Raw genomic sequence first — 136,822 nt, 5'->3', positions numbered from 1 at the left:
AATATCCTTAACTTAATAATAGACATTTGTACAAGTTCTTATTTTTGTTTTTCTTTGGTTTTTATATTTATATATTTTTTTGTTGGTATTTTTTTATATTCTTTGTTTTTATATTATTATTTTTTTGTAATGTATATATATATATATATATATATATATATATATATATATAAACATAAATGAATTTTTTTTATAATTACAATGGGTTTAAAATTTTATAATTTTAGACCTATTTTACAAATGTGTTTGTACATCGTTTTTACAGGTACTTTTATTTCTTCAGACGTTAGTAACTGAGAAAGATAGGGATTTTTTATAGATTTAAATTTATTTAACTCAGTATTTAAATTTTGTACATTACTCTTAATGTTTTTACAATTTAAGATCATATGTTCCGTTGTATATACTTAATAATGGATCTTGCCTTAATTTTATTTTGAAAAGATGTGATGGAGTCAAAGTGTGATTAAATCGTAGTCTACAAATAATTTTTACAAATGCTTTGTATGTTTTTATAAAATACTCCCTTTTGACTTTCAGTATCCCAAATTTTCCATTCCTACTTCATTTGGTTGTTTAAAAATATATTTAAATCTGAAGGTGTACATTTATAATAACTAATGTAATTTATATTTAGGACCTCTTTTGCTAAATTGTGGACTATTTCATTATGTCTTTTATAAGTTAACCACTGTTACTTTAATTCCATAATTTTCTTTGCAATATTTACTTCAATATAATTTATTTTAGTTTTATTGTGAAGTTCTCTTAATTTTTCTAGTGCTCTTCTCCTACCCGAAAAAATAATGTCTTAAGTGTGCGGCTCATCAAACTGATTAGTATAAAATCGCTGCATTTAGCGGCCCTGCTTTTCGTTGGTAATGTTATAAATAGTGACTTCAAACAATCATCTGCTATTTTTCCTTCGTTGTAAATTTTGTTAAAGTGATTAAGTCGGTAATGGTTTCCTCGTCCAACAGTTTAACTAGCTCAGCAGGAATTTGATCTGGTCCAGGTGCTTTATTAGATCGGGATACAGCACTAACGACCACTTACTAGTGATAAAGAACCTTATAGAGAAGTCTGCAGAATACAGCAAACGATTGGCACTCATATTTGTCGACTACGAGAAAGCATTCGATACTACAAGTCATCAGAAAATGTTAAAAGCATTGACAAAATGCCGAACAGACCATCGCTACACTAACATAATCAAATATATCTACCAAAATGCAACAGCTAGCGTAAGACTATCTGAACAAGAAACAAATAAATTGTGTATTCAGCGAGGAGTACGGCAAGGAGACAGAGTCTCTCCAAAGCTATTCACGACGCTTTTAGAACATACTTTTGAGAAGGCACATCTGAACGAGCATGGTATCAATATAAATGGAGAAAAGCTCAGTCATTTGAAATTTGCAGATGACATCGTCCTTACAGCCGATCGTATGTATGATGCAAAAATAATGTTTGAATAATTATATCACGCTTCCTTGAAGGTTGGACTAAAGATTAATATGAACAAGACGCAAATAATGACTAATCTGGTGCTAAATCGAAATATTGCTGTTGATGGAAGGGATATTCTGCAGACTACATTGTATAAATACATAGGACATGAAATTCGGTTGGACAGAGATAACCAGACATGTAAGCTCCCATGTCGCATAGGATTAGCCTGGGCTGCGTTTGGTAAATTAAACTATGTATTTAAATCGGATCTACCCATATGCATCAAAAGGAAAATCTTTGACCAATATGTGTTACCTGTACTAACTTATGGAGCGGAAACATTAACGCTCACAAAAAAGGTAGTTAATAATATTCGCTTGACTCAGATGGCTATGGAGTGCCAGATGTTAGGTGTCTCTCTGAGAGACCGAATCCCAAATGAGGAGATACGTCGTAGAACAAAAACAACACGGTATCAAAAAAAATGCGTCGTTAAAATGGATATGGGCAGGACACGTCGCCAGATTATTAGACAACCGATGGACAAAACGCATTTTAGAGTGGAGACCAAGGCAAGAAGCAATACGGAGCAGAGGACGCCCACCAACTAGATGGACTGACGACTTAAAGCGTGTTAGCAATAACTGGATGCAAACCGCACAAGACAGAGACAGATGGAAAGAGCTGAGGAAGCTATGTCCAGCAGTGGACGACTACAGGTTGATGATGATGTATTGCTTTTCTGACTTCTGCTTTCAGTATAAGTACTTGGACCTCTGTCTGGTTGTTACAGGTAGTATTTGTATGTGTCACATTCTTCTATTGACAGACCGCCGATTGAAGGCGTGCGAGATAGCTGAGAAAGTAGGTAACTCAAGGACCACGTGGGTCATATCCTGCATACAATTTTGAACATGGGAAAGCTGTTCGCACAATGGCGTTGTTTAAGCGCAAGATGAAGAAGTTTCGTGACCGTTGATGAAACGTGGATCCACTGATACACTCCAAATCACCGTTTTCTAGGATTCACAAGGTATGATGTACATCGAATACTTTGTCTATGTCAATGTACTGGCTCACACCTCCGCCGCCACCACGGCCAAATTGGGCTACGAACTGCTGCCCCATCCACCGTATTCTTCAGATTTGACCCCGTGCGACTTCTTTTTGTTTCCAAACTTGAAAAAGGCACTCGCCGGACAGAAATTTAAGTCGAATGAGGTCGTCATCGCCGCCACGAAAGCCTACTTTGCAAACTTCGAGAAAACGTATTTTTCAGAAGGGTTAAAGAAGTTGGAGCGTAGCTGGATAACGTGTGTCAAGCTAAAACGAGAATATGTTGCTTGAAATGCGTGCCTTAATTTCTGAGCTGGATTCTTTATCTGTTACAATTTCTCATCTTTGTTCCAGGAAAGGTTTATTATTATAAGTCCCTTTTGTCTGTTTTTTATATTTAACAATTGTTTCGGTATATGTCCTGTTTTGTATATTGTGTTAAACAAGTCTAATATAATATGTAATAGGTTTAATCATGATGTATTTTAAGCTTTCTACTCAGATTTGTTCCAGACCTTCTGCTTGCCATTTTTGCTGTTTTTTAATGCCATTTTAATTTTCTCTTTTAATATCTTTAAAATCACACCATCTTCTACTTCCATCTGTTCTGTTATATTGTGTTTGATCAACTCATTGATGTATTCTGTTTATCTCTGTATTCCCGGTTTTCTTTTTCTATTTTTGTGAGTTAAATCATTAATTTGTGTGTGTGCATTAAAACTGTCATGTCTTTTTTGCTTTTATGTTGACGTCTTTCTTCCATTAAATCTAAAATTTCCTCCCGTCATCGATTGTTTCTTTTTTTGTATCTGGTTGGTGTCAGAATTTCTTTTCGACTTTTACCTATTTACGTCTTTATTAATGACCATTTTGTACCTGTTACAGTATTTTGCAGAACGAATTAACATTCATTAATCGATTATTGATTTCATCTCTCAGGCATTTTTTTATGAGTGGGCTCCTTAATTTACTTGTTCGATATGTGCATCTGTTGTTCTTCGTTTTAATATTTTCATTTTGAGCTTTATTTTGGTTACTACTGGGTTATTATCCTATCCTATGTCAGCACTCGGATATATAATTGCGTTCGTGTATCTTTGTTTAACTTATACATAGTCTATTTGGTTTCTTATTCTTCCCCCTTGATCTGCTGGTGACTTCCACGCATATAGTCTTTACATTGGCAATTTAAACAATGTATTCGCTAAATGTAACAAAATTATTGTTTCAAAATTCCGATAGGCCTATAACCTCTTTCGTTTCTGTTGCCTAGGCCGTATCTTCCTGTACACTCTTCTATTTTTTCTTCCCCAACCTTTGCGTTTAAATCTCCCATTATAATTGTAACATCCTGCGTTTTAATGCTCCTGCTAATCCTGCTTTATCGCTCTTGGTTTGTCCGCAGTTGGAGCATAAACTTGTATATTGTTTAAACGTATGAGTATAATTCTGTTTGAGTATGGGGTAAAATTTACTATCGCTTCATCAATGTTTTTTTTTGTTTGGTATTATCCCGACATCATATACGTGTGAACAATCTTGACCTGAATAATATAATGTTTTATTTTTAATTTTCATCTTTACTGAATCGGACCATTAGACGTCGCTGATACTTACCTAATATATTATTATGATCTGCTTTCTCTTCCTTTTATGTTAACTTTTTTTTTAATGACTTTAATTAATTTTTTAATTAATTATCTAAGTGTCCCAAATCATACATAAAAAACAATCTCAGGGTGCCATTTTATTATACAAAAAAAAAAAATAAATAATCAGCTTAGGTTATACTTACTTTTTTTTCGTGACTTCCAGTATCTCTTAGTTGTTCCTTATCGGGATAAAATAGGAAAAGGAAATAAATAGAAATAACATAAATAAACAAATACAAATATCTTTTATTATCAAAAGAAATATGAAAATTTTAAAATATTGGAATCTTTGTCCATGTTTTTGTACTCAAAAAAAAAAATAAAATTCTGAATATTAATAAAAAAACTTTTTAAATTTATTAAGCAATATTATTAATTATCCTTTGACGTTAAAAAACTTTATATAATTTATGCGATAATTTTTGATCTTCTGATGGTATAGAGTCTTTTATTTGAAACATACAAAAATTATGTCACAAAAAAATTTTGACTGACCTTTTAATTCACACACGACGATGTCTCCTTTCGACCAAAATAGCTCCCTTTTGTTGATTATGTTAGGCTGCCAATCAAAGCCTTCTCCGTTCTAAGTATCAAACTATCAGCATACCAGCAACTCTTTCTCCAAAACACGAGCAGGCCTCTTTTACCAGTACTCGTTCAACAAACTCCAAAATTCTCTCCTCTCTTTCATATACTAACAATCTCCTGAGACCCAAGTATTTTTTTTAATTGGTGTCGCAAATATTTTTAATAGTTATAGTTCTTCTGACTTCTCACTTGGACTTTATAGAATCAAGGAGGTATTCGACTTCTCAACTTTGACCCATCTCTCGTTCCACCTTTCAGCCACCCACTTCCAACTATTAACACCACTGGTACTTGCTTCTTAACTGACTACACAAAACTTCACTTGCTTCTTTCGAATGACCATCACATAATAATCTTTTCTACTCCAAACTTTCAAAACATTCACTCTCTTTCATCCCCATTCCAAACTCGCTAACGAATCAGAAAATTCCTATATCCCTTCTCTTATTTTACATCAGAAAAATCCAAGCATCGCTTCTAAACAACTTTCTTTCAAAATGATAACGGTTTTATCTTATACTTTCTAAATACAATAACTACCTGGTGGCTTTGACCTTTCCAGCGAAACAAAACCAAAGACTTTTAAAATATAATATCTACAAATACCTAGAAACAATTGTCTATTCACATTTAAGTATTTACTAATGTTTTTCAGTCCTTCAGGGGAAAACTCATTATGGATAAACCCACTGCTTAAAACTAACTTATAACAAATAATATTTACAAATCGAAGTACAGGGCAATTGTGCAAATTGACTGACCTTTTAATTCACACACGACGATGTCTCCTTTCGACCAAAATAGCTCCCTCTTGTTGATTATGTTAGGCTGCCAATCAAAGCCTTCTCCGTTCTAAGTATCAAACTATCATTATACCAGCAACTCTTTCTCCAAAACACGAGCAGGCCTCTTTTACCAGTACTCGTTCAACAAACTCCAAAATTCTCTCCTCTCTTTCATATACTAACAATCTCCTGAGACCCAAGTATTTTTTTTACTTGGTGTCGCAAATATTTTTAATAGTTATAGTTCTTCTGACTTCTCACTTGGACTTTATAGAATCAAGGAGGTATTCGACTACTCAACTTTGACCCATCTCTCGTTCCACCTTTCAGCCACCCACTTCCAACTATTAACACCACTGGTACTTGCTTCTTAACTGACTACACAAAACTTCACTTGCTTCTTTCGAATGACCATCACATAATAATCTTTTCTACTCCAAACTTTCAAAACATTCACTCTCTTTCATCCCCATTCCAAACTCGCTAACGAATCAGAAAATTCCTATATCCCTTCTCTTATTTTACATCAGAAAAATCCAAGCATCGCTTCTAAACAACTTTCTTTTGAAAATGATAACGGTTTTATCTTATACTTTCTAAATACAATAACTACCTGGTGGCTTTGACCTTTCCAGCGAAACAAAACCAAAGACTTTTAAAATATAATATTTACAAATACCTAGAAACAATTGTCTATTCACATTTAAGTATTTACTAATGTTTTTCAGTCCTTCAGGGTAAAACTCATTATATACAAACCCACTGCTTAAAACTAACTTATAACAAATAATATTTACAAATCGAAGTACAGGGCAATTGTGCAAATTTATGTGCCCGCGTTCTATAACAAAATAAAATTTTTATTCTATCTTTGATTGATACAATGAAACACAACAATATCTATATGCAGTCTTTCCATTTCTTTAACTGCATTATGCACTTTTCCAGCTTGATGCAGCAGCTTCCAACATTCCAAGTCGCTATTTTGTAAGGTTTTCGCATGTTAACGACCGAAGAGGAAGTCTTGTGATTTTCCTCTTCTGTCGGATATTGTTTTCCGAGTTTCATGATCAGTAGAGTGTTTGGTTGTTTTGTTTGTCATGACGATTAACTAGGAACACTTTGAGGTTTTAATGCATTGGTTTCCCGTTGCCTTTCGCTACTTTTAAAAAATTCGTTTTTCTTTTGAAAATAAAGTACTGATCGGTCCGCCCTCGTATAGTGTATCGAATGTATTGCTATGCCTTAATGGTTGAAGGCTATTTCGCTATAATATAATCCTTATACCTTTAGCAATCATAGCATCTTTTCACGAATTCCTCAACATCCTTTCATAATCTTAAAATATTATTTCGTGATATTCCTGTACATTTAATTCATGCCTGCGTGACCTCTTGTTGGTAACATATGAAAATCATTTATTATTCTTCTCATTTTTTTATTGATTATATTCTGCTTGTCATGTACTTCCAACACAACGAATAAGAGTTTCTAAGGCTTAACATCATCCGTTGTTCAAACACAGTTCTTGTAATAAATCTGTTCTTGATTTTATTCATTAAAATCGTAAAATTCTATACATATTTATGAAATATTTAAAAGTGGCAACATCGAGAACTTTTCGGACCGTAGAAATGTTAATCGAAAAGTCCCAACGTAAACGTTACATTACGTTACTCATCACACTTCCTTTTAATCTTCCTGTGATAAAAAAACCACGATTTAATTTTGTAAAATTTTATTTGACAAGATATAATTTTTATAACCACAACAAAATAGGTAAAAATGGAATGTATATTAATTATTGTCACAATGGAATCATCTTAGTCAATATCTACAACCACAGAGAAAAACCTTTTCCAAAAAAATAGGACAACTAATATCAGATAGTTTAAAATATGTAACATATAAATATACGTTTAACTCAGTTTTAACTATAATAAATTTGGTACATTGAGCTATTTTTACTTAACCTAAGGAATATACAAAGAATTATAGTGTGTATCACAATAACAACAAATACATCACATAATATCTGGCAAGTTCAATGTAAAATTAAAGATAAAATATATAATAGGATTGTTCAAAAACTTTTGATATCTAAAATATAATTTTTCTGCAGCCGTCCCGAAAATAAAACTTTCGGTATGGTTTATTAAATCGAAAGTACCATTTTACACAACTCGTACCGAAAGTAGCTACTTTCGGGACTAATTTTTTCATTTTCGGGACGATTTTGGGTAGCTAGGTAACGGCTTTGACAATAACATCAACTTTGTATTTTATTATGACAACGCTTGTCATTTAAGATTAGTGTGTTTTCGCTCAGTTTTTCGTTTTTCAATTCCAAGAAATGGAAATCAGCAGTGAAAGTAAAGCCGAAATGATTCCAGATGAGATTAGGAAAACTGCTAAAGCCGCTATTTATGAATTATTGCCGGTAAAGTCAAGAAAGAGGTATGAATTGGTTTATGATTTATTTAAAAAATGGAGCAATGATAAAAATGTACATACTACACTTGAGTGCAAAAAAATCGACTCAAAATTATTTTGCGAAAGTCTATCTCCTGTTTCAATCTAAAAGATGTAAATTTAATAATATTTATTGTACAATTATTATCCTCAATTGAGTTTGAAAAAAGTTTTGGTTTTTGGTAAATCGGGTGACGTATTACAAATAAATAATGCAACACGTAGAGAGGGGGTCAGAATTTGATTCATTAAAATCGACACGCACCGACTTAACGCGTTCGGTTAACATCGTAGGCATCAATTTCCATAGCGATGCACTAAAACATGAGTCAATTAAGTTCGCAACTGCATAACGAATGGATACCACATCTGTCAAAGCAGCTCAAGCAGTAGCATTATTGAGAGAAGACCTGAGCCAGAGGGCCGTGGCAAATCGACTAAATTTAAGCCAATCTGCTGTGTCCCGAGTATATCGTCGGTACCAAGATACTGGTGATTATGTCCACCGACAAGGAGGAGGCCGTAAACGAACAACAACAGAGAGAGATGATCGATTTCTTGTATCTAAATCTCTGAGAAATCGACATTTGACTGCTGCTAATCTCAAAGAAGAGCTTAGAGAGGTCCGAGGTGTGGTTACTAGCGTTTGGACAGTCAGAAAGAGACTTAAAGCAGCCAACCTGACACCAAAAAGGGCAGCTACGCGTCTCAAGCTAACTGCAGCCCAGAAGTAAAGGCGACTAGAATTTGCTCGCGAACATCTGGATTGGGACGACTATCAATGGAGTCAGGTATTATTCTCCGACGAAAGTAGGATCTGCCTACATGGCAACGAAAAGAGGCATCGAGTCTATAGAAGGCCAGGAGAACGATTTGCTCAATGTTGTATACGAGAAATTGTGTCATATGGAGGCGGTTCTTGTATATTTTGGGCAGGCATTTCCATGGATGGGAAAACCGAGTTGGTTTTCGTGCCTGGTGGAGGTTTAACGGCGGATCGTTACATCAGAGATATTTTGGAGGAAATGTGGTTCCATACGTGGGATTTATTGGTGATGCCTTTATTTTAATGCATGATAATGCATGATGTCATACCGCACGAGTCACCACTACCTATCTGACTGAGATCGGTATACCTACAATAACTTGGCCTGCGTTGAGCCCGGACATAAATCCAATAGAGTATGTTTGGGACGAGCTTAAACGAAGGGTCCGAAACAGAAATCATGCACCAAGGAGCCTAATGGAATTGAGAGCTGCACTTAATGATGAATGGGAAGCAATGCCTCAAGAATTTATTAGAAAAGTCATCCGATCCATGCGAAATCGACTGGAAAGTGTAATTAGGAATAGGGGTGGTAATATCAGATATTGAAAAATAAAAAAATTCGTTTCGTAATTGATGATTTCTCTGTTCATTCCGTCTTTCTTGGGATAGTTCCAATGATGAACATTTGAGAAACTCTGTTCATATAGCATATTGTTTTTATGATGCGTCTTCCAAATAATGAAATAGCGGTTTTTGTAAGTTCAATAATAAAGTTACTGTTTGCACATTACATCTTGTTATTTTCATACTTCTTACATTAAAACAGAAGGTGTAATCTCAAATATCGCTTTTGAGTCGATTGTTTTGCACTCAAGTGTATAAATGAAGAAGTCATTCTTGCATATCTAATGGAAAAATCTAATATCTTGAAGCCATCAAGCCTTTGGAGCAATTACCCGATACTTAAGTCCACACTTAACATTAAAAATAATATAGATATAAGCCGCTATCCAAAAGTTATTGCTTTCCTTAAAAGAAAATCCATCGGCTACAAACCAAAAAAAATATTGAATAAAGAAGAAATAGATAAATTTTTATCAAAAGCTGAAGATAAGATCTACTTAATGACAAAGGTTACTTATAGAATTAAATCTAATTTTTCTTTTTTTTTATTTTTTTTTTTTTTTGTAAATTTTAGGTTGTATTAATAATTGGTTTGGCAGGCGCTTGTCGTCGTGAAGAGCTTTGCAAAATGAGTTTAGATGATATAGAAGATAAGATAACCATGTCAGTGATCAAAATTCCTAATTCTAAAATGAACATGAAGAGAACGTTTGTGGTTTTTGGAGAAAATAACATTTCTTTATACAGAAAATATTGGTCATTACGTCAAGCAAACACACCGCATCGTAGATTATTTGTATATTACAAAAATGAAAGGTGTACTATACAACCTATTGGTATTCACACTTTTGGAAAAATTACCTCCATTATTGCTGAATTTCTTAAATTACCGCATCCCCAAGAATACACCGGGCACTGTCTACGAACGAGCTCAGCCATTTTACTGGCTGATAGTGGTGGTACTATAACCAACTTGAAAAGACACGGAGGATGGAAATCAACTGATGTAGCTGAGGGATACGTAGAAAATTCTAAGAAATTCTACGAGTAATAAAAGTACGAAAAATAAGAAATAGAATTCACATAGCTTCACAGATTGAAAATGGCCGCAATCAAGTTAATATCTCAAAAAATAGTAAAAGTACTGACACGTCTAACACTTATTTCAATACTGCCACTTCTGTTAATATTCCTAACAATATCAATGTAAATAATTGTTATAATTGTGTTATTAATATTCATAAGTAGATTTTTCTAATGTTGAATTCACGAGAGTAACTTTAAAGTGTTTAATAAAAGTTTATAAGTAAAGTTTATCCATAATACAGTCGGAAAAATGAAAGATTACCCATAAACGATCATATCAATCACTTATTTTGTATTTGCTGTCTTTTTCTATAATAAACATTTGTTATTTATAGAAAAAGACAGCAAATACAAAATAAGTGATTGATATGATCCTTCATGGGTAATCTTTCATTTTTCCGGCTATATATTCTTTTTAACATACAAAACGGCTGCAGAAAAAATATTGTACGTTCCAAACACGATCCAAAAGTAATTTTACGAGACTCGCAGGATTCCAGGACTCGCCTACGGCTCTCCCTGGAAACTTTCTACTTGTCTCGTAAAATATCACTTTCGGAACTTTTTACGTAAATTACTATCAATATAATGTAAACACATGTTTTTGTTATGCTAATAATCAATCAAATATATCCTTCAGAAACTTCCATAATCAATTTAACACTACACCCTTAACCTCTAATGATAATTTTTGTTCTTAAGACCAAGTATTCGACACCAGAAACATCAATGAGTACTTTAATACTAATCTCTTTACTACGCGGGTGCTTTAATCAAAATAATAAATAGGTTGAAATGTGCATCTTGTAGCGGCTATAAAGATTTCTTTACATCATTTTTTATCTATCGTATGACATCGGGAGGACATAAACATAGTGATCTATACTTTCACACAAAATCTATCACTATTAAATACCTCGTCCATCAGATCAGTCTATGGCTTTTTTTTACAATAATACCGTCTATAGCAAACTATGATTCAACGGTACGGTAGAAAAATTAGGAAATGTGCTTATTTAACTTTGTCTAGAACAGGCGTGGGAAAAGTATGGCCCCCTGGCGAAGTGAGACCCTTCGAGTTAGATTTGAGTAACCCTACACAACTTTTTAATACAATACATAACACTGGAGTGTTTCCGCAGACTGACCCAAGCCCATCCTTGTTGCAGTACCTGAAAAACATGCCAGAAAATGCTCAGAATATCGATTAATGAACCTAATGAGCCAAAGTTTTAAGATTTTCATAAGAATACTCCACAACAGAATTAGACTCAAATGCGAAGAAGATCTCTAAGATACCCAACTTGGATTTAGAAATGCTATGGGAACTAGGGAGGCACTTTTTGCGCTAAATATCCTATTACAAAAATGCTGTGATCAAAGAAAAGTTGACTTCGAAAAGGCATTCGATAAAGTACCTACAGCATGTAAAATTAATGCAGACGCTAAAAAATATATAAATATATGACAAAGATATACTTTATTAAAATCCTTTATAAAAGGTATGTAATTAAAAAAACCAATCGGGCTATATCATAAAGACAAAACGTTTTCGGAATTCATATTACATATATACATATTTTAAGCCACTAAATATCTGGGTAAAAACCCGTTAAAAGCTGTAGGTTAAAATTAAGTTTACATTATTTGATCTTATATATTAAGATGTTAAAGTTACCAGTGAATTTGATAACATGTTACCAAATCCACTGGTAACTTTACCATCTTAATAATATATATATATATATATATATATATATATATATATATATATATATATATATATATATATATATATATATATATATATATATATATATATATATATATATATATATATATATATATATATATATATATATATATATATATTATGGATTCAGTCGAAACAAAATCAGTTCGTCAACCCATCAACGCGAACAAAGATCGCACTGTTGCCAGTTCTTCCCAGAAATGTGAAGTTACAAAGAAAGATGTTTCAGAAGCGATATTACAAGTAACTACAGAACAAAAGTTAAATGAGTACATATACGTAGGTGAAAGTAACCAGGGAAAATCTGAATGGACAGAAGTAGATAGAAGGAAAAAAAGAAAGCATTTAGTTGTGGGAAAAAACACTGAAATGATATTAAATGGAAAAGAAATCAAGGGAGTACATAAGTTGATAGACCTACATGTATACAGGGTCGATCCCGATATGACTGCGGAAAATATGAGGGAACTTATGAAGACTACATTTCCCGAAGTAGAGGTAGAATCCCTAAAATCAAAGCATCCTGATATTTACAGTTCATTTAAAGTTACAATTTTTAATAACAATTTTAAAGAAGCTATGTCTCCTAAAATATGGCCATGTGGAGCTCACGTACAACGTTTTTTTTTCACGTAACACCCAGAAAGCCGCAAGAGATGTAGATAAAAGTGTACGAATAGAATCAGCGGTAGTGCAAAAGAATATAGGAAACACCTGTTTTTGTGAAAGTGATATGATAAGTTCTGATAAACAAAAGTTGGTAGTAAATCCTGACCAAACCAGTTTGGTAAGCATTTTTCATATAAATACACAAAGTTTATTAAATAAAATTGATCAACTTAACATTTTTTTAAAAGATAAAACTTACAATATTTTGTGCTTTTCTGAACATTGGCTTAGAGAATCTGAATTAACAACAGTGATAATTGACAGATACTTTTTATCAACTTGTTACTGTAGAAAAAGTAGAGAACATGGGGGTGTTGCTATTTTCTGCGATGGCAAAATATCTACACGTCCAGTTTCTTTAAATGATATATCTTGTGAATATGAAGGTGAATTTTGTGCTTTGGAAATTATAGATATAAAAACTATTCTAGCATCAGTGTATAGAACAGGTAACGCAGATTTCCAAATTTTCTTAGGCCTATTTGAAAAATTATTAATATTCTGTTCTAATAATTATGTTCAAACAATTATAATTGGGGATTTCAATATTGATTTCAAAGGCACTTCAAATGAATTAAAATATTTTTCCGATCTAATTTCTTCTTTTGATTTAACTATGAGGATTGATGAATTTACAAGAATCACTGCTACATCAGCAAGTTGTTTAGATAATATTTTAACAAATATAGATAATGAAATAGTTGGGTGTGGTGTTGTAGACCCATGCCTTGCTGATCATTGTGCTCAATTCCTGAATTTAAAAATAAAATCTGATCAAATTGACAATGATAGGATATTCAGAAGACACATAACATGTAAAGGCACCCAAATGTTAAAACAATCACTAAAATCTGTGGATTGGTCGTTAATAAACAATTCAATAACAGCAACGGAATTAGCTGAGTTCATAATTGACACATATGTAAAATTAACTGAAGTTTGCTTTCCAGTAAAAAAGTCAAGAATTCATTTTGAGGCACCTGTTTCTTGGTTTGACGATGAACTAAGGAAAATGCGAGTAAACCTTTCGAAGATAAAAATTACTGCTAACCTTACTAGTGATTACACTCTGTATAATCAATTCAAAAAACACTATCAATTAACAATATCAATAAAGAAAAAACTGGCACATGAGCAGTTTTTCTTAAAATTTGATAATATATCTCGAGATTCTTGGAAAGTCATCAATTATCATAGGAATAAAACTCAAAATAAAAAAGTAACTTCATGTAATATTTCATCAAACGAGTTTAATAATTACTTTACTTCGGTAGCGGGAAATATATTGAACTCGTTAGATGAGACAGATGAAAATGATGCCATGAATTTTTTGGAGGGAATATACTCCCCTTGCCACTCGTTGTTTTTAACACCTGTTAGTGATACTGAAGTTAGGAATACATTATACAGCTTGAAAAACTCAAAATGCACTGATTTTTACTTCTTAAACAAACAATTAGTGATAGAAACTCTGGATATTATTATTGATAAACTGGTCATACTTTATAATCTTTGCCTTATCGAAGGAATCTTTCCCGATGTATTAAAAGTAACAAAAGTGTTCCCGCTACTCAAAAAAGGATCTCCAGAAGAAATTGAAAATTATCGCCCTATTTCTATTATTCCCATTCTTGGTAAAATTTTTGAAAGTATTTTGAATAACCGCTTAATAGAGTACATAGAAAAGTACAAAATACTTCATTGTAATCAATATGGTTTCAGAAAAAAATGCAGCACTACTCAAGCAATTCAGGAAATTGTAAGGGAAGTAGTTGATGGCCTAGAGAGAGGTCACTTCGTGTCTTTAACATTGTGTGACTTATCTAAGGCTTTTGATTGTGTCTCACACACTTTACTTTTAGACAAAATGCACAAATATGGCATAAGGGGAAATGCTCTTAATTTATTTCGATCGTATTTAATAAACAGAAAACAGGCCGTTTTTTTAAATAATAACTACTCCAATTTTCACAATGTTGAACATGGAGTTCCCCAAGGGTCTATATTAGGACCTAAATTTTTTCTTCTATATCTCAACGATATATTTCATTATACCCACCCCTTAAGGTGTATATGTTTTGCAGATGATACAACCGTTATTAGTACCGACCAGAATCAATATAATTTAAATAACAAAATAGGAAACGATGTGCTTAAAATTAAAAACTGGTTTACACATAATAAACTAAAACTAAACGAGGATAAAAATCAAAATATAGTTTTCAGTTCAGATCGAAGACACATTTTTGGATATAGCATCAAATTGTTAGGGATTTTTATGGATGACAACTTAGATTGGGGCATCCATATAGACAACTTAAGTTCTAAACTCGCCAGTACAATATTTGTAATGCGTAACCTGGTTTATTTGGTACCTAAAAGTACCCTTAAAATGTGTTACTTTTCATTGTTTCATAGTCATATACAATATGGAATAGCTGTTTGGGGCAACTCTGGTCATGCCGACAGAATATTTAAATTACAAAAGAAGGTGGTGAGGATACTTGCTGGAGCGGATTTAAGGGATCATTGTAAACCATTATTTTTGAACATGGGTATTATGCCTCTACCTTCGCTTTATATGTATGCAACACTGTTGGAAATTCACGATAATAAAAATAAGTTTACTATAAACTCCCAATTACATGATCATCTAACAAGATCGAGGGATTTAATTAGGTCACAACGATTCAGACTATCAAAGAGCACAAAGAATTCAATTGATATTCACTTGTATAACTATCTGCCTAACGAAATAAAAATTCTGTCTCCACCACTGTTTAAAAATAGGATCAGAAAGCATTTTTTAACATATTGTTTTTACTCAAAGACAGAATACCTCAATACACCTTTATAACGTTTACCCAGTTTGGTCAGAATACTGTCGATTTACTATCTACATATCACATTGTATTATTGCTATTAAAATGTACTAAGTTTTATGTATTAGTTTATTTAGTCATCGATTCGGGAATATTCTTAATTATTTGTACATTTTTGTTACTTCCATATTTCAAAGATTTTTTATGTGACAGTTTAGGTTTGTTTTTTTTTTGGTTAGAGATTTTTTTTATCTTAAATTTTTAATTTTAATTCTTCTGCTAATACTTACATATGTATATTACTTTAGCCAATATGGTTAAGTTAATTTTAAGTTTACATTATTATATCTTTTATTGTATTTTTTATACGGACTTCAAACTTTATGTAAAGTGGTCAATAAACGTTCTATCTATCTATCTATCTATATATATATATATATATATATATATATATATATATATATATATATATATATATATATATATATATGATCAAATAATGTTAACTTAATTTTAACCTACAAGTTTGAACGGGTTTTTACCCAGATATTTAGTGGCTTCAAACATGTATACTTAAACACTGATGATGGAATATGGATACCGAAAACGTTTTGTCTTTATGATATAGCCCGATTAGGTTTTTTAAATATATACCTTTTATAAAGGATTTTAATAATTTTTTTGTGATACATGGTATACAGCCAGCTACAGGAACTTAGTTTTCTTGTGGATTTTAAAGATATTCGTGTCATTAAAAATCTATACTGGAATCAAACTGATATCGTCAGTTGATAATCAGTCAAAAATTGATGTCAATTACACCGACGAAATCTCCATACAACTAGAAGTCAGACACGGTTGCATTTTGTCCCCAACATTGTTCAATGTTTACTCGGACCAGTTATTTAAAAAGGCATTCGAGAGACAACAATATGGAATTAATATCAACGGGAAACTGCTTAATGTAGATACGCTGGCGATACAGTAATTCTGTAAGAAAATATTGAAGGTCTCCAAATTCTGCTTGATCGTATTCACGAAGTAGGAGAGAAAATGGGCATTAAAATAAACTGAAACAAAACCAAATTTTAATCTTTAGTCGTAACCCACATCCAGATGCAGAGCTTCAATTAAATGGAGTCCAAGTTAAAAATGTTCACAAAATTACATATTTGGGAACTCTCATAATGGACCAACTAGATCCAGACATAGAAATAAAACGAAGAATAGCAATTACTAAAACTACGTTTATAAAAATGAAGACATTTCTTTGCAATAATCATCTCAGTTTAGAACTAACACAAAGAATGGTTAAATGCTATATTTGGTCTGTGCTTTTGTATGGAGCAGAAGTGTGGATTCATAGAAGGATGCTGAAGATACCTCGGATAGCAAGAAAAACTAACGAGGAAGTACTAAGGAGGGTCAACAAAGATAGAGAATCGCTAAAGACTGTTAAAAACCGGAAAATGTCTTATCTAGGATATACAGTGACGGAAAATCGATAGAATATTACAACTGATCCTTAAAGACAAAATAGAAGACCGTTGAGATATAGGAAGAAAAAAGGTTTATTGGTTAAAAAACATTCGTGATATTAAATGCACGACAATTATTCCATATGGCAGAAGATCAAGAAGCCTTCGCAATGGTGATCGCCAAAGTCGGATAACTCTGATAGGGCACGTGAAGAAGAACCCTACACTTACACATAGATTAATTAGCATAAAATAACGGTTTCTAACGGTAATAACTACAAATATCTAGGAACCTGAATAAATGAGAACAATGATTTAAGTAGAGAATTAAGGACACGAATTGAAATTGTGTGACAAACATGTGTAAAAATGATAAATATATTCACCAATCGTGACCTTGCGATGGAATTACGGATAAGAAACGTAAGGTGTTATGTATTCACTACTTTTTTGTATAGAATAGAAAGCTGGATACTAAAAATAGAACATATGAAGCAAGTTGGAAGCATTTGAAATGTGGTGCTATAGGCGTACAATAAAAACACTAAGGATTTAACGAGTTACAAATGCTGAAGTCATAATAAGAACTAAGAAAGTGAGAAAATTAGAATATTTAGACCATATTACCAGAGATGATAAGTATTAAGTACTAAACCTTATCGTGCAAGGATATATAAGGATAAAAGAAGCATAGGCCGAAAATGGTTTTCCTTGCTGAGAAACCTTCGAGAATGGTATACTTGCAACAGTAGACATTTTTGGAGCGGCTATAAATAAAATACGAATACCGATAAGGTATTATCGCATCTAATCTAATGAGTTTTCACGCAACCTTGGAGAGGAGTAGTGCCGTAGTTTATGTCTATCTTGGTAGTATGACGATGTGAAGTACAATAAGTGTGTTCCTCGGATAAGTTCAGAACAAATAGGGCGCTACCGTTTGCAATTCGTCCATTCTCAGGGTCAGTGTAGTTCGGACAGTCATTTAGTCAATGTTACGTCAACTTAGCGGTTGTGTGTATGGCTTGTGCTTCTATAATGCTGCCAAAATAAAGTTTCCCAAAACTAAAATCTCACACTCAGTAGAAAATTGCGATGTTTTTATGTTTCCAAATATGTGAACAGGTGTTTTTTACTACGAAGCTTCGCAAAAATACCATCAGTGTTTCACCACTGACGGTGACAACAACCAACTCAATCCAGTTTCTACCAGATTATAAACGACTTTTGGAAGTTCAGTCATAGTTTCATCTTTCATATACTCTTCTAAAGAATGAAGACGAAAGTTGTGTAACGTAAAAATCAAAAATCAGTTTATAACTGATAAAAATTCGTTTTGTTAGGCCCGCCTAGATACTTTTTTATTTTATCTCGCCCTCACCATCAAAAGTTTCCCATGTCTGTCTAGAAGATGCCACAGATTGTTTGAATAAACCTGAAGCACCTCGAATTTAAGCAGCTTTAAATCACTCTGTGTAGTACCAAAAAATTTTGCTAGAAACAAAATAGGAAGTTCCAAGTTTTTTTTTTATCTAAATTTCTAAATATATTAAACATTTAAAAAAATTCCTGCTACCAAAATTAATGAAAACAGTTAAATTTTTAGTACGAAAAAAGTTTCCAGTTCATAGGAGTACGTATTTGTTGTAAATAGTCTACTTTGTTCGATTTTTATCGATCACTTAATGTTTTATCCTATAACTTCGGTAGCACCTCATCAATCACTATATTATATAATTATAATTTTATATCGACTATCCACATAGTTAATGGTTTTGTTCGAAGTTACTATATAAAAAACAGTAATTTGTGATAAATAAACTTTACTGCCAGTACCCTAATGGAAAAAATAGAAATGATTACAGTGTAGCGAAACGTAAAACGTATTTTTAATATCCTCTTGACCATTTTCATGATTTCCTGATGTCTTGCACATTCAACTGCGCACTATCTTGTTATTAAATAGTTATAAGTACGCGTAAAATGACAAAAAATCTCAATAGACAGTTCTTTTTGCTATAACTATTATCTTTATTATTATAGTGGGATAGAACCAAGATTATCCGTGTGTGGGTTATCCGGACAGCGGATTATCCGTGTTATTATGTTTCATTTTTCAAAGGTGTTACGAACGTGCATTCGGCGTGGCTCATGTAACGGTTGCATCTCGAAAGCGTCGAGATCTTTCCACAGATGTATCGAGCGCGGAAGAGGTCGATCCGTCAAACAGCGAATTAGAGGTGGGACTACTCCAGATGATTCTAGAATAATACTTTTGGTATATATGTATATGTAACGATGTTATGAGTAGAGTGGAGTTGATAAATTATTACCGAACTGTAAACCAAATAAATATATTTATATAAATTCGAACCGCTCGTTTTATTTAATCTCGCTACAGTTGGTGCCCGGTGTGAAATTACAAAATAAATTCAGCAGTGACTTTTGAACTTTTGAAAAGTATTGTTCGTCGGGAACATCCGCGTAGTTCGGTATTAATCTTTGTACGAAAGAACATTTAAAAACAAAGTACGTGTGTGCCTGACCAAAGATGCTGCTAGTAGAACTTTCAGCAAAACAGTTGCGTGAGCAACTAGAAGAACGCGATGAAGACTGCAGCGGGCCCAAGAAGATACTCCAAAAACTACTGAAGACTGTTCTCGACAAGAATAGAGACGACCCAGAGACATTCCAGTTCCAGTCAGCAGAAGAAGCAGTTTTAACGAAAATAAAAAATGTGTCTCAAATGATGGAAGAAACTTCTAGAAAGAACAATGAGAAATTTGAATAAGTTTCTAAAAGATTCAATAAGATACAGAAAAATGTAAACGACAAGATAGAAGACGTAGAAGAGAAGATCAAACAGTTACGAGAGCATGATAACCAATACAAAAGTGCTACCACCAGTTAATTCAGTAGCCTTAGAGCCGGTAGTGAAAGAAGAATCACCGAGAGACGAAACGACACATCATATGATATTCAAATTGCCACCTTTTGATGGAAAGTCTTCTTGGTCCATATACCTTAGACAATTTGAAGCTATTACGACAGCCAATCATTGGACAGAACAAGAAAAAGCCGTTTCCTTGACTGCGGCTTTACGAGGTGATGCTGCGGATATCGATAAGATCGATTCCTAAGGGTCAAGAAAAATGTAACCAGACCTTGTTCACTCGATTATACAAACGTTACGGAGATGCCCATCTACAACAAGTCTACAAGGCGCAACTAAGAAGTAGAATTCAACGAGCAAGTGAAAATTTGCAAGAGTTTGAGCAGATGTTGCTCGTATAGTGTTGTTAGCTTATCCAGAGGCACCACACAACATTTTGGAAGAAATTGCTGTAGATACCTTCATCAATGGGTTGAGAGACAGTGAACTACAGAAAGCTTTACGACTAGCAAGACCGAAAGTTTTAGATGCAGCGCTCGCCATTGCCTTGGAACGCGAGGCAGCTAGTCGAGCTTCACGGAGCTATCGAGTATGAACCTCTGAAGAGAGCGACGAACAAAATGATAAACGTCTAGAGGAAATCGTACGGAAAGTAGTTCGTAACAAGATGCCAAAGAGACTCGAAACCAGATGTTGGAATGGTGGCGACGTAGGTCACATTCGCCGTAAATTGCAAGAAAATAATATAACAGTCAGAAAGCTAGAACAAATCGAACACAGGGCTGGAAAAAGTCATTCAAATGCTGATGCTGTCAAGATGGCCATACAGTGCATTTCTTATTTCTCCAGTATTTATTGTCCATATTACAAAGTGCTTCTAATTTAACGATTGATTGAATGTTGTTTTTAACACTTAGGTTTTTAGCAAAAGTTTTGTTGTGAGCCATTCTCTTTTGTATTTTATTCGCAGTTCTCCAGACTCAAGGCTTGGATTGGAGTTGACATCATGCATTCTGTGATAATCCGGATACTTTGGTAGTGCATCTGATCTATATATATATATATATATATATATATATATATATATATATATATATATATATATATATATATATATATAAGGTTCTTGAACTCCTAAGTGGAGCATAGAGCTTCAGTGAAAACGCGCCATCGGGTTCTATTTTGCGCTAAGGCCTTCACCTCATTCCAAGACTTTCCTTGGCATCTTATCTCGTCCATGATGGATCTTCTCCAAGTTTGTACTGGGCGACCTCTTTTTCTTTTCCCTTGGGGATTCCGCTCTGATCTAATTACTTCAATATATATTTAGAGCATGTAGATAGAAATTGACCCCCATAGTTCAAATGACTTAGGATATGTGCTTCATTGACCATTTTTAAGTCACAGCCCCACCATGTTCCACATAAGGGACGCATTACATTAAGTGCTTTACCTATTTTGACTTCCAGCAGGTTAATGTGTGCCTACCATTTAAAGTTTTTATGAAAAACCATTAATAGGTATTTAATTTTATCTACCCACCCTACCTGTTGTCTCTTATAACTGATACTTCCGGGCATTATTTTGGTATTACCCTTTGTAAACAAGATAGTTTTTGGATTGCCCACAGAGGTGTTCAAATTATGATGATCCAGCCAGACCTCAAGATTGGCTAAATATTTATTTATTTTTGATATCATATTTATTACGTTCACTCCTGTGACTAGAATTACAAAATCGTCAGCATACTGTATAACATTTTTTGGGAACACATTGTGTATTGAGTAGGTATATATGTTAAATAGCATTTGATTTAATGGTAATCCTTTCGTGAGTTCAGTGCTAGTGGTATTTGGGCCATTTACTAACCCAGAGTTATCTTTGACAAACAGTTCTCTGCATTTTAAAGTCATATATGAGGTTAGCAAAATCATGTGGTATATCCAAATGTATTAATGTAGAGTACAGTATGTCATTATCATATGCTGAATGGATATCTAAGAATATTCCTATTGTACATTCATTATTACTAAATGATTTTCGGATTTCAGATGTCAAAAAGGATAGACATTCTAAACATCCTTTACCCTTCTAAAAACCTAGCTGTAATTGTCTGAGGATTTCCTTATTTTCTATAAGCCTTTCCATCCTATTTTTGAGTATTGTTTCTAAAATTTTACCTACTCAAGATGTGTAGGTAAAATTTTAAATACTACTGTTCTCCAACTGTCAACAACATATGTTTATATATTTTTTCGGATGTTCCAAACGTCACTTAAAATGTCAGAAATTTTCGAAGTCATCTTGAATGATCTAGAACTACTTCTTCTTTTTCGTCTAGGGACTTTTTCTATATGAAATAAATCTCACGGAACTGTCGTAACATTAATAAAAACAAAGTGAAACTACAAAATTTCATATCTCTATCTAACTCTTTTAAAATCATATCTACACAGAAATGATACTCAATGAACCACTTTACAGGTAGTTTCTGCAGAAAAGATCGAAGGGTGCACCAATCTCTGGGCCAATGTGTGCTAAGCAAGTTGAGATTTTTCACGAACACTTGAAAATCAAAGAATCTTTCGATGCATCCAATGGTTGATTCTTCTTCTAAAGTGCAGTCTCCCAATCGGAGGTTGGATATTGTTAGCACTATCTTTACTCTATTTACCGCTCCTCGGAAGTTCTATTGAACTGCATCGAAACCAGTCCCTTAAATTTTTCAACCATGACATTTCTTTCGATACTCCTTCCACCTCTTAGCTTTCCCTGTATTTTCAATCTTAGCATTTCATATCGCTATCCTCTCATTACGTGTCCCAGATATTGTACCTTTCTTATTTTTAATGTATTTATTATTTCGTATTCTTTGCCCATTTCTCTGCAATACATCCGTGTTCGTTTTCTTCTGTGTCCATGCTATTGTCTTCATCTTTCTGTAACACCACATTTCAAATGTCTGTAGTTTATATATGTGTTCTTGCTTCAGTGTCGAATTTTCAAGTACATATTGTAGTATCGGAAATGCGTACCATCTCACAGCTCTTACTCTCAGTTTTCATATAAGGTTTTTATTGCAGATAATTGTTTTCAGTTTTTCAAAAGCATTTTAGCAAATATTTTACAACTTCCTCAAATTTATACCGCTGACGAAACAGGATTATACTGACGAGCAATACCTACAAAAACCTTAGCTCTTCTTCTTCTTCTTTTTGGCCTTCTGTCGTCCATATTTGGAAATAGACCTCTCCCAACTCCTTCCATCGGTCTCTATCCTGAGCAACAAATATTTCCAATTTGTTCCGGCTATTCTTTTAATATCATAAACCTATCTCATCTGTGGTCTTTATCCTGGTCGTTTACTTTCGTAAGGTCTCCAATGCTACTTAGCTACAAGTAATAAAATGAGTGCACCGGGGTATAAAAAAGTATAGACCGGATAACAGTGTTGTATTGTGCAGCCATAGACTGAGCCTGACTGTTTGGAAAGTCAAAGTCTCGTGGCATCAAAGATAACTTGTGACATCTTCCAAAACTGATAAACTTTCTTTTGGCGGAATATTTTCTAAATGTTGTATTTTGTTTTGTGAGATCAGTTTTTACAATAGATACAAGTTCTTGATATTATCGTAACTCAGTCTGAAGTATTGAGAAAAATTGTCTTGACGATCAATTAAATCAGGAAGTAACGTTGCAAATTCAGTTTTCGTGATTACGCTTACTTTTTGGAAGTTTATTTTATATTTAGTATATTTTGCTACATAGTTAACAGTATGCAAAAAATACTTCGTCTTTTTTATTTAAAAACAATTATTAGTTAACTTTTATTTTTCGTCATATACCATCAAAATAGCGAGAAATATTCTCACATTTTAGTAATATTTTAAATTGTCTACACGCCCGTACTATTTTGACGATAATTGAACGCGGTGGCATGAATACATTAAATAGCTTATCAATGCTGTGCAACGGAAGTCATAGGAAAAATTTTACTTCTATATAAAAACAATAAATATAAACAGATGTCTACCCAATGTATATAAACAATGTCACACTCCAAAATATCGAAAATAACAGATCTCTAGAAGAATGGAGAAAAACGTACTTATTAGTTTAAATGCATTATTGATATCGTGCTCAAAACGAAGAAATATCACAGTTTTTAAAATCATTCGCAATTATCATGAATGTTAAATGTTTAATACAAGGCATAATATAATAAAAACCTAAAAGTTGTACTAACACACCGACCAGAAGATACAGTGTTTTTTTATTATTTATTGAACGATATTTTTTAGAGATTGGTTGTAGCATATTAAAATTTAAGATTCATTAGGTACTTAGAAGATAGTTCTTCTTCTGGTGCTCTTACCTTTTCTCTGTATTGCAAGCTTTTATCAAAAGGTAGTTAAAATATAGTATTATTTATTCTACTACGATGATGACACTGGCAGGATTTTGAATTTGTAAAACAAGCACTTATAAATAAGAATATGATCCATGACTGAGAATAAAATGAGAATTAAAAAAAGAGTTTTAACACGAAGGTTTAGATGCTACCGCGGTAAAAGTGTTTCAATTGATTTTCTTAATTCGTGAGATCCCGTACAGTCATTTATTTCTCTGCGGTACTGTCTCTCGATAATACTACACACCAACAAAAAAATTCCTTTAGCCCTCGACATTTATTTTGAAATATTCTAAATAATAATCCCTTTTTAAAGATGCCGTAAGGAGCTCCGTTATCTACGGACCACCCCCGTCTGAATTCAACCTTGTGCAATTCACAAAACCATTAGTTCAAGTTAGGTACGTTTCTTTGGCAATATAAATATACCTGAATTTTCAAATGAATTCGTTAAAGTTAGAAGTTAGTGTAAGTAGCTGACTAGACGCGGAGGTGTACGGACGTGCTGAGGATTATCACAACCTGCCTATCGAAGTTGAACTTATTAGTTCGCCAGTAAGTGTAAACACTGGTATGCGGAGATAAGAGGCTGAAATATCTAAAGCAATGCCAACGCAAAAAAGGCAAAAGCGTTAACTCTGGAAGTGATTAAATTGGTCACTATGTAAAGGAGTGCAAGTGAAGAAGCAAACGGGCTTTGCCCGTCGGGATATTCGCTGTGCTCCGTCTGGGATGACACTGTAAGATGTAAAAAATTTGTATTTTACATCTGGCAGACATAGTCCAGGGCGTACTAGTTGAGAAACGCAAGAGGATCCCTCTCTGATTCAGTCCAGAGGGTGACCATCCACGGCAAGGTACCTAAAAGACACCCAGAAGACGAGCCGACAACGGGTCAGTCGGCCGCAAAAAACGGTCTCATTTAAAGATAGGAATTCCGTCCAGTATACCCCTTGATCGTTCACGATCATCCCCAAACCGACAGACTATTCCCAGCCTCACACGTTCAAAAACGAACTATAACATTTTTGAACGTCTGTGGATGACTTCGAAGAAACCGACGAGATGCCACAAAGAGACGTCAGGAGTGATGGGGAATTCAAATTTTCAAAAACCAAGAAAAATAGGAAAATGTAGGGCAAAAGTCTCAAAAGAATTACAAGGGAACTTATTGGGCACACGAACAACAAATTAAAAGCTCCGAAAAATTAATCAAAAGCTCAGAAAGAGAGCCAAAAAGAAGATACCTGGGCAAACCAGGCTGCGACTTCAGAATCAAACAAAAGCAACACCACCGCTGCACAAAGGCCACAGGAGCCACCTTTAAGACGAAGATTTCACAACCTCCGAAAGCGGAAAAGCCGAAAAAAGCGACAGAAAACCGCCCTCACACCGAGGAGACACAGAAGGTCAAAAAACCTAAGATCAAAGACGATTTCCTATCTCTACCAAAAAGGGGACCTCAAGTACAGGTACACAGAAGATACCGTGTTGCCTGAACAACAGACAACACGTCAACAAAAACCGCCTGTAATAAAATTACAAAGCGTAAATGATCGATCCTGGTCAAATGGACAAAATATTACAGGACTATAACAACAAAACATATCAGTGGATCGTCTTCCCCTAGAGGAGGATATCAAACCAAGGCTGGTATTGAGGGGCCTACTCTTAAGTATATTTGTAAAAAACATGACATCAAAGAAAAGGGACAGAAGGAAGCTCCCCATGTTCGCGCTATCCGTCGAAAATAAAGACGTGGCAAAGGCAAAAAGCATCACTAACCTGATGTACATAAAGATAGTCATTGAAGAAAGGCAACCGAGTCTATACAGTGTTTCAACTGCCAAGGCTATCACCACGCGCAAAACGCCTGTTTCAAAGCAGCAAAATGCGGAGAGGACCACCCGGGCAAGGGGTGTAAGATGACCCCAGAACAAAAGGCAATATGTGCAAACTGCCAGGACTAACATCGCGCAAATTTCAGAGGATGTCCTAGAGCCTTACCTAGAGAGGCAGCACAGAGACTACAGAGGCAGCAAGCACCAAGAAGGAGGCCACAACAAAGGAGGCCACAACAGACCACCTGGCCATCTTATGCACAGCAACGAGGACAAACCAACAGAAATTGTATATAACTGTATTGAATAAGGATTTTATAATCAGCCACTTAGAAGTTTGGTTTTCGTCTTCAGTAAAGGACAAGAGACATCCACAACAAATATTTTTGAGATTTTTATTTGATTATGCCTTATATTTACCGAGAGAAAAATAAATCAGTCTGACGTTTGTACTTAAACAATAGTTTTCCCAAGCTGCTCTATTACAACAATGTTTTTTAATGCCTTAAAAACATTTTCTGACTTTGCCCGTTTACGACAACATGTGGCAAATAAAAAAAAATGGGAAATAAGTGTACTTAACACAAAATGTCACCAAATATACAAAATTTGTTTTTAAGACATTATAAAAGAAAGTAAACTAGATTAAGTTAGATCAATGCATATTAATGTATACTACGAAAAAAAAAAATATATTAAAGTATATCACGGGATCGTATAATAGATATTAGCAGCTGCCATGAAAATATCCTTCCGGTTGCCTTATGTTTCATGAGAACATCAAAGGCTACTTACTATTCCTACTAGTGTATGAATCTAACAAATATACTGGCATCTCAAAATTATACTACCAACTAACAGCACCAAACGTGGTGTCTAATATAAAAATATATATTATTGTTAATTTTTATCAATTTCTCCATCCTTCGTAATAGTAATAATGTTTAGAATGTGACGCTCCCCTTATCTACGACCTATTCTAAGCTAAAATTATTTTGTTCAGTATTTTAGGATGTAACAATTAACAAAAAAAGAAAAAAATGAGCAACAAATAACAACACTTGAATTGAAGAGAATGTGACTAAAACTATAAATGTTAACCAATGAAAAAATGCAATGAAACTTATTTCTTCTACTGCCTGACGTGATGATTGCAATTATCAATATATTGCGGTTGTTTTTAGGTATAGATTAAATTTAATTGGTTGCAGTCACATTTAAGATTGACAATTGTCAATTTATTTTGTGACTAAGTAAACGCCCAAAAAGTTATTTTGAGTAACACTTCGATACAATTTTAAAAGGTTATGGGCCATATAATAAAAATTCAGCTACAAATAAACCTTAGTCACTTAACATTCCAAATGAAACTTGCTCTTTTTAGTCACATTCCCCCAATAATAAAAACAATAGAAAAGCTGCACGGAAAATCAGACATCCCCAACAGAGGTGTCCAAGTTCTGCTTACGGTGATGGTACATATGCACCCTTAAACAACTTTGGTTTCGCATTGTCTTACCGCAGATTTGACAGTCCAAATCCTTGAAACTGGCCTCGTGTTTGTCCCTCACGTGTACTTTTAGATTGTAACGATTCACGAACTTTCTGCTGCAATAAGGACAAAATACTTGGCACTTACTGTCACTGGAATACGACATCAAGTCTGAAAATAAATCGGAATAGAATGAGAAAACACTAAAGATACATGTTTTTACCTTAATTGCCCACATACGAACTATATTAAACTGATTCCGACACCACTATTTTATAAATTGATTTATGAAGACCTCTGTAATGTATAGTTTAATATCTCTTCCTTTAATATACAGCCATCCATAAATATCCTAATATTACAATACGTTGTGAAAAGTAAATATCTTGGGGTGGAACTTAAACCAATTGCAGGGAATGGCTTTGCTAGTTTTAAAATGACATTTTTTGAGACCAACCAGAAAATATACACTGACTTTCTAGACACTATATAGACAATTGTCTGTCAAGGTTCTGCCCGGCAAGCCGGAAAATGGGCGTTAGGGACCGGGAAAAGCTTTTTCCGATACCTATTTTGTATCTATCCAATCGCTGTTTGATAATACAGTCTGTTTAGCTTTCTTTACTATGATAACAGCGTTGCGATATAAGGTACGCAACCCAAATAAGGCTCGGTTCCAAATAAAGCCCATCGTTTGTTTTTACTCAAAAAAAATCGAATATTTCTCATGGTGGTGTTTGTCTCTGGACGCTACTGCCATTTACTGGCTAAATCTGAACTTAAATCGAGTTTACGTGTGATTGCGCCATGTTGGTATCAGTTGCTTGCCCAGACACGCTAGAGGCACATCAAACTACTATTTTCAGGTAGTTATCCATGAATTTACTGATACGTTTCGAAGTAAAAATGATGGATAATGGTGTAATATATGATTTGTTAGTTTATAACTTATATAATAGACGACATGAAAAATAATGTACCTACTGTAACGTTCGAGTATTTCCAGTTTTTCATTAAAATACAGAACAAGACATGGGTAAACAAGCTGTTCTTATTAAGACCCGCCAATAGACTTCTAAAAAAGGCCCACGGGTCTTATTTCGTGCCTGTGGACTTTCAGCAATGTGTATTTATTTAAAGTCAGTTTTGATGAATATATACACCAGACTCTTTTTATATCATTTTTAATAACTTACTTAAATGAAATTTTTTTAGTATACAGGTGATTCCATTTTAAACCACTCAATTTTGGATCCAAAAAATTCTTGGGTCTCCGATTTGTCTGAGACTTAGTGTATAGCTTCTGCGTAACGTAAAAAATAAGACATTGAAGCTCGAACAGTCAGTTTTCTTTCATTTTTTTTTCTTAAGTGTTTTGCTTAGAATCTCAAAATACCTATCATTTTTATAGATTTTAGAGTAATTAGGTATTTATTTAATTAAATTTGTATATTTTACCATAAAGTATCAACGGAAAAAATAATGTTTTAACAGAAGGGACTCAAAAATGTCTTTATACGGCATTATAACAAGTTATTTTGCTGTTTTCATGTAAAAAGCGTTATTTTAACGTTTCTACAGAATGCAGCCAGAATGCCAAGATAATCTTCCAGCTGGTTCGACCATTAAAATGACAGAGAAAGGATCGATGACAACATCAACCTTTATAAAACGGATACACCACTTTGCAAAGTTCAAACCGCAAGGTCCCGTTTTACTTATTTTCGATGGAGATAAGTCGCACTTAGACGCAGGTATTGAGTCTATATTGTACTGGACCATGACAAAAACCGACGACGGGCGTACGATTAATACAAACATTTTCGGAAAAATATTTTCCAAAGTCTGGCCAAGCGCTGCTACACCTAATAATGTTTTAGTTGGGTTTCGTGCCACAGGCATCTATTCGTTTGACCCCAATGTTATCCTCGAACAAGCATTTGCTCTATCTGAACTTTCCAGGCGAGATAACGTAAATCATGAAGAAACTCCATCACAATCGAGGGCCAATGACAGTACCCTGGCACCAATGATACAAGAACGAGATCAAGAAAAAAATCTCCTAAGAAAAAATATGACAAAAGAAAGATTTATTCTTTAGACTCAAGCACAACTTCAGTTTCCGACATTGTGTCTTTTCATTGTGTGAAAAAGAAAATTGTCAAACCACGAGCAAAACCTCTTAATTATACAGCTGTTGCAGTAACTAAGTTCTATTTACTGAAAAGGAAACTAAGAACTCTACTAAGGACGATAAAAATCAAGACAAAAACCTGCTAAGGATGAGGGAAAACAGACGAAACCGAAAAAAGAAGAACATATAAAACTAAAATCACCCAATGACAAGAAAAATTCAACCTTCCCTAAAAGATACTCTTGGAGCAGGTTTAAATGGATTGCAGTCTAAGGTTTCAAACTCAGGAGAAAAAGAAGAGTTATGTAAAGAACTTTTGCAAGTTATGTAAAGAGCTTTTGCAAGTTATGTAAAGAGGTTTTGCAAGTTATGTAAAGAGAACAGAATAGCAGATATGAGGCTGTGTACCAATTCCCTTAATTATGTACACGAATAATGTTTCGGACTAACAAGACAAACCGCCTACATTTTTTTGTCCAAAGGGTAAACTTTGGACAAAAGTTTTGTAAGATTATTACAACACTGTGTAAAACTTCGTAAATCTTAATAAACGTATGTTTCTGATTTAATAAATGCCTTTATTTAATGGTCATGGAAAATGAATAATGGAAAAAGAAAACTATTTTCCGTTTTTACTACCATACGGACCACTATTTTTATTGCTGTTTTTTTTGGTTCCGATAGAATGCCGAACACAAATTTTTGTTTTATCTTCTACATCTCTATTCCTAAATAACTGCTTCAACATATCATGTTTTATCGTGTTGTCTTTATAAGCGCCCAGTTTATTATTCCCAAATTTCTGTAAATTTTTATATTCAATTATAAATAAATCTGTTTGTTTGATTTTCCACTCTATAACGCAGGATACAAGCCGAACTGATTCGCAAACTATTAAATATCAACGATTTTGTTTGATACGATGACTTTTGTAGATAATGTAGCAAAATACGTTGACATCAGTGATCAACACGTGACAACAGGGATGCGGCATTCTACTCACTTCGTGTCTTCACGAAACACGATGTATTCTTCACGTTTCTTCAAGTGGTAGTCTGAATGTAGCATGTATCAATGAAAAATTGGGCCTAAATGTCACCCCGATATAATTGCGACATTATTCAGGAAGACTGGTACCGAAGTCGAAAAATAGCTTATAACATTGAAACCATTAGACATGTTATTTAGTTTATTGTATTGGTTTATACGAGGGATGATCCTTTTGCTCCACTCCTGATACACTTACACTTAGCACTCGCTGGGGACAAAATCTGGGGAATATCTAATTCAAAACCTATTTGAGCGATTGCAGCTGATTATTGATCGTTGATTTGTCCTGATTCAAGAGGATATCTTTACGCTATATCCCCTTACATTTTTCTTTTTTCAAGTAATATTGGAATTAAATTGTGATAATAAACACCTGTAAGTGTGCCTCATTTTTTTGCTGGAAATCTACTAAAGTTTGTTCAAAGCGTGAAATTAAACTCTATAGGGAGACGATTTAATTGGCAAAATAAAACAAATGTGCAATTGTAAATGTATATATTTTACTAAATAATAATTGTAACTTACATAGTATATTTAACAAATAATTTAATATAAATTAAGAGTAATATAACAATATAAGTTATATCAATGCATAAAAAACTTAATGCCCGTGACAAAACGTCATATTAAACCTAAAAACTATAGATAACCATAAAATTAAAGCGAGAGAGCGTAAACGATATTTCTCTAGTGATCAAAATATATCAATGATCCCTATAATGAGATAAGAATAAGAAATGAACATCTCTAACAAATTGCTAAACAATCAATTGCTAAATCTAACCTAAACTAAATCGCAAATATATTATTGAAGCAAAAGTAATATTTATATCTTCTAAATTACCAGTCTAACAAATTTGGTTTCAGTTTGCATTATGGCAACAGGTAACAAATCTTTTTTCAAAATATGAAAACTTTTAGATTAATTACGTTAAATAAAATATGGATCTTGTTTTAACTTATTCTACAGATAGTAGTAGCCCAATTGGTTATAATAAATACACACGGCATTCATGGTATGTGTCAAATGAAAGACCTCAACTAGCAGATCCATAGATGTAGTAATAATAAACTCGATGTAGAACTGGAAGAAAATAAGTGAAGCCGAATTTTTAAAGTTCAGTACGTGTTGTACGCTAGATGAAATAAATAAGGGAGCAAAAAATGTAAACAATGTTTGAAATTTCACTTTGTTTCCCGGTGATATTTACATGGAATTTTGTAAGAGTAATTTTTTAAAGTTTAAAGTAAGATAATCTCCTGGCTGGAAAATAATCATTTTTACTTATACCAGTGTATTTTTAAATCATAATTAGGTAATAGGTATTTTAATATTTGGTATTGTGCTTTAGAATAATTGTAAAAAAATGGTTCGACCATTAAGTGCATTTGGTTGTATTACAAGAAATTCCACGACAGAACATGTATTTCAGTGAGTGCCAAAGTCTATTAATTTAAACCTTGTTCTTGGAAAGTGGTGACTTAAATATTTTGTGTGTAAATGTTCTAAAAATAGTAAATAGCATTGATATGTCTTTAATAACTTTTCTTAAGGCAACGTTTTCTCTTTATGTACTGAAGTAGGAGACTTCAGTTGTCACCGTATCGAGCTGATAAGATGGTTAGCCACGAATCCCTTAGATTCTATGCACTGGGAAAACAGAGGACTGAAAAAGTAAAAGCTACTTTTAAAAGGCATGCTCTACTAAATAAATCTTATTTAGTCATTCTTGAACTTTGCATAAAAAACGTAAATTGTTTTTTACGTAATGGGTGGAACCCATTTTGACCTTAAATAACTTTTTTAGTTTTGTTCCGATTTTGATGAAATTTAAAACCTATATTGATAGCCCATATTTAAATTAAAATTTACAAGACAAATGGAAAAACTTAAGGGGGGTTTAAGTAAGGGTCATTTTTATAAAAGGTTTATTTTCAAGGTCATTGCAAAAGTAATCTTGTTAATATTTAAATTCAAAAATTAGTATTACTATTAATAAGTATCCGGAAAGACTACCCTTAAAATCGTATTAAAATTTTTTAAGCTTTTGGAGCAAAATAAATGACATTCCGAATGGGCGTACATAGTATTTTTATCAAATTTGTTTTATTTAAAAGGTAATACAAATTTAATACATAATTAATAAAAAGGCACTCGAAGAACTAGGACATTCAGTCAAAAATATCTCCAACATAAAACGAAAAGAGGATAAAAAGCAACTACCACTTTTCCACGTAGCAACGTGGTTGTTAATCCAAATAATAAAGACATTTATAAAGTCAATAAAAAACCTGGGTCTAAATGAACATCTATATAAGATCATGCAGAAAGCTGTGCTACTTTCGACGTCCAGATGCGTGCGAAAATTTTTGGGATATACACAGACGTACCAAGTCACCTAGGACTTGATAACATGGAAAGAGTCCCATCAGAGCTCAATCCTTTTGATACCGTAGGTATCTGGGATGAGTGAATTTTCCCCTTAGAGGGAGTGTGAGCCGTATGGCTAAATCTGAAGTCAATAAACTACTTAACTCAATAGTTGAAGGTGAACCACCACATCCCAAAAGAGAAATTCCGCAATGCCACTGGTATCATTATTTTGGACACACTCACAAATAATCTTGCAACAGAATGTCCCGATGCGTAAAATGCACAGCCAATCACTTGTCATCCGAATGTCACAAATTGTCAAGTGAATCATCCTGCCAACTACAGAGGCTGTTTGGTCTACAAAGAGCTCCAAAAGAAACAATTTCCAAAGTTAGGAAGACAATACAATCTCATTTCCCGGCAAGTTCCTCAAATACTCGTCGAACGATCCAATGTTTTAGCCTTGTTTAGGCTATTGCCTCTTCAAGGAAAAGGTACTCCTTTTTTTCGGAGCAAGGGGGGTGTGGTAAACGTGATGAGGAATGCTTGTGGAGATGTAGAGGTGGATTGCTAAAAAGCTGGGGTTCAGAAGGTGGCATGTGTGATATGGACGATATGATATGAAGCGCACAAGAAGAATTTTTGACGAAGAAGACTAAACAAGTCGAAGGGAGGCACTTCAAGGGGTTACCAATCATACTCGGAACGGCTCTTAATCAGCGTTTTTGGCTTGCAGTTGTTAGCTGCGATATTTGATGGGAAATGATTCTAATATATCAAAATACTCATCAGAAAGTTCGTTTCTAGTGTTGTGTAGAAGTTTTGCTGGAGGGAATTCTTTTAGGAACCCTGGTGAGTATTTGCCCTCGGCGGTTGCATGGTGCCTTTATTATTTGTTTGGCTCGGTTGTTCGAGCCTGCAGTAGTTCGAAGGACATACCTCCTGCTGAGGGATAGGATTCTGTCCTTAATCGGTGTTAGATTGGTTACCTGATGTATGTGTGCTTATGGATAGTATCTGTACTTCCTCATGCAGAAACTAAGGATTTTCGTTTCAGTGGCCATGATGGTGTTAATTTGGCAGCTGTTAAGTGATGCATAAACGCATGCCTTGTATTCTATTAGCGGTCTTATAAAGGTTTTGTAGGTGTGCAATAATGTTTTAGATGACGTCGACAACGTAGGCGACAACGCTGCCAGGAGTTTAAACCTCTTTCTTATCCTGTCTAGGGTGTCTTGTATGTCGGTTTTCCAGTTGAGAGTCCATCGTCCATCCAAATACTCGTCGTCCATCTATTACATATGCAAACGCTGTGGAGGGACAAAATCATACCACCGCATCTGTCTCAAATACTGCATAGGAAAAACTGAATACAACAGAAACAAGTAACAATTTAGAATTAATGGTCCCAAAACTTATGGAGACAATGGATAAAATGTTCGACCTTCTCATAACGATGCTAAAAAAACTTAATGTTTAACCATAAAATTAAAATTGGATATTGGAACGCAAACGGCCTCACAAACCATAGTGAGGATATTAAGGCATTTATAAAGTTAAATAATCCTGATATCATGATGATCTCTGAAGCTCATATGACAAACAAGAGCCATTTTAGTATTCCAGAACCAGGAAGAGGAACATTTCTCTAATTATTTCAATGGGCTTGGTCATCACTTTATTGCAACACGTAATTTTAAAGCAAAACATACAAGATGGGATACAAGATTATTAAAAACACGCGGAAGAAAGCTTATTAAAAGTTAAACAACATTAATTTGACTCCAATTTGTACTGGACAATCAACCTACTGGCCTACAGATAGAAATAAAATACCCGATCTCATCGATTTTGCTATCATAAAAGGATAAAGTAACAACTTTTTAGATATTAAACCTTCCTTTGACCTTTCTTCGGATTATTCTCCCATATTTATTGATGTGAACCTGTATATAATACAAATAAATACCCCACGTTTTCAAATCATAAAACAAAGTCAAGTCTGTTCAGAGTTAATATTCAAAATGCAATTAATTTAAATCTTCCTCTTAAAACAAATAAAAATATTGAGGAAGCAGCCCATCACCTTACATCAATCATTCAATAGGCAGCTTGGAGAGCAACTCCAGATCTAAATCAGAGTAATAACTGTGAACCATATCCACATCATATAAAAATCTTAATCAACGGAAAGAGCAAACTAAGAAAACAGTTCCAAATCTACCGAGGACAAAACTCAACTGAATAAGGCTACTCGTTTGATTACACAAATACTCTATTACTCTATTTGGAAACTCTCTAAGAAACTTCAGATTAAGCATGACGGTCCCATTAGAAATGAAGATGGTGATTGGGCCAAGGCCGATGAAGATAAAGTACAAGCATTCGCTAATCATCTCAGCCAAGTTTTTCGACCTCACTCCAGAACTATCTCAATGGAAGAAGAATTGATTCAAAAAAACTTAGATGCACCCTACCAGATGTCACCTGCTATAGAAAATATCAAAATGAATGAACCTGCATAGATTCGTTGTTTGAGGACAGGTGGTATGCTGTAAATAGGTTAAACCATTTTTGTAAAATAAATAACAATGCAATACCGTCGCTATCACCTATCGGCGACCATCTCTATCGCGCCGCGCAGATCCATAAGCTAGCCCTGAGTGTTAGTATGTAGCAACTTATTTTCCGGCAAGTTGATCACCTTTTCTATTAAATTTTTACATTAATCTAAGTTGTTTTTAGACCGTTTAAGGTAGGTAATTTCTCGTATAATCACGTTTACTCACATTAAACAGTATTATAAAGTTCAGTTTACATATTTGAAAAAAGATTCTATAAATAAAAATACTAAAATGAAATATAAGAATATCACACAAATTTATTAAGGCCCCGTATATTCTAAGGCAAAACGTAAGGCACATATCTATCAGTATTTAAAAATTTAATTCTATTAAAGGTAAACCAAGAATTGACGTATCTACAAGTAAATACGCCACTGTAACATTCAATAGCGAATCAATACACTTTTAACAAAATTCTTTATATTAGAATAATTAATGCTTCAAAACAGTAACAACTAAAATATTTAAATAGGATTTATGGGTAAAGCATTACTTCCGGTTATGCGGAGACATGACAACACACAGTATAAATTCTTTCAGAATATGGACAACTGTATAAAGAAGCAGCGCAGGGTAACGTTGTAGCTTTTAACGGATGTTAAATCATTTTGTGCCCCTTGTAGTGTAATATTCTTCTTTTTTTAGGTGTCGTTTTTAATGAAGGTTGGCGATGAATTCTGAAAATTCATTTTTATTTTGGTTTGGAGGTCTAGTCCTGTCCATTCCTTGATGTTACACACTCATCTCATTTGCAGTCTGTCAGGACTGCGTTTTCCTTGTTTCCTTCTGTTATTAGTTGAAGGAAGTTATATCTCTCGCGTCGGAATATATGTCCAAGATAAGATGTTTTCCGTTTTTTAATAATCTCTTACAAGTTCACGATCTCTATTCATACTTCTTAAAACATGGTCAGTTCAAACAATTTTTAGACTGTAGGAATTTCATAGTAGGATACTGTGTAGGTATATAGCATTCTATCATGCGTATATTTAGATCAAGATCTCTGGTGCAGTGTAGTATTTCAACCTGAAAATTCTCTACATTGGCAAAAGTATATATTATGGGTATATGCCCACAATTAATTAAACAGGGTGACTTATTGGCAAGACTGAAATGTTAGACCATGAACTGTTAAGAAATTTCATAATTATAGCGGCGTCCGAAATCCCAACATAACTATCTAGGACAAGCCAATAGAACCAATGACAAAATTCAATTACTTAAGCAACAGACAAACTAGAGCGAAGCCTAGAAATGAGGCTATGAGTGCAATAACGGACTAACCCCAATATTAATAAGTGTTAGAACATGGTTTGAAAAAAAGTGAAAATTAGAGATCCACTATAACGTTGTTTAAGAATATTTTTTGGTTTAAATGAATGGAAGTATGCCTCAAATAAGAACAAAGATAGAAATGATAAGAGTCACTTTTTCTTTAGATGAATACCTTGTTCACCGACGACAGACTCAGAATAATCACTATGGTCAGATTTGTCAAATGCTACCTGTAGCTTGTCTTGTATGGAGTAGAGGTTTGGATCATGAAAGTCGGTACAATGAACTACCTAGAGGTCTTCAAAATGTGTGCATATTTCGGCATAATATTAATATGACACTAGTATATCTAGGACATTCATTAATAGCTCGACACCAGAGACATGAGCTCCCAAAACTAATCACAAAGGGAAAAATAAAGAACTGCAAAGGACCTAGACATAGGAAGTGCTATTGATTGAAGAACCTCCGTGATTGGACAGAACTCAATTCACATACACTCCTTCAAACTGCATAAAACCCCACACAGTACGCCGAAATTGTTGCTATCCTACATTGATAGAGACGGTACACTTGTAGAAAAATACTGGGACACTGCTTTACTAAAGACTAACCAGTGGCATATAATAGACCAACGTTTATAGAAGATAACATACTAACTAGACAAAAACTCGTTATTGATGAAGCAATGCCTAGCAACAACAATTTGCTTGGAAGATATAACGAAAAAATCCTCAAGTATAGATGTTTTGAGAATATGGAGACAATGGAGAATAGAAAGAGTTCTGAAAATGTCTACAATTCTCTCAATTACTGGTATCATTTTGAAGAGGCTGCTGAAGAATATAGAACAATAGTGAAAAATTTTATAAGACCATGCTAAAAGTAGTAGTGCTTTTTGCATGGCCTTAAAAAGATTTCATGCAACGTTCGCATTGGAATATTTGTGTGAGATACGTCAGTATACAGGATCACGTAAGGTTCTATAACACGGAATTAGCCTCTTCAGAACTGAATACTTTTGAAGTGATAAAACTTATAATAGACGCACTCGAGATAGGTTAGGTGAGGGGGTGTCTATCGGATAGAAGGGCCAATTTACGCTTAATGTATGAAGATCACAATTCATACATTGTGAAAAATGGGGGTCTTAGGACGAATGCCGAATTGTTTTAAATACATTTTTAGGTTAGCTTTAACACAGTTTTCAGTCAACATTGCCAACATAAACGTAACACTTTGAATATATCAAAAAACTAGTATAACAAAAATTGTAAGAGGTACCAATTGATGTTATTGAAATGGAAAATGCATAAGTACTACAATTTAAGTGCCATACACCTCAATTGAGGGATATTTTATTAAATGATGTGCCACAAGTAGAGTACATGACATATGGTGATAAATGATAAGCTTTGTATTATGCTCAATCCATTATTGTCAAAAAAAACCTCGGACGTATACTGCCTTGAAGCATTAAACTATTCATACAAAGTCGATCAGAGTTCTTAAAAAAAATAGTTTAAAGCAAAATACAATCGTTAACTATAACTATATAAACAATAAAATTATTATATGTTTGTGGTACAAAGAGTTCTACGACAATCTAAAATTATTAGTCATCTGGTAAAATTGAACTTTTTGTTTAAAAAGAGATAATAATTGGATTATAAAAATATTATTGCTTATTGGATCGTCATCATGTAACTTTGTAAAACAGCAATAAAAAGGATAAAAATATTGTAGCGACGAGGTTCGACACGATTAATTTTCGGCAATGTTATTGAGTTGAAAATTTTATTTGTTTTTAACGGATAACGGTTTTTTAAATTTGGAGAAATTGACGAGTTATTTGTCAATTCTTTGTGGTATGATGGCATCAAGTACAAACAAAATGATTGAAAATCTAATAGCCGTACTTTCTCTATTAAGGAAAATGTAGATAAGTCCATTCTCACACAATCAAAATATCTTCCAGGATGCTTTTTTCGTTCTCTAAACAGTGTATATATCAAGCTCCACATTGTATTTTTCTTTGGTTAATTGTATACGTCTTGCTTTTATAAACGATCCAAAATTTGAAATGTTGCTCTAGACATAAGAATTTTATTTGCTTCCCACATCTTGCTGCTGCCTTGTGTGTTTACCCAACATGGAAAACCTCACCAGGCCCAGATATCGAAAGGACTGATAGATAAAGAGCTCTTTCTCGATGTCTGTAATGGACAACCAACCAGATTCTAGCTTGATAACTAGATGTATTTCTACATCCCAAAGTCCCGTCGGTGGAGTTTCCTGCAGCGGTTGTTACTGCCAGCCTACAGACAGTTCTTCTTAGTGCAACAGGCGGCTTCAAGTCGTCAAGCCGTACAAAATTGAGTAATAAGAGGTCTGCGATGCCATTACATGCGCATGTCAAAAGCTCACGTGGATTACGTCCTGTTCTGTCCTTTATGCACGTCTGTAGCTACGACCGGTGCCATTTCAACATTTCGCAAACATGACGAAGCTCAATCATTTACAGAAAATAAAAGTCGTAACCACCGTTGAAGCGATAATAAAAACTCAGAGGCCGCAAAAAATCCCGATGGTATTGGATTGGTCAAATACGCTATATCTTTGGTAGATGAAAAAATCTTAATATAAAGCATAGAAATTATGTCAAGATAATAACTTAAACGGTTATGTTACATGTTTCAGTTTAAAGATCCAATTATTTTCGACTATTAGTATACTAGTCCAGTCATCAGAGAGTTGACCCCTAAAAATCATAGGAACAAGCTGAATTTTGCAAAGAATATTAATTTTGGGATCCCAAAAAAAAATACATAAAAGTTTACCACTTTTACCCCCGGGGCTTCCCCCTAAAACCCCCTCGCAGGGGGGTAAAAACGTGAAAAAATCGATTTACCAAGAATCTGTACACCGTAGAAAAAAATGTTTCAAATAAAAAATGTAGCTGAGATAATTTTAAACGAAAATGTTTTTAAGCATTTTTTGTGTGGAATGAACCGTTCTCTTAGAAAAAACGCTTGAAGCGACTGTCGATTTTGCATGCCAGTTAGGCGCGCGAAATCAATGTTCAATAAAATTTGTATCAGTTGGACGGTAAAAATTCGATATCTTTTGATCCAAATGTTGCAGTAAACTTTTCATTTTTAGAGGTCACAACTTTTTTAAGTTCTTCCCAAAGGAAAGAAAAGAAAATAATTATCACAATATATTTATTGGTTATTTGGTTATCCATGGAACAAACATGGTTACTCGCTTCTTGTCTGGGGACGCATCAAGACATTAAATTAAAACACAAACTGGACAGGGTCACGGATAGTAGGTTTAAAACAAATAGGATAAAACAAAGGTTACTATTTTTTTGACTGAACTTACAAATTGAGGTTACTTTTCGAAATAAATTCTGTTAAGTAGTTATATACATTTTTGTTATTTAATGACAAAAAGTAACAAATGTTATAGGGTGGAAGGATTTTATGTTTGATTAAATTTTTTATTAAGTCGTCAGTTTGTTGTATATATTTTGTACATTCAAAGAAAATGTGGTTTAAATCTGCTTATTTTTGACAAACTTCGCATAAATTCGAATTTACAATTTTAAGTTTTGCCAGATGAGCCGGATAACATGCGTGTCCTGATTTCATTTTGATAATAGATGTAATGTATCTACGTGGAACAGAGTAATTTTTAAACCAAAATTCACTCGGGATTGAGGGTTGTATGAGTGCATATTGTGATTTAGAGTGTTGACTGTATTCATGATATTCTTGTTTCCACTGATTGTTTACAATGTTCTTGATTGTTACAAATAAATCTGGGATGCAGAGCTTATAATCTGTTTTGGCACCAGAATCAATGGCTTTCTTAGCTAATATATCTACATACTCATTATGCTCAAGCCCTATGTGAGCTTTAATCCACAAAAATCTAACTGTTCTTTGTTCCTGATGTAATTCAAAAATAATTTTTTTGATTAGAAGGATGTAAATATTTGTGCTTTTGTTAGGAAAAGATATAGTCTCAATGGCTATAAGAACCGACAAAAAATCAGATGCAATTATTGCGGAGTTATCATTGGAATTCTTAAAATACTTTAATGCTTCATAAATTGCTATAGCTTCAGCAGCAAAAATTGAAAAATTATGATCCAGAGTAAACATGTTTTCTATACTTTTTGAAGGAATATAAAAAGCGCATCCAGTGCCAAAAGAAGACTTTGATGCGTCTGTATAAATAACTCTTGATGCTAGCCAGTTTTCTAATAAATTCCTTAAAATATTGTAGCTGATTGTAGCTAATTCAATTTTGAGTTGTGGTAACAAATATCAGGCATTTGAAATATGAATAAAAAATGCAGAATTTAATTAATTACATTACAAACGATCACAAGTCACGGAAAATGTATTTAAGAAGACTGTTTTAAGTGTAGATTATTGCAGTAGTTTTGTTCTTTTAAAAAACGTCCAAGTGTAATTGAAAAATAAAAAAAGTTTTAAATGTTTTAGATCGTTTGTTGTGTAGAAGTTTAAATCCAACGTTTTTTAAGCATATTTCAAATGCCCCACATTTGTTGTTAAAACGTAAAACTAAAATTTCATGCTATAGCTTTTAAAGGTTAGGCTCTAGCAATCAAAACTTTGTAGTGGCCAGTCAATGAAAGGGATAGATTGTAGTGATCTCGTGAGAATAATAAAAAATGGCAAAAATCGCGCCATGTTCATTTGCGGCAAAATACAAAAACTGCATACAAAAGCTAAACTCCTTACCTTTAAAATGCATCTTGATTTTTGTCGATAGGTCACTTGAATCAAAAGATATCGAATTTTTACCGTCGAGCTGATACAAATTTTATTGAACCTTGATTTCGCGCGCGTAACTGACAGCAAAATCGGCGGTCGCTTCAAACGTTGTTTCTTTGAGAATAGTTCAGTCTACACAAAAATTGCTTATAAACATTTTTGTTTAAAATTATCTCAGCTACATTTTTTTTTTGAAACATTTTTTCTACGGTGTACAGAGTCTGTGTAAATCGATTTTTTTTGCGTTTTTACCCCCCTGCGAGGGGATTTTAGGGGGAAGCCTGGGGGTAACAGTGGTAAACATTTTAGCTTTTTTTTTTGGGGTCTCAAAATTGATATTCTCGGCAAAATTCAGCTTGTTCGTATGATTTTTAGAGGTTCAATGACATTTTCGTCTCTGACGACTGGAGTATACACATATATCTATTTTATATAATTTACATACTTCAGTCTTTACATAAGTCTTTATCCAAATAAAAGTTTCATTTTACTAGATGATTGTAATAATTTGTCACTCACTATAAATAAAATCAACTAGACATTTATCTTAACATCAAGAATAATATAAAAAATGGGTTATTCACTAAATTAAGAAAACTTTGGTATAAATAATTATTTAGGCAAATAAAGACTAATAATATGAATATAACTCGAGACAAAAGGTAAAATTTGGTAACAGTCCATCCGTAATAACATACTCTTAAAAACGAACCATTTATGATCATTCAGAACAGGACCTGTAACTTGTAATAGCTTGTTAATGGCTAATATACCGATATGTAGAATTTAACCGATCAAAACCAATCTTCAAATCTACAACTTAGCATAGTTTTAAGAGCAACGTTGTTTTAGCTGTTAGTTACATGTATATCCTCATGACCTGAAGATGAGTTGTAAATTGTAGACCTCGAAACCGTTCATCTAACTACAGTTCACAGATTATAAGTAAATACTTTCTTATTATTTTTATGTTTGTATAGTCAATATCATTCACAGGGCAATTTTCGGAACGAAATCATGACGTATCACAACATAGACAACAAAGAGTATTAAAAAGCTAAAAAACTTCTCAATTGTAAAATTTCTTTTATTTTCATCATACGAGGTGTCATCTATTATCAACACTGACTTGCCAAGTGCCATCTGATGTTTCCGCTATAAAGTTTGGTATAACCTTTTTCGTAACATTTTATAATTTGAGCGTTATTTCGGTTGTTCAACTTTCGATGGGGATGAACAGAATAGGAGTGTATTGGTCAACTTACTTTTACCTTTCACCGTTCACTCACCGACAAACATCTCCAAAGTTGTTGCCAAAAAACTTTTGATGGTATGCAAAAACTAACAATGCAACATCATCATCAACTCTCCTAAGTCCTGACCCCCCGGAGGGAGTGTAGTGGTCATCGTCATGTCGTATATTGTTCGTCTCCAAATATATGTTTCTATTCATTTCTTTTAACTCATGTATTGGTTTCTTGCATATTCCTGTAATTTGGTTGATCCATCTTAATGGTGATCTTGTAGATCTAGATTTGTAACATTCTTCTCAAACAGAAAATTTCAGTGGCGTCTATTTTTCTTAGGTACGTCAGTATTGTGAATATTAAGCAATTGATCAACCTAAATTTTGTTCAGTGGAATTTGAGAGTCCTTCCATATTTTGGCAAAATTTCCTACGGCGACTTTTGCTAAATCACATTTACGTTTTATTTCTTCCTGTAGTGACTCTGTGTTTGTGATCAATGATCTCAGATATAAATATTCAAGCCGTTCAATTGTGGGTAGGTGTAGATGATTGTTATGTAGAATATCCAATATCATGATCTCTGCCTTTGATATGTTTAACCGCAGACCAAATATTTGACTTTCTTATTCAACCAGTTGTATAAGATCAATTAACTCTTCTTGACTATTTGCAAAAAGGGCTGTGTCATTTGCAAAACGTAGAATGTTTATTTTTCAACCATTTATTGAGATGCCCTTTTCCCATCCTTTAAGCGCTCTTCTCATAATATGTTGCCCTTCTTCTTCTTCTTCTTCCCTCTTGTATGTAGGTTTTAAAGCCTGTTTCTTCTTCAATATTAGCCTCCTAAATTGTTTAAATTATCGCACTATCTTTTTCTTGGTCTGCCAATATTTCTTCGTCCATTTGGTGACTTATCTCGTACTATTCGTACTATCCTATCCTCTGCTATTCTACTAATGTGTTCGTTCCCCTCCTGTTTTCGTTTTGCCACCCATCCATTTATGTCTTCTATATTGCATGCTCTTCTTATGTTTTCGCTTCTCTCCCTATCCAACAGACTTTTCCCTGATATTCGTCGGAGTATTTTCATCTCTGTTGTTTCTAGCAGTCGTCTCGTTTTAGATGTGTCAGGTCTTGTCTCCGCCGTGAATGTTAATATAGGTCTAATTGCTGCTTTATATATTCTTCTTTTTGTGTTTTGTCTTAGGTGTTTGTTCTTTCAGATTGTGTCATTAAGAGATCCCGCCGCTTTACTTGCTTTTAAGCTTTATTGTCGTACTTCTTCTTCAACATCTCCTTAACTAGATATATCTATTCCCAGATATCCAAACTTTGCTTTCTGCTTTATTGCACTTAATATGCTGCCTATATATGTTAAATAATTGGGGCGACAGTATACATCCTTGTCTGGATGGAATTCGTTTGAGTGTGTCACTTTAACTGTTCCAGCAGTGTGTTCGTATAGTTCAGTTATAAGTGAAATTAAGTGTTGTGGTACGCCTACTTCTTTTAGTATCTGCCACAAGTGTTTTGCCACCATTTGACCATTTGACCCTGTCGAATGCTTTACGATAATCTATAAAACAAATATATAGTGGGATATTGAATTCCCTAGATTTTTCTATTATTTGTCTTATGATTAGGGTAGAAGGTATTCTCGAGTAAAACTATAGATAGTGTTCCATATTTTCCCATTCACTAATTGAGGCGATAAAAGATATTCTCGATCATATTACCCTACTTAATATGCTTGGTTGCTTCGTCCAAATCCCGATGTTGGCAAAGTAATAGGCCAATTAGAATGATCGTAAATGGCCAGTTAATGAGTTTTAAAATTAATTTAAAATATATTTTCCGAGAGGTCCAGTGCAAAGTTAGATCAGTTTTTTCCACAGATAATACACAAAATATGTATCGTAATATTCCAAACTTATTACTCCATATTCTATTATAAAAGATTCAAAAATAGGACCAATTCAACCACTGATGAAATTGTTTATTAAATTACAAATTCATTTATTAGTTGTTCACAAGTCATTCAGAAGGTTTTGCAAGACCAACATTAAGAAGATACAATTACAAATAGCCTAAAATTGTATAATAAATCAAGCGGTTAACATCCCTAACTACGTGTCAGGAAGATTTATTTACAGGGACAACTATGACGAGAGCTTAGTAACAAAGCATAAGGGACTCAAACATCATATGATAGGGTAACAATTTACACACTAAGGACAAGAAAAAAGAACAACATGAGATAGTCAAATAGTAGAAGTACCAAATAGGGCTGAACTGGTAATGTACATGAATGCAGATCATAAAATATCTTATAATACAAAAAAAAATTCCAAAAAATATGCATGAGGCATGTAAGGGCTCTATATATACACACCTGGGAATGCATGTCTAATCCCATTATTTAAACACTAAATCATTAACTAATAAGATTCTTTTACAATGTGTTTCCTTTTCTAGACTAGGACTTCAAATCACGATTTCTGAGCATCCATGTAGCAAACCGACAGAGACGGGCTCGGTGGCAAGACCTCAGGCATAGAGGCGAGAAAAGCAAAATTTGGTTTGCTAAATGGAGAACTGATCGACCGGTACACAACCCTGACCAGAGAGTCAACGATCAAGTCATCAAGGTTGGCTTGCTAGACGAGCACACACACCGAAAAGAGGCAAATCATGAGGTTTTAAGACAGTAAGGCCAAAAATACAAGATGAAAAGCACTTAACGCTGCGTCTGAAATTAAACGTCTTCACAGCAACAACCATCTCCCGGATGCCCCATTTTCCAAGGAAACTATGCCAGCCTTAAGAGCGTAGGCGCAAAATTTCGGGTCAATGCTTTTTAAATGCATTCATTTTTTTCGAATCCTGAGAAAACTAATAAATATTTTTGAAAAATTTAAATGCAGAATGAAAGATTGCATTATTACTGAGGGCCGAAAGTCCCTTAGAATAAACAAAAAGTTTTTTTGAATGAGATATTTGAAATTAAAAATTACACTAAATTTTCTCTTCTTTTTCACCCCTGTAACTTATTAAAATAAATATTATAGAAGTTTTCAGGGACTTTCGGCCCTCAGTAATAATGTGATCTTTCATTCTGCGTTTAAATTTTCAAAAATACTTATTAGTTTTCTCAGGATTCGAAAAAAATGAATGCATTTAAAAAGCATTGGCCCGAAATTTTGCGCCTACGCTCTTAATACTAGTAAGCATCAATAACGTTATGTGACACAATTGGGGCGTGGTGGTTGGATAGCTTAGAGGGCCAGGGAGTATACGTCTCCGATGGGACGTACATGAGAGTTCGGCCATTCCTCCGGGAAATCTCATGTCACTAAGAGCAGGGATTTACTAACCTTGTGTGTTTGTGTGTGTAAGTTGGTGCTTTTAAGAGAGTTGTTTTATCAGTAAAGATCGTTCAGATCCAGCTGACCGGACATCGGAGCCAACCCAAAACGAAATGGACCAAATTAGAAGATTTATTACTTCGCACACTTCACTTGTTACACATGTCAAAACACATGAAGGAGTAGGAATAGGGGTTAACTTTGAGGCACAGTGCGGAAAGGTTTTATGAGATAAAACGACCAATTTAAAAGAGATGTAGACGACGAACCAAAAATAAAAAAAAGAAAGAATGACAAAGTCAGGAACAGAACGAAATTAAAGAAAGGTAACTTTTAGCGAAAAGAAGGTAGCAAAGCCAGTGAAGAGAAATGGTAATCAAATAGGACATAACCGTGAGATATTATGATGTTAATAAAAGCAGCAAACTTTTTGATGATGAATCTTTAAGAATTTTACTATGTAAAATCTTCCATAATATCTAGGACACAGGCAATATTCCAAAATATTGACTAGTTTCAGAATTTGTTACGTTACCAAAGAAAAAGGGAGCGAAAAAGTGTGGAGAATATAGGCTAATAAGTCTAATCAGCCATACACTAAAACTTTTTCTTAAAATTATACATCGCAGAATATACAAGCTATGCGAAGAGAGAATACTAGACACACACTTTGGATCCATGAAAGGCGTAGGTACGAGAGATGCACTGTTTGGTCTACAGGTATTATTTCAAAGATGCAGAGAAAAATGATGGATGTTCTAACAAAAACCCAAATAGTTGATAAAGACCGGCGTATAATACAAAATTTATACTGGAACCAATCCGCCACAATAAGAACAAATCTTGGAGATGAACCGACGGAAGCGATCCAGATTCTGCGAGGCGTTAGACAAGGATGTATACTTTCACCTATATTATTCAACCTATATTCAGAGGAAATATTTAGCGAAGCCTTGGAAAATTGCGAACATGGAATCCTTTTAAATGGAGAACGCCTAAACAACATCCGCTATGCAGATGACGCCGTTATTTTTGCAGACAGTTTTAAACAGTTTACAGCAACTAATAAACAAAGTAAATGAAGTAAGTGAAAAATTTTGACTACAAGTAAACATATCAAAAACTAAATTCATGGTCACCAGTAAAAATAAAATTACAGACGTCCAACTGCTTATCAAGAATACACACCAGTGGACCGAGTAAAACAGTTTACCTATCTTGGAATAATAGTAAACTAACAATGGGATCTCTCACAAGAAGTAAAATGTAGAATAGAGAAGGCGATTCAAAAACATGGTCAAACTCTTTAAAAGCCACAACCTTAATCTGAATATAAAAGTAAGGCTCCTATGATGTTATATCTTCTCGATATTATACTACGGAGTTGAATCCTGGACACTCACCGAAGCGATGGAGAAAAAATTTGAAGCCTTCGAGATGTGGCTATACAGAAGAATCCTAAGGATATCATGGACGGACAAGAAAACCAACGAGACTGTACTACGAAGAATGGGGAAAGAAAGAGAAGTGATGTATACGATTAAAAGGAGAAAGTTAGAATAACTCGGACACATAATGAAAAACGGCACTAAATACAGATTACTGACAATAATCCTTCAAGGCAAAGTATTCGGAAAGCGAGGAATTGGGAGAATTGGGGAATATCATGGTTAAAAAACCTGAGAAAATGGTTCTCCACAACAACTAATCTATTTAAAGCAACAGTTAATAAAATATTTATAGAAAAAATGATCACCAATATTCGAAACCAATAGGCACCAAAAGAAGAAGAAAAGACGCAAAACACTTGAACTCTTTATTTCATTGTGGTTTTACTTAACGATGATTGGTATGTGTTTTAATGAACACAATTTGTTAGATGTAATGAACTCACAACATATATTAATATGATTGATCCTATTAATTTTTAGAAGCAAAATTAGAATTTATTTAGGTAAAAGAAATAATAATTCTTGTACCGACATCATTTAGTTTACCATGTACCTTAAGACCTGAAGATGCATAGCAAATTGTAGTATGCGAAACCGGTCGTTGGTGGTAGATTAAATAGATTGTTAGTAAGTCTTATTCTTATTTCGTTTACCTATTTGAAATGGACTCACACAGGCAACATATTCAAGATTAGAATTTATTTATTTATTGACTACAGTAAAAACTGATCTAGCTACACCATGGAAAAGTTAAGCGTTAATCTCTATTCTTTGAATAGTTTCATTGATTGTTGAAAAATGAAACTTGGCAATATGTTTCCTTAAACTCTCGGCGTTTTTATACATCTGCGAGCATATGACACACTTAAATGGTCCCGCGAATTCTCCGTGGATATTTTTTTCGTGAGTTCGCAAGTGATCCCGCCTTGAAAACTTTTTCATGCATTGTCCACATTGGTAGTTAATCTTGTTAAGTTGTTTCTCGGATTTTCCTAAATTGTAATCATCTATTATTAATACATTTTGAGCTGTATACAATTTATTACATAAGCAAAATAGCTCTTACTTGACTAGTCCTTCAGTGACGCAGCGTAGCAGGCAATAAAAATACAAATTAAAGTTAGTTTTATGTTATATTTCAAATGAAACAATGGAATTATTAAAATATACGAACCGTATTCTGAGAAATGTGAGAATATTATGTAACTAAAAAAAACTAAGCGCAAAACATCTAGCGCATCTATAAAATCTGACTGCAGATGCCAAGATTAAGTTGAGTTAGATTACGTTTTATTAGAAATTTAAGCGTTACTACTTCTTCTTCTTCTCTCTATATAGACATGACTCTGTTTTTCTTTGTGCCTCCAGTAAGTTGTCGTTCCATCGTTTTCCTGGTCTTCCTACTGATTGTCTTCCTATTGGGGAATCGTCTCTTGTCGTCTTTACTACTCTAATTGTTGTCATTCGGCTTATATGATCGTTCCATTCTACTCTTCTATTTATTACCCAGTTCTTGATGTTCTCCACCTTGCATCTACGTCGTTTATCTGTACTTCTAGCTCTGTCCCATAGTGTCTTGCCATCAATTTTTTTAAGTGTTTTCATCTGTCCTTTTTGTCCCCTCTGTGCCAGGTCTTGTTTCTGCCGCGTATGTCATTATTGTTCTGATGACTGTTTTGTAAATTTTGCCTTTCGTTTCTTTCCCGATATTTTTATTTCTCCATACTGTTTCATTCAGGCAGCCTGCGGCTCTGTTTGCTCTATTCACTTAATCTTCTACTTCAGTTTCGAGATTTTTGTAGCTAGATGTGATGCCTAGATATTTAAACTTCATCACTTGTTCTATTATCTGACCTTCCAGCTCCAATTTACATCTTAGTAAATTTGCTGTTGTAGCCATGCATTTTGTCTTTTTTGGGAAATGAACATGTTAAATTTTCTGGCGGTTATATTAAATTGGTGCAGCATACGTTGTAAATCATCCTTTACCTCTTCTTCCTCAATATTTATTTCTTCGTTTGTCGTCACCTCTGGTGTTGGGGGTTCATTATTGTCAGCTTTAGCAAATAGGGATCGAAAGTAGTCTACCCATGTTTCCTTCTGAATGTGTTTCGTTTTTATTAGTTCGTTCATCTCTTTTCTTTGTCCTCTGATCATTCTCCATATTTCTTTTTGTTTTCCGTAGAAGTCGTGTTCCATCTGTTTTGAGAAGCTCTGCCAGTGTTCCCTTTTTATTTGTCTAACCAAAGTATTCGTTTCATTTCTGATTCGTTTATATTGGTTGTATGCCTGTTGTGTTTGTTGTGTTCTGTATTGTAAAAAGGCTTTCTTATCTTCTTCACATTTTGTCTTCACTTCCTCTTTATCCATGGTGTTTTCTTTTTTGATATGTTAGTGTTCGTTACTTTCTTCTCTCCAAGTGATTATGTTGCTGCATGAATTATGTTATTTGTGAGTTGTTCCCAGCTTTCCTCGATGTTATCGTATTTAGTCCTTCGACTTTGATTTTTGTTTGTGTTCGCGCCGCTCTCTTGGGGTGGGGGGGGGGGGAAGGAACATTTCAGGATGATTCTTATTTTACATAATACTAGGCTATGGTCGCTACCTACATCTGGCTGAGTTAAGGCGTCGATTATTTTCGATGGATGTATATCTCGGTTGGTTATAACATAATCTACCATAGATCTTTGACCACGGGTGTTATTAAATGTACATATATTTGTGTTGGTCTTTGTGGTCAAAAAATGTGTTGTTGCGTTATTACTTAGCGCTAATATTTTACAGCAAAAATTATATTTTGGAATACTTTGCACTTTAAAAATTATAGAGATCGGTTAAAAATTATAGATAAAAAAAATTAGGAGGCTTAATACCAATGGATTGGCTGCTGTCGTCCGTTTGTACGAAAAATCAAATGCGAAAAGATGTAGTGACTACCAAACCATCAGTTTGATGAGCCACGATTTAAATTTATTTCTTCGAATTTTGCACTTAAGGATGTACCAAAAAATAGCAGAATAACTTAGTGACACAAAGTTTAGGTTCCGCAATAACTTTGCAACCAGCGAAACACTATTTAGTATTAAAGTTATCATGCATAGGTGCAGAGATGTCGGCTATCCGGTTTATATGTGTTTTATTACATCGAGAAGGCTTTTGATCGAGTAAAACATACTAAAATAATAGCGATTGTTCAGCACTCTGATTGAAAAGTAGATGAGAAAAGTGGAAGTTTTCAAGATGTGGCTGTACAGAAGAATCCTGAGAATATCTTACGTAGATACAGTCACGAATGAAGAAGTTTTGCAAAGACTTCGCAAGAAGATTGCACCTAAAGAAGTTCAGCAGGAGGATATTGATGATAAAGACCTACGTATCATTAAAAATCTTTACTAACATCAACGTACAAACATCATCATCTTGGTGCTACAGCCCTTAGAGGGCCTCGACCTTCTCAAGCTTTCTACGCCATTCTATTCTGTACATCTGTACTATACAAACATCATATGCCGGGATAATTTTGAAGAGCTTCAAATACGAAGAGGAGTAAGACAAGGCTGCATTTTGTTCTCACTAATATTTAACATATATTCGGAGTTCGTTTTTAATAAAGCATTGGAGAATGTTCAAAATTTGGGATGCGTGGAGGACACGGTGTTAATTGCAAGTAGTTCAATATTTTCGACGAAAAACTTCAACATCAAAGCCAGAACTGCATCTTGTAAGATGAAGAAAATCTTATGTGGAAACAGTATCACTTTCAGACTAAAAATTAGATTAATAAGATGTTTTGTATGCATTACTCTTTTATATTGTGTCGAAGGCTGCATCTTGACGAATACACTTTTTAGAAAATTGGAAGACTTCCCAGAAAGCTGAAAGAATCCTATGAATAGGTTGGGTAGATAGAGTTAGTAATGAAGTTGTTTGAAGCAGATGGAAAAGCAAAAAATCACAAACTGGAATATTTTAGGCATGGTTATCCGATATCTTCAGAGCCGACAATTCAAGTTTAACTATTGCCAATTGGATCGTCAACCTTTGAAGGGAGATTACAAGGAAACCGCTGTCTTTTCCGCTTTGAAGTAGTAAGGTTTTCTTTTTCTAAATGTGGCAAATGAGACAAACTATTTTGCAAAAGTGGCATCCTTTATTACCAATATGAGGAAAGGCATATCCGTTCATATCCAAGAACAATTATATTTCGCTTTTTAAGTTGTATACTCTTTTTAACATTGCACCTCTACTAAGCCAATTTTACTTCTATAAACCACATCTCCATATTTAGTTTATAATTCTTTAAATTCACGATGATTGAACGAGCGCGACTTTATAAAAGTGATTAGATCAGTTATTGGTATTGTGATATGTGGCAAACTCGATATACAAATTTTCCTGATAAATTATGCAATGTTTAACGAATATTTCCCTTCCTGTGACCTTAATGTCTTGAAATAGCCTTCCCGATACTCCTACCTCCATGCTTGACATTGCTCGTGCTCCATCTGTCGATATACCAATAATCTTTTCAATTAAAATTCAAACATTTTCCAACACAGACTTTAATTCATCGTACAGGTCTTTGCCGGTTGTAGTTCCTTGCATTGGAATCAGTGAACACAATTCTTCGGTAATATTCAATTTAATGTAAATAACACGTAAAAATATAGCCAGTTAGGCTGTATTCAAATTTTGCAATGCGTTCACGAAGCATTGTTGCTATGTTCCCCAATGGGAAAACCACGAAAACGATGTAATGACAACCTACTAGAGGTACATTAAAAAACAGACAGTCATGCCTACATAAAAAAGAAAAAGAAGAAGAAGAAGTGTTTTTATTTTATATTCGGTTGTATTTATATTTTATAACTATAATATATTGATGGGGGAAAGGCGATAAAATAAATGCAATTTTAGAAATGTTTGGTGGGCCGCATAAACATGTTTAACGGGCCGCGTGTTGCTCATCCCTGGTCTATGTTATATTTAAAGTTTTTATAAGATGGTTCTCCGTTTTCTTCTTCTTGTATGCAATGGTTTATTTTCTAGTTGTTTGGTATCAGTTTTTTGACACAGTTGTTAGGAGTATTTCTTCGATTGTCACGTTTCAATAAATTGCATTGTCTCTTTACGTTTTACTAACTTGAGGTAAGTGTATAGTAATTTTGTATTATGCCTATTATTTTCCGTTTCTTTAATAATTTCTTCTGTCTTATTATGATTACAGCAGGAAAGTGTAAATGGCGGAAACCTAAAATACCATTTAAAAGATAGGTTCTTACCTATTTTAAAACCTCTATAAGAGGAAAAGAACACAAACGTTAGGCATATTTATTTGACGTGACTTATGTGAGATCTAATCTAACTAGAAATTCCAGAGATAAGAAGTCCTTAAGTCGTAAAAAGAGTTGAAAATCCTTTAAAGAATCGTGTTAAGCATCCTACCTGCAGGAATAATTGTATCTAAATGAATAAAAAAAAAACATATCAGAGGACGACTAAAAAAATATTAAATGGCCAGAAACGAAGTTAAACAAGAAGTAAAAAAGGTAAAAAATCCTGGAAAAAATTTGGGCAAAAGATGAATGACAATTATGTAATCCGAAACTCTTCTATGGTACATTACGGATTGGAAAACATATAATAATATCACTGTTTAATAAGGGAGATGCAAAGAATAGCAATAACTATAGAGGGATTTCCTGCCAAAGTATTTAATAGGATAATTGAAAAAAGGACAAGGGGAAAACTGGAAATACAATTAGGAGAATCTCAAAATGGCTTTAAAAAAGGAAAAGTACCCAAAATCACATTTTTATATTGAGACAAGTAGGAGAAAATCTAATAAGGAAAGGAAAGGAGATATCGATATATGCTTTATTGATTTGAAAATAACTTTTGCTTCAGAAGATATTAGGATATGTTTGAAGAAAAGAGGAATAGAAATAGACATGACATACATTATTAAATTCCTATATAAAAATAACAAAATAAAAATAAGGACACATAATCAGGAATCTGATGAATTTCAGACAAAGATTGATGTCAAACACGGCTGCGTATTAAGTCCATTGCTTTTCTCACTTTATAATAAGGCAACTGCAAGAAAAATCATTAGAATACAACAAACCGGCACATCTATGTTTCGTGGACTTTAAGAAGGCATTTGACCGGGTCAAATTAAAGTACGTTATCCACTTATTGTAAGCAAGACAGATATCTCTAAGATAGGAATAATCAAAACGATCGAAAATATCTACCAAAACAACACAATAAAAGTAAAAGTAGAAGAACTAACCTACCCTATTGAAGCTGGCCATGGGATAAGACAGAGAGATTCCCTGAGTCCTCTATTGTTTAACCTGATTATGGATGAAATAATAAAAAAAGTAAGAACTAAAAGAGGATAACAAATGGTAGAAAAACAACTTAAAATAATCTGCTATGCAGACGACGCAATACTACTCTCTCAAAGTAAAGACGATTTACAACGTATGCTGCACCAATTTAATATAACCGGCAGAAAATATAACATGTTAATTTCCCCAAAAAAAGACAAAATGCATGGTTACAACAGCAAAGTTACTAAGATGTAAATTGGGACTGAAAAGTCAGATAATAGAACAAGTGATGGAGTTTAAATATATAGACATCACATTATCTAGCTACGGAAAGCTCGAAACCGAAGTGGAAGATCAAGTGAATAGAGCAAACAGAGACGCAGGATGCCTAAATGAATTTACAAAACAGTCATCAGACCAATAATGAAACGCGGCAGAAACAAGACCTGACACAGAGAGGACAAAAGGATATTAGAAACAACAAAGATGAAAATACTTACAAAAATTGATGGTAAGACACTATGTGACAGAGCTAGAAGTACAGATATACGACGTAGATCAAGTATAACATAAAGAATTGAGTAAGAATTAGAAGAGTAGAATGGAACAATCATAAAAGTCGAATGACAACAAATAGAGTAGTAAAGACGGCAAGAGACGGTTTCCCAAAGGAAGAGGATCACTAGGAAGACCACGAAAACGACGGAACGGCAACTTACTGGAGGCACATTAAAAACAGACAGTCATGTCTAGATAAAAAGAAGAAGAAGAAGAAGCTTTTCTCACTAGTTATTAATAACCTAATAAAGCGACGCAAGAAAAAATGTAAAGACATGATAGTGGGAAATGGAAAATGAACAATGTGGATTTACAAGAATTATTATATTCTGATGGTATGGTACGAGTAGCTGATTCGAAGAGAAAGTGCAACAAATAATAAATATTTATATAAAAGAATTAAGGAAAATAAACATGAAAATAAACACGAACAAAAGCAAAACAATGGTAATGACAACTAGAAGCAAAAAAAATATAAAATTAATATAGAAGTATTGGAATAGTTAACAGTATACCAAGAAAGTAAAAATCCAGGTGTACGAAAAAGTGCTAAGAAACAGTATACGAAATCAGAGTACACGAGAAAAATAAGGTAGGACGTCCAAGACTGAGATGAGATGATCCAAGTCAGACAAGAAGCAAGCTATAATGGCACGAAATAAGATCATTGGCCCAAAATAGACAATCATGAATAAATTTATGAACTAAATATGTGTTAAAATTATAATGTAAATAGCCTAACACCGAAAGGTATTAATGGGTTTATTCATCAACAAGAAATAAATACAAAAAAATGAATACAAAGCAAACCGATATAAATGAAATGGTCTTGAACGCCTTGCAAGAGCAATTACGTTAGTATCAGATACACGGATAGTACGACATGGGGTTCATTACACAATAAACCAAAGACTGTCCATAAAAAGACACTTCAAAAATACTGGAACGGAAATATCACAAAACGTCTTCCAGTATTTTATCATGCACGAGTTACCTCACTACTACGTACAAGCATTGAACGAGATCACTGATGTGGGTACTTGGGGGAACTGGTAAAAAAAGTATCCATGGCTGGCGAGACTTACACAGAAGAATATAATGATATCTAAAACGCTATTTGAATCAGCAGTCAAGGGTGTTAATTAAGAAGCTGACAAAGAATAGGCAATATCAGATTGGTAGAAGTTACTATTAATTATTGATTGCAAGATGATCGTAACACAATATGGAAGTATGGCAGGATTGTGAAGAAAACTTGAATGCTTATAATGTTGGCATGTTGTCGGTACATATTTAAATAATGTTAACTGATTAAAACCGACTTATACATCTTTCAGAATACGGCAAATTTCAAGAGATGCATATTTCTAAAATTAGTTTCAATTATAAGTAGTATGCGAATTTAATGCAGTAAGCGGATACAAAATAAGGTACTTCTATAAAAATTTATAAGAATTAATTTTGAACTGTAAATCAACAATCATTGTAAATAATACAATATTTACAACAGTAATATATAATAATAATAGTGACATTGATGTATGCAAATTATAATGAACAATGCACGACGCATATAAAAACAAGAAGGAATCTCTCACGACGATCTTGCTCTGTCATTGTATCAGCTTACTATAACTACACATTATTATCACATGCGATACAAATATCTTACGCTATCATAAAAAGTTGGATATTAATATGGATTCTGTTTATATAAAAAATCAAACTCATACATTCACTAAAAGTATATTTCAACAATTAACAAATTTTTTCGAAGTATTTATCTTTAAAAGCAGTGTTGTTAAATTATTAACATCATTATAATAGTCTCTAAAATGTGTCTAATGAAGTCAGGACTAGTAATTCTCAAGACTAAAGCCACACTCACGTTCCAACGCCGTAGTACGATTTTGTTGAATGCTACAAAATTGATCGTAATTTGATCGTGTATGTGCATCATTCGACCAAATCGGCGCGATTTGACGACAGACAAACAAGTCAGTCTGCAGCAGTACGACAGTGTTGGTTGGGTCGTAAATTTGATCGTGTAGGTATATTGTGACAACGACAAAATCGTACGACTGCAAAAAAATCATTTGCTTGTAAATTTCGAAAACGATTTATAGCTAGAAGTTTTTAAGAGATTTCTTTGGCATTTATAAAGAACAACACTGTCTTTAGAAAATAAAATCGATACCATATCATGATAAAACCGCTAGAAAAAAGCTGTGAATATTTTGGTTGCTAAATTTCAAGAAGTGAAACCGGATACTAATGAAGAGTTGGTAAAAAGGAAAATTACAAATTTTCGAACATGTTACAAAAGGGAATCTTTGCACCACCACCTACGTTTCTTGTATTCTTTTTGTTTATACAAAGAGCAAGAGCCGCTAAAAGTATATCGTTATCTGGCATGTTGCTAATTTGAAAGTAAAACTCATACTGCAAAATCGGTACGTGTGTGTTTCCATCCGATATTCAACATTATTGTACTGCAATTGCATTCGACAAAATCGTACTGCGCTGTTGGAACGTGAGTGGCGGACTTTACTTATTCCCTCCAGATATTTCCATTTCGACGTTCTTAAAAATGTTTCATATGTTTTGATAACATGACGATCTATCTGCCTGTTCTCATTTATATGTCTGTATTACCGACTCTTCTGATATGTACTTGTTTTCACTAAAACAGCTGTACCAGTGAACCAATGATAAACAGCAGCGAGATAATTGATATAAAACGATCTCGCTTTAATACATTTATATTGAAATAAAATTTGTTTGGCTGCATGTGAAGTGCTTTAAATACTCTACCAAAAAAATATATATTTTATATATCCATGATTCTTGATTAACACACGGAGTTGATTTAGCAAATTTCCTCGAACATCCTTCTTTTAACAAATACTTCGACTTGTTGCTAGAAAAGTATTAGTATGATACACTTAAAAATGTTAAGGGGATGCTATATTAGACTGTCTACTTACCATGCAAAAAAAACTTTAAAAAATATAAACAACACAAACTCACAGCAATGCGAAAAAAAAAAAAATTGACAACGCAAAAAATTATTTAGTAATAACTTAAAATGCTCGTCAAATAATAAAAAATATATACAAAAATTAAGAGGTTACATTTAGCTATAATAGTATCTATTACAATGTATCTTCTTGATTGATGTTATATACAAATAATTACGTGAAAAGAAATTGGAAAGAGTTATTTAGTATTTATTAGCAAAATCAACCATCTTTATGAACTTTTTGACAATTATTTAAAAACTATGTCTACAGCAAGTCGTTGGTTTTGTACGCATTTTTTAAATTATGTAGGTCCCTGAACTTGTTACGATTTTAATTGAAATTTGATCGCAACTTTTTAAATACCCTGTATAACACAAAACAACTTTGTATTCTAGTAACAAGAAAGTAAAGAGGATTTTAAATTTAAAATAACATTCAGGGTGTTTCATTAAAAAATATATATCTTTGATGCAGTACAGAGTGTTTGGCGAAGAGCTTAAACTATCTATACAGGGTGGCCGAAAAGTCGCTTTACTGAAACCACACACTTACTTCGAAAAGTGGCAACAGTGGTACTAAATGGATGCGATGGTTCAATGAAGGCTACACCGCCATTATTCTAATTAATAGAAAGGTACCGCAAATTGACGACAAGTGAACTGTAAGGAAAAATTTCACAAAACTGTGCCGCCAACAAGGTAGGCTTTATTTAATTTAAAAAAGAAATCTGAGAGCACTGGCAATGTTGCTGATTTACCTCGATGTGGTCATCCACGTAATTTACGTTCAGAAGCCAATCTACAGTTAGTTTCGGAAAGTGTCCACCGTATCTGTCAGAAGACAGACAAGCAAGTCTTCAAGTCATACTGAGGGAGTTGAAATGCTACCACCGTCGACTTCTGATCCCCTTACATGAAAATTATTTTGACAGGAGAGTGGAATTTTCATAACCAGTCGTAATTCGGTCTGAACTTGAAAACACAGATGGACAGATGAAGCCGCATTTAAGTTAAATGGTAGGGTTAATCGACATAATTCTGTTTATTAAAGTAACAGTAATCCCCATGCAGTTTTAGAAGAAGAGTTAAATCTTCCAGGTGTTACAGTTTGTGGAGGAATGGATGGATTGTAGGACCTTATTGTTTTGATCGGACAGTAACAGCTGAAAAATACCTTGACATGTGAAGAGAGGTGTTGATTCCAGAATTGCAAAATACTCCTACTTATGAAAACATTTCTTTAATCTCTCAGCAAAATGGAGCACCACCACACTATGGTTTACAAGTAAGAGATTTCTTAAACAATACATTTGAGAAACGGATCGGACGGCATGGAACAATTGACTGGCCTCCAAGGTCATGTGACCTAACACCATGCGATTTTTCTTTGTGAGCCATAATAAAAAATGCAGTATTTAAGCGAAAGCCAAAAACATTAGGAGCATTAAAGAAATGCATCGAAGCAGAGATCCTTTCATTGCACGCACAAGCAGGTTTGTGTAGAGCAATCTGTAAATCAGTCATCAAATGCTGTAATGTATGTGTTGAACAAGAAGGTAAACAATTTGAAAAATTTTTAAAATCAATTATATTTCTGAAATTGCATTTTGTTTTAAATTGTTTTCGGTAAAGCGACTTTTCGTCCACCCTGTATATTGGAAACTACTTACATGATATCTATGAAAATTGGTTTATGGGGATTACAAGTTATGAAGAAATTAAAGAAAATATTTTGACTGAAATGCAACTTTCAGTTATATCGGAAGTAAGCAGCAACTTTGTTATTTTAAATGGAATACCCTTAATATTATTGCATTTTTAAATTCTACGTAAAATTCTAGATAAAATTTGTTTGAGGTACCATAAGTCAAAATTTTATATTGACGTGACAACGTCTTAAATTAGGTTGTGGCTCGGAGTCACTCATGAAAAAGTGTAACGCCCGCTCACGTCTGTTACGATGAGTCACCGAACGAGAGAGAGGCCCGCCGGGCCGGCGAATGCCTTGCGTCTCTCTCCCACTCAAACATGATCGGTCCGCTGCGCGCGCAGCACTAGAGAATTAGGCGCGTTGAATCGGTGCGTGCTTGTGTCTCTGTCTTTCTCGAGCGTTCTTGGCGTTGGAAAACCGAGAAAGCGTCATAATACAAGTTCACACGTGTGGTTAAAGTATCGTCAGCTGTGTCTGTAGTGAAAATGTGGAGTGCTTAGATTCGTCATTTACAACAACTACAACAATAAAGGTAAATAATTGTACACTAATATTTCATTATCGTAAACTATGATTGATTGATTAATTGTTATATTGCCACAAAAGTTGAGAAACTGAGTTTATAGGTTATGTCATACTATTGACAAATGTTGATAGTGTTAAGTAAATTATTAGTTTAAATCACTCTGCAATCAATCGTAATTCAGTCGATTGAGAAGAAACAGCGCGTTTCAACTGCAAACAACTATTGTGCAATTTAATAATATTCATATCAATAAATATTCTACCGAGAAAAAGACGTTGTCACGTAAAATCTTCGCCCGTAAAACCGACTTTACAGGCAACCGATTTTTTTTTTGAGTTATTTATCTTTTTTCAAAAATTTTGGCAGATAGAGACAAATTTTTCAAAGTTAATAGCTCATCCATTTACAAACATAATGTCTCGAAAACCTTTGAACACAAAGAATAGGTAACGATCTTTCTGCTTATACACCAATCAAAAGTAACCGCTTTTCGATCTCCTGAAGCAATTGTTGCTACATGATCAGATTTTGACACAAAAGTTGAGACCATTTTCTTTGACACACTTCGAGAACGAATCACTTTTGTTGATGGGTGTTTCATCGTGAAACACCCATAAGGCGGATTGGCGTTTATTTTTCGGTTCGTAGGAGTAAATCCAATATTCATCGCCACTAACAATACTTCATACACAGTCTGCTAAAATAAAACAATAAATATCTTACCTTTAACATTATTACACCATTACACCAACATTATAATCACAATTATCTCCAAAAGTATTAACTTTAGATATAGGGAACGATAATACTATTTGAAAAACAACTGATTTCTTTTTTCACTAAAATCATTTGTATTGTATCATTGATTTGTATCATTTGTGAACACCCTGTACATAGAAATTTGATTTTGATGTACATTACTGAAAGAATGTTACCTATTCTTAGTGTGCAAAAGTTTTCAAGACATTATGTTTGGAAATGGATGAGCTATTAACTTTAAAAAGTTTGCCTATATCTGTCAAAACTTAAAAAAAACATGAATAACTCAAAAAGTATGAAGTTTTGACCTATGATACCTCATACAAATGTTGTCTAAAATTTTACGTAGAATTTAAAAATGCAATAATATATAGGGTGTTCCATTTAAAATGGTAAAGTTGTTGCTCACTTATGGTAGCAGAATATTTTTTCACATCATAACTTAACTTGTAATCTCTATAAACCAATTGTCATAAACATTGTGTAAGTAGTTTCCGATATATAGATAGCGTAAGCTCGTCGTGAAACACCTGCATAGTGTACAGTATTATGGAAGACCCTATATATTTGTCTAATTTTAAAATGTGAAGCATACAGATACCTCCTATTTTGTAAAATACTTTTTTTGGTACCTCCTACATTAACAAAAAACAGATATAACGATTTTGTCAAAAAAGTTTATCATCCTGTATAAAGTAATAAATTAAAAATAGAAAGAAAGAAGTTTGATCCTTTGAAAAGATCTAGAAAGGCACCAATATGTAATTCCAGGAATGAAGAATATAAGAAGGGAAATTAAATTTAATAATGCACTCTTTAAAAATAATAAATATTTTATTTGTCTTTGATAATGTACTAAAATAAATGTGACTTGATTAAAAATATTTCACTATAAATGCAAGATTCACAATATCAAGAAGATACATCATATTTTCAAGCACTATAGACATTTCTGTTAATTGACTTACCTTGCTCTGCTGAAGAATTTAAATAATCTGAACCTGAGGATGTGTTCAAATGATTGTCCCACGTTTTCAAGTTGATCGGTTCTTTGATGTCGTCCAATTCGGGTTTCACAGTATTGAGTATATTTGAATTGTCATTGGTTGATTGCAGTTGACTAGTATTCAATTCACATATTGGTTGAACTGGCTCAAAGTCGGAAGATTTTATTGGAGATTGTTGATTTTCTATCTGCAAACAAGAAATATATGTGTAAGATGGTATTAAACCAAAATTAATTGTAAATATTGCTGTTTCGATTTCCAATTCAGAAATAAATCATTTTCAAAAAAATTCTGAAGTAAAATTGTGAAAATACGAAATACAATTATAGTCGTTTAATCCCATATATAAAATATTTCAGTGTAAAACGTATCACAAGGAAACAGATTTTGAACCTTTGTAACATAGAGTGTGTTAAGTTTTAAATTAGATATACACACCATAAATGGCAACACTGCGCGCCGGCCACTTTCCACGAACCTCCGTTGTGCCGTCGGCAATAATTTGTCAGTATACAGTGGTTGTTGAAAGCAATAACAGCGTAGATTTTTAATTTATTTTTGTAAACAACATGTCTGTTGAAACACCCGCAGAAAAGGTTCCAATAATAAAATGGTTTTATGGTGGTAATTCTGAACAAGAATGTGTAGATTTATTTTCTGTGTTTTTTTAGTTGGACCAATTCCTTGTGTACAGTCAGTTCATAATATTGTTAAAATTTTTACGAGTTTTTATTGCTTCAAAAATTGCATAAAATGTCACGCTCAAGAAGTGTCACCAGAAAAATTTGAGGAAAGAGAATACCGGGATACACAAATGTGTGCAACAATCAAGGTAGATTCAACACGTTAAAGTAGAAGCGTTGCTAGAGAGTTAGATGTCGGCAATGTTACTGTAACGGAACTATGGAAAAAGCATGGTTAAAAGAATTTTAAATATTCGAAAATGCAGCAGCTTTATCCAGATGATTACTTTCGAAGAATGGAGTTTTGTGAAACGCTAATAACGAAGGCTAATGATGAACCAAATTTTATTAAAAACATTTTATTTACTGATGAATTTTCTGTTTCGTTAGTAGGGAGACACAATCCTTCCATTACGAGGTATTGGGTGCGGGAAAACCAGCACAGAAGTATTGTTTACTGAGCTCAACATCCTCAAAAAGTTTTAGGAGTACACATAATAGGTCCATTTTTTATTGAGGACAACTTGAATAGTACAGTATACCACATCTGTCCGCAGAATTTTTTATGACAGATTGGGATACTGTTTAGCTGTAGAAGGTCAAATATTTGAATCATTTCTGTAGGGCATAAAGAATTATTTCTTATGAATTAGGAATTATGTTTTAGAATTGGGATTTTTTTTTAGTTTCAATAAGAATGCGCTTTTATTCTTAATTCAACCACAAAAAATATTTCACATTATTAAAAAATGACACAAATGCAACGCCTTATAAAGGTCAGTGTTACTAAATGGTTTTCTCATTTTCTGTCTAGGAGTCGAAGGGGATCAGAGAATTTACCTCATACAAGGCAATGTTGCCGATTTTAGCACTTTATGTAGTTTGCAATATCTAATCCAAAACTTAACATACTGTATTTAGTTTAATGAATACACACCTTGGAGCGTTTGCCACTTACACCGGCATTACTCAAGTGTTTTGTTCGTTTTGTTAGTGCTGGAGAGGAAATGATTGGTGTTGGAGATGAATGTGAGTAAGAAGGGAGTTCTACATCTGTTTCAATCAGTTCATTATATATTTCATTTTCCTCATCATTGTCACATTCGGCTTTGTTATCTTTGGAAGAGGATCCATCCTCACCCTGAAATTATATAAAATAAAATAACATTAAAAAATGTAAAATATTTCTAAACAGTAAAATTAATAATTAAGAAGTACTAAGTAAAAAAACATTAATTAGTATTGTTAAAAAAGAACTAGTGAGAGTAATTGTTATAAATCAACATTTTTATCTTTTAGCTTCTCATTTCTTCTATCAAGTTTCCTCTGTTCCTTCCAGTTTTAACATTTTAGCTGTTTAAGTGTCCTTGGCTATATTTTTTAATATGGAAGTACATACCTACTCATTATTTAATTCCTAAGAACAGTTGTTGGATTCTTCCAATTTTATCAAATTTAAATCTTAACGGATTTTTAAAATATTAATAGGACTGCAGCGGTAGTTGCCGACCACTTAACATTGCAGCATATAACACGAATATATCGAAAACATACATATTGTTTAAAAAGTGGTGTAGTGTGCCTGATGTGGTTTTTGTATGATAAGAACAATTACTTTTGTTTCAGAAAGTGATATAAAATTTTATTATGCAATAACAGTTAATACAAATAAATTGACAGCCCTATAGGTCAGGCATTGAGTTCACCAAAATTCCAGCCCTCGTCATTCAGGATAACGTCATTATAGATGACCAACAAATCAGTGATATGCTTTCCCAAAACTTTCTTAACAAATCAAATAATCCTACCAATCCTCAGAACAAAATTGGTGCTACTCAAAAAACTTGCAATAGTAATTATCCCATTAATACACCTTTCAGTACCCAGGAACTAAATGATGCCATTTTTTCAACAAAAAGCTCACCTGCACGTCCAGATGATATATTCCCTCTATCTTTTTAGTAGAGAAGAGACTCCAACTGTTCAACAACATTTGGTCTTCCCAACAATTCCCATCACTATGGAGACAATCCCTAACGATTCCTATCAGAAAAGGCAATCAATCTCTCTCACCTGTACATTATGTAAACTTCTAGAAAAAATGGTTAGTAAAAGATTACTTTGGTATCTTAAACAAAATAATATTCTCGACCAATTTCAATCAGCCTTCAGACCAAATTGATGTACTATGGACAATCTTCTACTTCTTCAATCAACAATTGCACATGCGCTATCATGGGCAAAACATCCTCACATCACACAACCAAAAATAGTGTCCCACAAGGATAAACATTTTCCTGCAAAGTCAATGTTGCATTTTTCTCAAGAAGTGTCAAAATTGACTGTAGTTTCTTCTTCTTCTTAGAGTGCCATATCCCTACGGAACGTCAGCGACTACCATGCTTATAATATTTTTATACTGATCTCGGTCTTGCACTACGTGTAGCAATTGGTCCGCTGTCAAACCTGTCCACTGCCGCAAATTCCTCAACCAAGAGAGTTTCTTCCGTCCTATCCATTTCTTTCCTTCAATTTTACCATTGAGAATTAGCCGAAGGAACTCATATCTTGGTCCTCTGATTATATGTTTACTCTGACTGTAGTTTACTTCACTCTAAATTTAGAGCAACAATAATGATTGTATGTTCTGAAAACATTTCAAAGTATACTGTTTATTCTCTAATTTTTTTAACATAAAAAATTAGCTTAATAAAGTATGAAAATATTGAAAAATTGTAAAAAATATGTTTAAAATATTTGTGAATAAAGTTGTATGTTAAAAATATACCAGTAAAACAAAATAATGGTGGTCTACATAAATATAATGAACCTATGTATGTTGCATATTAATACTTACAGGATCATCTCCTGTCAATCCTTTTACTTGAAGCAGCTCTGCAGTTCTAAGAAATTGTGTTAAATTTTCTCTTAATACACTGACTTCCCCCATGTACATAAATTCTAAAATATCTTTCATGTTTTCATGCCTGACATCTTTTAATATTACAATAGGATGCTTGCAGGGGTTGGCTTTGAACATTTGTTTAAAATAGGGACTGCATATAGACAGTACAATTTTATGTGCTTGCAAAAAATGACCATCTACAGCTAATGTTACATCTACCATTTCTGCACTCTCTAGAAGATCATGGAAGCCCGAAGTCATGTTGGAATGGAAGTTGTTCCATCTCAATGAAAATTGTTCAGTTGTTGCCATTTTGCTAAAAATAGTTTTATTAAAAAGACAGTTACTACACTATCCAAAAACAATATTTTATACAAAAATATGAACAATAATTAAAAAACAAAATTAAATTTATTCACAAAAAAGTACTTGAAACTCTGTATTTTAAGATGCAGGTTGAATAAATTAAATATTATATAGGATGTAGGCTGAATAAATTAAAAAATTATAACTACAAAATATTTATTATTAGTCCTATGTCAACATTGCAAATTAAAAGCAAAACAATACAGTGTTAGCGATATACACACTTGTACTTTTATCTTTGTTAAAAATAGTTTAGATGTACCTATATATAATTATGTTCTAATTTAATCATTAGGGAAGTGCATCTTACCAATTAACCTATAAATAAATCAGCTTACTCACCCTATTTTAGAATTACCAACAAATTATAATAAATAACAATATTTAAATAAATTTAAAAATGTGTCTAAGAAAAGTTACATAACATCACTAAGAACTGTAAGCTGAAGCTAAGCTGAAAACACGAGAACAACCCTAATTAACCATTTCCGGACCAATCCGGGCATCCGGGATTTGTTGATTGATGAGGATGGAACATCGACCGTTTTCGACTTTTTACGAAGATCAAAATATTTGGCTAAAAGGCCTGTAGATCCAGACTATAGATCCATGGATCATTATCACTGGCCTACAATAACATATTATTCAACCAGGCTAACTTTTATAAAGAACTAAATAATTAAAATAAATACCTCCTGTTTTACTAAAATTTAAGTATATTATACATAATTTGTCCAAAATGATTTATATATTACAATTTATATAGACTTTTTATTAGAGAATATTTAAGTTGCCATATTTTGTTCGTTTACATACCTCCAATATCAAAACGAACTATTTGAATCTGAAATTTAAACAGAGCTAAATTGTGAGGTTAGGTATTTGAAATTTTATAAAGTTATATGATGTTGTCTTTTTGGAGACTTCAAATAATATAAAATACAATAATTATGGCACATCGACTGTTAACTAGTTGTAGAAGATTGGAAAATTTAGTGTGGAAAACATTCAAGCAAAGTAATGTAAACTTTTCACAGGTAAGTTAAATTATTTCATAACAAAATGATTTCTAACATAAGACTTTTTAGACCAAATTTTCTTTAAAAAGAGCTGTGTTAGACGAATGGCGATTATTTTGCGAGAAGCCCCCTAAAGGATTTGAAAAGTACTTCAAGCCGGGTGGGGCTAAAGAAATCAAAGAACCTCCCAAAGAAAATAAGGAAGTAAAAGGGAAAGATGGAAAGACTGAACCACAAAAAGAACTTCCAAAACCACCACCAAGCAAGGCTCCTGGTCCTGGCAGCAGTTCTAAGCCTTACGAACAGTGGTCATTTGGACTTTTTGGAGGATCTGGAAGAGGGTAACTATTTATAATTATACTTAAGTATCTTATGACCTATCTAAAGTAGTAGGTAAATACATTTTGTTACATTTGTTAAAAATAACTGCATTCATGATAGTAGTAATGTGTAGGGTTAATTTTTTTAATGATATTTAATTACATAAATAACAATCCAATGCAACTTCTCTACAAGGTTTAATATACAGATTTAATCAAACATGATGATTAAGAAAGCAAGAAAATATTTGAATTGATTACAGAAAATTTAAAATAATTTTATTGTACAATAGTGTTACAATATCATGGGTATATATTTTTATTGTTTAATAACATTTATAAGAAATGCTTGACACTCATAGATTTTGACTTTGACAACCTATGCACCTAAGAAATAGTTTATATTAATAGTTGAATTTATTGTTTATCAAGTTTGTTGCTGCACAATAAAAATATAAGTTAGGATAAACTATATAAGCATGTAGAGATTACTTTTCATTTAGCCAATAATGACAAACCATAAGAAAAGGTAGTGATTGACCTAACAAACTAAGCACATAAAATCAACATAAAACGGTTTTTTTACCTTTCCTACATACAAATACATCTGCTATAAGATCAAATTATAATTCTTTTCATCAAATTCAACCATTAAATATTGTTTCAATTTTCATATTTCCTTATATATTAATAAAGCTGTTATAAAATCACATTGTTTTCATCAAATTAGAAACACTTACATTACTTCCCAAGGTGACATTTTCAGCCTTCCTACTTGTCAAATGCTCTTTAATCCTAAGACCTTGTTATAGATTGTAATTAATTTACCTTTACTTAGTATCTTAAATTATATTTTATTAATTTTTAGTTGAGGCTAAAATAGTTCCTTTCATCTACCTACATAACTGAATACCAAATAGCACAGTCAGGATCAATAAAAATTAGCTTAAGTTGGTAGTGCTGAGTCAGAACTTCAGAAAAATCTAAATTCTGACTCATTACAACCAAACCTAGACCTGTCTTATCAGGCTAAAATTGATTTGAATTTCATGACATACAATGTATGTTTACTATTAATATTTTGTTGTCTATAGTATTTTAAAATATTTTGTTGGTACCTTGTGACGATGTTTTAATTATATGTTTTTTTGCAATGATTTCCATCAGGTGAGTTTTATGTATATTGTGGGCTGTAGACTATTGCCACATATACCTCTTAGCCTTTTATACCTCTTAGGAAAAATGTTTTCAATCTGTTAATGTATGTGCTTGTCTCTGACACAAGAGCACCTACTAGTCATTTTGTACATGCTTGGCTGGGAAACTTGCGATCTTAAATTTTTCAAGCCCCTGCGAATCTGGTATTTGTATTCGCTCCGTGCGTGACTGCCGCGACACCTACCGCCTTCATCTGACAGTTTTGGACCTACCAATTTTCAGGTTAAACATATGACATTAATGACATATGTTTGACATTGTTAAATACAGGCGAAATTGACAATTATTAATAATTAACTTTTTAATTATATTTTTTCTGTTTATGTACAAAATAAATGTAGTATTAAAAACTGGGTTTCTCAAAATTCATCATAATATATCTTTTTAAGTCCAAACGGAAAAGAAAAGTTAAAAATTTAGTACTAGCAAATCAAGTTTTTCATGTGAAAGAGCATATAATTAAAAACAGTAATAGTAAAAGTTATGATATAAAAGCTAAAGTCATCAGGCACTCTACAGTTAGCTTGAAGCCTTATAAAATATCATTTAAGGTAAATTATTTAAATATTTCAATTGCATAAAAATGAGGTTACGTGATATTTCCTTTTTCATATTAATAGCACGGATTCATCTTTTTCTTTTCTCTAATTTATATGTAATCTTTGGGAACCTATAAAAACTACACTTACTATTTTTTGTATTATTAGCACAACTAAATACGCAACATGTATTTGCACACATTTTTGATAAAATTTATGCGTAAAAAGATAGTGTCCAATTTTGTCATATTTCGCTGCTACCCATACTGGCATCGTTTCAAGGTACCCCTACCATGGTCACGCACGGAGCGAATAGAAACATATAAATACCTAAATATCGCTACCTTAATACCTTTTTTATATTGCCTAGTCAGTGTTGAGTCTGTAAAATGATATTTATTTATCTAATAACTTGCAGTCGCAACCATTGATAATTGATAGGAATTCAAAATTTTGTTTGTATAGCATTAGTTTATCTGAAGCAAATTACGTTTTTTGGAATGAACATAATATAGTTACATTTTTAATTTTACTAAATTTATTTCAATATAATTTTTATACATCCCCTCAGTTAGCAGACATAATAATCAAGCCAAAGCAGATACATGCAGAACTTTGGGTCTAAATCATAAAGAAGGAATAAACAATTTTGTTTTAAATGGGCAAAGTAATGGTGCTAAAATGAAAGTATAAGAAAGCTATTTATCTTCTATCTATGGTGTATAATCCACAAATGGAGGTAACGAGAAAGGAATAGAGAAGGACAAACTAATTCTAAACTTAAAGTCATCATTGACTATAATGATACAATGGGAGGTGTTGATCAACTAAGATCAACACCTTTATAACTACTCAACCACAAGAAAGGGAGAAAATAATAAAAAAAATAGTTTTTTTGTACAGATAAACAAAAACAGGTACAAAAAAGATGCTATGTCACTGAAATTTTTTTTTCAATTTAATTAGATGCATATTACATATGATTTTCATTAAAAAAAAATAGATCATTTTTTTACCAAAACTTCAAAATTAATGTGTAAATTAAGGGGTCAAAATGAATTTCTAATATTATTTGTTAATATTTTAATAACACATGCTAAAAAAGAAAGTTGCTAAAAATATTAGCTTTGGCAGGACAGACCTAATCTAAATAAACTTTGATACTTTTTAATACTCTGTGCACATTATGAAGATATTATTTTGGTCTACAAGAAAAAAAATCAAATAATTGTAAGAAATAAATTAAAAATTGTTTGAATGTATAACTATTTCTAGGGGAAGTGGTGGTAAACCCTTTGGGGATTCTGAAAGGGACAAATGGTATGTCCTGGGTGCAGTAGCAGCTGTAGCTTTCCTAGCAACTGTAACCATGTGGGAGATGGGTTATAAAGAAATCAGTTGGAAAGAGTTTGTACATAGGTAAGTTATAGTTATTTAATTAGAGGTTAATATAAACTTGCATTCATAGAAATCAGCCCACTTTAAATTTTTGACTTTAACTGTATTTTGTTTTGAAACTAAGTATTCGGATCAAAAAAACAGATATACTATTTGGAAAATAATTTAATATGCTTTAATATGAGTGTAAGTTTGTCACAGATTTTTTATCATTTATATGTGTAGCAACCGATAAACATAGAAAAGTGACAACGAAAAATTGCATATTATTTGATTTTCATAATTAATTAGTGTTTGAATGTGTGTAAGTTTAATGGATATTAATCTGTCATCTTCATATACGGCCTGCTAAAATAAAACAAAAAATATCTTACCTCTAATATTAAATCCCATTAAAATTTGTGAACACCCTGCATTTAGAAATTCGATTTCAATGTAAATTGCTAAAATAATGTTGACATTATGTTTGTGAGTGAATGAGCTATTAACTTTGAAAAGTTTGTTTCTATCAGTCAAAATTTTTGAAAAAAGATGAATAAATTTTGTCTAGAATTTTAAGTGGAATCTATAATAATATACAAAGTGTTCCATTTAAAACACAAAAGTTGTAGTTGATTTTCGGTATAAACGGAAGTGGTATGTCAACAAAATGTATCCAAATATTTTTCTTCTGTTTGTCATAACATATAATCCCAATAAACAAATTATAAATATCATGTAAGTAGTTTCTGATATATAGATAGTGTTAGCTCGCCGTGAAACATACTGCATATATAACTAGTTTTTCATAATTGAAAACATTCCGCATACCAAATCACAGGTGAGTAAGACAATGACTGTGCATTATCAAAACTACTCCTTTTAGAATTTTTTTTATGTTAAAACTGGATTGGAAGTTTTCTAGTATCAGTACAACCATCTAAGATGGCTAGTTCAAGAACACTTTAAGCATATTTAGAAAAATTAAGTCAGATCTTAAAATAACTACAAGTTTGGTGGAAACAAACAGTTGCAAAAATTTATTGTTCCTTTATATGAGGTGTCCCATCAAAAATTTGTACCACCTTAAAACTCAACAAAATAAATGTTTTCAGCTAAGTTTTGTTATGTATGCAAAGTGAGATAAGAAAGAATTGAGAATATCAAAAAATAATTAACTGTTTTTAGGTATACAATTTGCTTCTATAGTTTTAATGGCACTTTTTTTTTTAGTTATTTGCAGCGAGGAGTAGTCGAGAGACTAGAAGTAGTTAATAAAAAATGGGTACGAGTTAAACTTTTACCTGGAAATACTGTTGAGGGAGCGGTAAGTAGAAGTTAACCATAAAAAAAATGTTTTCTCTTTTTTGTTCTGTTAAATTTAATTCAACCTAATTCCAGTCCCAAGTTTATCATTACTTAAAGTTATAATAGTATATTATTTTGTTATAGTCAATAATAGAAATCTAAAAGTATCTACAGGTAGTAAAAAATTTGTAAAAACGATTCTTTTAATTCTTTTTAGAATATAATATGGTTTAACATAGGCAGCGTAGATTCATTTGAAAGAAATCTAGAAAATGCACAAGTAGATTTGAACATGGAACCTGCAAACTTTATACCAGTTATATATAAAACAGAAATAGAAGCAGCGAGTCTTTCTGGTATGCTTCCTACTATACTTGTGATCGCTTTCCTTATTTACATGATGCGAAGATCCGCCGAAATGATGGGCGGTAAACGAGGCAAGAGAGGAGGAGGTTTGTTTGGGGGTGTGATGGAAAGCACAGCGAAGTTGATTAATTCCAGTGATATAGGCGTTAAATTTAAGTAAGTGTTACTATAATTTTTCTGTTATTTGTACTACTATATGAAATTAATATAAGGTAAAAACGAAAAAAAAAACAGTACCTATGTCTAGGCAGGGAAAAAGCTTCGAAAAAACTGGACCTGAACAGAAAAAATTGAAAGTTGTAAGGAATATATACTTAGGATTTAAGCTAACTAGTATAGTCGAACAGATATCTCGTGAAATAAAACCAATTTGAAAGCAGAGGTCCAGCAAAGCTATTCGTGCAGTAAACGTTTGCAGTGAGGTGCTGGATATTTTTACACTGTTGCATTGTTTTTTTACTCGCGTTATTTAAATTTGATTTTGTTGTTATTTTACGTCTTGTATTTGTGTATTCTGTTCAAATTATTTTAGTTTTACTCATTTTAAGCAAAAGTTCTTTCCAGAACTCTGTTAAAATTAAAAACTATAAAAGTAAGGAAATAATAGTAATTTAAAAAAGTAGATCATAGTCATAAAAAACTGGTACAACTCTTATAACCGAAAATCGTATTTTTCAAGTTGTGTAAGTTGATCTTGTCACATATGTCATTCTAATTTCTAGGGCAACGTTGCCAGTTCAACGAAAATATTGTATCAAATCAGCTAAAAGAAGGGATGTGCGTCAGACACATTATAAAATTACAGTAGATGCATTCCAACGTTCCCTGTGCCAATACGCTACGTTTAAAGATCCTTTAAACATTTTGGGCATTAACTCAACCCTCTCTCTGGTTATTAAATTTATTAGATACGGTTTTTTGTTGTTAATGATAATAATAATGCTTATATAAAAACTTTTCTGAACGTTCTTTTTTTATTTAGATTTAGTGCAATTCCGTTATCTGTGATGGCAACAACGAATTAAGTCACGAACCATTGTGTCAAGTCTGAACACAGGTTTACATTGGGGAAAAAAAGTGTACCAGTTTTTTTAAGTAAATTAGTGTTATTTATTATAGTATGGAGTTTAAGAGTAAATTATCCGGACGGGCTGTTAATAGTCAAAGTCGAGAAATAATTGCTAATGTGTTATCCTTTATGAAAAAGAAAGCTGAAGAAGGTGTCACAATACCTCAGCATCGCATAAAAGAGCATGTGACAGCAGCGACAGGTGTTTCCGAAAGTAAAATTTACAGAGTCTCCAATTTATTAACAAACAAGTTTTAATGATTTTTATTTATTTTTTGTGACGTATAATGTAGGTTTACCAAATAATCAAAGTTATGCATTTGCAAGAATATATATTGTTATTAAAAAAATAAGGTTCCATCCACACATATCATTGAAAAATAATTCATGTTATCTAAAAAATCTTATAGATAAAGGAATATGTACTGCGGTGGCGATATCTGTGAAGATTGTATTACCATCAAATTCATACTTGTATATATTACTTGTATATATTACTTGTATATATTACATTATTGTTGATAGTTACAAATTAAATGATCTAGTATATCATTTAATTATCGTTATACGATATATTTAGTATCGGCTGTTTGTGTTCGATTCCTTGTCTGTGTGTCTTTGAATATGTTACTGTTATATAAAAAAGCATTTAAAATATTAAAATGGTAGTAAGAATCGTATAATTATTGCATTATTTAAATATTTATTTTGAAACGTTAATCACTTACCATTGAAACAATGAAATAATGAAGTTTTCCAAGAAGGATCTTTTAAAATGAAAGTCTCTTAATCGTGTGGTAATGACATCATAATTATCTATTGTTTGGTAAATATTATGTTTTAATTAAATTATTTTTGTTTTCCTTGTATGATGAGATTTTTATCAAGAATAGTTTTTTTCTTGTAAAATGTAAGATGCATTTTTTCTTCTTCTTCATTTGTATAAAATTTTTAGGACACACTGTATATCTCACCAAAAATCATTCACTTATTCTTTTAGTCATTAAATTGTTATGTCAATTATTTGAAACTCATTTTTGTAGATATCATACTACAAATACCCAATATTACTGTGATCATCTAATATTGACATTGTAAAACTTTTAATATCTATAGCGAGTGTTTATCAAGCGGTACAATGTTTGTAACGATTAGAAACGATGAAATAAGAAATCGGATGGGGGTAGATGGATCACTGGCAACAGACATAGAAATGAAACAACTTATATGGTATGGCCATGTTCAAAGAATGCCAGAAACAAGACTACCAAAAATCGCCATGAAATGGATACCACCAAATCGTAAGAAACGAGGAAGACCAAAAAGAACATGGAAGGAGGGAATAACAAAGGCAATGAGCTCCCGAGACTTGACCGAAGAACAATGGAATGATAGAAATTCGTGGAAATTAGGCATCGGACAACGACCCAAGACGTTTTGAAACCGATATATATATATATATATATATATATATATATATATATATATATATATATATATATATATATATATATATACAATGTTTGTAATGTTCTGGTAAATTCCATGCTTTTCTGGCCGAATACTTTCTCTCTCTTGGCACTGGAAGCTCCGCCTTTCACGAGATTCCTCTTCTATAGTACAGGACGAATTGAAGAAAATATTAGAGATCTGATAGTAAAAGGAAGAGAAGTTATGTAGATCCCAAGTTTAGATTTATGACAAAAAATTATAAGAGAACATACAAAGAGACGAATCTACAATTATAAAACCAGTGTTAACATAATCGACAGAAGTATGGCAATCAACCAAAAAATATAAAGCCAAACTATTAAGTACTGACGTGGACTTTTGGAGGATAGCTGCAAAAAGATCTCAGTTAGAACATATAAGAAATGACGATATTAGGAGACAACTGATAGTACAAAGGAATACTACATAGAAAAAGAGCAACTTATATGGTATAGATACGTCAGAGGAATGAAAAGAAGAACATAATTCCCAAAAAAATATACTGGACCTCCACAGAGAAACGGAACAAAACGAGGAAGATCAGCAACAACATTGCTGAAGGGCGTCTCCAAGGCGATATCTTAAAGAAATCTTAGCAAAGAAGACTGCTAAAATAGAAACAAAGGGCGATTAGGAATCGAATGACGTATTATGCTATGAACACCATTTTAACATACACATCGGCCCACTATCGGGCTACATCGGTTCGATCTTTGCTGGCGAGCAACAAATCTTCGAGGGTACATCAATGTGGACAGTTTCTGCATGTAAGAAGATGTTCCATATTCTGTGTTTCTCCACAGTCACAGTTCACCTTGGTCTATTTTTCCTCATTTTGCCATGTTTGATTTTACTGGAGCGACCCCCCCTTAGTGATTGGTCGGTCCATTGAACCTGGGGAAGAGGAAAATACTCAGGCTGTTCATCCTGCACTGTTCCAAAGAAGCTTTTCCTGGATTTTAGTCGCTTTCGTGGTGTTCGAGTTTTGTATAGGGCATGCCGCTCGTCCGCGATCTGTTTAATTTTCTCTATGTGCTCTGCAGCGCATCTGCGTGTTGAGGGTTCTGCAAAACACGCTGCTTTATATAGATTTGAGTGTGGCGTTGGTTTCATGCATCCCAATACTATCCTGGGTGTCTCATTTAGCGCAGTATCAACTTGTATGGTGTGGGCAGATCTGCCCCAAACGGGTCACGCATATTCAGCAGTTTAGAAACACAGTGCATGTGCCGTTGTTCTTAAAACGTCAGGACGTGCACCCCATTTACTTTCCGTTCGCTTTCTGAGTATGCTGTTCCTAGTTGTTACTTTCCCTCTCGTTTTTATGCAATGTTGTCTGTAGGTGTTGGACCGGTCCAGAGTTACTCCAAGATGTATAGGTTGGATTTTGTGTTCTAATATATTATTATTCCACGCAATTTGGAGTTTTCGCTTGGCTTCCTTTGCGCCAAGGTGGAAAGCGCAGACTTGGGTTTTAGAGGGATTGGATCTCAGCGAATTCTGCAGGTAGTACGCTGTCATTGTTTTTAAGGCAGTTTCGAGTTTCTCCTCCACTTCTTCAAAACTATTCACTTGAGCACATATTGCAAGATCGTCAGCATAGAGGAAATGATTGGTTTCGGTCGGCGTAGGTTGGTCGTTTGTGTATATATTGAAGAGCATTGGTGCTAAAACACTTCACTATGGAAGGCCGTTTTTTTGAACTCTCCACCTACTTACTTTACCCTCCAGCAAATTACGGTGCAGTAACCCCGGAGGTCAGCAATCCCAATCAACAAATTTGTCAGCATTTAATTTTTATATAAAAGAAATACGATTGTAATTAAATTCAGTTATTTTCGATTAATAAAGCAGTGCAGTTTAGTTGTAAAAGTTATTAAAGGGCCTTTTTACAAAGTACCTTCGTTAGTTAAAACCTTTAAGTAGCATAACGAAAAAACGTCTGTTTTGAAGTAAGAAGTATACGACCTTAACCAGATGGTGGTCATTGAGAATGTCGTATAATTTGCGGAGCAATGTTTTGTGCCTTACTGTGTCATAGGCTGCTGTCAAATCTACGAAAGAAGTCCATGTTATAAGTTTTTCTTCAAAGCCCTCTTCAATGTGTTCTGTTAGTGCGCGGACTTGACCGGTGCAAGATTTGTCGGATCTGAATCCTCCTTGTTGTGGGATGAGGTGCTTGTCGACATTTTTTTTATTCTGGCGAGTATGAGTCTCTCGTATAGTTTTAAAAACTGACACAACAGTTAAATAGGTCTGTAGCTACTGGGATTTTCTGGGTCCTTTTCTGGTTTTAACAAGGCTATCACTTTTAGATTTCCTCCATGATTTTGGAATTTCGAGGCTTTGCAGCACGTGTTATAAAGTTGCAAGATCCAGTTTTTTGCTTCTTGGCATAGATGCTTTATTTATTCACTGCATCATATATCATCCACACCTGCAGCTTTCCCATTTTGTAACCAGCTCATACCGTCGGGGAGTTCTTTTAGTGTAAAAGGAGTTCCTAGCTGGTTTATCTCCGAAAAACCTAAAAGTGTGGAAATATGCTTGATCGTATTGTAATGTATCCTTGATTCAATTGTTAAATTTGAAATTTCTGCCTGAAAGTCCTACGACTATGAGCCCAAAATTAATTATTAACACTAGTCGTGTTTTTGATTTAAATTCATATATACATTTACTTATATTTATTATTGAAATTTATAAAGTTATTATTTTTAGGGATGTAGCAGGATGTGAAGAAGCAAAAATAGAAATTATGGAATTTGTTAATTTCTTGAAAAATCCACAACAATATATTGATCTTGGTGCTAAAATTCCAAAAGGAGCAATGTTAACAGGTAACTAGTGATCGAATTAAATTACTAAATACACTGATTAACAGAACACAGATACGAAAGCTACCCGATGAGAGTGGTGCAGAATTTGGTAACCTTGAAACTGAGGAAAACCGTTGTTGTGCCGGTGTTTGCACCAATACAATGTTTAACTTACAAAATAATTCATTTGGTCTATAATAGTTACTGTTACATCTGATTTGATATTTAATGTACCTACACTAAAAATCAAGACAAACAAAACTTAACAAAACATTGGTCATTTAATAAAATTCTGTGTTAAACCAAAAACTATAAAAAGTAGCTTTGAAGTGAACAGGAAATAAATGTAATAGGTAGTTTGGGAATTCTAGGTATGTCCTTAACAAAACAAGAGAAAGTAAACTGGCTGTTAGAAAAGTGACAGTCGTTAAAGATTTATATATAAACGGTCATTTAATAAATTTCTGTGTAAATAGAAAAAGTATAAAAAGTAGCTTTGGAGTGAACAAGAAATAGATATAATAGGTGATTTGGGAATTTTAGGTATGTCCTTAACAAAACAAGAGAAAGTAAATTGGCTATTAGAAAAGTGACAATCGTTAAAAAATTTCTATGTAAATTGAAAAAGTATAAAAGTAGCTTTGAAGAAAATAACGATAGCTAAAGGACAATTTAAATATTGCTGCTAAGCCAACAAAATAATAGAGAAGATTTTTTTCTGTAAAATAAAGAAATATTGAACTCTTTAAACAAATTTGCTACTTTACATGGGAAATAAGCCACAATTTGAGTTGGAAATGAAATTTATTTGACGTTTCGACTTAAGCTTTGAATATCTTGATCAAAAATCGTATTTTGATAACGATTTCTGAAGCGGTAGTCGAAATGTCAAATAAATTTTATGTCCAACTTAAATTGTGGCTTATTTCTCAAGTAAAATAGTAAACTGCGTAACATGCCACAAAGACATAGCTTCACAACAATATCTTTAAACGAAGTTTTAGAAATTCCTAGTCTAGTGAGTACTTTTGAAAGTACTAAGTTCTAAAAAATCGAAAAATGGCAAAGAAAAGAATAACGATAGCTAAAGTACAATTTAAATATTGTTGCTAAGTCAACAAAATAATACAGAAGATTCTTTCTGCAAAATAAAGAAATATTGAACAGTTTCCAATTTCAAGATTGACAACGTAAAATATTCATTTGGAATTTAAATATGAGATAAAATGTCTATTTTTCTCTTAGATGGTTTCGATTTTTTTAAATGTTGTAGGTCTCTATTGGTATATTTCAACGAATAAAATTTTTTTAATATGATAAATAGTTTCACAATGTATGATATTGGAAAGTTAAGACATGGATGGTCAAAAAGTATTTTTGACATCTCTTTAAACAAAGTTTTAGAAATTCCACTTTTGCATGAAAGTTGATCAAAATGGTTAACATATATCATTTCCTATTGGTAAATAAACGAAACGAACTGATAACTTGGTGTCTGATACCATGGCCCCATACTGGGGCTGATAGAAACATATTTAAAGGAAGAATAGGAATAGATATTAGTTGTAAATTATCTGCCGCAGGTGTTATTTTATTATCTGAAAAATCATATTTTTATTATTGAAATTGGTGATATTTACGCAATTGTTTACCTGAGAATAATTGAACTTTTTTCGGCGGCTCCTCAGACGTATAAATTGACGGCATAGCATTGTCATACAACAGTTTGCTTCGCGAAGATGAGTATAAATTTTTTTTTTTTCAAAATGCTTTTCGCAAACTCTGAGTTTATTTAAGTCCTGCTCTAATAAATCTTGCCTTTTAGTAGCTTTTAACCCTAGCTCGCTCCTATAACATGTTTTTTAATACAAATTTAATTATTTATTTCTCTTTTCTTTTTTAAGATTATTTACTGTATTCAAGACAAGATTTTTTTCACATTTATCAAAATAATACTCGGAAAAAACTATTTCTAACACACCTAGCTTGAAATAACATTTTATGTAAAGCTCCAACATTAATATAATTAATATAATCCAATTATATGCTGCTTATGCGGTATGCCGCTTTACTATTTAAATTTCACACTTAAAATAGAAAAAAATCCCAATAGGCAGCCCCAAATTACCACTACGATATAAGCGCATGTACTGTCTGAATTACAGTGTGGTTGTTCAAGAACTGAGAAGAAGCTTAAGCTGGACCAAAACTCTGTACCCAGGGTTGACGCGACTGTTTCGCATCTGTGTGTTCTGTTAATTCGTGCTAAATATATCTATGGATATAAGTATTCCTTACATTATAGTGACTGAGTGTTTTCCGATATATGATTATAAAATTGGTATTAAAATTTTATTTTTTAGGTCCACCTGGAACTGGTAAAACACTTCTGGCAAAAGCAACAGCTGGTGAAGCCAATGTGCCTTTTATCACAGTCTCTGGATCTGAATTTTTAGAGATGTTTGTCGGTGTAGGACCTTCTAGAGTAAGGGATCTCTTCTCAATGGCCAGAAAACATGCCCCTTGCATCCTTTTTATAGATGAAATCGATGCCGTTGGCAGAAAGCGTGGCGGAAGAAGTAAGGATACTGTTTCTTATAAATTATATATAAAAAAAACTAGCATGTAGTGACAATGTACAATTGATGATACGCAGAAAGGAGATCAATGATAATAAAGTTTGGTTTGGATTACAAAAATGAAAAAATAAATATGATGAAATAGTTGATGCTGATGTGAGTCCATACTGACTATATTCTTCCAAAATTAGAGACAAATACTCAATCCAAATTAATTTTTTCCTTCCATTTGTTTCGATCTTGTGCCTCGTGCATGCATTTCCTATGGTAACTTTTAGATCATCAGTCCAACGTGTTGGTGGACGACTTTTGCTTCGGTAAGCATCATCTCTTGGTCTTTATTCCAGTGTCCGCTTTGTCCATCTGTTACCTGTCATTCTAGGCACGTTACCTGCCCAGTTCCACTTCAGTGTTGCTATTCTCTCTACAGCATCAGCCGCTCCTGAAACTTAATTTGCTAGTCAATGGAATGGTATGTATTGGTACATAAAAAGTACAAATCGATTTTTCTCGAACATAATGCGTCATAAGCACTTCATATAAGATAATCATTTTTTAATAAAAAAATAGAAATTTTGGTAAATGTTATAACAAATTAATGAAATTTTGAAAGGCAAAAAAGTTATAATTGAAAACGTCCCATAGCTGCGTCAAAAGTTGCTGATTTTTTAAACGAGCAGCTTATGACTGCAATTAAAAATCCGTATTCACGCCAAGTGATTGAGTACATTCCACTAAATAAATACTAGGTATACTTCATCTAATTTACATACCGTTGCACGTCATCGGCGTCATAGCCCGTGACGTCACATGATACCAACACGAAATATTTAAGCGGTAGGTGTGTTCTTTTTTAGAATCACTTTGCCGAGTACACTGGCATTACAGCCACTAGACATATTTTATTAAATACGCGTAGAACTAATATTTAAAGATTTCTATTAATGTTAACTTAAAGAAATAGACTATAATATGTTTCATTTAATTTGTATAAATGCATTATAAAGCGTTTTTATGAAGAACATTTGTTCGGAACACACTGTAACTTTAATCGAACGAAGGTGAAATTTTGGCATAAATTGGTCACACTTATTTGACAGTTACGGTGTTGACACTTTTTGTACTTTATTATTTTAAATTTTAAAGTGAATACCTCTTGTTTTATATTTTTACCTATTTAATAAAATCTGTTCTTTTTAGAACAAAATTAGTGTGTTTTATTTCAAAAATGCCACGTAAGAATTTAAATAGTCGCTGTAAAGAGTATAATAATAATTATGTGACCTATTTGATTTAAAATGGATTCAGGATTTTTTTATACTTTGGCAACTATGTCAACTTCGATCTCTGACGTAGATAATGACGTGCAACGGTTTGTAAATTAGATGGACTGCACACATGTATGAAGCCTCTAAATATCTAGGTCAAAACCTTAAATGTTATGAAATTGGTTTTATATTACATTATTGCTGATAATTTTATAGAATCTTAAAAAGTTTTAAACATATTCACTTGATGGCAACGTAAAACTCTACTGAGGTTGCTGGCCCAGAGACGTTGTCTCTACATTTACCTGGGGTAGAAACTGATAAAAATTACATTTTAGGACGGATGAGTAAACAATACAGTCAAAACTAGCATACATCAATATGTTGGGGTTAAAATGTAATCTACCCTGAAGGTTTATGTTAGAAAATTGTAGAAAAAAGATTTTATAGATGGGATAAAGATAGAATTTTTTTTTGAATTATATGAATCCACACATAAATCAGTTTACACCTGAGCCTTTGATAATTATTAACAACGTCTTACACATATCTAACATCTAATTTAGGCAACATTTAGGTACCAAATGTTGATTTAAAACATATAGGGCCCTATTTATATTTCAGTTTATCCTCGATTTGTTAGATGTATGTATTGATGTTTGCCTATCTATAATTAAAAAAAAATTTCAAACTTCATCCCATCTATACAATCTATTTTCTATAATTTTCAACATAAACCTTCAGGATAGATTACACTTTAATCCCAACATATTGATGTTTGCTACTGTTACAAGTAATAAAATTTTTTAACATACTCAATTATGCACATTGTTGGCTATTGTTGCATTACACTACCACACACACTTCCAGTTACATTGACTGCTTTGTTCATGCATCTGTCCTAAAATGTCATTGTCATCAGTTGCTACCTAAGGTAGCAACGGCTCAGGGCCAACAACCCCGGTTGGGAGTTTTACGTTGCCATGAAGTGAATCTATTTAAAACTTAACATCATATATTTAAAACTTAGCATCAGCAACTGCGTAATATAAAACCAATTTAATAACATTTAAAGGGGTCTTACCCAGATATTTAGTGGCTCGACACATGTATACCTAGGAAGTAATAAACCACATTTGCTTTAACCTTAGTCAAAATTTAACCTTTACGTTTGTCTTAACTAAAGTGGTAACAGCACTGATGATGGAATAATTATTCCGAAAGGGTTCTTTTAAATAAATATAACTTCTTTTAAATAAATATACAGGGTTTTATAATTAAAAGTTTTGTTTATATTTTTGTTTCCTTTAAGGTTTCGGAGGCCATTCAGAACAGGAAAATACCTTGAACCAACTTCTAGTAGAAATGGATGGTTTCAACACCACTACAAATGTTGTAGTACTTGCAGCCACCAACAGAGTAGATATTTTAGATAAAGCCTTACTTAGACCTGGCAGATTCGATAGGCAAATATTTGTACCGGCTCCAGATATTAAAGGCAGAGCTAGTATTTTTAAAGTACATTTAGGTAAGTATATTTTTAATTATTAATTATTGGTAAGTATATATTAAAAAATATAACCTTCAAATGAATTTTTACATAACCTGAAAAAATTCTTTAAGATTAATAATTTTTTTGGCATTTTCCCAATGATTCATATTGAACAAAACTGTCAATTTCAATTTTATTCAGGTCCATTGAAGACTACTTTAGATAAGAGTGAGTTAGCAAGAAAAATGGCCGCCTTAACACCTGGTTTTACTGGAGCCGATATAGCGAATGTGTGTAATGAGGCGGCTTTAATAGCTGCCAGAGATTTAAATGATTCGATAACGATGAAGCACTTCGAACAAGCAATTGAACGTGTAGTGGCTGGAATGGAGAAGAAAACGAACGTTCTATCTCCAGAAGAAAAGAAGACCGTTGCTTACCACGAGGCTGGACATGCTGTTGCTGGATGGTTCTTACAGCATGCTGATCCCTTATTAAAGGTAAATCATTATTGTATCTTATGCAGTTTGTCGTAATCGTTTATCGCAGCCTATCCTAAGTTTTAATTTAGATAGAAAGACGTTCCGAGTGTAAATGTAATAAAAATTTTCATTCGAGGGGTTCTGGCGTCGAGTCAGTCGATTCCGTACTCTACGCCTACGACTTCAACCGAAGACAATGTGTGGTATGTCAGCGGTTAATCAGGTCGTGAATATCTGAAAGATATTGAAACTTTTTTTAATCATCTTAGACTTGATAATGTTATTTAGTAATGTTATTTATTAGTGATGAGACCAATTTCTGCTTAGTAGAATGTGTCAAAAAACAAAACTGCATCTCTTGGGCACATACCAACCCGAAGGAATTTCATTAAACATAGTTACACAGTCCAACCATGATCGTTTAGTGAGTCGTGTCAGCCGGTGGCATAATACCTATTTTTTTTTTTAATAAAAATGGGCACATGATTTCAGTAAAATTGTACAACTGCTCATACTCGAATGTTTTCCGCTCACTTTTCACTAAAAATTGCTATAGGATCCTAGATGGCCCGATCTCACCCCTTGGTGATTTTTTTCTCTGTTTATTCGAACACACCTCAACTCATCCTATCACTAATAGGTAATATTCGTCATTCCGTTGAGTATATCTTCCTATTTGTATAAAACTCCATTCAAATATTTTGTGCACATTATCCAAAATTTAGTTATACTTCATTTCCTACAAAGTTTATTTCATGTCACCCATGACATTTCTATATGGTTATAGTATAACCAACTTCTATGAAATTAACTAACAACAACTTTAGAAATATAATTGTATACAAAGTTGGGATAAAGTTTGGAACCAAGTAAATCTTTAAAACGAAAAAGGCGATATTCAAGGAAATTTACATACAAGTACAATGACACATAACGCACCTTATGCCATATTTTTGTTCTATTCTATTCTACTTCTGGTTTTCCCGGGAAATAACCTCAATTTGTTTAGTTCAAATGGGACAACCTGTACATTTTTGCAGATTTTAAAAGAACTTGTTATTCCTAATTTATACATACCAAGTTTGGTAGAAAAAATGTGAAGTGGATACAGATTAAAAATGTTCGTCAGGAAAACTAAACAAATTAAAATATATATTTACCCTTAATAATTAATTGTAATTTGCCCTAACCTAACTTAACTTTAATTTAAGAATACCCGTCAGTAAAATCATAGCATGTGATTTGTCTTTAACCTTGCGTTACTCGCGCACGGTGTGTCAGACCGGCCCTGTAAATAGTTTCCGGTAAATCTGATTGTAGTGGGGATTTGGAATTGCTGCTCCATGCATATACCATACCTCACTAATGTCTAGAGCCTGAGCCGCGTAATGTAGGTTGCCTATTATGAATTTGAATCGGGGAAATTACTGAAAGACTCACGCATGACGTCCGACATCGGATAATCATTTTTTACTAAAATAGATGTTATAATAATTATTTTTTTTCCAAAAACGAATTGTCATTAGAACAGGCAATTTTAGTTCTACCATATAATGATTTAATGAATCCCTTTTTAACATTTATGTTGTGATTTGATTTATAATTTAGATATATGTTCATATGTGTTGGTTTTTTGTATACATGAGTCCCATATCCACTATTTCGTTTGAGATTAAAACATCCAGAAAAGGCAACGATTTATTTTATTTCTTTTCCATTGTAAGTTTTATTGACTCCTCCTTTTTACCTTTTATTTATATTAATCAGAAGTGTGTCCAACAGATCATCTACATATTTCCAACGTATTGTGGGCATTAAATTTTGATTAGGAATATTTGTTTTGAAGTCTTCCATCAATATATTAGCTAGCATAGCTAATAGCTAGGATTTAAAGCACAGCCCAAAAATTTTGTTTATATAAATCATTGTTTAGATGAAAATAAGTGTTGTCAGTAGATAATGTCAACAGTTCCGTTATAGCTGATACATTTAATTTGGTTTTAGTTGTTAATCTATCATTTTGTAATTTGGTCCTAATTGTCTTCAAAGTTTCATCTAATGGTACATTTATATATAGACTATTTATTTCTATAAAAACTTACTTAGAAAATATTACATATACAAATCAATGTACCAAATTATATTAACATTTAAAAAATATAGAGAATTTTAATGAAATTTGTGATTTTTTTTTCTATCTAATCGTTGTTTTATTTAAGTCAAGCATAGCCACAGCTATACAGATCCCTGTTTATAGTAACAACTTTTCAGTTTGTTTTTGAATAATACATCTACAAAAAAGGTGCTACATATTTGATTCATTCATGCTTTGTAATGTGATTTTTTTGGCTTGTTTAAAAACGTTTTAGAGACCTTTTCTTTGTAATATCTTAAATGAATAATTTCCCCTTTTCGAAATACATTATTCACAGCACAGTTATATAAAAATTATTTATTAAATGATGGTTAGTTCCTCGAAAAACTCTGGCTTTTAATATTTTTTGTTGCGCATATGAACATATATCTAAATTATAAATCAAATCACAACATAAATGTTAAAAAGGGAGTCATTAAATCATTATATGATAGAACTAAAATTGCCTGTTCTAATGACAATTCGTTTTTGAAAGAAAAATAATTATTATAACATCTATTTTAGTAAAAAATGATTATCCGATGTCGGACGTCATGCGTGAGTCTGTCAGTAATTTCCCCGATTCAAATTCATAATAGACAACCTACATTACGCGGCTCAGAGTAGTGGGTCAGGCTCTAGACATTAGTCCATACCTCTTCACTCTTCACTTCATTCGTCGCTCAACTGTCGGTGAAGTATATATGTGCAGGGTAAAAAAGAGCATTGTAATTTTATTATTAGGAAACACGGTCCGGTGCACCGGGTGCGAGTATTGTGCACACATTTTTGTTCTTTGGATCAGACATCGAAAGTTTCACTCTGTAAGGTGATATAAGTTCTTTTTATTATTTTCAATGTTTATATATTTATAGGTATACAGATATGGATTACGAGAAGGAGAAACAAAGATTATTAAAATTATTTGAGGAAGTATCGACCGACGAGGAAATGTGTGAAGAAGGTGATGAACAAAATGAAATTGACCATGTAGAAGAACGATCTGAATGTAGTGATACTGAACAAGAATTTAAAGACGATCAAACGGTGGAAGAAAATGTTAGTTTCAGAAGGGAGCCGTATTTTATAGGTAAAGATAAATTAACGAAATGGAAAAAACATTGTTCACCGAAGAATGTAAGAACACGCAGTACCAATATATTTGTACGATTGCCAGCTATAAAAGAATTTTTTAAAACTCAATCAACACCTATTAACACCTGGAATACATTGCGAAACCTACCGACATTGCCGAAATCAAAGCCCTAATTGGTCTTCTTTACCTTGCTGGTATTAGAAAAGCAAACCACATGAATGGCACTGACATTGAAACTTTTTTGCTTGTAATGAATAAGCCTAGATTTCAATTTCTTTTACAGTGTCTGAGATTTGATAACATTCATACAAGAAATGAAAGAATACAAGTAGCTGGCTCCAATATGAACATTGCTAGAAAAATTTAACAGCAAGATTAAAAAATGCTATTCTCATTCTGCTTATGTTACCATTGACGAGAAACTAGAAGCTTTTAGAGAAAAATGCAGTTTCAGGCAGTACATTCCTAGCAAGCCGAATAAATATGACATAAAAATTTTTACTATTTCCGATGTCAAACAGTTCTATACCAGCTACTTAGAAGTGTAGGTCGGAAAACAACCAAATGGCCCTTTTTAAGTTAGTAGAGCGACGCAAGACGTAGTAGAAAGACTTTGCTAACATATTTATGGGAGTAATAGGAATGTTACTCTGGATAATTGGTTTGGTAGTGTCCCTCTAGCTGATAGCCTTAAATAAAAAAAATTAACTTTAGGGGGTACAATTCGAAAAAATAAACAAAAACAGTTGCCATTAGAATTTGTACAAAATAATGGCCGGTGCATTGGCTCTTCGATGTTTGGTTTTTACGACGGAATCACCTTAGATTAGCATATTCCAAAAAAAATCGAAACGTCCTACTCATCTCTATAATGCACCATGGAGATGATATTGATCTTATCACAAATAAACCTGATATAATATTACATATTATAATGAGACGAAGAGCAGAGTAGATGTGGTGGATAAATTATGCGGCCAATATAATTGCGTCCGTCAACAAGACGATGACCTATGGTTCTTTTTTTAGTTTGTTAAATGTAGCAGGAATAAACTCTTTTCTAGTTTATACTAGTCTAATTGAAGAATCTAAAATACCATGTAAAGAATTGTTACTGCAACTCTCGATGTTACTAACTAGGGACTGTCAAAAAGTACGGGCTATGTGTTCCAACTTACCCAGAACCATCAGAATGAGGCTTAGGGAGGTATGTGACTTACCAGTCATAACACCCGGGACTCAAGGCCGCTGTGCTGTTTGTGATTGGCGGAAAAATAGGAAAACAAAATATTATTGCAAAATATGCACAAAATATCTGTGTTTGGAACATGTTACACCATTTTGTAATTTATGTTATGAAAATATTAAATAATATCTTATTTTTTTTGTTACAATTACTTTTTATTTTTGTTTTGTTGTGTATTAAGTTAATTCCTTTAAGTTCCTAGTAAACAAATTTAACAATATTCAATTTTTTTTTTAATTTACAATTTTTTTTGTATATATTAATGGATCACTATGAAAACTAGCTAACTTTTTATTAAAATAATATAATGTTGGAACAAACGCATATCTACAAAATTATAATAATATTATCATATATTTAGTAAATAAGTTAATTGTACACAATTTTCAAAAACAAAAAATTAAAAACTATTACTGACCCATATTTTCGGACCCGGTCTTTTGCACCGTGAGCGAGTATTTGATCACAGAAAATTGGCGCGAGTAACGGAAGGTTAAAAAGACAAGCACATGCAATGATGCCAGTAAAAATTATCCTGTTAGTGATCCCATAGTAAATATTTATCCAATGATAATTCAAAGAAAACTTAGGAAAAAAGAGAATCTTACAGAAAATGAACATCGCTGGTGAAAAACTGCGACAAACACACATATTCAATTATTTAATATGCAGAACAGTTTTATTTTAGCAGTTCACGCTTTTCAATAATGAACATTAAAAGTATATGTGCCTTGAAAATGCAATAACTTGGACGTTGTCAATATTATTATCTTTAAATGTTTCTAAATATATCTCTAAATATTTATTTATTTTAACTCTGGCATAATTCAAAATAATTATTAGGCGTTAATTTTTAAAATATTAATGTACATAAACATGTTAAACCACTATAAAAATATTAAATACACGTACTTGTTGCTATTTAATACCTAATCCTAAAATTTATATGTTTTTTTTTGACAAAATATAAAATATTTGTTATTTTATTTTAGGTCTCGATCATCCCCAGAGGAAAAGGATTAGGTTATGCCCAATATTTGCCAAAAGATCAGTATTTATACAGTAAGGAACAACTTTTCGATAGAATGTGTATGACCTTGGGAGGCCGTGTATCGGAAGAACTATTTTTCAAGAGAATCACTACTGGAGCTCAAGATGATCTTAAAAAAGTCACGCAGAGTGCCTATGCGCAAGTCGTACACTACGGTATGAACGATAAAGTCGGTAATGTTAGTTTTGATATGCCCAGAGAAGGCGAAATGATAATGGAGAAACCTTATTCAGAAAGTACAGCACAACTTATCGATATAGAGGTAAGTCAATTTAATTTTTTACTTTTTTTATTTAGAGTCTTAAGATCAAACCGAATTGCATTTTTGATCTTTTTTATTTCACTTTTTTCAATTTTGATCTTTTAATTTATTTTTGTTTTTACAATAACCACTTAATTTTACGGCGTTTTAAATAAAATATCATTATTGCATGGCCTAAATAATAGATCAAGAACACAAGCAGAACTAAAACTTGAACAAATTGTCAAATTCTTTAAAGAAGATCAGATATCCCCGAAATTACTCTCTCGATAATCAGAAAAGCAGTTTTCTTCTTTTTTCTCTACGGCACTACAGCTCAAATTGAGCTTTGGCCTCCTTTATTTTTTGCCTTCACCCTTGCTTGTCTGTGGCTGATCTTCTCCATACACGGACTCCTAAAAGGGCTTGCGCGTCGCTGTTTACTGTGTCTTCCCAGCGCTTTCTTGGCTTTCCAATCAGTCTCTTTCCCCGCATTATAGCATTCAGTGCTCTTTTTGGTAGCCTATCATCTGCCATTCTTATCACATGTCCAGTCCATTGCAATCTTTGTATTCTAATGAAGTCTTACAGTGGTGCTTTCTTATAAAGTTGTTAAAGCTCGTTGTTGTATCGACTTGAAGATTCCGTTTTCCCTTACAGGTCCTAGTATTCTCCTCAGTACTTTACTTTTGAATGTGTCGAGTTTGTTTTGGATGTTTCTTGCAGGACTCATCCTTCACTGCCATTGGTCGAATTAAGGTTTTATAAATTCTCATCTTTGTTTTTAGAAATAGAAGAAATATAGTCTTATATACATATATAATACTATATTTCTTCTCGTCTGTATCATTATTTTTGTTTTTTCTATGTTAATTTCCAGACCTAACCTTTTTGTTTGCGTTTTTAACTCTGCGTATGTTTCCTGTGCTCCTGTTGATGTTCTACTCATAATATTAATATCATCGGCATAAGGGGCCAGTTGAACCGTTCGGTTGGTCAGTAGGTTTCCTCGTCCAGTTTGCATTTGCCTAACCGCATACTCCAGTGCCAGGTTAAACAAAGTTGGGGCCAGCCCATCTCCCTGCGAAATTTTGAAAAAGTCTGTCCGATGGTTTTGTATTCGTACACACGCCTGAGTTTCATCCATTGTGGCTTTAATGAGTCTAACTAGTTTGTGTGGTATTGCCAATTCAGCCAATATATTGTAGAGTTTGTTTCTTTTTACTGAGTCGTATGCCCGTTTGAAATCTACAAACACGTTTTCAACATCAATGTCATGCTCATATGATTTACTCAAGATCTGTTTGACTGTAAATATGTGATCCAATGTCGATCTTCCCCGTCGGAAGCCCGTCTGATACTCTCCAATAATATTTTCTGCTAGTGGTTGGAGCCGCTGGTTTATAATTTAGATGAGGACTTTATATGCTGTACATAGTAGAGAAATTCCACGGTAGTTTTTGCACTGGAGTTTGTCTCCTTTTTTATAGATCGGGCGTACTATACTTTTCTTCCAGTCGCCGGGTATTTTCTCTTCTTTCCATATGTCTTTGATGAGCGCGTGGATGTAACTTGCTAGGTGGTCGCCACCTACCTTATACAATTCTGCTGGTATTTCGTGAACTCCCGGGGCTTTATTCTTTTTCTGGGCCTTAATAGCTTCGAGAACTTCCTCTATGGTTGGAGCTTCTACTCCATTCTCTACTTCACTCTCTTCTACGTAGTTTGTACCCATTTCATATTCCATGTCTACTTGTGTACCAAGTAATGTCTGAAAATAATGCTTCCAGGTTTCTGTGAGTTTCTGTTGGTCACTGATTATTTGCCCACTTTCATCTTTACATAGACTTATTTGAGCTTTATACCCACTTTTTATCTTTTTTAGGTATTCGTAAGCCCCTTTAATTTCGTTGTTTTTGAAATATCCTTCCATTTTTTCTATTTGTCCATTTTCATAGGTTCTTTTTTTATTTCTACATATCTTGTTTGCTTTCCGTCTTGAGACTTCAAATGATGTTCGTATTTCCCGTGTTCTTCTTATTATATACATTTTGTGTGCTTCATTTCTTTCCTCTATTGCTTGTCTGCACTCGTCATCGAACCATGCTCCTCTTCTCGCCTTTTTCTTGTTTTCCAGGGTGGACGCTGCCGTTGTCAGTACTGCTCTTTTGATATTATTCCATATGCCCTCTATGGAGTGCAGTTCTAGCGTCCTTAACTCATTGGCGACTTCTTCTTCGAACTTCTCTTTACATTTCTGAATCTTCAGTTTTTCCAGGTCCAGTTTGTTTGTTCTTTGTTGTCTTTCGTTTCTTTCTTTGGTAACTCTGCATCTAAATTTGGTTTGGAGTAAAAGATGGTCTGATCCACAGCATACTCCCCGTCGTGTCACATCTGAGATACTATTGGCTACCCTTTTGTCTATCAGCACATGGTCGATTTGATTTTTTGTGGTTCCATCTGCTTAAATCCATGTCATTTTATGTATGTCTTTATGTGGGAAGCATGTGCTACTTATAACCATGTTTTTACTGGTGGCAAAATCTAACCCAACCTTCCTCCTTTACCCGTGCTTAGGACCGGCAGTGGTGACTCCTGAGCTACTCGATTCACCCATTTGTCACCACAGGCGCAGGTGAAAAGCAGTCACTGACATAAAAATAATGAAAATATCCTCCTCCTTCTATGTACCATCTCCATTGAGGTTGGCGACTGGTATGACAAAGTTTCGGCTTGGTGAATGACAGCGTTTCCTTCAGTTCTGGTTCAGTCTCTTATATTCCTGTGCCACGATTTCTTCTTTCTTCCTATACCACGTTATCCTTAAATTTTTTCCCTCAATAATTAGTTGTAATTATTCGTTGTAGTTCCTTCTGGCGCATTATATGTCCCGAGATATGAGATTTGTTCTAACTTTGACGATATTTAACAGATGTGGACGAGTATTCATCCTTGATAATTCTTTTAGATTAGTTGTTCTTATAGTCCCTCTTATTCGCAACAATTTTCTGTACAGCCACACTTCAACTGCGTTTAACTTGGTGATGTCGCCTTGTTTGAGTGTCCATGTTTCGCAGCCATACAGAAGTAGGGACATTATATTAAATTTTAGTGTTCTCAATCTTATTGGTATGGCCAATCTTGGGTCGCAAAGTATGTTTCTCATATTCATGAATCCTGCTCTGGCGATTTCAATTCTTTTCTGGAATTCGTTTGAGTGGTCCAGTTGGAAATTTATTTCTCTATACAGGCATATATCTATCTATATAAAAGACTAGGGTAACACATTGAATCCTAACATGAGATATATCAAATGAAAGGGGAGAATATAATTAATATATTAATGAAGAAAAAACAAACAAGGCGACTACCAAGAAAGCACTACAGCATATTCGTTATTAATATACATAATCACATACGAGATATAATAGGGCACTATGGATAAAAATAGGTTTACTATAAGACATATAAGTGGGAAGTACACTGTTATCGATGTCTTCCAGGGCTCCTTTAAATATCTCTTTTGAGTAGGTATTCAAAATTGGGAGGGATCCCTCGTCTTATACCTCTCCTCTACAATAACGTCGTCGCCCCAATTGGTTATATGTCTAATTTTTGCTGTTATGCCATAATATTCTATCAAATGCTTTCTGATAATCGAGAAAACATATCTATGCCACAATTGACATCTTTGAAGCGCTGGAACAAAACTTGCTTCCATTGTACTTACAGCATCCCTAAAACCAAACTGTGTAGGTATCAGTTGTTTTTGGGTGACCTTATAGATTCTTTGACTGTTAAGCTAATAATTCTATATTCCTCACACTTTTTTTAGTCAGATTTTTTCAGCAGATTAGCAAAGACTTTAGCCGCTTTGAAGGTATTTTTTTCTGCATATTGTATTCATATTCCTTTGTTGTCTGTAATGTTTTGGAATTCTGAGTGAAACTTATCTGGCCCTGCTGCTTTCTCGTCTTTAGTAGTTTTTATTCATGTTTCTACTTCAATATTTTTTAGATAATCATACATTTCTTTCATCTTCAAATACTTCCTCTACATGACTTGTCAATATTTTTATTATTATATTTCTATAAGAATCTGCCGTCCCTATCTATTATACATACTGATCTAGGTTTATAGCTTCCTGTAGCTTCTTTCACTTTTTTATGATGATTAAGTAATTAAATGTCTTCGTATTGGTCACTTATTCCTACATTTTTAGCTTGTCTAAAGCACTTCTTATGTCCTGTCATTTTTTTTGTTCACCACCATGTTCTAATCTTTTATCCTCATCCTAGTTTCCACCATATCATTTTTCGTTCTTCTTGTTGTCAAATACTTGTCCTTGATTTTTCTATATTAGTATTTTTTGCTCTATATATTGTTATATTTCTTCCTTTTGTGTTTCTTTAATTACTCTTAATTCATTTAATCATATTGTTATTTTTTGGTTCTTTTGATTGTTTTTAGTTTAACACTAAGTTTGCCCACCAGTAGTTACATATTTGTCGATACGTTTGTTCAAGATTACTTCAACTCAGTGTATGCCATTTTCATCAGTATTGACAGAATAGTGTACTTGATATTCGTTAATAAGACACTGCATTGAGTGCATCGATCGCATCTCATCGACTCCCATTAAGTCTATATTCATTCATCCCATTAATCTTAACGTTCCACGTCCATATATTTATTGTCCTCCAGGGGATTCTTAACAGCTTTGACCAATTAAGAATCTCAACACATGGATGGCAAAATGGATCCCTCTGGCCCGGTTTTTTAATGTTTTATTTTTTTTGGCTGGCTAGAGACCAAGGCTGGCCTAGATATTAACCTCGCGAAAACAGAGTACCTATCTACAAGTAAAGAATACATAGAAGATCTACAGATTGATGACAACGTAACAATCAAAGGAAAGGATAAATTCAAATACTTGGAGTTTATAATCACGAAAAAGGCAACAACAGAGGAAGAAATTACACAAAGATTAGGACAAACAAGAACAGCAATTCGACAACTTAACTCAGTATAGTGGGATAGACACCTAAATATGAAGACAAAAACATAAAATTTATATAACATGAGTGCGAAGTATTATGACATATGGGGCTGAAAATTGAACCATAAACAAGAAAAACAGCAGTAAGATAGTAGCAACAGAGATGGAATGCCTGCGAAGATGCTGCAGAGTAACAAGAATGGATAGGAGAAGTAATGACGAAATAAAGCAAAGAACATCAATAGAAACAGACATACTAACATATATAGAACAAAAAAGACTAAAGTGGTATGGGCATGTAAGAAGAACTAGCGACAGCAGATGGATAAAGAGAATAACCGAATGGAGCCCCATAGGAAGGAGGAAAAGAGGACGACCCCGAAAATCCTGGAGGAACGAAGTAGACGACGCCATGAGTAAGAGAGGCCTAAACGACGGAGAATGGGACAACAGAGAGAGATGGAAACGGTTGAGCGAGGGAAGGCAGTGAATACTGCCTTCCCATGATTGGCTAAGGGTGGGAGTTAGTCGACTTACATGCTATCTCTTCTTAGTCGTTGCCAAGCAGTTGCTGTTTAGGTTTTCTAGGTTTCCATCGGTAGAAGACATCATCTCTTATTGGATGTGGTTAGGGTGGTTCATTTTTCGGCGAATTTTGTTCTTGCTTTTTCGTCCACCTGGGCCAATACTATGATCTGTTGGGTGTCTTTGAAAATTAAACCTTCCGCTACGTATGAAGGGATACTCGCTGCCTCTCGTGGTGCTCAATTGTGGACAGCTTGGAACTTCTTTCTGTTCGTTTTGCAGGTCTAGTTCCATTTTATGTCAGGATGGACAGTATGATACTGCTGATTAGCCTGCAGTACTCGTGCATCCTGAATTCCGACTTCGGATAGGATTTGTTGTATGCGAATCATGAATTTTCGGTTGGCGAGGTACGAAGAGAGTAGCTCTTTCATGGCATTGCAATTGTATGGTTCTTCATTTTTTAGATCAGTCCTTTATGCCACGTTTTGTAGAATCCTTTGCTCAAGTCTAAGAAGTACTCACCATTCCGGTGTACTGTCTATCGTTAAAGCCTGCTGCGATATATTCTCTGAGTCTGGGTACCTGGTGTTCGCTTGAGTGTTTGGCTCTAAATCCGAATTGAGCTTCTGGTAGCACCTGTAGACTTTCTGTTTCCTCTTCGAGCATTGAGAGTATCACTCTTTCAGTAATCTTGCTGACTGCTGGCAGTAAGCTTATTGGTCTGTATTTCTGTGGAAAAATGCTGTTTTTCCTGGTTTATGGATTGTAATCACATGGGCTTCTTTCTATCGATTAGGAAATCTTCTGAATTTCATGATAGAAATATTCTTTGACTTTTTGGGGAATGTTACCAATGTAGACAGCTGCCAGCCAATCTTTTGAATTATTCCTGTTGAATAAATGACATCAACTAAATGCATCAACAATTTTGAATGCGTCAGCTTTAGCAAGAAGATTAGTTGGCAGTTCATTAGGACCGTTAACTTTGCCTCTGAAAGCATAACATTTAATCTAATGTACTAATTTCGAACCTCTATACTGATCAATGTAATAATAATAAATAATACATAGCAAAATTTAAATATATTAATCTTCTATGTTTTTGTAGGTTAGGAAATTAATCGATAGCGCCCATAAAAAGACCACCGCTTTATTATTGGAACGCAAGACACAGGTAGAAAAAGTAGCCGAACGTTTATTGCAAAAAGAGATCATCAGCAGACAAGATATGATTGAATTACTAGGTAAAAGACCCTTCCCCGAAAAATCAACCTATGAAGAATTCGTCGAAGGAACTGGTTCTTTAGAAGAAGACACCACTCTACCAGAAGGTCTAAAAGAATGGAATAAAGAACGAGTCAAAGATCCACCAGTCGCAGAAACACCACCCTAAACTTAGATTCTTTGCTAATCTCAAGTAACAACTAAGTGTGAGCGAGATTTATTCGGTTTATTCGTAATAACATAAACATTTTATCAATATTATTATTATTATCATACTACATATAAAATACATGTATCAGTAAGCAGGTATAGATTACACAAGAAGTTTTTCAAATGATCTATTCATCCGTCCAGCCAATCTTGTTAAACTATACATAAACGTCATCCAAGGTCAAGGTATATGTCAAATGAAAACCCTCAAATAACTTACGATATTTGGACACCTTCAAAAGCGACCGTTTCCCCTTCTCTAGTTTAACAATGTTAGCTAAGATTGTTTATACAAGAATTCCCTTCGAGATTTCGTTTTTAAGGGGTTTTCAATTATCTCTAGTAGCAAAATTGGAGAACTTTTTCTGCTCATTGAGGGTTTTCATTTGACACATACTTTAATCTTGAGTAAGGGCTGTATCTTTTACTGTGAGTATAGTATAATAGATGCTGAATAACCAAGTAAACTCTTAGATAAAATTAGTTTGCATCTAGTGATTTCCTATGAATTATATACTGATGGCATCTTCCCTCATCAATGACAGTTACATCACTCACTCAAAAACATTCGTTTACTTATCGTTAACAAATTATAAATTTAATAGTTTTTCAACATGTTTGACTGTCTTAAAATGGCACTTACTAATTATCAAACAATTAGAATTTGAAAATCAGCAAATCTGCAATGTTTAATTATTAAAAATGGCAAACATTGAAATGAAAAAATAGTTTTTTTGATCCGTTTTTTATCTAGGTGTTTATAATTGTCCACAAATATTATAAATTAATTTTATACAACAACTGGTATAAATCAGTCTCTAACTTGATTGTTACATGAGATATATCTCAGGAATAACTATATTGTAGTCTTACTATAAAATACTGGGATTAGCCTTTGTACCAGCACGAATTCGCGATATTATTCTATGTACAATGTTAATAATAAAGTGTACATTTTGTATTAGTGATTTTCCCTGAGTGTTTGTTTAAATCGAACTTATGTTTTGTTAAAATCTAGTTAATAAAGTTTTAAACAAATGATGATTTTTAAAACTAATTACTTATACTCAAAGAAGACGAATATTATGCTGTATCTATAAACAATCACTAAAAGGTAGCGAGTTAAGAATAAATAAATCTTTCGGTAGCCGAAAAACGCCTGCGAAAAAATTATGAAATTAAAAGTTTTTACTTCCTGTCCCGAAAAAATTGGAAAAACAGGTTCGACTAATCTCTGGAATAGTATTTATGTAGAAAATACAGAAATTGATTACAAAGAAAATCTTATAGCTTTCTAAATTAATAAACAAGTTTGTGGGTTTCTTCTACTTTATATATAAAGGACACTCATCCTTGCCAATGGTTACTCGCATGCCAGATCAGGATTTACAAATTAATTTAGGGATCACTGCGTTTGTTTTCAAGTAAATCCGGAGAACTTCTCTAAAAGAAGAACAAGAGCACCTATCTCTCACTCAGTCCCAAACCAAAGAATCTAAAGACACTGACTACTTTGGAAAGCATTTTTTTATATATCAAGGGTGTTACCGACAAGATAGATAAAATTCTGAAATATATCAACAGTGATCTATATCAACAATATATCCAGGCCATGGCTTGGAATGTTTCCGATGTTTTCCTCTAATTTCTTCGGTCCATGGCCACAATTCTCCAATTTTTTCTGGGTCGTCCTCTTCTCTTCTTTCCTTCCCCTCACAGCAGTGAGTCCTTTGCTCACCTTTCATCTGCCATTCTCGCAAGATAGCCTAACCATCTAAGTTTCTTTGTCCTGACGATCTGGCTAATTTCTAGTTTCCCGTACAGCTCTCCGATCTCTGCATTTGTTCGTCTCCTCCAAACGTCTTCATAGACTTTTACTTCCCCGAATATCTTTCTTAAAACATTCCATTCCCAGATGTTCAGTATATTTTCTTGATTTTTGTTCATAACCCATGTTTCGCTTCCATACAAGACCGTAGGTAGGACACTGTTCGGTCTCAATTTTGCCTCTCTAGAGATGTTTTTTGCGCTTAGTAGTTTGTGTAGAGCTCCGACCGTCTTCCCTCCTCCTTGCGAAGGGCACTCTGCCGAAACAACTGTAGTGATAATAAATTTTGTTGAAGTGTTGAAAACAAAAGTTTTCAGTGTGTTAGTGTTAGATAAAATGAACTTCCATCAAGTAACGGTCGAATCCATCACTTATTTCATAAAAGCAATCTTTACTCGTCATCACAAACTGTCTTTCCTTGCCCGATCCATCAAAGACAACATTTCCAAGGAACATAATTGATGTTAATAAAATTCTCTACGGTGACTGCCACCGATCTTACATATCGTCGGTGATCTGACAATACCTGCTAACTGACATTTTTTTCAAAACTAGGTTTGTTATGTCTAGAACTTGAATCATTTATTGTAATAAAATTTGCTGTCTTTTAATTACAAGTCTGAGGACTTATTACGGTCTAACAATACCTACTCATAACAAACAATAATCAATTTAGTGGCGGCAATACCTGCTATCTGCTATCTGTCAGTTTGTCTATTGTCTGCACATTACAGACACATACTTAGGTTAACGTTTTGTCCGTTAGAAAATCATCGTATATTCTATTAGTTAACTACTGGAAATTATACATACTAACTCAGTATACATTTAAAAATACTGTGGGGTAAGTAGGTTTGATTAACTATAAATATAATTTTAACTAAAATGTTTTATCTAGTGCGATGTAGATAGCAGATATTGCAAAGAAAATTTTACTATTTTAATTGCATTTAGCAGCTTCTGCCTTTATTATTTAGGCTTATTAGTTAGGCTTAGAAAATTAAATTTTTTAAACAGTTTAGAAATACATAATTAGAGTAAGAATAACAGTTTTATTTATTTTAGGATAATACCTACCATACTGTCAAGAGCACAAAAAATATACAACGCTGCTATCAAACTAACTGCAATGTGTTATCAAAACGTATCTGTAGACAAAATCAAGACGAAGAAGTAACTGATGTTATTTCCAATCAAACCACAGTACAAGTCAATGACAAACTTATTTCTTGGCTCCGTAATAATGACATATTTGAAAATGGGAATACTCAAAACTTAACAGAACTTACCAATATAGACAAAGAAAATATTCCAATAGTAATAGTGACCAATAATGAACGAAGTGATGAACTATGTAGTTCCAATCAGAACGGTGATTTGATAATTCAACAGGATAATTCTGTTTTAAAAACACAAAAAATCGCAGAGCCTTGTACTAGTTTAGAGAGCAGAAATGTAGTTGAAACATCAGTTTCTAATTCAGAAAAACCCGAGTGGGGCGATATGACTGAAGGTCGAAAAAGAAAACAAAGGTGACCCAGATGAGTGGAAAAGAGTAAAAAACCAAAAACTAAGAATGAAAGGAGAGGTATATTTAGGGTTTTCTCGTGATAAAAATAAGATCTTCAAACAAAATGTTCCCCGTCCAGCTCGAGTTAAAGGAGAAAGGTGTGCCTCAAAAATGTACTTAAAATCCAAGAAAAGGTTTTATAATACTTTTAGTGAAGACATTAGAGACAAAATATTTACCGGGTTCTGGAAGAATATGACGTGGGACCAAAGGAAAGTGTTTGTGTCAGGACATGTTAGTCTCCAACCACCTTCAAGAAAGACGACAGAGGCAGAAGAAAGCAAACGCGGAAACACAATAATCTATAGGTTACATAATGGTAATAGTTTAGTGCAAGTTTGTAGACATATGTTTTTAAGTACCACTGGTTTAGGACGTTTTACAGTAGAGAGTTGGTTGAAAAATAGTGTAGTCGGAACTACTGAATCACAGATAAGGCTAAAGCTCATCAGAAAGAATGTATTATGCTCTGTATGGACTTGCAAGCTATAAAAGTAGCACCTTCACTAAATGCCACTAAAATATACTTTAAAACAAAGTTGGGATGCCACAACTTTACAATATATAACACTACAACTCATCAAGCTACTTGTTACTGGTTTGCAGAGGTAGAGTGAAGTTTGCAGGCTTCCACTTTTGTTTCTTGTTTAATGGATTATTTAGAGAGTCACTGCTTGAGAGAAAATCTACCTATCGTAATTGACTCAGACGGTTGCACATTTCAAAACCGAAACAATGTTATGGTAAACGCACTTCTTAATTTTGCCGTTAAGTATAGAGTCTCATTTACGCAAAAATATCTTACCAAAGGTCACACACAAATGGAATGTGACTCTGTACATAGCTGTATTGAAAGAAAACTAAAACATAGGGTTATTGAGTTACCAAGTGATTATAATGAAGCGTCGAAAGAGGCTAGAATAAAACCTGATCCATATGAAGTTATTCAACTAAGTCACGACTTTTTTTTAAAGATTATGCCAGATCAGAACTGCAGCAGTACTCCACAATCAAACCTGGTAGAAATAATTTTGTTGTAGACATTAAAGCTTGATGGTATAATCTCGAAGGAATAATTCAATTTAAACTAAATTTTAATGAAGAATCTCAGCATCTTCCTGTTAGACCTAAAAAACATTGAAGCCAATATAGATTACTCAAAGCTATACAACAATCGTTTGGCAACCACTAAAAAAATGGCTTTACTTACAAGATTTGAAGAGTGTCATACCTATCAAAAGAATGTCACATGTTTTACGATCTTCTCCCATATACAAAGGAAAATTCTCCAAAAGGCCAAAAGGAAGAAACACAAACCCCATATCGAGCTTCTAAAAAAACCAGTTCAAGATAGAAATAGTACCTAAACGCTATTTTAATTTTATTTTTGTAACTAGATAGTTAAGTTTGACAAATCATTCAATAAACATTTGTAAACACCATTTAACAGTTAATAATAAAAAATATAAGTATCATGCAGTATCTGCTAACTCTAACAAAATCTGTGACAAAACCTGCTATCTGACATTATTTTTAATATTTTTAAAAAATTAAACTAAAAATATGTGGAATACCTGTATAATAATAAAATCCTTAAACTGTATTAATTATAAGGTCAGGTGAAAACGATTTTAAAATTGGCAACGTTTTTTGTTACTTCCTGTAAAAACTAAGTTTTCGCATATAGCAGGTATTGTCAGATCGCCGACGATATGTCAAACCAATCAAAGAATTCAAAATCTGCTAGCATTCCCTTCGTAAAATTTTTGCCCTGTCCAGGATCATCTTTACACGCGCCATAATATAGGCTTTAAAAATTTCAGAATATCAGTGCCATGCTGCAATCACCTATTACCTCTGGTTTTACCCAAGGAAAAAGTTCATATGATTTTGAAAAATCAGCGTACAATTATCAGCGTATCAGTGTGTACAATTATTACTGCTTTAAGGATCTTAATAATAATCAAATAAATATGTGTTTTTTTACATTTTGCAGCAGGAGATAAACATAAAAAACTTCCTGAAAAACACGGCTTGGTGTGTCTTGAGAAAAACAAAAGAGACTGTTTCCATTGATATTTCATACTGGATGAAGTATGTATTTGTTAGTGTGAAAGTCCGAAATTGGTGTGTGTCGACATTTATCGGTGAATGTCGATACACACCAAATGCCTTTGTTAAAGACTGAACATTTATAAATTTTGTTATAGTTTCGGAGTATCACCGATGTATGTCGCCAAATGCAAATGAGTTTCGGCGAATGTCGGAGTGTCGGAAATAAGCGATTGTAACTGGTTTTTGTCGGTTTATGGGTGGCGTGTTTTATTCTTGTTGCCTTCGGTCATTATTACGTAACGTTTAGAAGCGCGTGCTAAATTGATTTTATATTAGGCATTATATTATTTGTGATCAATGGCTACTGAAATAAATCGTGATTAGTTTTTTTTTCAAAAATTACATGCCCTTCTTCTTCTTCTTAGTGCCTCTCCTATCGTAGATTGGATATCATTAGGGCGATTCTAATTTTATTTACTGCTGTTTTGAATAATTCGTTAGTGGTACAGCCAAACCACTCTCTTAAATTTCTCATCCAGGACATTCTTCTACGGCCTGGATTTCTGCGTCCTTGGATTTTTCCTTGCATTATATTTTGTAGGAATGTGTACTTTTGTCCTCTCATCAGGGGGCCGAAGTATTCAAGTTTTCCCTTTTTTATATGCAGTATAACTTCTGGATCGTTATTTATTCTGCGTATTACCTCTTCATTTGTAATTTTATCCACCCAACTTATTTTTAGTATACGGCAGTAGCACCACATCTCAAAGCTTTCAAGATTTTTCACATTCTTCTGTTTAAGAGTCCATGCCTCAACACCGTAAAGCAAAGTACTGAATATATAGCATCTCTGTGGTACGCCTCGGTTGACCAGTAGGTCTTCTTCGTGTTCCTCTACCTTCGTTTGTCCACACACGACAGACACGCATAACCGTCATTGCCGTACAATTAACGCGAAGGTCTATTTCGCGATACGACAAACCCATATCTCTATACGCAATAATTCTGCCCCTGTCAAAATCGCTTACATGGTGGTAATTTTGATGTCTTCGAACTCGAGGCATTTTCTTACACTGAATACAATTAGACTGAGGAATAATAACTAAAAATTTCTATACAAACCGGTTTTTACAAATCTGTATCTTCACAAAAAAATTTAAAGGTAAAACTTTATTTTTACAAAAATTAGAAAAGATAAAACATTGATATTGTTATCATAGGATGTTTTAAATGTTGTCATTCTGTTACCAAAAAATTAAGTTCAAGAATTTATTCCTTTTAGGTGTAACACTTCTAATGTCATTGAGTATATGTAGGTCGGAGGTTGTTTGGACCTATTATTATCAAAGAGCTCTTGTATGTATTTGGTCCATATGCATATTTCTTGATTTTTATCTGTGATGATGTTCCCCTGTTGATCTTGCAGTTTGCTAGCTGTGTTGGCTTTTTAAAGACCAACATTTCCATGAGTTGTAGTATATTATCATTCATCCAACTTTTCCTCTTCTATTTATTTTCTATTAGACGTTCTTCTCTGATCTTGTTAAAGGTTTCACATATATTCTGAAGTAAGCCTTCTGGATCATATGTTTGCTCCATGTTACTTAGCTTTTCTATGCTCTAGCTTAGTCTCTTTTGTTTCCTTATCTTTTTGTCTTCTTATATCACATTTTTTGTTACTATTCTTTTTTGTACTTTTTTAAATCTAAACCTAAATTTACCAATAGCAGGAACATGATTTGACGATACGTCAGCACCGGGGTAACTTTTAACTGATAGGCATCCATTACGGAATTTCTTGTTCACCGTTATGTAATTAATTTGATTCCTTATTATGTTTCCTGGTTGATCTTGCGTAGAGACCGAAGTCTTGGTGGTAGTTTGAAAAACGTATTTAGTATTGCAAATTATTCTTCCTCTACAAATAGTTTTAATCTTTCCCCCCTTTCATTCCTCTTCCCTAGACCAGAATCACCAATTAATTCACCGCTTTTCCCAATTTTCGCATTCAAGTCACTGGAAGAAATTTGCGAAATTTTAGAGAGACAGAACAAAGAAATAATCGCCGAATTAATGCTAAATAAAAGACCTGGAAGTGATGGTATATAAGGAGGAGAAATATTAACAGAAAAAATATATGAGTTGGTGAAAACATATGGATGCAAGAAAAGATGCTAAAAGAATTGTTAAGGCAGTTACAATGCAAAATATTTAAAGAAGGGACTCCATGAACTGCGTAAATTATAGGGGCATAGCTCTCCTTAATATAGCATATAAAATACTAACGATTACAATAGAAAATGTATTTAATGAAAAGTTGGATTAAATATTAGGAGAATTGTGGAACATTGTGGATTCAGAAAGAATAGAAGTAGTAGCCCAAATATTTGCATTAAAAAAGCTCCAAGCAGAAATTTACCAGCTTTTGATGAGGCGATCCGTGTAATTTTTTATTGACGTTAAGCGGCCATATGATAAAATAAAATAAAATGAACTATATGAGGTATTAGAGGAGCTAATACTTCACAACAAAATTAGAAACATGGCGAGATTAACACTAACAGATACAGAGGACACAGTAAAAATAAGAGGAAAAATACTTTCCAAATTAAACTTGGGCTTATAAATAGACATAAACCGAGCATACCGGTCGCGCGTGCTGAAAAAATCTCTTGCGCTTGCTTGTTTTGTCTCTTTCTAGCACATTGTATCGAGAAGCTAAGATGGAGTATACGTACTTTATACTTCTCCTCACTTAAAAGATACTGTAATAGCTTTACTATTTGTAAGAGTGAGACAGAACGATCAACGAAAAAAAAAGATGGTGTTTTCACTTAGCTCTACAGACTGCCCAGTCTGTGTATATATACGTCTATGCTTGGACTAAGGCAAGAGGACCCGCTGTCAACTATATTATGTAACCTAGTTTTAGAAAATAAAACTATTGAGAGATGCCAGTGTTAACAGATCAGGTCTACTATATCACAAAAGACGTCAATGTCTTGAGTATCCGGATGATATAGTTATAGTATCCAGAATTAAGAATGAGTTTTAATTTGGTGGTCTGATAAAAAATATAAAGTTACCTCAAAATTTTACTTCCACTTTCAGGACCTGTTAATTTTTCAATAACAGATATTCATATACTGTCCATCAACTCCTTGGATTAAGAACATACCAAAAATTAACCTTTTGCTTGATAATTATCACAAAAATGAAACCATCAGCCAAATTCTGAGGCAATCTTTCCTAGAGCTGGTCAACACAAACTCATATTCTCTACACAGTTGCATCTAAAACTGAGACCGGTGTTGGATATTCTGTAACAAGTTCAAATAGTATCATTTAGAAGTTCTGCCCTCCACAATCCACCTCTATCCATACAGGAGAGCTGTACGCCATCCTTCAAGCATAAAAAGGCTTATGATACCATACACGGTCAAAGCCAAGAACACTGCAGTATGTACAGATTCGATGTCCTCCATCGACTCGATTAAAAATATATATTCCGAACATCCATTAGTTTATGCCATACATGAAGCAACAAACTTTCTCACTTCTTCTGGAACAAACATAACATTAATCTGGATTTCTTCACACGTTGACTGGGAGATTTTAGGTAATGAGACTGCTGATACTGCTGCAAAAGAAGCAATTACAACCAAATCAGACATCAAATCTATTCAACTAGATCAGATCTAAAACCACTTTTCAGGTCCCAAATCAAAAGTCCTGGCAAAGCCAATAGATCAATTCAACCTCGAAATTACACAAAATACAACCTACCATTGAAACGGTTTAAACATTTTTGCTAGAACCTGAAACGCTTTTGAGGTAATTGGTGACAAAACTAAGGGCAGTAAGCATTCACACAATGCCTGTATTGCTGAGGCTCTTGTTTGTAAACATACTGGACAGCCTTTTCGGTCCAGTAAAAGAGGACCTAGAACAAACTATTGGTGAGAAAATAAAGATATTGCAGTTGGTACAGCAGTTATTGGTATATAGGATGACATTTGACCATAGTTAAGCAACCTGAACATTCCTCTAAAATGTTGGTTAAAATAAATTCCTGTTACCATACTAGCAGTAGCTATAGCTATTGATCCATATTTAAACCCAAACACATCCTTCTTATTTGGCCAATTGGTCATTAATCTGGTTTGATAAATTAAAGCTTGGTCCTCTGTTAAAATAACTGAAAAAATTACCTAACCTCTAATATGTGCTAAATGGAAAAGTGTAAATAAAATGGCATTACAAAAAGAAAAATACAGTAAAATTCCTGAAGATGCTTATTTTAACAGAGGACCAAGCTTTAATTTATCATCATCTGTTTTTGAAAAGTGTAGTGAATCATTAACCGTTGAACATATTCTTACACAGTGTGTCAAATACGAGCAAGAACAAAAAAATACTCTATACAAGGTCTTACAAATGTTATTCTAAGCCAATTAGAACTTGTTCAGAATGTACTAGATTTCCTTCGAGAAATGACCTTGTATTATAAAACTTAATGTATTCGTTTTTATTACTTTCTCTTTCTTTATTATAAATTATACCTAATGTAATGTAAAAGGTATAGTAACAAAATTGACCTAATGTCAACAACCTTGTAGTTGAGACACAATAAACTAAATAAAAAAAAATATGAAGCAAATAGAAAGTTTGTAATAAAGACCGAAGAAGCCAAATTACACACTTTTAAAGAAATCGAAACCTTTAAATATTTGGGAAATATAAACACGAGCTATATTCAACATGATGTGGATCACTGGTGAATAGCCCGATAAGTGGAACAAATCAACCTTTATCTCTATCAATACAAAAGGATCGCTAACCATATGCAGCAATTAGAGAATCTTTGCGCTTATTCATCAGGCAGGCAAAATCCTAATACATGTAAGGGAACACAATATACCAATGCTGCTCTGTTTCGTAGATTACACAAAGGCTTTTGACTCAGTAAAATGTGATCCCTTTGGAGTATATGCGTTCAAAACAAAGAAAGGAACTACACAGAACTGTATACTATCACCATTATTATACAACATACATTCTGAATATTGATAAACATCTTATTCTGACGCTGAACTGCGGATATCAACTCAAAATTATCCAAGTATACGCTCCAACAACAGACCATACAGACGAAGAAATCGAAATGTTTTATGACGATATATCTACTGCGCTTAATGACTTTCGTACTCAATTCACAATTTTATTTGGTGATTTCAACGCAAAAATAGGTGTGAAAGAAGCAGAGCTAGAAACATCCTTGGGAAAATTCGGTTCCCAGGAAAAAATGACCGAGGAGAAACGCTACTAGGATTCCTACTCCAGAATAATTTATTCAACATGAACAGCTTCTTTCACAAAAAGATTCACAGAAGATGGACCTGGGAGTCCAAAAGTCCAAACGGTAGAACAAGGAACGAAATCGACTACATCATAAGTGACAAAAAACAAATAATTCAAGATATAACAGTACTCAACAAGTTTATCGCAAGCAGTGACCACAGAATGATACGAGCAAAAGTCCAAATCAACATAAAAAGAGAAACAAAGATAATGATTAAAAATAAATCTCAAAGTATCTGGAGTATACAAAAAATGTGAATGGGACATCAGTGACTCCCAGTTCGGGTTTAGGCAAGGTTTAGGAACACGAGAAGCAATAGTAGCAACACAGGTGCTGGTCCAAAATTGTTACGATCAGAAGAAGGATGTGTTCCTATGCTTTTTAGATTACCAAAAAGCGTTTGATCGTGTCCAACACCACAAGTTAATGCAGATCCTCAAGAAAGTTGATATAGACCAAAAAGACATAAGATGCATTGAAAACTTGTACTGGCATCAAACGGCACAGTTAAAAATAGACAATTCTATATCCAAACCCATACATATAAGAAGGGGCGTTCGACAGGGATGTGTGCTTTCCCCTCTTTTATTTATCATTTATTCGGAAGCCATATTTCAAGAGTCTCTGGAGAATGCAAAGATGGGAATCAAAGTGAATGGAGTACTGATCAACAACATACGATATTCTGATGATGGTGTCTTAATTTGTGACAACATAGTCGATCTTCAACAACTTGTCACTATAATCGGAGAATACAGTAAGCGAATGGGATTAGAGATTAATACCAAAAAAACCAAATTTATGATCATCTCCAGAAACTTGGATGCACTTGAAAACTCCACCATAACACTGAATACTAAGTCCATTGAAAGAGTGAGTAAATTTAAATACCTGGGATCGTTTCTTTTTGAAGACTGGGCATCGGACAGGGAAGTAAAATGTCGCATTGAGCAAGCTCGACAAGCTTTCGTAAAATTCAAGAAGGTACTGACTTGTTCAGAGTTCGATCTTCAACTGAGACTAAGGTTTACTAAGTGCTACGTGTGGTCAGTGCTGCTATATGGCGTAGAGGGCTAGACACTCAAAATGAGGGATATAAACAGATTAGAAGCTTTCGAAATGTGGCTCTATCGCCGTATCCTAAAAATACCATTGACAGCGAAAATCACAAATATAGCTGTCCTTAAAAGAATAAACCAAGAACGCCAACTTTTCGAAACCATCAAGAAAAGGAAAACGGCGTATCTAGGTCACATCATGCGAAATGAAAAATACCAGTTCCTCCAACTTATAATCGAGGGTAAAATTGAAGGCAAGAGAGGAATGGGACGCAAGAAAATGTCCTGGCTCCGAAACATAAGGCAATGGACAGGGATTAACGACATACAATCTCTGATACATATTGCAAGAAATAGAGAATTAATGGAAAATGTGATCGCTAACATCCATTAGTGGATTTGCATCTAAAGAAGAAGAAGAAGGTATCTGGACACCCCCATTAGATATCAACCAATATCAGGCACATATCAATAATAAGCTACTACTCCATGAAACCTTCGCGAACAATCTTAACGACTTAAAGGAAGTCACCGAGTGCACTGTCCTAAAAGAAAATCAGATAACAGATAAAATAAGTCTATTTATACCGAAACGCTGCTGGATCAACACTCTAAGAGAAATGAATCAAACTGTTTCGAAGGCAATCAGGAGAGGTTTGGGGAAATTTAAAACCAATAATAATAAACGCACTATAGAGGAAAATAATAGCCTAAAAGTACTATAAAGAAAGCTAACGAATGGGAAATACGAAATTCATAAATTAAGAAACAGCAAAACGAAATAATATCATGTAGAGACGAGTTAATACAGGTCATCCAAGAGTTTTATGAGGAATTATAAGGAAGTAGATGAGAAGATCAAACATAAATACAAATACCCATTTTAAATAAGATCATGAATCAAGGTTTCGAAGTAATGCCAGAAATAAAGGTAGATGAGGTTCGATAAGCATTAAGAAAAATAACAAAGCCCCAGGAAAACATGGAATTGTAATAGAAGCTATCGTAAAAGGAGAAGATATGCTATTAAATAAATTAAGGAAACTATTTAATCTATGTTTGCAGCAAAGAGTTGCCCAAAGAATAAAAAAATGCTGTAACCATCCTTTTGCATAAAAAAGGAGATGGAACGGACCTAGAAAATTATAGACCTATTAGTGCGTTGAACCACATATAGAAGTTCTTTACTAGGTTAGTGACATCAAGATTAAAGAACAAATTAGATTTTTACCAATTAAGAGAGCAGGTACGATTCCGTTCAAATTATGGTAACAATGATCACCTCCATAAAAATATAAAGACATTTATTGAAAAATCTATAGAATACAATAAACCTCTTGTCCTCACGGTCATATATTTTCATAAAGCGTTCAACACGATCGAAATAGACAGTCTTATAGAAGCAATGAATGACAGCAGGATCGACCATAGGTATAGTGAATTTATTTATAATATTTACAAAAGTGCCACTATGACTTTAAGATACACGATAAAACCTGACCAATAAAAGTAAAACGTGGGATAAGGCAAGGAGATGCATTGTCACCGAAATTATTCATAACGGCATTAGCGTATGCCTTTAAGATAGATAGATGACGAAAAGCTTAACCATCTCCGTTCCGCAGATGACATTGTCCTTATCACAGATAATTTAGGAGAAACCACAGATAAGTTAAATGAATTATACTGTGCATTTTCGAAGTTACTCTTCGGACCTCTTGAATGAACTTGACCAAAACCAAGTTAAGTGGCAGAACTGGTGGAGACATATACGTATTTGGGTCATGAAATAAGAATCAGCAGGGATAACCAAACATGCGAAATCCGAATTACTTTAGCGTGGGCAGAATTTGGAAAACTGCGAGACACACTTAGGGCCAACATACCAATTAGCCTCAAAAGAAAAGCATTTGACCAATGCGTATTACCGGTCATGACCTATGGGGCGGAAACTATGACTCCAACCAATATTAAGGTATCGAAATTGAGAGTGGCACAAAGACGAATGGAACGATCTATGCTGGGAGTGACGTTGCGGAACCGAATAAGAAACCAAGATCTGTAAGAAAGAACGAGTATTGCTGATGTTGTGGAACGCATACCGAAACTGAAATGGAACTGGGCAGTCCTTGTAGCGAGAATGCACGCCTCACGATGGACGAGCAAAATTACAAATTGGAGGCCAAGAGCAGACAGACGTAGTAGGGGAAGACCACCTACACGTTGGGCTGACGACATCAGGAGTATCACCAAAAATTGGCAACAAAGAACACAAAATCGTAAGGAATGTATGAGTTTAAGGAAGGTATATGTCCAGCAGTGGACGTGATAAATGAAGGTTGGATGATGATGATAATGATTCTGAATATATAATGAGAAAAGTACTAGACGAATGAGATGGGGAAATCAATATAGGAGTCAGAAAAATCAGTAACTTGCGATACGCAGATGACACACTTATACTAGCAGAGAATAAAGTCGAAATTATTACCATCATTGAACGGCTAAGCAACAATAATGGCGATAGCTACTCAGAAATCCAGCATAGACTAGCAATGGCTCGTACCAAAATAGCTAAATTAATTAAAATATTGAAAGACCGAACAATAACAATAAATACCAAGCTCAGATTGGTTAATGTCCTTATTTTTTCCATTGCTACATATGGTAGCAATAATCTCTTACCTACATAGCTGCTCATCTGAAAACATCTTGATTATTTTAAAACATGTCTTGCGTTTTGAAGTTTATAAATATCTTGTAACTAATATACGTCAAATCTAGTTTACAATTTTTAAAGTATATATATATATTAAATATAAATATATAAATATATTATATATATACATATATATATATATATATATATATATATATATATATATATATATATATATATATATATATATATATATATATATATATATATATATACGTTCCTCCAGGATTTTCGGGGTCGTCCTCTTTTTCTCCTTCCTATGGGGCTCCATTCGGTTATTCTCTTTATCCATCTGCTATCGCTAGTTCTTCTTACATGTCCATACCACTTTAGTCTGTTTAGTTAATATGTCTGTTTCTATTGATGTTCTTTGCTTTATTTCGTCATTACTTCTCCTATCCATTCTTGTTACTCTGCAGCATCTTTGCAAGCATTCCATCTCTGTTGCTACTATCTTACTGCTATTTTTCTTGTTTATGATCCAATTTTCAGCCCCATGTCGTAATACTTCGTACTAATGTTTTATAAATCTGTGTTTTTGTCTTCATATTTAGGTGTCTATCCCACCATACTGAGTTAAGTTGTCGGATTGCTGTTCTTGTTTGTCCTCATCTTTGTGTAATTTCTTCCTCTGTTGTTGCCTTTTTCGTGATTATATACCCCAAGTATTTGAATTTATACTTTCCTTTGATTGTTACGTTGTTATCAATCTGTAGATCTTCTATGTCTTCTTCACTTGTAGATAGGTACTCTGTTTTCGCGAGGTTAATATCTAGGCCAGCCTTGGTATATTCTTCTTGCAGTTTCAATTTTTAAAGTAATAAAAGCATATATTTGAAATGTCGAAGAAGCTACAAAGTTTGTTTTTAAACACGTTATTCGTAATTATTCATAATTATAGTACTCGCCAGCTTATTATTAATTGCATCCTGTAAGTAATAACAGAAAAATAATAGGTATATTTTTAACTAATTTATATGTCATATCTATATAAAAATTTCTAAAGACTTGTACAGAATACATTTTTATATTATAAAACATCTTCGTTCGTTTTATCGAAAAATATTTACCAAGGCTAATTAAAGAAATTCGATACACATTTTAGTGACAACCAAAGCCACCTCCGCGTCGTATCTCGAAATGGAGTAGGTATCTAGATACAACGGCAGCGAGAGCATTCAGTTCATACAAAATGTCATAAAACTTTTATCCAATTAGGCCACAAAGACGGAGCAGCAGCGAACCAGACCAGGCGAGAGTTAAAAACATAAGCAGCCAACGTACATGACATTTCCATCAGTAAAATTAAAGCTCTTTTGTCTGGGGAGGCGGTGTAAAAACTTAGCGAAAACGCAAACTCGTTTTCACAATTAAATTTGTTGTCGTTTGAAATCTCCAATTGTTGTTTTTGTTCGTTTCGGACAAATAACGTCAGGCCTGAATCAGCTGTCACTCGCAGCAGAGGGAGTAGGATGGGAATCGACCGCGCCAAATACCCATAGATTTATACATTTACTCACGATATTCTAACACAATGTTATAAAGCAAGTAACAATTATACATATTCTATAAATAAATAATAAATTAATTGATTTATTATTTAAATTCGAATGGAAAAACAGACACTTAGACAAAACTTTATATTTTGAAATTAATTTTTTTGAGTACATATAATATATAATATGTAACAGTAAAAATTATCGGCATAGCTCGCAACAATAAAAAATAAATAAAAAAATATGTATATAAGTTTGAAGGCAACCGTAAATACACATTTCTAACTATTTGGTAGTCATCAGTACGGTGTAGGCAAGTTACGAAAGGAGAATTTTAACTTGGAAAAGGATCACTACACTAGCAATGCGACCAATTTCTAGCAATATATATAATGAATCAGAAGTATTAAGCTGACAACGTAAAGAAGTAAACGTTAAATATTGGGTTTGCAGCAATAAAAAATAAAACGTGTACTCTTGTAAATTTTAATCCAAGCTTTCGGACATTGGTTATGTCCTTTATCAGGGAGCTACAAATGTGATGAATAGTTTATTAACGTTGGTATAATTAATTAAAACATTCACCACTTACAAACTTAATGAGGTTGTATCATCAATGATGTTATATAATATTGATAAAATTTATCACAGTCTGTGATCTTTGTTCAATATAAAACCTATTTCTATATTTAAAATTCAAAAATTACTTTATATTCACAAAACTTAATTATTATAAATACATTCATGACATTGTTATTCTTAATTTTATTCTATCGCCATTAGTTTTTGTCAAGACAATCCAGTGGTTTTTATTATTGGTTTTTCAAAACTCTTCGTGTGTAAATTTAAAAATATTCGTATTGACAAGTGAAACTCCCACCCCTAATATCAAGCAACTGACAGTACAGCAAATTATAGGCCTATCATTAGGTGTATCGTGGCAATATAAATGATTTTATATTTATTAATATTATAAAGGAGTGAAATTTTAACCTGTCAGTGTTTCAACATATAGCTTATTAAATTGACATAAAGAAACAAGCTCATAATTATAAAAACGTTACAATTGATTGTGATTTTGTTTTGTATGACCCCAGTATCTGTGTGTATACAAAAATTACTAACTTAAAAAAAAACTTAATTTGTAAAACAAAATTTTTTAAATGTCAATTGATAAACTATTGTTTGTGTTATTGTTGCATTTATCTAGTAGTAACAAATAGGAGAACATTTCATTTAGATGACCAATATCCGTTCTATGATTCATTGCATTGCTATTATACTTTCCTGTTGTACTACTTTGATGTTATTGTACTCTATCCGATGCCCATTTTTAAATGCATGTTCATCCAATGCACTTCTTTCAGGATGTAGTCTATTATCAGACTTGTGGGATGTAATGCGGTCTTTAAGGCATCTTGATGTTTGACCATAGTATACTTGTTCACATGATCCGCACGGTATACAATAAACAACATCCGTTAAGAACAAGAGTGCGGATTGGTCTTTAAGTTTAGAAAAAACTTTGTTAACTGTTAGTACCGTGCTTAGTTTCTGCCCAATGTTCTTAATGTAAGGAAGAGATCCATATCTAATTGTGGTTTGTTTTAGTAAAGGATCTACAGGTCCAATTCTATCTTGTGGTAAAGACAAATTTTCCTCTTTTCTTAAACGATTAGTTAAATTTTCTGGAGTGTTAAACAAAATTTTCTTTAGTAGTATACTTGGGTGTAAGTTTTCAATGAATAGGTTATAAAGGATTTTTAGATTTTTTGTATGGAAAGCGATCGCTGATTTTAAGGACACAATTTTTCATTTGTTTAACTGAATTAAGTTTCATTGAATATTTATGGTATGACCAATAATTGAGATATCTGCCTGAACTGAGACGTTTTCTATACCAATCAACCAGCAAATGGGTACCTTTTCGTATTAATTTGGTATCTAAAAAAAGTACTGAACCTGTAGTATCTCCACGTTCTAATGTGAATTGAATGTAACTATTGAAATACCAAAGTATATCATTTATCCCTGTGCTTAGTAATGCTAATATTATGTCATCAACATATTTTTTTATAAAATGAAATTTATAAGGTAGGACAAGGATGATGGTGTCTAGTATGTGGTCCATTACATAACAGGAAATTATTGGTGATATAGGGTTCCCCATAGGTGTACCAAAAGTTTGTTTGTGAAATTTGTTGTTAAATGAAAAATAATTATTTTCGAACAGAAAAGTTAACACTGATGATAATAACGCTAAATAAGCAATATTTTAAATGTTATATAATCACCAACCGTACTCAATATTGTGTTATATAATTCACATAATAAAGTAGGTACGTTAGATAAAAAAAAAGTAAAATCTAGGGTCGTCCAAAACTAATTTCTGATAGGAATAATAGAATATTAGTATAATATTGCAAAAAAAGGTCGACGAAATACTCTAATAAAATAGGCTATGAGCACGTGTGCTTGGTTGTATAGTAATTTCCAGCCACTTCTAGTCTGTCAAAAAGTAACTAACTTCGCAAAAAAATAATTACTAAATTCACTAGACAATTCGGACTGGGAATAGCGAACCGAGTATATCAATTATTAAAGATGGTATTATAACAAACAAAAAGTTTGGTATCTTTAAAACAATCTGTGTACAATCAAACTCCATTTATTATTTAAGTGAGTAATAATAATTTTATAATTAGTGCGATTTCAAATAATTTAATTTGTTTAATATTGCAACGCCACTGCAAGGGTCTGATCATAGATATACTATTGTCTGCGCGATTAACTATTTCGTGGAAGGGCTCGCCACTCGAAATAAGCTGTAATTTAAGTTTGTTTAAATATTCAGATTTTAACATTATTACTGTTTTGTTGCATTTATCTGCTGTTAAAATTGGTAAGTTTGTATTTTGTTCTAGGAAAGCTTTATTTTGTTTTAAATTATAATTATATTGATTTTTCTGGTGATCTGTATATTTTTTTATTTTTAAAGTAAGTATAATTTGTGATTATATTGACTGTTTTGCTTCTAATTTCATTTATATTTGAGTTATTAATGCAGGTTAGACCATTTTCTATGCCAGTAATAATGTTAAACGTAGGAAATTTCTGTAAAGGTAAAGAAAAGTTAAGACGTAAACTTAAAAAGTATTCTACATTTAGTGGTTTGAGTTAAGTTCACTAGCCAACCATTCTCTGGTTTTAAATTTATTTTTAATTGGTTTTGTTCTTCCAATAGCTGTTTAATTTTATTTTGATTACGGTTCCAGATTTAGCCATACGGCTCACACTCCCTCTAAGGGGAAAATTCACTCATACCAGATACCTACGGTATCAGAAGGATTGACCTCTGGTGGGACTCTTTCCGTGTTATCGAGCCCTAGGCGACTTGGTTGACTGGAGTATCTCTCAAAAATTTTCGTACACATCTGGACGTCGCGAGGAGTACAGCTTTCTGCATGGCCTTATAAAGATGTTCATTTCGACCCAGCTCCATTGTCTCCTGATTTGTATTTCTAGATCTCTATACTTGGTGATCTTTTCGTTGTATTTAACACGCAAATTATTGGTGTTAGGTATCGCCACATTAATAAGTGTTGTTTGCCTAGTAAGTGTATTAACTAGTATGAGATCCGGTCTATTCTGTGCCACTGGTTGGTCTGTGAGTGATCCTTTCCCAAGTTAACATACTCCTTTTCTAACTTGGCTGCACCGTACTGAAGACGACCAATAGAAATACATATATACGGTTGCCTTACATCGATATACCTTTTTTGGTTTTCTGTTTTGCGAGACATGCCATTACATTTTACTTTTAATATTCACTCGCATTATCCTTTTCTATATATATAATATATATATATTATATATAATATATATATATAATATATATATATATATATATATATATATATATATATATATATATATATATATATTATATATGTACACTTAATTACATACATTTTTATTTTAAATAATATCCTATTGTTAAGTTGACATTGGGTGAGTGACATTTTTAATTTCAGCAAGAGACAACTTTAATACATCTCCTAAGTACTTTTGAAAAGGGTCCGATGGAATTAAAAATTAATAGAACATTTCTCATTTTGTGTATTGGATAAAACCCGTTTTAAAACGATAATACACTGTTTTTAAGATATGAGGGGATTTTAAAATCGCAGCTTTTAAATTGGAGCAGGCATTAGTATGCTATTTTTTCTTGATATAGAAGGGAATTGTCTACCGTTGGTTTGAAATGAAATAAAAATGTCAATCTGAAATTAAATATTTGATCGTTCTGATATTACTGGTTTAAAATGTTTTGCAAAGCGACATAAATTTATATTGTATTATAAATATATCAATTTTATACACATTTTACGAAATGAAAAATGAATCTTTCATTTGTTGTTTGTGCGGGATGGATCAAGGTAACTACGAATTTGTTTAATACGCATTAGCAGGTTAAAAGTACACACCCCAAAGAGTCTTGTAATGGTCAAAACCAAAGGGACTGATAATTTCATACAGCATTCTTTACAAATTCCACATTGTATCCATCTATCATCAAACGACTGTTCACATGACTGCGCATATACTGCCAATCGGAGTGAATCGGGATAATTTTCAGATATTTTTCTAAATAACTTTTTTTGTAAAAACGCCACAGGTTTCGGACCACCGCAAAATTGTAGGTCGCTATTCATATTATCCCTTTTGAGTCCACTGCTGGACATAGGCCTCCCGTAAATAATTCCAATGCATTTTATCTTGAGCACCCTGAATCCAGTTGTTGAATCCACCTTGTTGGAGTACGTCGTCGATCACGATAAGCATCGTGCCTAGGTATCCATTCCAGAATTTTCTTCGTCCACCTTCCATCTTTTAATCTGGCAACATGCCCCGCCCATAGGTCGCTATTAGAACTTTCAAAAGGAATACTTAGTTTATCTGTCATATTGGCAGGTGATTTAAAAAACATATCTCTGTAGCTGTTCCCATTGACCCCGCATTTGGTGTCAATAGGGACACCCTATTTATTTGTATGAGAAGATGGTGTATTATTGGGACAAGAAAAGTTTGAAAAAATTACTTTCACAAAAAAAAATCCGCAAAAAAGTAAAAAATCAACCATTAACTTCAAGAAGACTTCTTATATAACAAACATACAACGGTTAACTCATTAAACTTCCTAAACAAAATAATTTTGATTCACTAGTTTAATTTTAATTAAATTGAATACGCCCTTTGGCTCGGCTTTCTTGGAAATTCATAGCCGCCTCTTCTTCGGATGTTCGGTTTCGAGAATAACCTTTTCACTTGGTTTCTTTTAATTTGGGATATATCATCCACTGTCGGAAAAACAAACTAAGAACCATAGACACATAAGAACTCTAACGCACTTTTACCCAATAGCCAGGAAGAAGCACTGGCTAAGTGGCAACTGCCAATGCCAATAAAAAAAACAATGACAATAAAAAACTCTTAAATTGATAATTTATTTTTTATATTTATTTTAACTTTTCTTGTTATATCTCATTTCTTTATTATATTCATAATCTATTTTCTTTATTTTTTTATTCTACTAGAAATAATTTCTTAGAAATACTGTACTTAAATAAGTGCCCCAATGTAGTAATTGTATTTTGCAAGAGTAGCAAAATAAAATTTCAGCTACATTAAAGCGAATGACAAGCTGTATCCTTTACCTAAAAATCCTTTTTATTTTGTATCTTAATTTAAAAAACAAGCTTACACAAAGGGCCTTTATACTCAACGTCCCGTAAGGCGTTTTTTACATCCGTCCCCATAAAGAAACTACAAGGACAGGTATAAGCGTGTAAACAATGCAACGCCAACGACAATGTTCCAATGGTGTTGTGCAGCCTGCGTCACGTCACTAATTACCATCTCTAATTAAAACGCGCTCTAGATGCGACTTTCTTTATTAACAGCTCACGCTAGAGCTCTCCAACCGATATTAGCATATGCGAATTCAAGGTCGTGTATGAAAATGGGACGAGGGGAAACACTACAAAAAGTACAATTTCTCAAATTAAGTCTATAATTGTCAGGTGGTAAAAAGTATTATTGTTAACTTAATTACGGCAATCTGAATAATCTGAAATCAGATATAAATAAAACTTGGAATTATGGTTACCATACTAAAAAAAAGATCCAACGGAACACGATCACTTCCAGAGCATTATTTTAATTAACGTAGCATAAAATATCCTTTCAAATGTGACATACAAATACCATAGATTAAAACCGTACGTAGAAACAATCCTCTTCTTCATGTGCCTATTCATGATAAATATTGACGATCATCGTTACTATCTTTATCTTGTCTGCAGCAGAGCGAAAAAGCTGCACATTAGTTGCATGGAACCAGGCCCTTAGGTTCTTTAACTACGTTCCTCTTCTTCCTAGTCCTCGCCTTCAAAATATTTGTAGGTTAGGTTCGGATAAGTTGGGTTAGGATGGCGTATAGAAGGATATACCTGTATTCATTTCACATAATGTGTCCAAAATACTGTGGCTTTCTAGATTTGATGGTGTTTAGTACGTCTCGGTTGTTCTTCATTCTTCTGAAGACTTCTTCATTTATTATTCGATTAGTCTACGGGATCTTGGGTATTCTCCAATATAGCTACCTCTCAAATTTTTCCAATCTCTTGCACATATCTTCTTTTAAGGTCTACGACAAAGCAGAACAGAGAAGACGTAGCATCGCAGTATTCTTACTTTTGAAGAAGGTCCTCTTCCGGTTGAAGATGGATCTAGCTTTTTCGTTGCACGCTCTTATTTCCCGATTGTTGGTCTATTCTGTAGTTATTATGGTACCGAGGTAATCAACTTAACATCTGCTCCGTTTATATTCCTATATATCCCCCAAATCATCCTCTAAAAGAAGAAGGGCTCCTAGATCTTATATTTTAACTTCCAGAGCCGTTTATACTTACAGTAGAGTTCAACACACATAACAGTATGTAAGTCTCTCAACTCTCAATCAATACATGTCTTTTTAATACAAGATCTAATACTCACTTTAATATTTCCTCTGTATCTTTCTGTGCTATAGATTTTAGTACTAGTGACCATAAATCTGCACCTTTAACCTGGCAAACAGCTGATGATCTCTTTAACAGTATTTATTATCTTATAATAATTTCCAAAAATTTTAGTAGATCTGTTCCTGCAAAAAGCTATTGGCGACTAAATAAAGCTAACTGGCCAGAGTATTCAAAAGCCATTGACACTCTCTTGCTCGATCATGATCATCAAATATCGAATGATGTTGACTATTTGTTAACATCAATATCATACACCATCTTCTCAGCCGCTAAGACTCACATTGTCCAAAAACATTCTCACCATACCATAAAGTGGTTACTCGGTCGATCTTTTCTTGTAAAGACTGACTTGTAAAATTCGTCTATCCAAAAGAGCTCTAAATAAGTACTAGAAAAACAGAAGCCTTAAAAATTTAATAAATTAAAAAAAATTAAAGCCAAAGCCAAACAAGTAGTAAAAACCAAAAAATTATCCTGGCAGAATTACGTATCATTCATTAACGAAAATTACAAATTAATAACAAAAAATAAGACAAATTCAAGTCCACAAACTAATATTAAAATTACTTGTTTAATATTCCTAACACCTTTGCCAAACATTTCGCAGAGAAGTTCAGAAATAAAACTTCTGATATTATTTTGTATCATGAAATATATCCGCTCATAAATAACTGATATCTTTTTCACTATCCATGAGCTAGAATCTGCCTTAGCTAATAAAAATACCGCAGCTGGGCCTGATGAAATTCCTTATGCATTTCTAAAGCATTTGTCTAACTATGGTCTCAATAAACTCCTAACTTTCTACAATCTAATCTGGGGCTTTAATCTCCATGGAGCAAGTTGTTACACCAATACTCAAGTCAAATCAGCCAACTATTTGTCCACATTTTTATAGGCCCGTCTCCCCCACATGCATAATGTGAAAGCCAGGGCTTCCCAAACTTATTCGTACTGTGACGTCCTTGGGACTTTGCTATTTTTTTGCGACGCCCCCTCAACCCATCCCCTAAATAATACTTACCAATTTTAGTACTAGCGCAGTAACAGGTTATAGTTATAACAAAAACACTATTTGAACATTTATAATTTTTATTAGAAATTAAGAACGAAATCAAAACATAGGCACAAAAATGAAAAGGGATATTTATTTATGTAACTGGCTGGTAAATGTGAGAGATGTGCTTGCGTTTTTGAGCACAGCTTATCAAACCTGGGCTCCAGTTTGGAAATTGCCACTCTCATTTTTTAATTTATGTTTGACCTGTCCTTGTTTTTAATTACTACAATTGCAGAAAAGCCGAACTACAAAACAAATTTGTTTCTTTAGCACTTACCTACTCTCATTCTAAATCCAAAGCTATTAAATTTAGCAGAAGAATTTATTCTTTTAAACCTGAAATCACTGTCAACAACTTTAAATTACCAGTGGTAACATGCACTGACTCCCTTTCCTCTATACACTCGATTAATACTATATTTACCAACCATATTCTAGTAAAAGGTATTCATGACATATATCAGCTTCTTATAAACCGAAATACAAGGATCTAAAAGCTAAACTGAAGAAGATTAATATATCCACGTTGCAAATTTACTGGAATAAAGTCATTTCTGTGCTACATGAAATAAAACCCTCAGTAAACTTATATACCTGTTCTAGTTTATATCGAAAAAATGCGGCAATCATCTCCACAACCATAATGTCAGCACTGTAATAAGACTCTTAGAATCAGACATAATATACTTACCGAATGTCCTTTTTATGCCAAAATACGTCAATAGCTCAGTATTAGATCTATCTGCACAGATATCCCGAACAGCACAGACCAAATCAACAAGGCCGATGAAATTCCCCTAAAAAATCAACTGTTAAATAAAATTTAAATGTTAAATGATTCTTGGAACTATATTATTTGAAGAGCCGGCGGGAAAAACGATGAATGTCGCAAATTTCATAATTTGCTCTAGAGCATTTTTTATACATTAAACGTACATCTTAATGTTAAACGTACATATTTAATGAATAGCTTCTTCTATAAGAAGATCCATAGAAGATGGACTTGGAAGAGCCCCGATGATAAGACAAAAAATGAGATCGACTTCATCATCACTGACAAAAAACATATAGTCAAAGATGTTACAGTCTTAAATCAATTTTCGGTTGCAAGCGATCATCGAATGGTCCGAGCAACTGTAGAAATCAATATTAAGCAAGAAAGACTGAAGATGATAAAAAGTAAAAAATTCAAACATTGGATGCGCCCAACGAATGAACTTGACTTTGAAAAATATATCACCAGTAACTTACTCAGATATACAACAAGAGAAGACGTAAATAACCTAAACGAAGAAATAGTAGATACATTAACACAAGCTCAGGAAAAATTTGGCCCTAAACATGGAAAAGAACAAAAAATTAGTAAAGAAACGAAACAAAAAATGGAAGATCGTAGAATGCTGAGAAGTCAAGGAAATGTTGACTCACAAGATATAAACAGCATCAATAAAGAAATCTCTAAAGCCATCAGACGGGATATTAGAAAATACAACAACGAGAAAATTATAAAAACTATAGAAGACAACAAAAGCATAAAAGCATTGAGGAGAAAAATGGAAAATGGCAAAAAAGAAATCTTCCAACTTAAAGACAAAAATGGAAATATTATCTCAGATAAACCAAGCATATTACATATAGTGGAAAGTTTCTATGAAACATTATATAAAAGTCAAGTTATTCCAGAGCTCATCGAACAACCAATACAAAAGGTACATAATGTAGGATCGGAGGATATACCAGATATATCATGAGAGGAAATTCAACATGCCCTAAAAAATATGAAGAATAATAGAGCTCCGGGGGAAGATGATGTAGTCATTGAGACAATTAAACTAGGAGGTCCACTTTTGATGTCCCGAATCCATACACTTTTTAATCTATGTCTGCATAGTGAAAACATTCCAAGTAAATGGAAGAATTCGGTTACAATCCTCCTTCACAAAAAAGGGGATAAATCAGATCTCGAAAACTATAGGCCAATTAGTTTGCTTAATCACCTATACAAGCTCTTTACTCGAATACTGACAAACAGATTAGAAGCAAAACTCGATTTCTATCAATCAGAAGAACAGGCAGGATTTCGAGCGGGACACGGAACAAACGACCATTTGCAATGCCTTAAAACTCTAGTTGAAAAGTCTATCGAATATAACAGACCTTGCTCTTATCTTTGTCGACTTCCACAAAGCATTTGACAAGGTCGAAACAGTTGCTATCTTAAAAGCACTATCAGAATGCAGAATAGATCACAGGCATGCAAATATTATTCGAAATATATACGAAAATGCGACAACAACCGTTAACTTCCATTGCATGACTGAGAAGATAAAAATTGGCAGAGGGGTGCGGCAGGGAGATACCTTGTCGCCAAAACTATTTATAACAGTTATGGAGTACGCATTTAAATGGCTAGATTGGGAATCAAAGGGTATTAGCATCGATGGAAAGATATTTAATCATCTTAGATATGCCGATGATATTGTTCTCATAACAGACAACTTAGGAGAAGCCAGAGTTATGCTACAACAACTACAGCAAGTAACCCAGAAAGTCGGTTTAAAAATAAACTATGGAAAAACAAAAATGATGACCAATCTCGTCCCCAATGAGCTAATAGAAATCGAAAAGTCGCCCATAGAACTTGTGGAAAAATGTGTGTATTTGGCTCACGAAATAAAGTTAACGCGAGATAACCAAACATGCGAGCTACTCAGAAGAATAAGTCTGGGTTGGGCTGCATTCGGAAAAATGAGAGACGTATTTAAAACAAATATACCGATCCATTTAAAAAGAAAAGCTTTTAACCAGTACGTTCTACCAGTCCTCACATACGGAGCAGAAACCTTAACTCTCACAAAAACATCAGCCGAAAAATTGAGAAGGACACAACGAAAGATGGAGAGATCAATGCTTGGAATACGCTTAAGAAATAGAATAAGAAACGAGGTAGTTCGTAGACGAACCGGAGTGAAAGACATTATCGAACATATTACAAGGCAAAAATGGAGATGGGTAGGACATGTTGCAAGAATGAAAGACGACAGTTGGACAAAAAAATTGTTTGAGTGGAGACCACGGACTGACAAGCGAAGCCGAGGAAGACCCCCAACGCGATGGACCGACGACCTCAAAAGAATCGTGACCAATTGGATAGCAGAGGCGCAGAACAGAAGTAGATGGAAAAGTCTAGAGGAGGCCTATGTTCAACAATGGACAACTCAGGGCTGATTGATGATGATGATAAAACGTACATCTACTACTTAGAAAACGTTCAAGAAGAAAAAAAATTAAATGACAAGCCGTATACAAAATAAACACATCTATTAATTTTGATAGTAAAAGCGTTATTAGTTTTCATTAAAAAAAAAAACAACATTCAATGAAACGGTAGTTTTTATGGGGAAAAACGATGAAGCTTCACAGATAAGCAGAAGAAAATAGAAGCTAGAAATACCAGCATAACGGAGTGAAAGGAAGAATGCACAAACGAGTATAGGGCGGCCTGGACGAGATATTAATTCCAAATATTGCAGACTTGATGAAATGCGGTGACAGACACACTATCTTCTTCTTCAGGACCTACCCAAAAATAATAGGGAAGGTAGCGGATGGAAACTGCGGAGAATGTGAAGTATCTGATACGGCCGAGCACTGTATTCGAGAGCAGAATTTTCAATGACGACAGAAATGAATTGCACGGGAAGGTATGCAGTGTAAGCGCAAATATAATAATGCAGGTATCAATGAAGGGAAAGATTAAATAAAAGGCAATAGTAGAGGCAGCAACTCAAATTGTCAGAAAAAAAGGAAATACTAGAGAGGAGTCTACAGTAAAGATAATAGAGAGTGAGAGAGAGTGAGAGAGAGAGAGAAAAGACGGGCTATTCATGTGATGCACCGGTCTAGAGAAGACCTACTGCGTGGATTGAGGGGGTGGAATTTAATTGGATCTGTAAGCACGACTCCTCTGGGAGGACTGCATGCGGATGGACCCTCCCACCCTGAACCCAATACACGCGAGGACATCCGTAACGGGACACGGCCTGGTATGGTCTTTAGAAGATTTACCACCTCCTCCCCTTACAAAAATAGGAGTTCTAGAGTTTATTATTATTAAATAACAAAGAATAAAATCGAATAAGTTGAAGTAGTGATTTAAGAGTAGCCTTAGCAAAATGAGAAAGTATAGCCACATATAGAAAGGAATGAAATAAAATAATGCAATCTTTATAAAAAATGGACAGTTTCGTCCGATAAGCTATGTTTAACGGGTAAAGGAAAGTGAAAAACCAAAGAAAATATTAAGGCAGAAACTAGCTGGAAGACGGTCAAAAGAAAGACTCAAATTTACACATATGAAATGAGCAGAACGAGATCTGAAAACTCTTAAAATTCTTAACTGGAAAAAAAGCAAGGAAGAGCAGAATAACGAAAAATCATAGAACAAGCAAATACCTACGTTGGGTTGACAAGGTAATGGCGACGATGATGAAAATAGTACAAAACAAAAATTGATAAGAAAATGCAATAAGATATCAAATTGATATAAAAGATTTAGTCTGGAGACTTATTGAGTAATATAGTATTTGTATAAAAACGTAATTATTTGGATGAAAAATGTTTCATAATTAATTTACTATTCATTAATTAGGTATACAAATATACCTTACATCTTGGCTTTGTTTCCTTTGCAAAATATATCACTGTATGTCGCTGCTTGGAGGCATACTAGTTTTATACTACACAGATCCCAGTTAAAATAATTACGATTAGCTCTATTATTTTATAATGAACTCTCTAATTATTATTGCTCCACCTCGGTTTATTCTGATATCATTGTGAAACTTCATATGCTTGTTGGGTAATGAGGCACAATGACGAAGAAAATAAAGAGAATGATGTCGACTAATGGCAGCTACGAACCTTTAGCTAAAACGTGTTGCTTCTGAAATACGATCTACTTGTTTCTGAGTTTATTAAAATAAATTATTTATTATACCTTTAATGTCAGGTCGAAATTAGACTAAACGTGGTTTTTTGCTGCAGTAAGAAAATATAAATACTTTTAATATTACTTTTTTTTTACTGGCATAGACTAGGTGTCAATCAGCCAGTTATAATATGACTAATATCTTAAACATAAAAATTTAATGACCGTGAAGTCCATAAAATATCAATAACGAAGAGCTGAATAATATGCTTTAAGTACTAAAATTAAAATTAGATACAAGTTAAATATAGCTTCTTTTATACACATTTTGTACACATAATATAATTCAAAATACTTTTTTTGTATTATCTCCTTTTTATCTATATTTACATACAAACAAGACGATGAAGTTCTTAGCTGAGTTCCACAGCAAACTCTTGAGCAGCTATTTACTCAATCCGATAGCTGCTTTGCTATGGACTGTCCAAGTTGCTCACCACAATTTTGCATAATGCAGTCCATATGTACTACTACTAAGGATTTCCACAGTTTTCACTGTCTTCCTTCACTCAACCGTTTTCTCCAATTTTCCCTGTCATTCCAGTCTCCATCTCGCAGGGTTCTTTTCTCCATAGCCTCGTCGATTTCATCTCTGAATGACCTTCGGGGTCTTCCTCTCTTTCTTCTTCCAATCGGGCTCCATTCTGTGATTTTGTTTATCCAGCGTCCTCTGTCCGCTCTTCTGACGTGGCCATACCAGGATAGTCTCTTCTCCTCTATATAGTCGATTATGTCTGATTGCACTCCCATTCTCCGCTTAATCTCTGCGTTTTCAATTCTGTCTCTTTTTGTAAGTCTACAGCTTCTCCTCAGGAACTCCATTTCTACTGCTCTTATTCTACCTCTATTTCTCTTGTTTATTGTCCAGTTTTCGGACCCATATGTCAGGATACTTCTTGTCAGGGTATTATATATTCTCTTTTTTGTCTTTATCGTAATGTTCTTATCCCACAACACTGAGTTTAGTTGTCTTATACAGTTTCTTGTTTGTCTCAGTCTGTTGTTTATATCTTCTTCTGTTGTTCCCTGGTTCGATATTATGGTTCCTAAATACTTGAATTTATCTGTTCCATTTATTTGTCTTCCCTCGTCTATCCCTAGGTTTCTCATATCCTTGTTTTCTGTTGTTAGGTATTCGGTTTTCTCTAAGTTTATTTCCATTCCGTTGTTTTTTTTTGTTTTTTTTTTGTTTTTTTTTGTAGTCCATATGTATAGAATAAATTCATTTTTAGCGTTATTATGTACTATGGAAAAAAAACCTAAAACAGGTCGATTTTTATTCTTAAGTTGACAATTTACAATATCAAAATATTATCCCCTTCCAGCACACCTTTTGAATTATATGCACTCCCTCGAAAATTTTAAATAACAAAGGGGGTCGTGTGTTAGAAAGGGATTTTAGTCTTCTGTTCAGCAATATAAAGTTTTTTGAGTTTGTGCAATCATAATTGAGAAAATTGATTTTTACAATTAAATTAAATGTTCAACTTGACTACCATTATTCACTTCTTGACAAAACCGAGGCGATTTTGGAATTCTCGTACAACATTTTATACGATATCGGGGGTTATTTTGTTAATTTCTTCTGTTATCCTAACTTTTAAATCAACAATATTGCCTGGTCTATTAAAATATACTTTAGAAATAATCCGGTATTTTCATATCTGTTCTGCTAAACATTAGGGAAAAAACTTTGAAATAATAAAATATTAGTCATAAAGCCAAATAGACAATTGATATGAATCATGATATGAATCTAGTAGGTTGCTGTCATTTGGGTATTTAAAGTTACTAAAAGACGTCAGTATAATATTTGTGCGAGTATTAAATTTAATTATGGCTCATTTGTCCGAGACTTAAAGAATAGACATTTTAATTATGATTTGTTGTGGTAATAAAACAAGAAATCAAAAAATGTTTAATAATAAATACCCTGGTCAACAAGTTTCGCAGTATACAATTATCAAAATGGAAAAGAAGTTTCGTTATACTGGATATGTAAAAAATATTGAAAAACCGGGTAGAAATGTTAAATTTACTGATGAAAAAAAGTTAGATATACTTCTAGAGATTGAGGAAAATCCGCATAAGACAACTCGAGAACTTATAGCCGTCAATGATGTACCTAAGTAAATTATCTATTTTGAGAGTTTTGCATAAAGAAAAATACCACCCTTACAAAGTTCAGTTGGTTTAGGAGTTAAATGAAGATGATCCTCATAGAAAAACTGCACTTCATAAACAAAATAGTTTTTTCTGATGAAGCGACGTTTCATTTAAATGGAACGGTTAACAAACAGAACTGTAGATATTGGAGCAGAGAAAATCCACACTGGGTGTGTGAGACTAACACGCAATATCCAAAAAAAGTTAACGTTTGGAATGGTATCATTAACAATAAAATTATTGGTCGTTATTTGTTTGAGGGTACAGTTGATGGTAAAGGTTTATCTAGATTTTTTGATTTTTTGATTTCGAGCTTTTTAGTGCCTACATCAGGAAAAGATTTTTTCCTGATGTTAATCATCCGAATGAGATAGATCGATTCATTTACTATCAACAAGACGGAGCTCCACAGCATTTTGCACGTATAGGCAGTAATTATTTAAACGAGGTTTTTACTAATAGGTTGTAACGAAGATTTTGCCTACCACATAGGGTATTATTAAATGCTACAAAGTATATTGGAAGACGTGAAACGATCGAACGGCCGGTTGGATATCCCAATTTGACTCCTCTCGATTACTTCTTATGAATTTATTTAAAATCCAAAGTATATTTTAACAGACCAAACAGTATTGCTGATTTAAAAGTAAGAGTAACGGAAGAAATTAACAGAATAACCCCCGAGGTCGTACAAAATGTTGTACGAGAATTCCAAAATCGCCTTGGTTATTGTCAAATGAATGGTGGTCATTTTGAAAGTTTATTTTAGTTGTAAAGTACATTGAAAAATACATTCTAAATATTATGTGACATTATTATCTTCATTCAATATAAAGTTTTGTGATAGAAACATCAAAATTTTATATCTTAGAAATCAATTTTCTCAGTTATGATTGCACAAACTCAAAAAACTATATATTGCTGAACAGAGGACTAAAATCTCTTTCTAACAAGATGCCATACGACCCCCTTTGTTATTTAAAATTTTTAAGGGGATGCTTATAATTCAAACGGGATGCTGGAGGGGTATATTATTTCCATACTGTAAATTGTCAATTTAAGAATAAAAATCGACTTGTTGCAGGTTTTTTCACATAATACATAATAACGCTAAAAATGAATTTATCCATACGTATGGACCGCATGGTACATATATTTTTTGATAGTTGACACAAGACTATTTTGGAACTTGACAGAACTTTACTAATACATTATAAATTCTCTCATTTCCATTAGCTAAGAGACTAAGGATATTAAATGGGGCTTGTATATTAAGATCATGTAATTGCTGAATAAAGTGATCTGTTTCATCCTTATATTTTTGGCATTCGAAAAAAATATGATTTAAATCATCTTTTTTGCCATAATTTTGACAAAGACCATTTTCGAGAACATGAATTTTATGTAGATGTGTGGGATAACAGGCGTGGCCAAATCTAAGACGTGTTACAGTTGTGATATATTTTCTTGAATAATTATAAGTTGGAATCACGTTCTATTCGGTTTTTGATTTTGTATACTGCAGTATCTAGAAGGGTTGATATAAGTATGATGTGACCAACATTCGTGCCAAATATGGATATTTCATTTTAATATAAACGACTGCATCACAAAAACTTACAGGTAGTTTATTGGTCAAACCATTTTTTAAACTTTTTTTGGCCAGCATATCCACATACTCTGTATGTTCGAGACCGATATGTGCTTTAACCCATACAAAATTAATGTTTTTGATAACTTGCAGTTCTAAAATCCGTTTTTGAATTGCATATATAATATAATTGGAGGAATAACTTGGGTACTTAGTCAAAACCAAGGAATTTAAAACAGACAGGGAGTCCGATATAATGATTGCAGAATCATCTGTATACTGTGTTAAAAATGTCAACGCTTCGTAAATTGCAATAGCTTTAGCACTAAATATAGAAAATATGTCATCCAGTTTGTAAGAATAATTAATATTTTTGAAGGGAATATAAACAGTACATCCCATACCATCATTGGACTTAGAAGCATTGGTATATATTGCCACAGATTCTTCAAAGCTTGCAAGTATTGAGCATAATAAGTTAATGTTAATGTGAAAATTATCGCTTTATGAATGTTTTACAATCTTTATATTTTGAAACAATGAATTGTAATCATAAGGATCTGACAAAATTAAGCTGGGATAATATAAATCACTGAGGATATCTTGATTAGATTGAAGTGCGGTACACAGTAGTGGAAAATTTTTCTTCGACCAATATTTATTTGTAAGATCTTGTTCATTTAATACTACTATATTTAAATATACACACAAAACTTTTTGCACTGATTTTTTTTTGTCTACTAAAATAATGTATTTTATTGCTTGTTTTTTATTTCTTAATCGTCGCAAAGATTCTCAGTATTCACATTGCGTTGATCAGTTTTCGCTTTTTGCACTGATTTTTTTTTGTCTACTAAAATAATGTATTTTATTGCTTGTTTTTTATTTCTTAATCGTCGCAAAGATTCTCAGTATTCACATTGCGTTGATCAGTTTTCGAAAACCGATATTTGTAAAAATTGGTTTGGGTTTGATTTAGTTTGTAGTAAACAATATGAGTAGACAAGTGATATCTGAGTTCAACAGAGCTAGAGTCGTTACTTTGATTGAGGAAGGCCACACACAAGTCGACGTTGCTGTCCGGGTTGGAGTTAATCAGAGATGTGTCCCGGATTGTGAAAAAATTTCGAGGGACGAATTCTGTTAGTGATCGTCCAAAAAGCGAAAGACCCAGAATTACTACCAATGTCCAAGAACGCTTTTTAAAGTTAACTGCCCGGAGAAACCCGTCTATGACTGCCCCAGCTATTAGAAGAGAGCTCCAGCAAGCTCATAATATTGTAATTTGCGATCAGACTATTAGAAACAGGTTACATTCGGCGAATTTATTTACAAGAAGACCATTGTTTGTACCAAAGCTTACGTTAAAGCAGAAAAGGACTCACTGGAATGGGCCAGCATGGAACATGGAACATTTACAATGGCATGACAACAGATGGGGAAACGTGTTATTTTCTGATGAAACCAAAATTAGCCTTTTGTCGAATAATCGCCGAATTAGGATTTAGAGGAACCCAAATCGACAGGATAGACTTAACTAAGCTATAAAAAGAGTCCCATATCAAGGTGGCTCCATAATGTTTTGGGGCGGCGTCATGCTAAATAATAAAACTCCTTTAATTCCTATTGTTGGTAACACGAATGGACAAATTTATATTGATACCATCCTTAGGCCTGTTGTACGCTTGTGGCGAGGAGCTGTTGGTCCAGAATTTATTTTTATGGACGACAATGCGCCTCCCCATCGTACGAGACATGTGGCAGATTTTTAAGAGACAGAAGATATCGTCAGATTACAATGGCCACCTTGCTCACTCAACCTCAATCCCATTGAGCACGGATGGGATATCCTCAAAAGAAAAATTCAGTCCCGGCAGCTACCCCCAAGGACACTACAAGACCTTACAATAGCAGCGATTGAAGAATGGGGCACCATGGACCAGAACTACATTAATACACTTATAAGAAGCATGGGGCATCGCATTCAGTCTTGCATTGATGCAAGAGGTGGAAATACGGCATATTAAGTATTAATTCCTATATCTGTACAAATTTAAAAAGATATATTTATAATACATATTATAAATAATAATAATAAATTGTTAATCCTTTAAATTTTGTTTATTGTTTTTTTCAAAACATAAAATTTTATATATATAATAAAGTATTTTGTTAAAAAAAAAAAAATAGATTTCATCAGATTTGGTGGATAATTTTGAAAATATTATATTATGCAAAACATTTTTGAGTGTGTATAGATTACTGTTGGTTCTGGATATTTTGAAAAGAAACTTGTCTGCAAGGAACTGCCTTCTGTGATTTAGATGAGGCTCAATAGCTTCTACATTAAGAGGTTCGACTGGAGTTGTTTTCATGGCACCAAGACATACACGTAGGACTGAATACATAGATTTTGAGAACTTCTACACTGTTTTGAAATGTGAGTGTATCTCAAACACCTATAACACTGAGTAACCCTACCTACAAATTATTCTACTGGACAAAAACTCAATTTATAATAACATACTGAGGCAGCATATTACCTTTAAAAGGAACAATAACAGTTCATTTTGCAACATACTTAATTGTAACATTTTTTTCAACTTTTCTATGCATTAGTTTAATATTTAAGACATGTAAAGGAGATTCAATATTTTCCTGTAAGTATTAAATTTAGTATCAATATCCCGAATTAAACACTTGCTCTCTAATAAGTGACCCGGAATAAAGGCTTTTAAATTTTCTGCCTTTAGTTTACCATTATTTGTAAAACTATTTGCATTATGTATAGAAGATACTACTACCTTAATTCTGCTCCTACCAATTCCACTTACTTGAAGAATATTAGAACCAACCCCTATTAGAAATTCCTAGTTTTTTTGTACAAAATATGACCTATTGTAATTGAATGTAAGCGACCAAGATCGATGTTATCTATCCTTTCAATATACACAAAAATATTTTCAAGATGAAACGTATTTGAATTTATGTTAAATCCTCTATTTTTTAACGGTAAACGTTTTCTTCAGGCTCCATTACTTCAGATGACCTAACAATATTGTTAGAGGCACTTAAATGTGTCCTCGAGTCAATGCCAGTCCCCATAGGGGAAAGTTACAAATTTTTAAGCACAATGCGACTATGTTTTTATTAAACACTACAATTTAAAAAAAAACTGGCCGAATAAAATTAGTTTTAAATTAGGCGGTATTGCTTTACATCCAACAAAATAAACTTTAAAATACGGAGTATTTAAAAATGCGTTTCCACACTTTGACAGTTATTTGAAGAATTTTACTTTAACAAAACTATTTTTACACAGCACGAAAAGGGGACACCGCAGTTTTTAATCAAATTTATTCGTAAAATTTTGTCTTTTGAGAAACAGTTTCTGGATTTCCTAGAACGTTGTAGTAATCACTCAATATTTCCGATCAGTAATAGATCATATTTTTTAAAATATCAAATATTATCTAGCCCATACGACTTAAATTTAGCACTAAACATGTTGCTAATCGATTTCCAACTAACACAGGGCTTCTTAAACTTTTGTTATTTACGACCCCATTTATGATTGCGAGTTTCTTGACGACCCAATATAAAAGAAAAATAAATTAATATTTTTGATGATTTATTTATTAGGTAACATTTAGAATTCGTTTTGAGTTAGTTACTAGCATATAAGCAGACCAAGCAAATTGGCAAAACAAGATAAAAAAATGTATTCAAAGTTTTACGACGGAAAGTGGAAGTTGAGGATCTTCTTCTTCTTCCTATGCCGTCCCCATTAACGGAGGTTGGAAACCACATGTTGAGGATCTACAAAAGAAATATGAACAACGTTGACAACAAAATCAACGTTCAAACTAGAGAAGTTACCACCCACTAATGGAACAACATTCACCAGCCGTACTGGAGCACATTTTTAACTTCAAACGTGGCGTAATAAAATTAGTGCTACCAAGTGGGGCTGGAAAGAAATCATTGGCAATGGCACAATAGTACCAATGCCAACTTATACAGATGATTCAGTCATCCGATGTGGCCATAGAAAACTCGGAATATACCGAATCCCAAACGAAGAAATACGTCGTAGAACAAAACAACAGACGCCATCGAAAAAATCGCCAGATTATCAGACAACCGATAGACAAAACGTATTGTCGAGTGGAGTCCAAGGCGCCAATACGGAGCAGAGGATGCCTACCAATTAGATGGACTGACTACTTGAAACGTGTTAGCAATAACCGGATGCAAGCCACAGAAGACAGAGACAGATGGAAAGAGCTGTGGGTGACCTATGTCTAGCAGTGGACGCATACAGGTTGATGATGATGATAATTAATCTCATATAAACATGTGGCTTAATTTCATAGAAACATTTTATTTATGTTTATTCTCGTTCGAAATTTTAAAATGCAAGTTTCAAAGTCGTAAATAAAACCTTAATGAATTTATATGACATACTGAGTGAAAAAATGCTACATTATCTTAATTATGGTAAATCTTTTAAACTGCATGTTTATATAAGAAATTATTAAATAAAGCAAAATAAAAGTTTTACAAAACTTGTTTTTATTCGAACAGAAAATCTCGGTCGAAGGATTCCTAAATTATATCCTACATGCTCTCCTCAAACTGGCATGGGAAATCTAGACAGTGGAAATTCGGACTAGGAAATAAAAAATCGTCAAGTATATCCACGGGAAGCAAACAACTATTATAGGGACGAGCTCGATAGCTGGTTCATTTCGATGTGTCCCTTTGTCACACTGTCCAGAAATTGAACTGGACCCGTCCTGCGACACTTTTAACGAGGGCGGGGAGCTAGATTAAATTTTTCATGGCCAGCTATTCCGTAGTGATGGTATCATGTTACTAAATCCAGTGGTGTGCTTAAACGGAATAAATTGAATGGAAAAAATAAACAATACATAAAAACAAGTCGATAATTTACCCCAGTCTAGAAAACGAAATAAATAAAAAAAAAAAGAAAACAAATATCTGATAGTATTAAGTTATAGAGGGACTATTGTTTTTTTTATAAACATTTTTTTATACACAAAGGCCAAGGTCCGAAGATGTAGAAAACCACTAGTTACCAGTGGCATTTTTGATTAATATAAGGGAAGTTTTTTGATTTCAGAAATTATTGTGTTATCAAAAGAGAACATGAAAGGTTAATTTGAACTTTTACTTTTACAGTTTAAATCTATCAATAATTTGCTGTGATATATGCAAAATATCGTTTTTGAAGAGAAGCTGGCATTGTATTACTTTTTTTCTCTACAGTAAAATGCTGAGGCAAGCGTTACAAAACTAGCGCCAATAGACGGCGTCACAAATAGTGTCATAGAATAGCGGTTCTTGACATCGATTCACTACTCTCCATCAATTCGTTTATCGTCATGATATATTTACTCTAAGCAGTTTTAAATTAAAAACTGCATAAACGATGGATATTAATTGAGAAGTAAAAAATGAAAAGAATATCTGTCACTAAAAGATTCGATTCGTAAGGATTTTCAAAATTTAATACAAGTCGTAAATGCCATCCGATTAATAACAACATTGAATCATCTGTTCATATTTTTATTTATTTATATTTTATTATTAATATTTGGTCTGAATTTGTAGCATTTCGATTTCCCTCCGTATGTATTAAAACACCGAAAGATATTCTCAATATTTTTGCGTCGCTGAGGTTGATAATATAAACATTTTTAATTTTGTTTATATAACACGGATTGGAAGAAATTTAGTGGCCGGGTTTTGAAGATTGCAGTTTGTTGTCATCCAGGATAAACCGAAGCCCGAATCAGTGTTCCACCTCCCAGAACTTGTCTATTTTGTGTTCCATGGTTATCCTAAACCAATTCCAGTTTATATGGGACACAGTTGTGTGTTGTTGCTGTGTCTTCTTCTTCTTCTTCTTTTTATATAGACATGACTTTGTCTGTTTTTCAATGTGCCTCCAGTAAGTTGTCGTTCTATCGTTTTCGTGATCTACCTACTGATCGTCTTCCTATTGGGAAACCGTCTCTTGCCGTCTTTACTACTCTATTTGTTGTCATTCGGCTTATATGATCGTTCCATTCTACTCTTCTATTTCTTACCCAGTTCTTGATGTTCTATACATTGCATTTACGTCGTATATCTGTGCTTCTAACTCTGTCCCATAGTGTCTTACCATCAATTTTTCTTTGTGTTTTCATCTCTGCTGATTCTAACATCCTTTTTGTCCTCTTTGTGTGAGGTGCTGTTTCTGCCGCGTATGTCATTATTGGTCTGATGACTGTTTTGTAAATTCTACCTTTCGTTTCTTTCCCGATATTTTTATTTCTCCATATTGACTCATTCAGGCAGCCTGCGGCTCTGTTTGCTCTATTCACTTGATCTTCCACTTCAGTTTCGAGCTTTTCGTAGCTAGATAATGTGATGACTAGATATTTAAACTCTATCACTTGTTCCATTATTTGACCTTCCAGCTCCAATTTACATCTTAGTAAATTTGCTGTTGTAACCATGCATTTTGTCTTATTTGGGGAAGTTAACATGTTAAATTTTCTGGCGGTTATATTAAATTGGTGCAGCATACGTTGTAAATCATCTTCACTTTGAGAGAGTAATATTGCGTCGTCTACATAGCAGATTATTTTAAGTTGTTTTTCTCCCATTTGGTATCCTTTTTTAGTTCTTACTTTTTTTATTATTTCATCCATAATCAGGTTGAACAATAGAGGACCTGTCTTATCCCATTGCTAGCTTCAATAGGGTCGGTTAGTTATTTTTCTACTTTTACTTTTATTGTGTTGTTTTGGTAGATATTTTCGATCGTTTTGATTATTCCTAGAGGTACAATCCTTTTGCTTACAATAAGTGGATAACGTCTTTTAATTTGGCCCGGTCAAATGTCTTCTTGAGGTCCACGAAACATAGATATGTCGGTTTGTTGTATTCTAATGATTTATCTTGCACTTGCCTCATTATAAATATCTTTATATTTACTTTTTTTTATTATTTCGTCCATAATCATGTTTGCTGTGTGTTTGTTTCAATTCCAATCCCAAAAACTTTCTTAAAGGAAATATACCAGCCAGTGATACTAGGTACTTTTTATTAAAATTATTAAAAGTAAAAATAAACAATTTTTTATTAATAAAACTTTGCTTTCATGACAAACTAAAAAATCATAAATAAATAAAATTATAAGTTTTATGGATTAGCAAATTGTCATATTAGTCTTCTTTTAAATACAATTAATTCTAATATTTAATATTTCAAAAAGGTTTGATATTTTATTTCGACATATGACAGTCAGTATTATCCTTTTCTGACATTTGGTACATAACCATCATTTTGAGATTTGTTTTGATTAAAGGTTAACCTCAATGTAAACTCCGTTGAAAAATCTAGATAATTTTTCTAGTCTAAATCTACTAATGGGGGGATTTTCCCATTCATTTTTATTTTTTTAGATAATTTTCATTTTAATAATAATTTAAACTTCTACAAGTATCGCCAAACGTCTGGAGTTTGTTGTAAATCGTTACAAATGGCGCCCAACGTGGCTATCATGTTTTAGATTATTACATCTGATGTCAAAGTGGCTGTGCTGTGTTTAATGTTTCAATTGGTGCCCGAAGTGACAAGTTTTTTCATTTATTTTGCCTACAAGTAGTCTTACCAAAGTAAGACAGATTCCTTTT

General features: G+C 33.3%; 2 protein-coding genes across 3 annotated transcripts; one reads left to right on the top strand and one right to left on the bottom strand.

Annotated features, from left to right (window-relative positions):
- Positions 1–15,433: 15,433 nt before the first annotated feature.
- On the bottom strand, positions 15,434–66,760 carry LOC140445379 (uncharacterized). Of its 2 annotated transcripts, none has more exons than XM_072537359.1 (5): positions 66,400–66,760; positions 65,644–66,007; positions 63,724–63,927; positions 62,065–62,290; positions 15,434–28,017 (listed from the first exon to the last, which is right to left on the bottom strand). In XM_072537359.1, the coding sequence occupies exons 2-5, from the start codon at positions 66,001–66,003 to the stop codon at positions 27,785–27,787; spliced, it is 1,023 nt and encodes a 340-aa protein (XP_072393460.1). In that variant the 5' UTR covers positions 66,004–66,007; positions 66,400–66,760; the 3' UTR covers positions 15,434–27,784. The 2 variants fall into 2 exon arrangements, with proteins under 2 accessions (XP_072393460.1, XP_072393458.1); XM_072537357.1 differs by lacking the exon at positions 15,434–28,017 and adding an exon at positions 31,511–49,171.
- A 149-nt stretch (positions 66,761–66,909) lies between these two features.
- Positions 66,910–97,174, top strand: Afg3l2 (AFG3 like matrix AAA peptidase subunit 2). The gene is made up of 11 exons (XM_072537356.1): positions 66,910–67,094; positions 67,146–67,417; positions 70,429–70,572; positions 71,764–71,857; positions 72,056–72,360; positions 77,486–77,604; positions 79,947–80,162; positions 82,743–82,958; positions 83,124–83,422; positions 88,873–89,193; positions 95,808–97,174. The coding sequence occupies exons 1-11, from the start codon at positions 67,008–67,010 to the stop codon at positions 96,090–96,092; spliced, it is 2,358 nt and encodes a 785-aa protein (XP_072393457.1). The 5' UTR covers positions 66,910–67,007; the 3' UTR covers positions 96,093–97,174.
- The last annotated feature ends 39,648 nt before the right edge of the window (positions 97,175–136,822 follow it).

Source organism: Diabrotica undecimpunctata, chromosome 7 (assembly GCF_040954645.1).
Source record: "Diabrotica undecimpunctata isolate CICGRU chromosome 7, icDiaUnde3, whole genome shotgun sequence".
Lineage (NCBI taxonomy): Eukaryota > Metazoa > Arthropoda > Insecta > Coleoptera > Chrysomelidae > Diabrotica > Diabrotica undecimpunctata.
This window is presented reverse-complemented; position numbering and strand designations above follow the sequence as displayed.

Excerpts from the sequence above, each read along its gene's own strand:
- LOC140445379 (XM_072537357.1), bottom strand. The coding sequence starts at position 66,003 with ATGGCAACAACTGAACAATTTTCATTGAGATGGAACAACTTCCATTCC. Across the intron at positions 63,928-65,643 it reads GATTGACAGGAGATGATCCT|GGTGAGGATGGATCCTCTTC; the intron begins GTAAGTATTAAT and ends ATATAATTTCAG. Across the intron at positions 62,291-63,723 it reads TAAGTGGCAAACGCTCCAAG|ATAGAAAATCAACAATCTCC; the intron begins GTGTGTATTCAT and ends TCTTGTTTGCAG.
- Afg3l2 (XM_072537356.1), top strand. The coding sequence starts at position 67,008 with ATGGCACATCGACTGTTAACTAGTTGTAGAAGATTGGAAAATTTAGTG. Across the intron at positions 70,573-71,763 it reads TGGAAAGAGTTTGTACATAG|TTATTTGCAGCGAGGAGTAG; the intron begins GTAAGTTATAGT and ends TTTTTTTTTTAG. Across the intron at positions 82,959-83,123 it reads TATTTTTAAAGTACATTTAG|GTCCATTGAAGACTACTTTA; the intron begins GTAAGTATATTT and ends AATTTTATTCAG.